The following is a 144179-nucleotide window of genomic DNA, read 5'->3' on the forward strand; positions in this document are numbered from 1 at the left end:
GATTGGAGCAGGGGGTCCACTTCTATGAGCCCCAAAAGAAGGTGCCCCCATTCCCCACACCCCCAAAGTCCCCAGATATAGCCTGAGTCAGACCTTGCAGCCCTAACACATTTGTCACCAGCCCATTAGAGAAATAGGTATATTTTTTGTATTAGTCATTTGGATAACTTGGGAGTCATAAGGAGGGGACATTTAGGGAGTACCTTTTTAAGGACTTAAAACACAAAATTGTTTAATGTTACGGTAATTGGCTTGAGAAAATATTCAGCCTTCCCATCTAACTCAGGGGCCCTGTTCACACAGCGTGTTGAGTCTGCTGTTCTGTTCCGAATATCTTTGTTCTGGATAGTATTGATCAGACTGCCATACTGCAATTCGAATCACTCCACGGTGAAACCGTCTTCTACCATCCACATGACAGCACCATGCAGTTCTTTTTTTGTTTCCTCAATTATTATGCGCATGCGCACATTATGCGGTTAGTAAAAAAAAATGGCAACTGTAAACCCGATGTCTTAGGCTCCTTTTGCTCTGGGACAGCCTTCAGACATCTGGAAGTTGGTTAATATCACAGCAGAACTATCCAGACAGAGAAAGCTATGAGGTGAAACCGGACAACTCAAAAAACACCGCAAAGGAGCAGGTAACAAAATAATCTGGTTCTGAGAAGGACTGGGGGGGGGGGGGGCTACCACAAGTTAATACCAGGAGGCAGATGTTGCTGTCTGATCAGCAACTTTAAATCCAGAAGGAAACAGCAGTGACAGCTGATTATACTGTGCGTCTGAACAGGGCCAGAATGTCTACCTCATTAAAATATTAATTAAAGCTACAAAAACTGTTGCCAGTTTCTCTTCTTCAACATTACCAAGATCTCTCTGTGTTCTCTGCCTGCAGCCAAGGTTTAAGTACCCATTGGCACACTGATCTAGATACTTTTCTTCCTACAGTAACTCATTTATGTTTCAGTCAGTTTAGGACCAGTGGTAAAATTGCAGGAGAAAGAGAAGTGATAAGACCTTCAAGAAACACACCTATGGTACAATAGGTGTGTGGCATCGGTCCCATCGTTGTAGGACCCAGGGGGCCAGCGCAGCAGCCCGCCGAAGCAGCCTGTCACTAATAACACAGGTCGAGATGCAGGACAGGAACCCGGAAGTGACCGACAGGCTGCTTCAGCGGGCCGCCACATCGGCCCCCTGGGCCCCACAACGATGGGACCGATGCCACAGGGACGGGCTCGAAAAACTCTATAGCCCCTCAAAAGAACAGCAGTCTAGCTCGCTTCCCCCGAGCCCTGCCGCCATAAGCCTCAAGGGGGCTCGTTTTGCGGCATCTCCCGGTGGGAGGGTGGCACCCGCACGGGACACATATCAAATGAAAGAGGGGGCGCAGGGCTATCAGAAACAGCCGGCGGAGGGAGTCGGGAGCCCACCCCACTGGGGGATCCACACCCCGAAAGTGATGAAGGTGGCGCAAAAACACAGTGGCCCCAAAACTAGGGGCTATTAGGAGGTCCAGTAGTGGGGCCAGTTTTATTTAACTTTATTTCCCCCTTTCCCTCTCTATTTAACTTTATTTCCCCCTTTCCGGCGGTGATATTTGGGGGATTTTTGGGGACGTCACAGGAAGTGCTGTGAAGTCACTTCCTGTTTCCAGCAGTGACATTTGGGGGAAATGATGTCATTTGGGGGAAATGATATCACAGGAAGTGATGTCACTTCCTGCTTCCGGCAGGTGGCGCGGGGGGAATGATGTCACAGGAAGTGATGTCACTTCCTGTTTCTGGCGGTGGCATGCCATCGCCGGAAGTGACGTCACTTCCTGTTTCCGGTGGTGGCATTTGGGGGAAATGATGTCATTTTGGGGGAAATGATGTCACAGGAAGTGATGTCACTTCCTGCTTCCGGCAGGTGGCGGGGGGGGGGTGATGTCACAGGAAGTGATGTCACTTCCTGTTTCCGGCAGTGGCATGACGTCACCGGAAGTGACGTCACTTCCTGTTTCCGGCGTCGCGCGCGCGCTGTGCACGCACACACATTATTCCCCCCCTCAAGGTGTCCCTGGCAGGCCTGCAGATATTATGGCCACCCGATGGGGATGGAGCTTTCCCCACTGGGCCTGCACGACTGGCAAGCCTAGTATCTGCTAGCTCCTGGAACATCTCAGTGTTCTGAAGTAGGGCACATATTGAACAAGTGATCCCATTTGTACAGTGGAAATTCATATGAACCATCCTCCTTTCTACATATAAAATTGGGTCACCATACAAAAGCTTTTATTTACATAATAAGCCCAATTTTCACACATATGCTTCCCCTTTTACTTTAAGGAAAAAACTAAATGAATGAGACCTCCACAAGGAACCCTTGTCTCATTTGTCCCATGTCTAACAGGAAGCAACTGAGGGAGGAACTCTTTAGAAAGAGAACTTCAGGGTCTGCAGTAGTTTGGGTTAGTTATTGTACCTGGGCAGGATGATAGATCCAAGTGGGCAGCCGCATTGGTCTGAAGCAGTTGAACAAAGCAGGATTCAAGTGGCACCTTTAAGACCAACCAAGTTTTATTCAGAACAAAAGCCTTCATGTGCTCTCTAAGCACGCTTCATCAGACAGAAGTGTGCTTAGAGAGCACACGAAAGCTTACATTCTGAATAAAACTGGGCAGGATGATATCTGAGGAAGGGAGGGAACTTAATAAGGATATGATCTCTTTGGTATATCATAACATTCACCTTTCAAAACTGCGATTTCCTCCAGAGCAATTGATCTCTGTGTTCTGGAGAAGAGTTGTAATTTTGGGTGAACTCCAGAGACCACCTGGAAGCTGGCAAGCTTATTCTTTTGACTGAATCACCAATACTCCCGGAAACATCCTACCCTAGGCTCACTGTTCCATTATTAAGCAATTGATTAAGGAAGATAAAAGAACATCCCTTTAATAATGATTTAAAAAGAAACAAAGAGAAACAACCAATATTCTCATGGGTTTCCACCCTCAGCTTCCTTGTGTGACTTTCTTTGTACAGGCATATTTATATGTGGAACAGTGAATGGGCACTGTAAACCAATTACAAACAAGCCACAGGCATTAGACAGCACAATGCTGCATGACAAGCAAAACAATCATATAAATACATATTTTCCTGTATCTATTCATTCCTCCACAAGACAGTCTTCTTAATAAATATCTTCTAAACTATTATACAACATAGGGAAAAGGGGAATTGCATATCTGTATACATTTTGTACATAAATGCTGTCAATTAAATCACTGCACATACACACACACAATGCATAAATTCTTTTTTCTGGTATCCATCTCTATTCATAAAGCAACTGACTCCAGATTAGTAAAGAAGCCTGAGGAGATAATAAAAGAGACATATCTGTGTTGTGAATTTTGGAACAAAATACACAGTTCCAATTATACTTGGTTAAAAAACAAAAAAAATAGACACCCTCTTCCTAATTAACAATGCTATTTTCAACCCAAAGCCTTTCATCTGAAAATGTGTTTCCAAGGCATTTTTAATTGGATGAAACATTCCACTCACTGGAAGCAAAGCTGAAGCTGGTGTGCCTCCCTCTTCCCTACAAAAGGTGCACACCAGTATAGGGAAGAGCCAATGATAAGCACTTGTCTTTACTGCAGAGGGTCCCAGGTTCGGTCTCAAACATCTCCAGTTGAAAGACTCTTACATTGCAAGTTTGGGGGAGGGACACTCTGCTTGAGACACTGGAGAATTACTTGAGCAGACAGCAGCAGGTGAAACTGATTCCATTTCAGGCAACTTCATATATATATATACCTGTGTTTGTATGTGTGTTTAAACTGACTTCTGGGGAAAGCTGACAAGAACTGGGAAGCATCCAGTTTGGAACAACGTATCTCAAACTACTGGGGAAATTGTAAGAAAGGTGCTAGAGAAGGAGGGCCGCATGAGGGCCAAGTAGGGTTCCCAAGACTGGGTTGGAAACGATCTGGAGATTTTGAGGAAGGAGCCTGGGAAGGGTGGAGTTTGTGGAGGGGAGGGACTTAAGTGGGGTATAATGCCATAAAGTCTATCTTCTACAGCAGCCATTTTCTCCAGATGAACTGACCTCTGTTGCTTGGAGGTAAATAGTAATAACAGGAGATTCTAGCCACCACCAAAAAACAACAAACATGGGATCACAGTTCATGGTAGATGGGATACAAACAAACAAACACTGTGATATGCTGGTTAACATATTTAGTAAAACTTTGATCAAGAATACTTTTATCAAGAGTCTTACAAATCTTTTATCACATTATAAAGTACAACCTTACAATATTACATAGAAAAGTCCATTCCAATGAGGACCTGGATATAGGATCATTTCATCAAAGTCTATATATTTCAAAAGTTATCAGCCTCTTGTACAATTCAGTGTGTATACTGGGAACAAGCCAGTCCTTAAGTTCTTCTCTAAAGAGATGCAGAAGCCTTCTGGATTTGGCTGGCAAAATACTCTCTGCAACCTCTTTATTACCTTCAAAATTAGCATCCTGGAATAAACCATGGTACTTATTATAAGATACAACACAAAGCTGAATGGGAATAAAGATTTGTTTTAAAAATGCTTAATTTTTAAAATTTGATTAAGAATACCTCTCAGTGCATCATCTTTCTCTCTTTTATCACTTAAGTGTTTAATTTAGGAGCATTGGGGAGCTGGAATACTTTGTGCTGAATGATAATGTAGAAATAGCAGGCTTTTCAGAAACCTGGTACAATGGGAAAAGTAAATGGGGCACTGTGTTCCTTGGATAAGAATTCTATTGACAGGGCAGAGTGGAACCTCTTGGGTATGGATGGTGTTGTGTTAATCTACACATAAAAAAGAGCTGGAAAACATTTGGGGAAGACATTGCCCTTTGTATAAAGCTATAATGCTGCCTCATTTGGACTGCTATGTGCATTTCAGATCAGAGCTGGAAAAAAAGCACAAAGGAGGGCAACAAAGATGATTAGGGGACTGGAGCAAGACTGGAGAATCTGGGCCTTTTCAGTCTAGAAAAAAGATGGGTATGGGGAGAGACATGATAGGTTTATAAAATCATCCATGGGGCAGGGAAAGTTGAAAGGCGGAACTTTTCTCCTTCTTCCATAATAGTGGAACTCAGTAGCACCTAATGGAATTTTTGGCAAATAGGATCAGAATAAAAAGAAGAATATACTTCTTCACAGTGAGTAATTAAACTGTGGAATTAAATGCCAGTGGATGCAGTGATGGCCACAAACATAGCTTTAATAGATTCATGGAGGAAAAGTCCATCAATGGCTCCTAGCCATGATGACTGAAGGGAGCCTCCATATCCAGAGGCTGTAAATTTCTGCATACTGGTGCTGGGAGGAAGCATAAGGGAAGGCATGGCCTTTATGTCCTGTTTGTTTGGCACTAATTGACTGCTGTGGGACAAGTATGCTGGACTAGATGGACCACTGCTCTGATCCAGCAGATTCTTCTTATAATGTTCTTGTATTTCATATAGTGCATATAGGGATTAATACATGGGTTGGGGTGAGGCCATTGCTCACTGGTAGAGCATTTTCTTGGCATGCAGGAGGTCCCAGATTCAATCTCCAGCATCTCCACTTAAAACGACCAGATATCAGGTAATGTGGAAAATTTCTACCTGAGACCGTGGAGGATTACTGCAAGTCTGAGCAGACATGTTGCACAAATTTGCAAATCTGAATGTCCTTGGCCAATAAAAGACATGCAGCCGGAGTCCAGATGGGGAGGAAAAAGAAGTTTACTGCAATAAATGGAAAGCAGAGCTAAGCCAAAGCCTGTGATACCAAGCTGTTCTACCTTCTTTCAAAATGGTCACAATCTTATACACCCTTGATGATACATTGGCACATGTTAGAATATACACATACTAATTGGCTGCCACATCCAGCATAATTTCATTGCAAGAGCCGGCTACACACTACTGATACATCTTGCCAGACTGGCAACAGCTAAATAGACAGGATTTATGGTGCAGAAAGAAATTCTACTTCACATGTGCCTTGACCAGATAAATCCAGTTTTGGGCTCCAAGAACCCCCTACCTCTAATGTTGCTTAGAAACACAACAGAAATGCAGTAAGGCATAGTGCAAGTTATGTTTCTGCTATAGATAAGACTGGAATGTTGGTATCTCTTCTGTCTTTTCTTCTCAGTCAGGCCTAGTTGTGTGTTAACCCTTAAGGATGTTATTTAAACACACTTGTTGCCTTCCCAGATAAAGCTGTGTCTCACAGACAGCACTGATCTTGATGGACCAATAGTCTGATTTGGTGTAAGACAATGTTGTGTTCATTCTGAATTACAGTGCTCCAAAATGAATATTGGGAGCTAATTCTCAGTGCCAATGGCACAGTCTCAGAACATATATGGGGCATTGCTACACAGGCATTGGTGCTTCTGCTGGCAAAGGGTAATCTTCCCATTTCTGCAATTGCCAAAGATGATGCAACTATGATTCTACAAAGAAAGTATCCATTCCTTGGATGTTAGGAAGGTCAAAACAGGGTTTTGGAGGAAAGGGCACTGCAGACATGTTTTCTTGGTGATATTCTCTCTGTTCAGAGTAGGGTTGCCAAGTTTTACCTTGGCTTCGACGGGGGGGGGGGGATAATTCTCATGAGTGCAAAACACTTGCGGCTCGATGGCATCCCCTGGAAGTGAAATCATTGCACTCACTGGGTATGTCACACTAGGGACACTCTAGGATTTGGGTAAAAACTCTATGGTACAATAGAATTTTTACCTGAAGGCTAGAAAGTCCCCAGTGGGACATGCCCAACATGATGATGTCACTTCCGGGTGATGTCATCATGCCACATCGTGTGATGACAGAGTTTTTGGGGGTGGGGATCCCCCTGGTGGCCTTCTCCATGCTGGCAGGTTGGGGCCCCCAAACCGGGGGATCCTCCACCCCCAGCAGGAGCTTGGCAGCCCTAGTTCAGAGGTATATAGAGTTGAGTAGATATCCTAGGGACACAGGCATATGCAAGCTGTACAGCAAACCCTTCCAATCTCAGTGCAACATCAATTGTTTTTCTCACTTGGGCCAAATTTAGTTAATTTGTATATACTCTCAGGGCAAAATGATTCCAGATCACACTTGGGCAGACCAATAGTACAACCCTAAACAGAGTTACCCTCTTCTAAATCCACTGAAGTATAACTCAGTTTAGACTTGCCCTGTAAAGCTATTTTAGAATACAGGAAAATCTTTCACATTTGAATAGCCCTATTGAGGCTGCGGCTGGCTCATATTAAAACCATCATATTTTGTTTGGGGCCTGTAAAGGACATCAGAGCTGTGATCTGGATTCCCATCATTTTTGGGCATTGGCCATCATCAAATATATTTGTGAAACCAGTCTCATTGTGTAGACCCCTCCATACTTGCTAATGTTGCCACCCTAAAAGGAATGAATGCCAGAAGTGCCTGGGGGGGGAGGGGGGAAGTGTGCCAGATATACAAATGTAAACTGGCAGCATGCCAAGAACAGTGTCTACCTCCAGGTATGTCCCAAGTGTCCTTTATAATGGCTGATTAATTTAAATCCCTGTCTTTTTAAACCCAGGAGTGAAAGATTTATGGAAGGTGGGTTGGATCACAGAGTACTTGGCTGGTGTCCTTGATTCACAAGCTTGGCTGTCATAACCTGTCCTTACAGTTCTGCAGGGCAAGCGTTCAACATTTCGAGATGAATTGCCTGTTTTGTTTCTAGCCTTTCACTGACGCCTAAAAAAGAACTCTGTAGCCAACTTACTAACACAAGTAATATAGCATGTGATCACCTGCATTTGCTGAACACTTTTTTTTAAAGTGGAAAATGCACGATTCTAGAACATAACCACAGAGCAATTAAACACAGACTGACAATGTGTCACGCACACACAGGATTCTTACCGTCAGAATGAGAACACAAAGGGCAGCCTGATCTGAACTTTGGAATAATTAGCACATCAGAACACCGGTTCTTGATATGTAGCTGTCAAAAGTCGTCAGCCTAGAAACAGCACTTTTTCACTCTGAATAATAATATCTTTCTTCCACTTTGAATACTAATAAGGTTTTTTCCCCCTTCCTGAAGGTAGTTCATAGTATATTAGTTGAAAATACATACACAGAACAATTCTGCACCCCCAATTAAAGTTTCTGCTAGGTCAATCATGCATTTTACTTACTTGATGTTATTTACTTCTGCTTCCACGCCTTCTCTAGAGCACAAGGCAAATAAAACAATAAATAAAGCAAAGCTGATTTTAAAAAAAATAATTTCTCCTTTCCATCACTTTTTTCAGAGCCAATGGAGGTTCTGAAATGGGCCCCAAATTATTTATTTAGAATAATTTATTTTTATGCTGCCTCTTCAGTAAGCTGCCCAAGGGAGGTTACAAAATCAAAAATAAGCAATTAGGGAATTGAAGATAGTCATGGACTGGATGAGGATGAACATATCCAGACAGCATGTTGAGCGAGTGTGTTCTAGTGCTGAAACACAGGCTGTGATGTACAGGGCTGAGCTTCAGACTCAGGTCTGCAGAGTGTGTGCCTGCATGCCCTCTTGAATCTACTTATCCATAATTAAGAGTGACCAGGATTGTATATGACAATTTTAGGCTGATTCACCAGCCCCAGTCTCTCCTGAAGAACAATGTTCACATAATTTGTACTCTAGTAACATTGGAAAATGCCTAGGAATTACAATATTACTGTTATTCAATAACATTTTGCATGTATATGACTCTTCATGTTCATTTTCTTTTTGCAATGCTTCCTTCAGCCTTATAAGGTAAGCCAAAATAGCTGTCCCTCTATTTTGGACAGGGAGTTGAGGGAAAGTGGGTTGCTAAGGTGGGTTCATGGCAGTGGTAAGCTTTGAACTGGGGACCTCCCAAGTCACAGGATCTTCTCTCAACCACTCCAGCTCAACTGGTTCAGGATGTAGCTTCCAGAATTCTGACTAGGACAGGCTGCTTGGGACATACAATACCAATTTTAGAAGTGGAGGAGGAGATTGGATTTATACCCCATCCTTCTATTGGAGTCTCAGAGCAGCCTACAATCTCCTTCCCCTCCTCTGCCCACAACAGACACCCTGTGAGGTGGGTGGGGCTGAGAGAGCTTCGAGAGAACTGCTCTGAGAGAACTGTGACTGACCCAGGATCACACTAGCAGCTGGATGGGTGAGGAACCAAACCTGGTTCTCCAGATTACAGACCGCCATTCTTAACCACTATACCAAATTGCTCCCAGATGTTTTCCAAGCCTAGTGTAAAGCCACTAAGGGAACAGGGTACAGATCATTTTAAGAATTGTCTTCTTCCTTATGAATGTGCCCACATATTAAAAGTCTTTTCTGTGTATCCATTCTGCCTAAAGTGCAATTGGTGGCTATGCAGTACAGGGCCTTCTTTGTAATGGCACCACTAGTTATGACAATTCTTTTACTTTAAAAACAAATCCCAGTAGAACTGGCAGCTAATCAAACAGCAAGGATTTTCATTTGTTGTAGAATAAAGGGCAGAGTGAACATATGAGGATAATGAAGTCTGATTCAGAAAAGAAAAAAAAGAAGATTCTCTCTTTTCAGTATGAAATACATTTGTTTATTCACTATGGCACCTAAAATAATTTAAGTACTCTTGGCCAAATTGGTAAAATAAACAAATTACTGCCCCAACCATCCTGCAGCCTTCAGATCTTAGCAGGGGTAAAAATGTTCCAACAGATGCCTTATTTGCAGTGTTAAAGTGGGAGGAAATTTAAACACTTTAGTTAATAGTTTTAGATTTTAAAACTCGCATACAGACAACATTTAAACAAGGTGCTGGGAGAATTTCATTGTTCAAGAAACTGAACTAAGATTCAGAAGGAAAATTATTTTCTAAAAATACAATAGAGACTTGTATGGGAAGTTTGTGACCAAGTGCTTGCATACTTTTGATTTACAAGCTCTGGCTTTTTTCCCACCCAATTTTCTAAACTGGCAGCAAATTTAAAGTAAATGCCAGCCTGACCCAGCACTATTTCTCACCACTGTAATTAACCCTCTTTTAAGCATTTTTTTCCAAAGCAGGTTGGCTGTTTCTTCACCATGCTCAGTCATTGTGTTTGTGGCTGACTGCATCACAGCTGGGAAAATTGTGGAGGAAGTCACTGACCTCTTGCTATAAAAGCAGAAGTTCAGTGTGGTGCTGACACAAAAGACTGATTTCCCCAAGAACGAGAGAGCTGGAAAGATGTCATGGACATCGTGTCTACTCGCTAGCTTAAAGACATGGCTGGCTACTGCCCCCTTCCCTAATCATGCTACGCCATGCTTCATTTCTGCTGGTCTTCCTAAGCTCACAAACGGTTCTAGGACAGAACAAAACTCAGTTGCATGTCAATGTGGGGTATAGCTAGGGTTGCCAATCCCCAGGTGAGGGCAGGGGATCCCCCAGTTTGGAGGCCCTTTCCTGCTTCAGAGTCTTCAGAAGGTGGGGGGGAGGGAAATGCCTGCGGGAACTCCATTATTCCCTATGGAGACCGATTCCCATAGGGTATAATGGAGAATTGATATGCAGGTATCTGGGGCTCTGGGGAGGCTATATTTTGAGGTAGAGGCACTACAATTTCAGCATAGCATCCAGTGCTTCTCCTCAAAACACCCTCCAAGTTTCAAAAGGATTGGACCATGGGGTCCAATTTTATGAGCCCCAAAAGAAGGGGCCCCTATCCATTATTTCCAAGAGAGGGAAGGAATTTAAAAGGTGTTTGGTCCCTTTAAATGTGATCGCCAGAACTCCCTTTGTGTCAATTATGCTTGTCACAACCTTGCTCCTGACTCCACCCCCAAAGTCTCCTGGCTCCACCTCCAAAGTCCCCTGATATTTCTTGAACTGGACCTGGCAACCCTAGGTATAGCTCTGGATTTTTTATTATTATTATTGCTTAACAGCAGCTCTCAAAGAAGGCACTTGTGATCCCTTGCTTTACTGAGGGAAGCAACTAGTGCCCTTGGGCCAAATCGGACTTCCATTCCAGTGCAAGCCCAGAGAGGATGGGTGATATATGTTGCAATGGGATTAGACAGCAGACCATCTGGAGCCTGGGACAATTGGATTTGACCCCCCACCCCCTCTTCCTTCTTGGAGTACCTGCCTAGTAAAAACAGCAGATGACTAGCACGCTACGCACCAGACCATGGTGCCCTAAGAACAGTGTGTGCAGCAGAATCCCCTCAGTGTAGAAATGGGTCCTGCTTCAAGTAAGACATGTAACATACCTCATAAAAAGCCAAAATGGTAGGGTTGCCAACTCTGGGTTGTGAAATACCTTTTTTGGGGTGGAGCCTGAGAATGCCAGGACAGCAGAGTTTGGGGAGGGGAAGGGGAGCTCAGCAGGGCAGCCATTTCCTCTAGGAGAATGATCTCTGTAGTCTGGAGATCAATTACAAATTGCCACCCCCTCCCCCCTACAAAGGAGCCTCATGGTGCAGAGTGGTAAGCGGCAGTATGGCAGTCCAAGCTCTTCTCATGACTCAAATTCAGGTAACTGGCTCAAGGTTGATTCAGCCTTCTAGCCTTCTGAGGTCGGTAAAATGAGTACCCAGCGTGATGGGAGTAAAGTGTAGATGATTGGGGAAGGCAATGGCAAACCACCCCATAACAAACAGTCTGCCAAGAAAACGTCATGATGTGATGTCACCCCCTTGATCAGTGATGACTCGGTACTTGCACAGAGGACTACCCCAGTACAAAATGGACATGCCCCTTTTAAAAATTCTTCTACCAGCCAGCATGTGGTACAGATTGTTCCCTGTATTGAGAAGACTCTTTCACCTTGCCCTCAGAACAGACATTAGATTGCATTGAGGAAAAATTGCAGAGGGTTTTAACCAAAAAGAATGGGTAAGCCATGCATCACTGCCAGCAAGTTACATTTCACGTACAGGCAACCGGATGACCAAAGAGGTCATCTTCAGCATAGCTAATGACAAGTGGTGAGAATTAATCTTGCAAAATGTGAATCTCAGCAGAGAACAACAAAAGGATCCTAATTAACTCACTGAGCTTGCCAAAGTTGCTGATTCTCCATAAGTGTGACATGAAATATCTTTTGGCGCACTCATTGAATAAATGTCTTCCCTGCCTCCCCCTGCCATGCTAAAATCTTACAAAATCAGAAGCAGGAATGAATATAAATGCCCTTTGCACTTCATTGGTTTGTTATTGAAGTCTTTATTTTGGCAGGCAATACAGTCTTATAGGATCTGGGGGGCCTGGACATAAATCCCCCCTCTGCTGTACACCTTCCTGGGCGACCTTGCAGCTTCACCTATTTTGAGGCAAAGATAAAACTGGTGAGGAAGAACCATGTACCCCACCCTGAATTCCCTGCTATGGATTCCACAGAAGATTTCCACTGACAGAAGGGGGGCAGTTTGCATCAATTCCCCCTCCTGCAGCACACACACACCCCAATCTCAAAAGTCCCCTTTCACCCAAGAGCAGTAACATGATGAGTTACACTTGGCTGCACTCTGTAAGTGGAAATTCGTTTGGTCCAGAGAAATCTGCAAGACCCAAGCATCTGGATTTTGTTTCTTAATTTGGCTTCACCTTGCTCTTTCTATAAGAATCTCAGGGTGGCATACTTGACTCTCACTTCTTTCATTTCTTATAATAACCCTGGTGAGGCAGGTTAGGCTCGGAGAGTAGGGATTGGCCCATGGGGTGTATCAACAGAGGCATAACATCCAAATTTCAAGAGGTCATAGTCCCGCCGTACACTGCATTGGTCAGGCTGCTCCTGGAGAATTGTGTGCAGTTCTGGAGGCCTCACTTCAAAAGGACACAGACAGTATGGAGTGTCCATAGCAGGGGATTTGAAGCAAGGTCTCCCAAGGCCTTGTCACGCTGTAACCACTACACAACACCGGCTCTCTAGATAGATAGATGAATTTTTAAAAACTTGTGGCTTGATGGACATTCAATGATTATGTTGTGGCAGTGTACTAAAGGTTACAAACCATTGCCCTCCTTAATATTGGTTCTTAACCTTTATTTTCCATAAATAACACATCTTAGAAATGAAACAACCTTTCAAAGGCTGGAGAATGAGATGAGGCTGTTTCCAGGCAAACAAGCAGCTGAATGTGCAGGCAAGGAGACTACAATTGGGACGCAGGGCAGAGAAGATCTTGCAGATCATCTCTACAGGCTGGGGAGTGTGCGGGGGGGGGGGGGGGCAGTAGCTGAAGAGTTCCCAGCATTTCCTCTCCACTATTTCACAGATCAGCAAGGGGGAAATAATGACAACCTATAGGAATAAGATTTTGCTAATAACTTGTTCATCAAGTAGTCTTCTGTGCAGGCCAGTTGCAGAATCATTTCCCCAAACTTTCTAAAATGAAAGAACCACATTCTGTATTTATTTATCATATTTACATCTCGGGTATCACTAGAGCAGAGCCAGGGTTAGTACCTGCAGCTTTACAAGTGGGCTGAAGTCTGCAGGCACTTGCAGCAGGACCCTGCCGGCATCCTGCAAAGCCTCACAGTGAATGCCCTTCTAATGCCCTTCAGGAAGGTGAGACTCCCTGACTGGCCAGCCAATCAGTTCACCATCAGAGCTGAACTTCTGCCTGGGCTTTCTTTCTTTTCCACTCTTGGAATTCTGGGAATGCCCATAGGGTCCCCAGCAATAGAAGAATCTCTTCACTGGATTCCTCAACAATCTCAGTCTCTGGCCCTGTCTTCTGGTCACAGGACACAGTCCCAATGGCCCAATGGAGTTAGAGGCTCTGAAAGCCTCAGGATCTGCCAGGGTTTCAGCCTCCATGGGGTCCGCTATAATGGCACCCTTATCCTTCAAAGAAGACTCAGCAAACTTCATTCTGACGCACACACGGACCTATTTAATCTCTGTATGAATTTGCTTCTAGCCCTGCAGTGTCTGTGACTCAGTAAAACTAACAAATTACTGGAAAAGGAGGTCACATTCTTGGCAGAATGAAGGTGCCCATTAGCTACAGTGGCTGTGGGATAGAATCTGTACCTAGCCAACGATGGACACCTCCTGGCTCCATGTCTGCCATTGACAAGCTGTCTCCTGCTGAAGGAATGCAAAATCCTACTTTGTGAAGAAGAGAAAGACAAGCATGGGTTTTATTGACTGAAGATGACAGATAACTTCTGCCTTTTGGTATATCTATATCTGGTTTAAAAATGTAGTTTTTGCGCTTTAGTTGTAACCCTGATCGAATGACATATGGATGTGGCCCTGGTCAGCATAATCAGCAATAGCACTAACCTGTTGTTTGAAGGGAGAAAGAAACAGGGAAGAATGACAACCAGTTCCCACTTCCCATCTACGTTGCTGATCAGTGGTATTTGTCAGCATACTGATTGGAACATGGTATGCACAGCACTGGCAGTTCGATTGGACTAGACAATAAACTGCATGTACAGCACCTTTTTTGTGTTCATTATTCCTCATCCAGTTTGGGTTAAGAGGGCAGAAAACAGTTTCCATGCATAGATGGCCCCATAGCTGGGTTAAGGCAAATATCTATTGGAGTCATGTTTCTAAATAACAGTAAGTTAGTGAGATATATGGATCTCCAAAACAAGGTTCCGAGATAGATTGCTTCTCATTCTCACCTCCCAGCAAGTCTGGGAAAACAGCTAAAGGATCTGAAAAGCCAGATGCTAAAAAGGCCCTTAAAAGTTTCTCTGTGTCACAATACTGGGCTGGGTGCAGGAATGGAGGTGAGATAGTTGAGCAAAAGACTTGCTAATTGTGATGTAAAAAACTGGCCAAGGTTCAGAAGTCCATTCAATTGGGAGTCCCTCTGTATGATCAAAAGCCAAAGTTGCTTGTTAAGGAATATGCAAAGATAAGAGGATAGAAAGAGATGCAGGCCAATGAATCAACAGAATTGCGCAACTTTGCTAACCTCTTGCCTATGACTTGCAAGTTGTGGTAACGGAAACAAAGTTTCACAACTGGCCTTTTGTCCCAGTCACACTTAAAGTGACTGGGGAAATAGCCCTTTGAACTGTGGCTGCTTTGACCCACTCAGAGCAAACGGAGAATGTGATAACTAAAAGGCACCTTGATACCACCCTTTGCTACAAAGAAACTTCCTCCACCCCTATTGAGGAGTCCACATCTGTCTTCATTCTCTGCCACTGAGGCCACTGGATAAACTCTCAGGTAGGGATGCCAACCTCCAGGTGGGACCTGGGAATGCTCTGGAGCTACACTTATTTCCCGACTATAGAGAATCAGTTTCCTTCAAGAAAATGGATGTTTTGGAGGGTAGATTCTATGACATTATACCTCAGTGGGGTCCTTGTCCAACCCTAAATCTCCAGGAGTTTCCCAACCTGGATCTGACAAACCTGCCCCTCCATCCCTCACTGGGGACCAGAGGTGGAACTGACAACCCTACTCTCAGGGCTCCCATACTGACCACAGGGGATGAGGTAATCACACATGTTGCATGTGCTTTATATGGTTATGTGCCACTACTAAGATCACACTTAATAAAGCAGTTTTTCATGAATCTTGGTAGGGCAAAGACAAACCTTGCCTAAGATACAAGAAACTCTTTGCATGTCTTGAGTTATTTTGGGGGATGGGGTACAGTTGTTACAACATCTATGTTTTGCAAAGTATAGCAAAATTCAATTCCAAGTAGTTGCCTTTCATTAAGGCTACCTAAAAGAACACAACGTAACACGCAAGCTTTTGAGCTCTCCAGCCACTGGGCTGGATGTGTTGTCATATTTCTGATTGGTTCCCGTTTTCCCTGCATATTGTCTTGTGCTGTTTTTGTTGGTTTTAATCAAAGGCAAGCCATGGCTTTTGGTTCTGGAACTTCTCCATTTGTTTCGCTCAACCCAGAGGCTGATCCACAAATGACATCTATCACTGCTTTCAGGCAAAAGCACCGCTTTCAAGATGGGGGTGGCAGCAGTTTTCCCTTTTCCAGAAGGACATGGCAATATGAAGTCCTAAAAAACCTCTGCAGCTACTCCTTGACAGCTGTGTAGAAGTTGCTGGCCTAAGGGAATCTCTGAGGTACTTCAGCAGGCATTCTGTCTATGTAGGGAATCAATCCTGAGTCAACCACTGAACTTCTGAACTGAGTTACTATTGTTACATGAGCTTATCCCAGACAATACGTGAAAAGATGTGGATGGCTGTTTTCCATGGTAACCACATAGTAATCTGGGAGTGAAAGTACTTACAATTCCCTCAAAACACTTCCCACCAAACAACAGCCAAAAGAAGGGTGCTATCCAAGTGCGTGGTGGTGGTGGGGGGGCCCTTGGGGCAGCAGGTTTTAAGAACTCACACTAATTTTCAGTGGACGCAAAAATATTTTACTCTTATTTTCATTAAATACAGATAAAATTTTAAGAATGACTGGAACAGTATTCAAGAAAACATTGACAGAGTATCCCAAAACATGGTTATAAATAATCCACATAAGGCTAGTGGTACTGAAGGGGGAAATGTCACTAGCGTGATTGTAAGACGCCGTTTCTAAAAATGAACAGCAGTGGCATAATACCTAGAATCTGATTCTGATGTATTGCTCTGGGCAAACTAGGAACAGAGAGATAAAATGAAAGTACTTTGCTTCTTAGAACCATCCGTTGAAACACAATCAGTTCTTGATCTGTATAAATCCAGGCAAAGAATGTGGCCCACAGAAGGGGGCATGCAGATATACTGCTACTGACTTTGTTCCTTGGAGATTCCAAAGTAACAAACTGAGAAAGTGGGAATAAAAGAAGAGTCTGAGGAAGCTCTTCATTCAGGAGGGAAAAGACTTTGTGTCAAGTTTGCGCCGGCAGTCTTTCCGTCACTGCCTACCAAACGATGCTGGTTTTAGACTGTGACTTCATGAAAGCATCTTGGCAATGCTCATACCAAACAGCATCTTGACAGGATCTGGCCCCACTGTTGCGCTGGTTGCCATTCTATCACCAATAGTAGCCTGACAGTTCTTAACATGCTTCGCTTGCCCTGCTCACTGCGAGTGGTGGTGGGGGAGAAGAGCACACGTAACTTATCGAGGGTTTTCTTCTAACTGCATCCACCTGCTCTTGGGCAAATCCGCAATGGTGATGAAGGCCAGTCTTTGGCAACAGCAACAGTGGGGGGGCTTAACCTCAGCACCCAGACTGAAGAATATCTCCACCAGAGCGCTTTGTCACTGACAAAGAGGTAAATATCTAAAAAAGAAAGAAGGAAAACAAAAGCATTTTGGTGATGTTGGAAATTATTTTTAGGGGTTTTTTTTTGCATTCTCTTTTTTTAAATTGAACTTTTAAAAACAATATACAAGTGCAGTCAAATATTCACACAAATACTTAACCCTTTAAATCCCCTTCCCCCTCAGACAAAAACTTAGAACAACACATCTATTATATTATCCTAGGATCAGATTCAGACAGGCAAAGTTCAAGAGGGAGATACAACAAGACAATATGATCAAAATAAAAAGCTGCATAATAAAACCTTTACACAGACAATACACACTAACAGGGTTCAAAAAAGCTCAGCTTATAAACTGCATGGAATACAGAGAATGAACTAACTTTCTAGAAAAGGAAGGTGAAGGGGAAAGGGAGAAAACAAACAAACACACGCCATATACACAATAAAACCAAAATGCAATAGTAAAGGAGTGTCTCTGCTTTTAGAAAAATATCAGATTATGATAAAATTTGTTTTTTGGCAAAATGTCAAAGTCAGAGAAGTATGTAACAAGGATGATTTTTAGTTTGATGGAACTCAGGAGAATAGAAAGGGTACCAAAAAAAGTCAGTTTGCTCAGCCCCCTATGTGCTCAGAGAAAACAGAGATGAAGTTCTTTAATCGCTCAGGAGATGCTATTTAAATAATAAACATTATTGTAATTCTCTTTCTCCTTTGCATCTCAGTTGGGTGCGGGGGGGGGGGGGTGTCCCACAGACCTGATTCTGGAGGGATAGCATTTTAAACGTTTATGAAGATTGACTTTGTAAAACTGAATGAATGACTGGAGATGCCGTGAACTTGTGGAAGATGAAAAGAAACCTAAAATGATTTTACAATCACTACAGAGATCAGGGTTAAAACACTAAAACAGCCTTGAGAAATATGAATGTGGAGCAAAAAACCACACAGACAGAACAAAAAGGATGCCAAGTATAAACACAACTACAAGCACATAAAAGCAATGGAAATATGCAGGTCAATATAATCTGAATGTAAGGCAGGCACACAATTGCAATCACAAAAAAGCAAATGCATTTTTCATAGCATTAGATGCATGATGCAGAAATCTGCAACTATGAGATTTGTTTTGTTCCCACTCAGATTATTTTGCTCTGCCTTGGCTTCCTTATAGCGAGGACTTTTTTTGAGCAGGAATGCAGTTCCAGCTGTCTTGGTGTCAAGGGTATGGCCTAATATGCAAATGAGCTCCTGCTGGGTTTTTTCTACAAGCCCTGCTTATAGTAGTGCTGTTTCCAGAAGCATCCACATGATATTTTCTTTTATTTGTCCTGCTTCTGTGTTTTCTCCTGTTTTGCTGTGATCTTTCTCAAAACTGGTTTAATATAATCTTTTTGGAAAAATTGTAGCCAAAAGTGTTTTGGGAGACTGCGGCTATCTCCACATGGGCGATTTCCCCTGGATGTGATCCTATTGGGACATGAGTTTTTGTTTCGCCTTTTTGCCTTTTGTACAGCATCGTGCTGCTTCTATACACCACTCAGGTTCTCCTTTACTTATTTGTGATCTTTTCCATACCTGCTTTGCTGTGCTGTTTTGGATTTAGATCACAGTAAAGCCAGGTTGGCTGTCATGTGGGCAAGAAAGTCTGGGTCTTCCCAGTTCTGACCAATTGACAGACATTTTCCCTTCTCCTGTCCTCACAACAGTCACCCCCCCCACGTGTGTCTTTTTGCTAGTCCTGAGCAAACCAATGTAATTTTGTTGTCTCAGCCTTTATGAAGGCTACCTCTCCCCATACATACACGCAAAATGGCTTGATGGGGGATTTGATAAAAGTCAGGAATTGTTAGATCATTACAGCATTATTACTCTCCACCAGTACCAGAAATCTACTAGTTCCCAGTTTTTATTTTTAACAATAAAAAGTATCTTGGTTTTTTTGTTATAGTTAAGGAGAAACACATATAACTATAAATGTATATATGAATATATACTTCTGCCTGTCTGTCTCATCTAGCTCAGCATCGACAACTATGATTGGCAGTATCAGGGTTTTTTTTTTTAGCAGGAACTCATTTGCATTTTAGGCCACACACCCCTGATTAGGCTTCCCAAATCCCCCGCCTGGGTGGGGGACCCCCAATTTGGAGTCTCCTCCCCCCGCTCGCCAAAAATCCAGAAAGCAGGGGGGAATGGCGGCCCTTCCCATGCAGCCTAGATCCCAGCAGCTTCTCCTCTCCCCTTCCCACCGATCCCCGATGCTTCTCCTCCTCCCTTCCCTTCTCACCTCGGATCGCAGCAGCTTCTCCTTGCCCCTCCCCTTCCCACCCAGCTCCATCGCAGCAGCCGGAGCTTTCCCAGGCTGCTTCCTGCCCCGCCCCAAAGGACCATGTGCCTTTGCACCTCCGGAGGTGGTGAAAGGCTTCAATTTTCTGTTTCTTTGTTGCTGTGAAGAAGCTGTCTGATGAGTAGAGAGGCCAATCCCCTACATCAGATTTGCAAGAAGGGGGGGGGGTGCGGAGGAGAGGGAAACGTCTTCATTATTCCCTATGTGGAGATCGTTCCTCATAGGGTATAATGGGGAATTGATCTGGAGGTTTCGGGGGCTCTGGGGGAGCTATTTTTTGAGGTAGAGGCACCAAATTTTCAGTATAGTATCTAGTGCCTCTCCCCAAAATACCCTCCAAGTTTCAAAACGATTGGACCAGGGGGTCCAGTTCTATGAGCCCCCAAAGAAGGTGCCCCTATCCTTCATTATTTCCTATGGAAGAAAGACATTTAAAAAGGTGTGCTGTCCCTTTAAATGTGATGACCAGAACTCCCTTGGAGTTCATTTATGCTTGTCACACCCTTGTTCCTGGCTCTGCCCCCAATGTCTCCTGGCTCCGCCCCCAAAGTCCCCAGATATTTCTTGAATTGGACTTGGCAACCCTACCCCTGATGTAGCCAGTCCTCCAAGAGGTTACAGGGCTCTTTTTAAAGGGCCTACTGTAAGCTCTTGAAGGATTGGTTACATCAGGAGTGTGTGGCCTAATATGCAAAGGAGTTTCTGCTACAAAAAAAGCCCTGGGCAGTATCATTGATGCATATAAGAACCTGTGAAATAGCTCACCATTATGTGATCATACAGACAGAAAAATGAATTCAAGCAGCTGGTGACTTGCCCAGGGATCTTAAATAAGGGGAAGATTTGAACTCAGATTCCATGTTGAAGGTCAACAAAGTGCCTGTTGGACCAGACCAGCCTATCGTTGCATGGAAGCAAGTTTCATTTCAGGGAAGAGGGTGACTTGCACCCCTGTAGCCACAGGTAGGGGCTTGAGGCAGCGCCCTCTCCCAATTCTGCAACACCCCTACCCGAATTTGAGACAACTGGTGAGCTGAATGGCCTGTCCCAGCACTTCCCCCACAGTCAGCAGTGAGCGGTTCATGATGACTGACTTGGTGGCTTCACTGGGCCTGCACCAGCCCAGCCATGTGACCTAGCATCATGGGACCCAGGGTGGCTTGGCTCGCTGGTGCAGGCACAGTGAGGCCATCACTGCCAAGCGAGTCAGTCCCCATCAACTGCTCATTGCGGGGGTAGCACCGGAGTGGCCGTCTAGCTCCTCCAACAAATGCTGCTGCTGCAACCGAAGAGGAAATACATTTCAGTGGTGAACAAGGTCTCTTTATGCTGTTGGGGGGAGAATGAGCAGTTGCAGGCTGGCTCTCTTTAAGGAGCAGCTGCAGGCTGAGTCTCTCTCCATCTCTTCAATGAAGGGCTACAGGAAGGGTCTCTCCCTTGCTTTATCATTTTTTTTTGTAACATCAGAAGTTATGTCATGCCCCACCAGTGTCCCCCCCCCCTTTTTTCAGGGTCTGAAAAATTTTCTGGTTATGGGGGTGGAGCCTTGTAAAAACATTCAAACCCATTTCGTTCAGTGCTGTACACTAAAATCGCTGCAGAATACTGGCAACCCTACCAAGCAGGCAGGCAAATTTCTGCCTTCCTTCTTAATGTCACTCATTATCACTGTATTTGTGGTTCTGGGAGGAAAAGGAAAATAATTTTTTCTCCTTTCCCTATATGGTGATGATGGAAAATGCTGTCCTTTTCCTTTCCTTTATTCTATACCATGCTCACGGACCAACTGGTCATAAGCCTCTTTTTTTTTTTTTGCTTCACTTAGTACAATCTATTTCTCTGGGATATTTCTCTTAATCTCTTCCTCATGTGCTAGACTGCACAGCTGCTACCAGATTAGTTATTTTGTTATTCTCCTAGTACTGTTCTGGAAGACTGCCTTGTCAGTGGGTAAGTCTAGATGTTCTCAAGATGCCTGAGTGGTGGCAGCTGGTTACCAGGGTATTTTCCAGGAAACCCATGGTCTAAGGCAGGGGTCCTCAACCCCCAGGCCATGGACCAGTACCGATCTGTAGCCTGTTAGCAACCGGGCCGTGAGTTATATAATTATTTAAATATATATTACAATGTAGTAATTATAATAGTAAGAAGATGATATTGGATTTATATCCTGCCCTCCACTCCAAATCTCAGAGTGGCTCACAATCTCCCCCACAACAGACACCCTCTGAGGTAGGTGGGGCTGAGAGAGCTCTTATAGCAGCTGCCCTTTCAAGGACAGCTCTGGGAGAGCTATGGCCGACCCAAGGCTATTCCAGCAGCTGCAAGTGGAGGAGTGGGAAATCAAACTTGGGTCTGCGCACTTAACCAACACACCAAAATAAAGTGCCCAATAGTATCATCCCGAAACCATCGCCTCCCACCCCGTCTATGGATAAATTGTCTTCCACAAAACTGGTCCCTGGTGCCAAAAAGGTTGGGAACTGCTGGTCCAAGGGGTTTCGCAGCAAGGAAAACACAATCTCCCCCTTCCTATGGTAACACTGCTATAGACATAGATCTATTCTCATCATAGAGTAATACTGCTTTCTCTTCTCTCACTCTTTTTCTCAAGGTTTCTGACCTTACAGATGAAAAGAAATAATTAAGGGGAAGCCATGTGGCTTTCCACCATAAGTACATCTGATCTTTATGCACTAAATGAAGATACCAGAAAGAGAGTTTAAAAAAAACCTGTACAATATGCTGTGAAGTCTGCCGAGCATTAATGAGTAGCTATGGGCATATGGGTCAAAGATAATTTGCCTTGTGGGAAAGCAGATATCTATTACAGACAAAAAAGATTCTCAAATAGGTCCTGATGAAATGAATGGGAATTGTGCCAGAGCAATTACTTTGTTAAAGACAACCTGTGAATTGATTATATACAATGGTTTATTGTGGTTTGTGCACAAACGCTAAAAAGATGCAACTATAGGTAGTGATCATATGGAGCTACCTTATACCAAGCTTGTTTAATGCTGCGCTGTCTACTCTTGATGGGCAGGGGCTCTCTAGAGTCTTCAGTAGAGAAACGATTTCCCCAACATTGCACCTGGAAGTCATGTCAGGCTCCTTGGGAATATCTGACAAAGCTATGTGGTACAAGATGTTTTTCTGTAGGCCTTACAACCAAGTGAAGTTCTCCTGTCCATGAGATTCTTCAGGTGCCTGTTAAAAACTGCTTAGAGAGCCATGCAAGCTCTCAAGTTGACATTTGTGCTCAAGTATTTGGTTAGCAAAATATCCATATCTTTTATAATAAAATGTTTGGGTTTAGACTAGATGACCCTAGGGGTCCCTTCCAACTCTATGATTCTCTGGTGACTGACCCCTACTGGGGGCCTGGGAGATATTCAGAGGGGTGGCTGAAAGCCTGCCCCTGACTCCCCACTGGGCATTTCAAGGGCATTTCTCCCATCCAAGTGCTAACCACAGCTGACCCTGCTTAGCTTCCAAGATCTGATGAGCTGGGGCTTGCCTGGGCTATCCAGGTCAGAGCCCTCCCATGGTCTTAAATTAAAAGCACCAACTATTTACAAACTTTTCTTCATAAAACAGATTATCCTACCTCTTTTTCCATTTTTGGTCCTTAAGTGGTCAGGAGAAACATGGATATTCAATAAATAAAATTTAATTGACCCCCTTAATACTTCCTACAGTGATACTGCTTTTTAGAGGAATAGCACAAAGCTGCTTCATGCTGAGTCAGACCAATGATCTACTGAAGTTAGTACTGTGTACTCTGATTGGGTATAGCTCTGAAGGGTCTCAAGAAGACAGTCTTTCACATCACCTACTCCCTGACCCCCTTTAAATAGAGATATCAGGGATCAAACCTGAGACCTTCTGCATGCAAAACAGGTGCTATAGCGGTGAGCCACAGCCTCTCCCCAAAATGCAAAAGATATGCTCACTATGTTGCTGAATCAAATTCTCAAAACTCAAAACACACAGTGAGGCCACACTACACTTTGAGATCAGCTATAATTATTTACCACCCAGAACAGATTGTTTTTGAAACATCCTCCTTAGAAGATCAATAAAATTAGGGGACAAGCCACATCATCCAGTCAGAGAGCGTTTCTCCTCTTCAGCTGTTTTCATCCGCTTCAGAAGGTATCAAAGGAGGTAAAGTTAAAGAGCTCAGAACAGTTCAAATTTGATTCCACTGACATTCCAGAATTGGATTGTTCTGATGTCTGGCTCAAACCACCGGTGCTTTATGTGAAGAAGAATGTTACATAGAGAATGTACACTATGCTTTCATACCATATATTGGTCTAAGTGTTGGGGGTAGGTGGAGAGAGTGGAAAGCACTATGAAAAGTGATGCAATGCCCCAGATTCTTTTGCAAACGTGCTCCTGGGATATGCCTGGGAATTGGGATGAGGGCAATATGTGAACACAGACTCAGAGACCCTCACACTGGATAACGCAGCTTGAAGAGGGGAGGGTCCTGAAGCAGCGACTGGGAAAAAGTCAGGTAGGCATTCATCTGGTGGGAACTGCAGGGATATCTGCCACGAAATAGCCTGAGCCTGCTTTGGCGAGGAGGGTGGGATACAAATAAAAATTATTATTATTATTAAAGTCTCCTTAGGTCAACAGGCCAGAACAGGTCAGGTGTCACTCCCACTCCTTATTAAAAATCTTCCAGGTCAGACTTCCTTGGTAGTGTGAGCTACTAGGAGGCTTGCTCATTGCCTGCTACAGATGGCTTTCACAGCAGCTGGGCCTGACACATACCCTAAAGCTATCTCCATTTTTATGATGCTTTTTTTAGCCAAGCGAAAAGTAGTTCAGGATAAAAAAGCAAATTAAAGGAAGCCTGGTAAGTTGCCTTTAGTCAAGGTTTATCGGAAAACTGATAGGCTTGTTTTGCAGACAAAGAAACACAGGTAGGCGGATTACAGGAAATCAAATCCACTTCAGTCTAAATGGTTCAAAGCGGCTGTAATTAGTTGGCATCAAAGTCATCCCTAAGGGAAAATAAACTGAAAGCAGAACAAAGCATCTGCACATGTTAACCATGCAAATAAGCCCAAAGTTCTTGAAGAAAACAAGGAGCTGAATGTTCAGTAGTCCAAAACTGCTCTGTATGCTGGGGCTGTCAAATGCATGTTACCTTCATAAAATATAAAAATTCCAAACACATTTAAAGAAAAAAAAGAATGCCATCTAAATCACTGCAATTATTTTCATGAATCCTTCATTCCCTTTAAATCTTCAGACTTCACTACAATACAAACTGTACTAAGCAGTCTTGGCAAAACAAGTTGCATCCCAGCAAATCAGGTATTTTGTTTCTTAATTCTGTTGTATAAGAGAACAAATTACCCGGAAAAGTATGAGGGTACAACTCTGAAGTTCTCTGGATCTTTTAAAGTTTTACTTTAAAAACAAACTAATTTTTGATGTATTACTCAAAATTAAAGATAATTATCTTTGCATTCAAAAGGCTAGGAGTTTTTAATTAAGATCATAGGAAGAGCCCTGCTGAATCAGACCAATGGTCCATCTAGTGCAGCATAGTGTCTCACACAGTGGTCAACCAGTTTCTCTGGAGACTGAACCACAGGGTCTCTAGAGGCTGATGTGTCCCCCTCATGCTACCTGCTGGCACTGGGATTCAGAGGCTGACTGCCTCCAAATGAGGAAGTTCCTTTTAGTCACCATGGCTAACAGCCACTGATAGAGCTATCTTCCATGAATCTGTTTTATACCGGGTCTGAAAGTTATTGTTGCACTGATGAAAGATAAATTGTCCCTTTGCATCATCCAGGTTTATGATTCAAGGCAGCAGCAATTAGGAACAGGATGCAAAACAGTGACCATGAAAATTATTATTGCCGTTCTATGTTCTCTGAGGAAAAATTCTGTGAGAACAAACACAAATGACTAAAGTTTCTTTAAAGCTGTTTTTAATACGCACCTCTGCACAGACTGGATGAATTCCTATTGTGCTGTCCAAAATTTCTTTTGTCATTCCACATTTTATGGCTGCTGCAAATCCTTGGGTAATTTCTCCAGCATTTGGACCGAGCACATGAAAACCAATAACACGCTCCTAAAGAAAAACAAGAACAACCTCTAACTATAATTTTCTTCAGATTAAGTAATGATTGCTTACTCCTTAGGAGAATGGGCCTTAGATACCTATGCAAACCATTTTTTCTAGCTGAATACCTAAGAGATATGTTATAATCCAGTTTTCAAATGTCTTGTATTGTCTGTATACTGACAATTTACAATGATTTTATGGTATTATTTTCACTTGTAAAATGCCTCCAGCAGGACTCTGGAGAGGCACCATAAAACATTTCCTAAATAAATACAATAAGCAAATGTGCTCATAAACGTATAGAAAAGGCTGCAATGTGTAGTGAGGCTTTGCCAGTAACCTGGCAGTACAAAGGAGCTTGGGATAGCACTTGGGAATTATGTTTGGAGGCTGGAAGGTGCAGACTACATGGGATTTATGAAGAAACTATGGCTTGTTAACATACACGTCTGGTAGACTCACCAGGGTCTGTGACACCTTATTACAAGATTAAAAAGTTAGGCATCAACACCCCATTAAGTGGATGCTGCCTTAAGTGCAAATGCAAAAGAACAAGATGCTATTTAATGAGAACTCCAGCCACGATATTATTAAACTCTTCAAAAAGACACTTAATTTAGAGCTGTATGGGTGGATGGCTTTTAACAAGCTAGCGCTTTCAAAGAGCATTCATATCCATCAAAGTGACAACAACAGTTTTATTAACATCCAAAGTGACTCTTGCAATTTTTTTTGTATTTTGTGTGTGTGTCTACATCTGGAAATCATGGTGACTCCTACTGGGGGCCTGGAGCAGGGGTGGAATTCTAGTAGGAGCTCATTTGCAAATTAGGCCACACCCCCTGATGTAGCCAATCCTCCAAGAGCTTACAAGGCTCTTTTTTAATAAGCTCCAGGAGGACTGACTACATCAAGGGGGTATGGCCTAATATACAAATGAGCTCCTGCTAGAATTCCATCCCTGGCCTGGAGAGGTGGCTAAATAAAGCCTGCTCCTGGCCCCCCAACTGCTGGTATTTCCAAGGAGGTCTCCCGTCCAAGTACTTGCCAGAGTCGACCCTGCTTAGCTTCTGAACTCTGATGACAACAGGCTTGCCTGGGCTAGCCAGATCAGGGCACCAGTACTGTTCCAAATTGGATACATAAAAGAGACACAAGTTCTATAAACATTGTAAGAACAATTCTTTTTTTAAAATGCTATTTACCTAGTATGTATATAAAAATTAACATTAAAAACCCTTCTTGATCTTCCATGATGACAACCCTTGAAACAACCTGATATTTGATGCACAACAGGATTACCTTATTTGGAATGTGGCAAATGACTTTTGCATAGCATTTGTTGTTATCTCTGGATGGGAGAGTCCATTCCAGTGGCCAGAAATAACTGTGATAAACCTGGAAAAGCAATAAAGACATCAATATTCATATAGCTTCTAAATGACTGGAAGATGATATGATGGCTGACAAAATTACAGACACAGGTCAAGATTTTTTAAAGTTAAGTGGCCATTAATTTCTAACCTCTGAACTAATGTCAACAGTGATCAAAGATTATCTCTCCATAAAAGTCAGGAGCATTCACAAACCTTGCATTTAAAGAAGACTTCCAAAATGCTCCAAGTTAGGCCTTATCTTGTAGTAGTCAGATGTTCGTGAAATGGTAAAAGTGCACACAGAAATCTGGCCTGCAGATGTACGAGAGTCAGTGCAGTGTAGTAAAGAGTGTCAGGCAAGGATCTGGGAGTCCCAGGCCCAGTTTCAAATCCCCACTCTGCCATGGAAGCTTGCTGGGTGACCTTGGGCCAGTCACACTGTCTCAGCCTATCCTTCCTCACAGGGTTGTTGTTGTAAGGATAAAGAGGAAGAAAGGAGAATGAGGGATGCCTCTTTGGGTTTCCGTTGAGTAAAAAGACAGGATTATAAATGAAATAACAATAATAGTAGTAATAGTTATACAAATGTCATAGGTTGAGGACCTGGCCAAAAGCCACAGAAAGCAACTGAATCTTATGTGTTAGTTCTGCAGCCTTTTGTATTAATGGACGGAAACGTACAACATCAGTCCCTACAAGTCATGGTAAGATAACCTTTATATCCAGAGGCAGTAAACCCCTGAAACCCAGTGCTAGGAGGTAACCTCAGGGGAGGGTTTTGGCCTCTATGCCTGTTTGTTGGCCCTCCTGGGCAACTGGTCAGTCAGTGTATGAAACAGGATTCTGAGCTAGATGGACCAAAAGTCTGATCGAGCAGAGCTTTTCTTGTGTTTTTACATGCAGCCACTTGTTGACGAGTGCTAGATGCAGTTATGAGAGAAGACAAAAGGGTTTGGGTTTGGTGTGAAGACAGCACAGAAGGCTGCATATACAGGTTGTCTTGCTATGGTTCTCTTTTATGTAGATGGTCTGAGAGAAAAGGCACATGGCAGCATTTCTCACAGGTGAAAGGACACATCCTGACTAAATTCTAGCTGTGGAACTCCTCTCCACTGATATCTATGTCCTATCTATGATATCCTATCAATGTCAGACAAGCATACACTTACAGAGTATTATAAGGAAAGTGGACTATAAAGCAGGACTACAATAGAGGAAGCCATTCCCATTTTCTCTCTCATCACTTTGTTTAGAACAAAGATTTCTGCCTCCACCCATATATGTCGTAGATAGCTAAAGGTTTAAAGACAAAATCTGAGGATCAGATCCCCCCAAAAGTGCAGAAAACAGGTGAATTTTTGAAGTACCTCAATGTTATCCTCTCCAAATTTCTCTATTGCGTTTTCTTCAGAATAGCCACAGGCTCCATATTCAAGTGGGGTGAACACTGTGGTTGGAACATTCACATAGTCGCACTATCAAGACAGAAAATTTTTGTATCAATGTAGCTGTTTTTCAGAACCACTAGAACATCAGTCTCAGGAATAAAACCAAGAGAAAATCACTGATCAAAGATGGCTTAGTTTGGTGTAGTGGTTAAGTGTGCGGACTCTTATCTGGGAGAACTGGGTTTGATTCCCCACTCCTCCATTTGCACCTGCTGGAATGGCCTTGGGTTAGCCATAGCTATCACAGAGGTAGTCCTTGAAAGGGCAGCTGCTGTGAGAGCCCTCTCAGCCCCACCCAACTTATAGGGTGTCTGTTGTGGGGGGAGAAGATAAAGGAGATTGTAAGCTGCTCTGAGTCTTTGATTCAGAGAAAAGGGCGGGGTATAAATCTGCAGTCTTCTTCTTCTTAGAAGGGTAGTCTGTAGTAAAAATCCATATGACAAACCAAGATGAAACCTTACAGGCCACTGGCACTACCAATCACATACATGAACATAAGAACATAAGAGAAGCCATGTTAGATCAGGCCAATGGCCCATCCAGTCCAACACTCTGTGTCACACAGTGGCAAAAAATTTATATATTTTTATATTATATATATATATAAATTTTTTGCCACTGTGTGACACAGTGAACATATATATATACACACACACACACAAACACTGTGGCTAACAGCCACTGATGGATCTCTGCTCCATATTTTTATCTAAACCCCTCTTGAAGGTGGCTATGCTTGTGGCCGCCACCACCTCCTGTGGCAGTGAATTCCACATGTTAATCACCCTTTGGGTGAAGAAGTACTTCCTTTTATCCATTTTAACCTGTCTGCTCAGCAATTTCATTGAATGCCCACGAGTTCTTGTATTGTGAGAAAGGGAGAAAAGTACTTCTTTCTCTACTTTCTCCATCCCATGCATTATCTTGTAAACCTCTATCATGTCACCCCGCAGTCGACGTTTCTCCAAGCTAAAGAGTCCCAAGCGTTTCAACCTTTTTTCATAGGGAAAGTGTTCCAAACCTTTAATCATTCTAGTTGCCCTTCTCTGGACTTTCTCCAATGCTATAATATCCTTTTTGAGGTGCGGCGACCAGAACTGCACACAGTACTCCAAATGAGACCGCACCATCGATTTATACAGGGGCATTATGATACTGGCTGATTTGTTTTCAGTTCCCTTCCTAATAATTCCCAGCATGGCGTTGGCCTTTTTTATTGCAAACGCACACTGTTTTGACATTTTCAGTGAGTTATCTACCACGACCCCAAGATCTCTCTCTTGGTCAGTCTCTGCCAGTTCACACCCCAAAAACTTGTATTTGTAGCTGGGATTCTTGGCCCCAATGTGCATTACTTTGCACTTGGCCACATTGAACCGCATCTGCCACATTGACGCCCACTCACCCAGCCTCAACAGATCCCTTTGGAGTTCCTCACAATCCTCTCTGGTTCTCACCACCCTGAACAATTTAGTGTCATCCGCAAACTTGGCCACTTCACTGCTCACTCCCAACTCTAAATCATTTATGAACAAGTTAAAGAGCATGGGACCCAGTACCGAGCCCTGCAGCACCCCACTGCTTACTGTCCTCCACTGCAAAGACTGCCCATTTATAGTTTGGGGAGTGGTGGAAAACCTCTTGTGTCAATTTAAGCGACCAGGGATAGATTGCTACTCTGCCTCTGTATCCAGCCAGAGTTGGCACAAGCAAAATTGTGCTCTGCTTACATTTCTGTGTGTCAGGAAGGAGCTCAGGCATGCCTGAGCAACCACTTGCACCCCTTTATGGAGCTCTGTTTAATATGAGGATCACAAGCACAAAATATTTACAAGTTATGACAATGCTAACATTTGGTGATAACTTACCTTCACAGCTGATCTGCCATAAAGCCTCCGTACCAACAGCCTACCCGCTTGAATTGCCACCGGCGTGAGTTCCATCTTGTCTTCCAACACATCTCCGATGGCATAGATATAAGGCACATTGGTCTGCTCTTCATCATTGACAGGGATTTTTCCTGTTCTGCAAGTTGTTTTCAAGGGGGAGAAAAAGAGCAGCTAAGTAGGGTGTGGATTTGAAACATCAGTCCCTTGTCAAAATTATTCAACCTGCTGTCAAGGGAAGGGCCCCTACAAAGCCAGTCTGTTTTCCATACAAAAGCTGAATCTTGGTGCCTCTGAGCATATGGAAAGTGCTCCACATACAGGTCCAAATTCTCAGTTGTGAGTGGTGTGTGTGTGTGTGTGAAAAAGCTATAGCTTTTCAGTAACAGAGTGCGCTTTCCATACGTTCACTTTCTTTTACTTATTTGATGACTCAGCCCTTTAACTGAAAACAGAATAGCCCCAACCGGAGCTTTTGACAGGGCACCATTTGCTTTGTGATTTGAGATGACTTGGGGGGAAAAGACAGCAGAGGGGGCATTACATGTTTGCATGTGCATGTCCCATTCTTCCTAACAAGCAGAGTCTTAAGGGGAACGTGTGATTTGAAAGAAAGAGGCTTAAGGGCTCAAGGCACCCAGATGCAGCCACACTGCTAAAGCTATGCATATGTGGAGCTGGACCTGGCTTGGATGTGACACTTGCTTTGAAACAAGCCTATGAATGCCATTTTGAGCTCCCAGAAAAAAGTTGTCATATAAATCAATAATAAGCTATTGAGAAAGACTGAAAAAAAAATGTCCTAAACCCTACAGATAGTTCCGTGGTGTTGCCACCAGTGCTACACAAGGGAAATTTCTCTCTCTGTGTGTATGATGCTTATGGAATCCAGAGAGGTAGCAGGAACCCTGTGGTTTCCATATGGATTCAAGCACCTAAGGAAAAACTTTGGCTATCAGGTCACCAGTCTCCGGATTAGTGCTGCAAGATGTTAAGTACACACAAGAGCCCTCTTAGGGACTTATTACATTCAGTATGACAAAGCCTCTGTTGCTTGAATAGCTGGATGGAGGGGAAAGTTAGCAAGGTCCAGATTCCCCATTGATGCAGAGCTATGACTGGGGGGGGGGGGGGGGGAGACTTCACCTGTCATATTCTTCCATTTGATACAATATCTTGCATAACACAGGAGCTCTATCAAATCTCATGACAATATGGAGCACACAAATACCCATTTCACAATGACAACCACTATCAGAGTATTTCTCACTATCCCATGAGAGAGATTATTCAAAAGCACTGATTGCTAGCATATGAACCATTAACGTTCTCATTATTGCAAAGTTTGCCCTTTTGGCATGTTCAGTAATGTTCATTAAGCAGTTCCCCCTTACTGCAACAGAAATTGGCTGGAAAGGAAATTGATGTCTCCCTAGAAAACTAAATCTTTAAAGTCTTTGCGCAGTGGCAAAAGCAAATCACACAGGTGCAGCCAAGACAGCCAAAAGGTTTTGCCTTACTTCTCATTGATCTTCACTCCGATCCTCTCCAAGCCAATTTTTCTTGTGCATGAATCCCTCCCGATGGCCAGTAGCACCTGCAAAACACCCGCATGCATGCTGTTTCTTGCAAACTTAGGGACATTTTTCAGGACATTGGTTGCTATGTTAATTATTACATTAAAGTAATGACCTGAAGATTCAGGATTCAAAGTTCACAATAATAATGAATGGCTGGGTTTACATAGTCCCCATTATGCAAGGAGCTACTGTGAGTGATCTCTGGAGATATGGCAGTGAACACGTAGCAGGGACAGTGGGCAACCATTTCCACAGGTTCACATCTTGCAGTAGCTGCTGTAACTGCATGAATAGGGGAAGCTATCCTCATGTCCATGTTAACTCACAGCTGTAGCCATCATGTTACTGACACACTACAGCAAACATTTTGCAACTGAGCTTTCTTGCATGGACAAGACAATCTTGTTGTGTATGAGAGCTACAGCGCAGCAAGAGTGCAATAGCCAATGATGTGTGGATGCAGTGGCCATGTTTTCCTGCACAACTGTAACCACGATGTAGTCACAGTTGCTTACATTCTGGAAAGGCAGCCATACAAACGGGCCCAATGTCTAATATAGAAATGTCAGCAAGCACATAAATCATAACTCCATGCACAGTTTTAGTGAAAACAACTGGACTTGTGCAAATTACTTACTGTGTTGTATTCTCCTTCAATGATTTCATTGTTCTCAGTACGATGAGCTGTGACTTTTAGTATCCCAGGAGTTCCTTCCTTGATCTGTTCAATCTACAAAAAGGTAAAAATCAAGTATTGTTTTCACATGGCAGAAACAGATCCATTTGTTACATTATGAATTTACCCCCTAAAAGTGTGTTTGAAAACTAAGATTTTAAAAACATAAGCCATTTGAAACTGGCCCCCTCTATTTTTTTCAGAAGCAACTGTCACACTGCACTTCCATGAATCAATCATTCCTTTTTACTAATTTCTTTTGACATCTGAGAAGGCTGATTTCATCCCAGAAGCCTCTCAGCAAATGGCAAGAGCAGACATGGCAAAGGGGGCAGCCATGTTTGTTGTTATCTGCCCCCATTCGCACAGAAAGCAGGACATGGAGGGGATACCTATTTTAAGACCAAAAGAAGGATGATGGTAACGGGGATGAATCTTCCACCCTTCCTTGTCTCGTCATGCTAATGGAGCAGGGCTGGAAGAAAATGCTTGAGGCAACAGACCAAAGGAAGCTAAAGTAGGGAAGGCCCAGTTCATCTCAGGCACATGCCCCCTTTGACATTAAAATTAGACCCCACCCCTCTTCAAATATATGAATGAGCCAGGGATTACACAACATGGCGGAAAAGAAGGAAACAAACAAGAAAAAGACAATAATGCCCTGAATTCAGTAGGTCCAAGAAAATTATATCATAGCTTCAGTACAATCCAGGCTTCCAAGGGGCGGAGGGGGGGGGGGAGGAATGAATGCTTTTTAAGCATACCAACAGGAGGTCATTTATTATGTCTTGCTCTTTTCAAGTTGTGAAGAAATGCATTTTTTCTTTGAAATGAGCAAAATCTTCACTGCGTTTTAATTTTTTCCCCTCTCTCTGGGCCCAGAGCAGGCAAGGAGGAAGTCAGTTCAACTGCTTTCCAGATTTAGCTCAGCCCACCTTTATAAAAATGCCAATAAGTCCAGCTAGAGATAATAGTATGGTCCAGTCTCCCCCTTCCTCAAGCAGGGAACAGAGATTTGGAGGAATTAAGCCTAGAACAGGGGTGGGGAATCTTTTTTCTGCCAAGGACCATATGGATATTTATAATATCATTTGCGGGCCATAAAAAATTATCAACTTAAAAAACAATGCTCCGCCGAGGGAGAATGATTCAGGCCAGAAAAATTAATGTAAATGTTTTTCTATTTGAAGTCATGTGGGGAGAGCCTAATCTGGCACACACACACCCGGCCCACCGCCCTAGGCAAATGCATAGGTCCAAGGCTTTTTTGTAGAAAAAGCCCAGCAGGACTCAGTAGCATATTAGACCACATTCCTTAATATTAGCATATTAGGTCACACACTCATTAGCATATTAGGCCATGCCATCTGGGATAATCAAGTGCAAACTGAATTGTGACAGTAACTTTTCCAGGCCCTGCAGCAATACTGGCTGGCCAGCCAGGCCCCAGAGAGGCTGCTGCACAGTACATCTGGGCCCTGGGATCCCTGCCTGGCCCTGGGGAGGCTGCTGCACAGTGCAGCTGGGCCTCATGATCCTCGCTGGCCAGCCAGGCTCCAAGGAGGCTGCCACACGGCAATCTATGTATCTGTCCAGCAATCCCCGAGGGCCACACCAAGTGACCTCGAGGGCCGTATACGGCCCTCAGGATGCAGGTTTCCCACCCTTGGCCTAGAAGGACTCCAGAAAGAAGCTCCTGGAGACTTCAGGAAAAGCTTTGACCCAGCCTCACTCGGTCAGTGGGTGGGGAAAGACAGACGATAAAAGTCCTAGGTCTCTTTTGTGCCGAGTCCATCAGAGCAGACAGAACTCTTAACTGAGGTCTGGAGGAGGCAGTCATGGCCATGTGCTAGCCTATATCCGAGGGGGCCCACACAGACCTCCACTGTCTTGGACACACTATTTTAAAAGGAGCACCATGGAAGGCAGTTAGAGGGCAAGCAGCTATTTCTTCAGGGGCACACAAGGCAGTAAGCTGTCCCCATGGAAACCAGGCACTTGACAGCGGAAGACACAGAGGCAGGACCTCAGAACTTGGATGGGAAGCTGGGAGTCCCCTGACCCTCCCAGCAGGCAATTCCTACAAAAGTCACATGGTGGCGGAGAGTTATCAGAGAGAGAGAAAAGCCTCTTCAGGTATTGAGAAAACTTTGGAGGACAGGGTGGAACAGGGCCTGCAGGCCAGAGCAGGACTGTTCCACCCACAAGTACATAAAGCCATTGTTATAATCAGTGCATAAAGAAAGTGATCCTTTAATTATGTGGTAAGCAAATACAGTAAAGTACTACAGCTTCTTCCATTTATGCTGAAGAAGTCAAACGCACAGAAAATATGTGTGTGTAGATTGCTGTCAAGTTGCAACAGGTTTATGGCAAGCCCAGCAAGGGGCTTTCAAGGCAAGTAAGAAGGAGAGATGGTTTGCCATTGCCTCTCTCTGCAGTCTTCCTTGGTGGTCCCTCTTACAAGTACCTATCCTGCTTAGCTTCTGAGAGCTGGCTATATACTATGTCACTACCTCTCCCACACAGAAAATAGGGGGTGGAAAAGCCCAAAGCTTTTAAAACAAGAAAATAATTTTAAAGATTGTTAATAAATGGGCCAAATTACGTTATGTTTCACATGTGCACATCAGAAGGACTTCTACTCAGATACGAGCTGTGCAGGTCAACCTTCAACCGTCAGGTGTACAGGTATCCAATTTGGATTGGAACAGCAGTGTATGGTAAGAAGGGGTTCCTACTTCCCCCCCACAACACAGCTGTTTTCCTGACTCCAAACAACCCTGGAAGCCCAATTTGGTCAATGGCAGCTGTATATGTAGCCCATCAGTACATGCACAGAACTGAGTTGGGCAGTTATTGTCCCCTTTGGCCATTGTGGGTTGGGAGTGTAAGGAAGGCAGAAACCCATTATTTCCATGCACTGTGGTCATGATTTGGACCACGTGCATGAAAACAGAGTTCCCATGGAGAACTCTCAACTACTGTAAATCCCCATGGTGGTCACAAGTCAAACATAATGCGTTGCTGGGTCCTCAGGCTACAAGATCACTTGTTTCCTCTAGTGAAAGGTTCTTGACCTCTCCAATGTGTCAGATATTAGTTTGTAAGGGTCCCTGTGCTCTTAACACCTTTTTGGAAGTAAGGAGTTTGGCAAATTTGGCAAAAAAGGAAGTTTTTTCCATTCCTTTGCTCAGAACAAGTGTTCTTCTCAGCCAGTATGTCTTTCAGTTTCCTCCCCCCCCACCCCCACCCCCACCCCCCATGATCCTAGAACATTAATCTCATTCTAGGTGTGCATGGTACCTTGTAGGATCAAGGATACTAAAGTGGCTTTACTGTTTAATGCAGCCTGAGTAAAGCGAGGACATTTCACCTTCTTCTCAGCCTGGTTGTAGCTATAATTTATGCATAAAACATAAAATTATCTGTGATTTTAATACTGTTATCTCTCTCCTGATAAATGTCATATTCATTATTAAGGGAGGAGATGATCACACCATTGGTCTGCTGCACTGGATATTTTCCCCTACCTTCTGGTGAGCCCAGAACAAAAAGAAGAGCATTTGTTCTAGTTAATGTTCCAGTTTTGAAATATCTGAGAACCTATAAACCACTGGCTTAATGTCTCACTGACATTGAAAAACAATTTCCCTGCCACTGGAAAATAATTATGTATTAATCACCAAGAAGAAATGCTGTTTTCATACACAAACACTAATTGCTTTTGCTAATCCTTTCTCACCAAGAGCTTCCTAAATACCACTGACACACTGATCATTCAGGAACAGTCTGGTGAAGTTCTGCATATTCTGAATTCAGAAAGGAGGAGAATTTTAGTTAGGACAAAGAGGAGGGGAGGGACACAAAGGGCACCTCAGCCCTCTCATCTCAGTTCAGTACTTTGCTGTCAAAACTTCTTCATCTCTTTCATCTCTCTAACTATGCAACACTCCTTCTACACTAGCTTCCTCTTTTATCTCTGATCCAGCAAAACTATGCCTTTATCTTCAGAGCCATCCATAATCTCACTTCCCCTTCTCTCTCTGCTTTCATATCCTGAAATATCCCTGCCAATGACCTTCCCTCCTCAGGTGCCTGACAATCTTCTGCTCCCTTCAGTGGCTCCATCCTTCCTCTCCCTGCTGCCCCCAGATATCTGGAAGATGCCTTCCAAAATACCTGCATGATGCCACTCCCCAGCCCTTCCTTCAAGTAAATCCTCAAAACTCATCTCATCCATGAATGCTTTGACATAACCATTTAATATCTTTCCCTTATTGAAACTAGGTCAAAATATGCACAACTGATATTAACGGAGCAACGCAGAGAACGTCTACTCAGAATTAAGACCCTTATTATTCAATGGGGCTTACTTCCAAGAAAGCATCCTTAGGACTGCACTGTAAAGCATATTCATCTCCATTTAATCCTTCTCAATTCCATGTTCCCTTTGAAGAAATGCAGACTGTAAGCTCCTTGGGGCAGGGACTGGTTTTATGAATGCTTCTAGTGTCATGCACGTTAATGGTGCTAGGGAAACTAAATTATTAATGCCCAGAGCAAATTACATTAAATTATTAATGCCCAGAGTGAAATTAATCAACACCTCTTAAACTGTCAACATTTTAATTTCATAAAAATACTCATATGAGGACTACTTTTTAAAAATTACATATTCACTGGAATAAAAAAAAACGAAAACCAATCTTACCTTGGTGGGCACACATCTCTTAATGAACTTGATTCCGTGTTCTTCCATGTGCTGCCCTATTCTATTTGCCATATCCTGATCAAAGCCTCTTAGGAGAATGGAGCGCACCATCACAGTCACATCTAAACCAAGACCTGCAAGGAACCCTGCACACTCAAGGGCGACGTAGGAAGCCCCAACCACCAACGTCTTTCCTGGGCAGTAATACAGGGAGAAGAGATCATCGCTGCAGGGGGGAAATAATTAATAAATTAATCCCTGAAACAAAATACAAGAGAAATCATTACACAACTGGACTGTGAATTAAAAGTAAAGGGTGGGGGGAGAGTGGAAATAAAGTCATAAGGAGAACACAACCACCTCCATCCACAGTAAGGCATTTGGGAGTAACTGCAACAAATGGTCAATGGGATTCCTGTACTGTAGGCTACTCAAGAATGGAATGCTGTTACGTGCATAAGTAACCCAATTAAATAGGGAAACATTCCATACAGAATGGAGGTTGAATGGCCTTCTCCACTTACACCGTGATTTAGCTACACAAATGGCAATTTTCAATTACCAAAGAGAAGTTTAGGCCTGCTTGTCATTCTATAAGCATCTGTCTCCATTGGCAATGCCTTGGGGACAAACTAAATAAGATGCTGGTGGTCTATGATTATCTTTCCCAAAGGGGCAAATGGTGGCTTTAGGAAAATGGTACTAGGACAACATTAGCCCCCTTCTCCTCCAGTGCCATGGGCCCCTGTGGCAGCTTTTATAAGACAGCTCGGATGGCTCTGAATGAAGCCCAAGATTTGGCCCCTTGATTTAAGACACATATTTTACAAATGAGTCTTCAGATGTCGGTAGTTCTTTATCATATGGCTGCTTCACACATCAGGTGGACACAAACCTCGATTTGCTATTAAATGCGTATGCAAGGTGGCAACCACTTATTTTATTTTAATTTAATTTTTAGATTTATATCCTGCCCTATCCCACGAGTGGGATTATAAATCCATGACACATTAATCTGTATGATGCATGCATGTCCAAACACTGTTGTCTGAATGACCCCTTTTACAGAATGTGCCTTAACTAAGGCCCCCCATCAGCCTGTCATTGAGATGCCAATTGACCAGTCTGTCCCCAAGATGAACTTGTAGTTAGGAACTTCTTCACTGCTGCAGGCTGCCAACTTCCATCTCTTCCCAGGAGGCTACCAAGACCCTTCTGTTCCCATCTCAGCATTATATTTTACCTGGTGATGCAATATTGCTTGTCTCCGGGGATGCCAGGATAATGGGGCCTTTCTCCAGTGGCAATCAGAAATCTCTCTGCTGTGTAAAACTTCTCTACCCCTTTGTTATTTGTTGCCTGTAAATTAAAGCAACAGAGCACAACAACTTTTTATTCTAAGCTTTTGGGAATAACATGCATTTCTTACAATGCACTCCGCTCTCATCTCTCATCCCACTAGGCATTTGGCTACGTAATGAAAATGCAGAGAGCTACTCGTGCATCAAGCTGCCATAATTAAGACCTAACCTGTACATGTGAAATAAAAAAAAGTTTCCTTTGTACAGAAAGAACCTCAGCAACAACACTTTCTTAAACATGGGCACATGATTTCAGCACTTGGGTAACCGGGGAGGGGGATTAAAATAGTTCGATCTACTAAAGCCCCAAAATCTTCCAATTTATTTTCCCCAGCGGTTTGTTAAGCACACTCCAAATTCCCACAACAGCCCAATTAGCCATTGCTGCAATCCACCCCCCCCACCATGTCTTGCACATCTAAGCCCCTAGGCCTTGGAAGGCTCACACTACCTAACCAGTTTCAGAAGGGCAGCCATGGATGTTACTGCAAAAGCAACAGTCTTGCAACCCCTTGAACAGATTTAATGCGACATGAGATCATAGCCTCCTTTATCAGATGTGTGAAGTTTAATCTTTCATTGGCACACAAGGCTACAAAGGGAAAAATATTGTCAGCGGAGCTAAAAGGCTGTGGAGTGTAAAGAATAGCGGCAGGTCTGTGATATGCAGAGCCCGCAAGATACAAGATAAGAACAGGATGATTAATCCACAATAGTATTTGCTGTAATAATAACCGTATTTCTAACTATGCTATCCTTATTTCACAGCTGCAATGAAACAAGAGTCCCAATTCAGTCCAAACAGAATTTGTTAATATAACATTCTAGTCCAGCAGTCTCAAGCTGGAGCTTCCCTTTCAAGTCTTTGCTGTTGAAGTAGGGTGTGATTCAGGTTCCCAGTGAAGTATCCTGGGAGACTGAAATGTTTTCTCACTGATTTCTGACTGCTACACATTTCAATGTCGGCTTTGTCTCAGCTCCTACATAAAGACACTTCTGCTTGCATAAAAACTGCCCAACATCAACAGCAGAAGGACATGTTCAGCATATGATGGTATCTATCACGCAGGAAAACGTAAAGTATCAGTGAGCCTTCACTAGTGAGGATGGTGCTCTTAGATCCTTTAAGTGTTGCTTACGCAGATGCATGGACAGGGATGCAGTATCTGGGTTTGTTGTTGGACTCAGTACTAGGATTTGAGTACCTATCACAGTCTAGAGAGGAACTGTCTCAGGTAAACCTACTGGCTTACCATGAGACACCTGCAGGCTGGAAGAAACAGAAGAGGAGACGAGGAGCTGCATTTGCCATCACCAGCAAAATAAGGGGCAGGCTTTCAAGGGGGCTCATGCTACTGCCACAGCAGAGACAGTGGATGCAGCTGGGAGAGAGGTAGTAGCTTGCTTGCCTCTCCCACAGCAAGTGGCCACGCTGATTGCTCTGCAGACTCAGGGAAAGCTCCAAAAGCCCCAACTCTAATGACTCTGAGGAGACATTTTGCCCAGGGCTCTCAACAGCTGGACTTAACAACTGAAGCTTCAAAACCACCTCTAGGGCTGCTGGGCTCCTCGCTCACCTTTAGTCAGGAATCTGAGGATTCCTTGCCCCAAATATAACATGAGGACATCCATCCTTCCTTCCTCCTCTGTTGTCCCTTAGCAGGAGAAAGGAAAAAAAAATCCTTTTTTGCTGCTTTAAAAGTGCTTTCTGTTATATAGAGGTTCCCAAGCAAGTTGCCTAGAATTGCTTAACAATAAAGATAGCATGTCCTGGCCTAGCTACCAAATCTAGCAGAACGTTCTCATTTAAAGCAGATCTTCCCTGCTCAGGTAAAACAGGAGAGTTATGATGCAAACAGAATGGTACAATAAACTACGCAGAGAGTCAGTACCTTAATCCTGTGAGGCCCAACAAATTCTCCATAAGCGTTTTCATACGTGACTTTATTATCTCGGAGGGCTACCCGGTAGCCCCAGTTCAGAGAGCCAATGTAATTCTGAACTGCTTCTGTCATGGTTTCCCAGCTGTGATTTACTGTTGAGGGGGAAAAAAGAATCCAACTCTTAATCTGTGCATCTTTGGTTTCCCACAGCCTTGGTTCTCCATTAGCATGTGACATAATTATGGACGCGCCTGACTTAACTCACTGCTATGCCCCTTCTATTTTAAATTAGTTTAATTCTCCAAGGTTTGTGGAGTTTTGCTGACACAGTGCAAGGATAATGATGTGGGTAAATGTAGCTCGGAGTATTCTGCAGGTGGTGTGGCACAATCTTCTGAAACCACCTAAATCCTCATTTTGTATTTCTGTAAAAGGGGTCTTGCACAAGATGGGTTCAGATTTTCTCAAATACCATTAGTGCTGTTGTGGTGACTTTTCTGCTATGAACAAATATGCCCGATAACTGCATATGCACAATCCAGCTTGTGAAGACAAAGAATCCCTGTCTCTGAGCAAATATTAAAAACAACCACAAAAATTGCTTATGTGAGTACACTGCTTTTTGTGTGTGTGATATAACCTTGATTATATCCCTTTGAATTCTGCCTTCCCTACTGGAATCACTTTGTTCCTATGAATCACTTTGTTCCTACAACGAACACAGACAGCAGACAAAGGTGATTTCCATGCATGTACCTTTGGGATCCAGCTGCCACCCAAACTTGGGTGCATCAGATATGGCTTGTCCAAGCAAAGCTGTCTGGTGCATCAGCTTTTTAGGTATGCAACCTACATTGACGCAAGTTCCTCCAAGACCTAAGAGAGGAAGAGAACTAAGTTTCATATCATAATTTATGGTATCCTCAGTCCCACCAATGGGATTGCTCAACAAATTTAATGCAGAAATCAACAGTGCCGTCAGTAGAAATACTGATTGGTTGAGAAGGGAGAACCATATACACTGCCCTGAACTCCTTGGAGAAAGGAGGGATAAAAATGTAATAAACAGATAACAGATGAGTAGACTGCTATTGGAAAACCTTTACTCAGGGAATTGGGTCAGACTCTTCCTTGTGATATATCCATGGGGCTATTATTCTGGATCTTATTTCTCCAGTATGTAGATTAAAAAGGCAGCCATGACAAGACTAGAAAGTTAACGGGTAGTGTGTGTGCTGTGAAATATTACAAACAGAAAGAGTAAGAAAAGCAAACACAAGAAAATATAAGATGATGTGAGAAGGTGGTTGGTTATTCATATTAACTAAGTACCCATCAACATGACAGGAAGGAACAGGGACTCAGGCACTCCAGGGAACAACAACTAACACTTTTTTCTCTTCCCCTTGCAGCTTCAACATGCAGACATGGGCTAAATGCATATCCCTGTCCTACCCAACTGAGTTCCCACACTGGACAGTGGGGGGAGGCAACTTCCCTTTCCCAGTCCCTTGTCTCTTTGGATTGGTTTATAGATTCTAACATTGATGCAAAGAGTCCAGATATAATCCACACACAACCGCCCCCCCCCCAAGCTAGACTGCCTTAATCCTCTTTAAAATGCAGCTAGCAGAGCTGGAGAGCTGGTTGCTAGTAGAAATTCAAGTCCAAGAACCCTTATTCCTTGCACATTCCAGAGGCAAATTGAAGCTGCACAGTCCTAAGGCATCTGATACTCTCGTTTGTTTTTAGCGCTCAGGTTGACCGTGAAGTATAATCATACAGATGTCTTTGCCCCAGAGTAACAAAAGCTGTGAATCACTGACTTACCCCATCTAGTCCCCAAAGGAGTAGGGACGACATAATCCAACACCATCACCTTCTTGCCGAGCTTTGCAGCTTCCTGAAAATCAAATAAAGAAACCAGTCTTTGAACAGAAGAAATTACAGAAGTTATATGTGAAATGGCTCACAAGAATCTTATAGCAGCATTTCTCATACTGGGGTCTCGGGGCCCCAGAGGTTTCAAAAGGTATTCTGGGGTGTCTACAAGTCCTTTGTGAGGACAGAGAAGTCAAGTGCTTCCCACGGCTTATCTGACTGATGCCACAGTTCTCATACTGTGGGTTGGAACCCCAAACTAGGCCACAAGGCCAGAAGAGAGGAGGTGGAACACGGTTACCTAGGACATCAGGCTCTCGGAAGACTGACAGCAAATTTGAGTTTGCCTCTGAGTAATGCGCAAAACAGCAGTGAAATACATCCTTTTACTTATTAATAGTATTAATGTTTATATATACCAAAAATGAAAATGAATAAAGATATGTATTGTTAGGATATTTAGGCAAAAAGTTCATGTTATGGACAGAGACCAAAGCCAGAAAACACAAGGCCTGAAGGGATTACAGTGTATGCTGGGAAACTCCTGTTCAGGAAGAAGCAGTTTCTGCAATACTTGAGGCAGATGGTATGAAGATGAACATTTCCCACACATTATTGCAAGAGATAAGAACTTACTGGTCTTCAGCAAACCTTTATGATGCTTTACCTTGGATATTTGGCTCTGTGCTCCCCCAAAATAGCTGCTGGGAGCTGGGTTTCCACACAATATTACATGCTACAGTTACCCACCATCCAAATTTTCCCAGGTTTGCTGTGTTTTCCCATAAACCTGCCTTGGTATGCTCTTTTCAGAAAGATAATACTCAAAGCAGTTTGGGGGGAAATGTGGGTGGGAAGCTGCGGATTTCTTCAATTCACCACACACATCCAGTGCCACTTCCCTGGCCCCACTGGTGGACCTCCTGATGGCACCTGGGTTTTTTTTGGCTATTCTGTGACAGAGTGTTGGACTTGATGGGCCACTGGCCTGATCCAACATGGCTTGTTCCCATTTAATTTTCCCTTGTGTCCATCATTCCCTTGCCTCACCACCAGGTGGCTTTTTGCTTTTTAAAGAAATAAGCAATAGGGATATTGCTGTAGCAGCATTACTCTATAGTAATACTACACTTATTGCATTTGCTTTTAAAAAGCTAGCAAAACAAAACCCCAAAAGAACACTGTGGAAGCAAAGGGAGGAAATGGTGAGTGCAAAGGAAAACCGATTTAAAAGGAGAGAGAATCTCCCCATGCAGGGGCTGCATTGCTGTTTTGATAGCTTCTGCATTTACAGTAGCAATGAGAACACAACTGGGAATCATCTCCTGGTGGAAGCAACCTTATATTCCAAAAGCAGATAAGATGGTAACATACATGTAGCCCATCAGTACATGTTAGTTTCCCCTGCGGGGCAAACAGCAGCTCCCTGGGGCTATTTCAGGTTGAGGAAATGGAAGGGTGGGACTTCAAGTCCCCCTTTCCTGCACTTCTAATACAGATTGGGCCATGCATGATTGGGAATTAAGTTTCAGTATGGAACTCCTACTGTACATCTAGTCAACATGACCTTGTTGACACCTGTAATTACATGCCAGGTTTAACCACTTTGATAAGTTGAGGGAATTTCACAATTACCCTCCATTGGTGTAAATGCTACTGACAGCAAAAGAAGTCAGCAAAAGGCCTATATTTAAACAGAAAAAGAAACTCATAACGACAGTGGGATAGATGCTGAGGGAGGCACTCTATAGTACCTCCAGAAGGTACAATAGCTGAAAACAATGCAGCAATTAATCCATTTATTAAAATATTTCTACCCATCTCTTTTATCTTAAAGGGATGTGTAGGGCAGATCACAAGCATCATTAATATTAAAGCAAAAGGTAAAGGTAGTCCCCTGTGCAAACACCAGTCGTTTCTGACTCTGGGGTGATGTCGCATCACGATATTTTCACGGCAGACTTTTTACAGGGTGGTTTGCCATCGCCTTCCCCAGTCATCTACACTTCCCCCCACAGCAAGCTGGGTACTCATTTTACCGACCTCGGAAGGATGGAAGGCTGAGTCAACCTTGAGCCGGCTAACTGAACCCAGCTTCGGCTGGGATCAAACTCAGGTCGTGAGCAGAGAGCTCAGACTGCAGTACTGCAGCTTTACCACTCTGTGCCACGGGGCTCATCATTAATATTATCAAAATATTAATGTTTAAAACAAGAAGAAACCATGACAAATCAGACAAAACAAGAAGAAACCATGACAAAATCCAGATATTGTGGTGTGGACAAGCAGTTGAAGCCAGAGTGGACAATGAATATTAGTAGTGAACAGAACAGTACCAGGCCCTGAAATTTTAGGAAGGTCCAAAAGATTGTGACATCAGTAGTGGTGGTCATGGCCAGAGACAGCCCCCCTTTTTACTTTCTGGCCAAGCTAGTGAGACTTAAGTATCCTGGTCTTCTTAATGACCATTCGTTTTTTTTTTAAAAGGTACTGAATCTGGAACACAAGTAGTGCCTTGCTGGATCATCAGAGACTAGCTATCTTAGACACCAACAACACTGGCCAAATGTTAAGAGCACTGATCTGGTGGCGGAGTAAAATGGAACAACTGAATTGCATCTGTTAATCAATTTTTATATCATCTGGACCAGCAGCTGGCTGAGTGTTGGAAAGCCCTCTTTCCAGTATGAAATGGTCGGGGGAACATCTAACACATGTGGGAAAAGGCTTTACAGATTTTTTTTCAGTGCTCCCCTTTCATTTTCATTTGATGAAGACAAGATTGTATTTTCGTACCAATCATCTGAGTCATGGGGAAAACAGCACTTAATGCCAGAGAAGGGAGACAAAAAAGGTGCAGCAACACAAACTTAATTAAATGTAGAACAACTATTTGACTTCCTGAATGACCGCCACTGTGTCAAATGACAGGTTGTGTTCCATTGCATGAGTTGCCCTTGAGATGTGTTGCTTCTAGATCACATAACGATGATACTTGAAAGCTCCTTTTAAAATGAGATTTATTCCTGAGACAAAATGATGTGTTTATTGAGCAACGTCAACAGTATACAAACAGCTAGTAAGTCAACAGTATATGAATCTGATGTTAGCCCACAGCCATGGTTTGCATTCTATGCATGCCAAAAAAAATCATTAGTATGAACACACTAAACACAAGGATAAGTTCGTAAGTACTCATTATTTCTTGCTAACAAGAACAATCAAAGTAGGAGACCTACATTTGAGATTGCTCACCTCCCAATATAGTTGCTGCAGCCACAGGCCAGATATGAGAGAATATATTAAATAGACGGGTATGCAGCAAAGGCCCTATAGCATTTGCTGATCTACATTCAAATAAGCTTGTGACCATTAGGGAAGGGACTATGTGCTAGTGATGCTAGAACTGAGCTGCTGTTGCTCCTTTTCAGGCTTCTATTAAGACAAGTCCTATATCTATAGGAAACCAGCGCACCAGTCCATTATGCTGGTCCCACCAGTTTCATGTGACACTGGTCCCCCATCTGATCTCTCCCTGCCTACCGACACTAGAGAGAACGAGGCAGATGGAATACAGCAGATAGCATCACCTTCCACATACTTTACAGATCCCACTAAGCACAACTTCACACCCCACCAAAAAAAGTCCTTTGTTATTTGTGATAGGTATCAGTGCTATCATATCATCATTTCTTTTGAACCACATCCTGTTACCCATCTAACAGTAGCACATCATCACATAATTGAAGGCTCTGGGAACTGGCTGGTTGATATACCATAAGGAATTTAGATTGACTATATAATGCTTGGGAATTCTGAAAATTTTATTTCTTCCTCCCTGGTGCTTTGCTCACATTCAGATTACCACCCCCACCCCCAGTCTTGATACAAACAGAAATATCTGCATTAATATTCCAACAGCAAGCCACAGACAGAAACAGTCATCTCTAGCCATCATACTTCAATACCAGTAAATTTTGGATTAAATCCTATTCTCACTGCAATCCTAAACATAGGTATACTGTTCTAAGATCACTGACATCAGTGTGCTTTGAAGGGCATAACTCTACTTAGGACTGCACTTGTAAAAACAAGTTCTAAGCTCTCAAAGCAAATTACTTTTAAAGATTACAGACTCAGAGTAATTTTTGTCCTCCTAAACCAGGGGTCCTCAAACTGCGGCCCGCTGAGGACGTTTATGCGGCCCGCCGGGTTATGGCAAAATCAGACCGGAAGTGACGTTCGACCTAAACTCGCGTTAGCAACGCACACTTCCGGCACTGGGCTGAGGCGGCGGAGACAGAGTGTGAGGCGATACCGAGGTGAGTTCCCAGGCCGGGGTGTGTGGAGAGAGGAGATGGGAAGGGAGAGAGATGCAGAAGACGGAGAACTGACGGCCCGCATCCTTGTACAGTAACGGCAGCCACCACAACAGACAGTTTTTGTTTTTACTATAGTCCGGCCCTCAAACAGTCTGAGGGACAGTGAACTGGCCCCCTATTTAAAAAGTTTGAGGACCCCTGTCCTAAGCAATAATAGTTGGAAATCCTTCAAATGTCCCTGCAAGTTCTATACTCCATGTAAGTCTCATAAAGTCCTGGAACAAAATGCATGCTGGTCTAAAATCAGTTACATCTCAATACATGTGAAGATGCTATAGGAGTGCTGTAACATAAAGAACAATATTACCTTGCAGGGTATCTGCAGGGATATAAACAGGATTTCCAAAGAAGTTACAAACAAAGGCAGGCCGTAGAATTCAGAGCCTTCAGTCACCTTCCTTGACTCATTATTTCCTAAATGCTATGGCTGCATAATTCATTTCAGAAATGTCAATTCAAAGACATCTTAACTGCTTTATTGACAGGCTAAAAGGTTTGCTCTCCTCCACCCCCACCCCGCCTCAATACAGATTCCTTTCCCTTGTTTTTTCTGACTTCATTTTGCTTGCTTCGAGAACAGCAGTGCTCAGATCGGCAATAAGCGTTGCCTGCTTCACATAATCAGCATCATTCAGCTGTGCTGCATTGCAATCAACTGCAGAACCCTTGCTGTCTTCCAAGGCATGGAATTCAACCATGCAAATAATGCACTCAGATTTTTATTATCAGCAGCATAACTTTTATTATCAGCATAACTTTTAACCTGTCAGCCTCACCAGGTTAGATGTATAGAATAACAAGCATCCCCTATGTGGGAGCACCAAGACTTATAAATCCAGTCTAATTATTCCACAAAAATAAAGAAAGTGTAAAAGAGAAGGAAGAAGCAAGGAGGGAGGTTAAACTTTGAAAAAGTATTTTTCTAAGGATCTCGTCCCAGTCCAAGTGCTTAGCAGGCCCAGCAACAAGGCCACATTAAAATAGCATTCCATTAAAGTATTCCATACGTGATTTTTTAAAAAAAGTAAAGGTAGTCCCCTGTGCAAGCACCAGTCATTTTCGACTCTGGGGTGACATTGCTTTCACATTTTCATGGCAGACTTTTTACGGGGTGGTTTGCCATTGCTTTCCCCAGTCATCTACACTTTCCCCCCAGCAAGCTGGGTACTCATTTCACCGACCTCGGAAGGATGGTGATACTTTGAATCAAATTGGAATTTTATTGCAAAAGTTGACATCCCTTCAAACTCTTATTTAAATACCTTCCCACTTTATTCATAATAAGGGGACTAAACGGAAACTACAAGCATGACTGAACTCTAATGGCGATTCTGGCCATCACATTTAAAGGGACTACACACATCACATTTAAAGGGACTATACCTTTAAGAAACAAATATGTAACACACAGCTGCATGGAATTATCAGAATGGTCTTTAAGTAGAGTTAGGGTTTCAGTCTCTTACATAGGCCATTACCAGTAGACTCTTAAGAGATTTTTGCACTTAGTACTGGCCTGTTTTGAATCTTACACTTAAGTGGCTTGAGCAAATTTGCTGTCAAAGGAATGGCTTGCTCCAAATAAAAATTAAAAATAATTAAATAGAGGGAGCAGAAGAGCAATTGGCCATCCAAAAGAACAGCTTGCTTCCAATAAAAATATTGTAGAGAGCCTTAAAGGCCAGCAAACTCCAGAAGGCTTGTGCATCTGGTAAAAAAAAATAAATTTGGACTGGCTTTAGCTCCTATTAGAAGTACATGCACTTAAGTGTTGAGTGGTAAGTTTTTTACAACAACATAAAATCTCAAGCATTATGTATTTTCATTCAGCTTTGTGGTATGCTTTGTTGCTAGTATTTTGGTTTATTCCAGGATGAAAGAACTTGAAGATGGTGTAAAAGAGCATTTACATTGGGTTGTAACAAAAAGGCTGGTAACCATGGAAGAATTGTCGAAAATGAGCTTACATCCGGGTGCTCATAGGACTTTTTTTTTGTCATATTGAAATGTGAAAATGGATTTCTGTCATAATGTGAAATACAAAAAGATATTTGCAAAGGTTTTAAATTGATTTTAATAAATATTGTCAGCCAGCACATCACAGTAGTTGTTTTTTGTATTACCTGTCTTATGAACTGTGATCCCTTTTTGTTGATTATCCTAACTAGGGATTGGCAACCCTAATCAGAACAGAACCACGGCCCAGTTAACCAGATGCTCATGAACCTGCGTGTATGTCGATGATTACCTTGGAAGCAGCCAGTCCACCCGAGCCCCCTCCAATAACTATCAGATCATAGTCATAAGAATGCCCTTCTGCTTGGCCATTCACTTCAAGCATCTTTTTAAGTGTTCCTTCCTTGTGTGCCTAAAAGGAGAAAACCAAAAGAAATTTGTCCATAAAAAAGTATTCTACATGGATCGCAATATCATAAATTAATGGAGATTAAATACAACAGCAGCTGTGTGTCGCAGAAAAACAAACGAACAGGAAGAAAAGGTCCATCTCAAAGTGTTTTCATGTTTGCTTACCTCTAGCCACCAACCTTTATTATTGCCTATACAGCTTTGCATTCCAAATAAGCTGGAAGGCAGATAACTGTTATGGGGGTGGGGGAGGCAGCACTGCTGTTTCTTCCACCCTGCAGTCTTTCAGACCACATATAATTATTCCATAGAAATACTTATCACTCTAGCTGCTCACAGGTTCCACATTCTGAATGGACTATTATTATAAATAATTAAATGTACTTACATTTCAGCTATGCAAGCCAGGAGCACAAATCTCTTTGCTTTAAACAAGTCAATGTAAAATTGCATTCATAGCACTGCTATAGTTATTATGAGGTATATATAACAGTAAACACACAACCTCTGATTTTTAAAGAACCTTGATGAGAATCTTGCCTCCCTCTTTTTGAATCTGAAATGGTGACTTTGCCCTGAGGGTAATATTGTTAAGAAATCCTCCTGTGAACAGGATAGTGGGCACCACTACAAAATGACTGCAATGACAGATGGGGGGGGGGGGCATTCAGAAAACGTTGGAAGGATCCACAAATCTTGGAAAGTTCCAAGCCAAACACTGTGCTACATCACAGGCAGCTGTTTCTGAACAGATGCTTCCTGCAGACGCAAGGTGATACCTCCTCCTGGGCTCTTGTGAAATACCTTCTGCTCCCATAAGGTGGGAAAAAGCTAGAATTGGCTCTTTGATTTGAGAGAAAGAGATGCTTTGGGACAGAAGCAAGCAAGCATGAGGAAACACAATGGTAGGCATTACATTGAAGATCACAGGTCTAAAGCATTTGTTCGATTTGTTCTGAACATCAGCATATTGTTGGAACTCTGTCTGGGGCAGGGATGCCCTCTATTCTTGGTGTTTGGGGGGGGCACAGTGGGAGGGCTTCTAGTGTCCTGGCCCCACTGGTGGGCCTCCTGATGGCACTTTGGTTTTTTGGGCCACTGTGTGACACAGAGTGTTGGACTGGATGGGCCACTGGCCCGATCCAACATGGCTTCTCTTACGTTCTTAAGTTTAACATCTTAAAGTCTTCAGAGAAGCCCAAATGGGGGTTTCCAGCAGCTGAAACATTTGAACTTCAAGAGCAGCTCCTCACACTCTTCCTCAATATTATTCCTCTGATCACCTAGTGTCCAGAGCCACCTGCAGGGCCACCTACAGGGATGTCCCCTGGAAAAAGAGGCATTTTACAAGCATGTTTACTACTCTCATTACCTAATCATGTAGTCTTCATATCCCCCACTGTGTCTGACCCTGGCCTATTGACCAAATGTAGCCCAGAAGCACCAAGATCAGAACTTAATTGCTTGGTGTGTAAAGAAAAGAGGCTCAAGCCTCCCCTCTGCCCTCCCCAATCTGAAAAAGCCCTATTTGCTCCACTGGTGAAACCCTATGCGTAGCCCTTCAGTTCATGCAAGTTTGCCCAACAGGACAAGTTACAGCTCCCCTGGGGCTTCTCTGTTCAGGAAGAAGTATGAGGAAGAAGAAAGCTTGAGCCCCATCTTCTCATGGTGTGTAAAAATCAGGCCTGGGTATATCAGGAACTTTAGTTCTGGCCATGGAACTCCCAGACCACATTGACCATTAGGACAGGGTGGACATCCAGGGGACACAAGGACTTTGTAATGTGTGATTAGGTGGGCTTATTTGGAAGCAAACCCCACTCAATTAGGTGGCATTCGTTGCCAAATAAACAAGCACAGGGCGGCAGTACACATTAATGAAGAAACACATCCCTTTTTTACAGTAGCTAGATTGAATGGGTTAGGTAGGTTGATTACCCTAAGCTATTTCTCTGCTCAACCTTTCAGCCTCTCAAGTTGCTTTTGATTTTTTTTTTTAAGCAGCAACATAAAGATATATGTAAGGCTGCATGTCACATCTAGTCTGGGCCTTAATTCCAACTCTAGAACTCCTTTCGGCCATAAATCATTATTTTTAAATAGCATTTTTAGTCTACGTAACTCACACTACATTCCAACAGTACATCCCTGCCACCAAACAATTAACAAACCTGAATCTCTAGTTCAGCAACTCTGGGATTGCATTTCCACAGAGTTTTCCTGGAGCTACAGGTTGTTCCCTGTAATTTTAGACTGGCTACAGGCACAAGGAGCCAGACCACATACATATTGCTACCCCACTGCCAGCTCCCTGATTGGCTTTCCCAGGAGAGTGGGAAGACTGCATCAGGGTTCAAAATGGCTTGCTGCAGAGTAGACAGAGAGGCAATAATTACAGGACACTATCATCATATAAGGGAATAACTCCACACCACTTTAAAAGGGAAGATTTGCATCTGTGCATCCTGAGACCAACTGTTTTATAGGTCAGCATTTCCTTTATTGGCCTACAGCTTGTGCTCTAGAAACACTGATTACATCAAAGAACACCACGCTCTGCAGCAGGAGAAGCTGCCTTGCAGTCTAGGCCTGTAGATTAGCTGCCATTATTTAGATCCTCTGAATTTCACAAATGCATTTTGACAGCTGGGGCCTGCAAAAAAGCATTCCGTTCAAAGTGAGCCGAGCCAATTATCCAGAGGCAGGAGAGTGAGGCTGCATTTTGGCTCAAGGTGAACTGTGGGGAACTTGTGAATGTAATACACAGTAATCTCCATACGTCCTCCAGCTGAAAACCAGTCAGTGTATTACATTCACAAGTTCCCCACAGTTCACCATGAGCCAAAATGTAGCCTCACTCTTCTGCCTCTGGATAATTGGCTCGGCTCACTTTGACCTCAGCAATACAAGAGAAGTTCAAGTGCAAATCAGACTGCCAGCTAAGGCATTTCAAGAGGACCTTAATCTTTGGGAATGAGAGTATTTGTTTCAGTTAATAGCTGCTCCCCAGATGGACCACTGCTGACTGTCACAGGACTAGAGTGGACTGGAACGTTACCACAGATAGTTTCTTTCCAGTGCTGAACAACAAGAAGGCTGGAAGGAAATCTCTGGGTTATTTCCTGTTCTCGTAGATGAGCACAACAATACCCAGAAAGCACAAAAAACTGACAACTGGACAAGACCTTTTGTAAGTCCTCACTTCCTCCCAGACCATCAGTAAAGAATCATATTTTTCATACCACTGGAGAAATATACGGCAGGATATGAGCCAGATTCAAGTCCAGTAGCTTAATGTCAGAATGTGCATGGCTTTTTGTGGACTCTGCACTGAGGGATAAAAGGCAGTCTCCTGTGCAAGCACCGGGTCATGGTTACCAACCCATGGGGTGACGTCGTATCAGGACGTTTTCTTGGCAGACTTTTACGGGGTGGTTGGCCATCACTTTCCCCAATTATCTACACTTTATCCCTAGCAAGCTGGGCACTCAATTTTACCGACCTCGAAAGGAAGAAAGGCTGAGTCAACCTTGAGCCAGCTACCCGAACCCAGCTTCTGCTGGGATCGAACTCAGGTTGTGAGCAGAGCTTGGACTGCAGTACTGCAGCTTACCACTCTGCGCCACAGAGGGATACATTGCAAAAAAAGAAAAGGAAAAAAAAGCCCAAATCATCTTGTTTTTGGAAGACAATGCAAATCCAGTCTAGAAAGGGTTGAGGAAGAATGCTTTGATAATTGCTGCTTTCAAAAATCTGGGTTGTTTTATGTTATACACAGTGGATCTTTAAGCAGAGTTACACCCTTCTGTGTCTGTTGAAGTCAATGGGCTTTGAAGGGTATAACTGTGATTAGGATTGCACTATAATTAACTATTTTGGTGTACTATTCTGTGCTTGCACTTTGACAGTTTGTAGGGTAACTGAATACACTAGACAAACATTTAGCTAACAATCAAATGCACTGAGAAAGATGGACATCAGCAGAAAAGAATGTGTCTTTCTAAAAGCTTTTCTGCTGTTTCTGAACCTGTTGCAGTAACAAAGGGCTAATATGCACAAGCAATATGTATAATTGATTGCATTGCAGAGGCTGAAGTCTGGGGCTTGAAGAATATGAATGTAGGTTTGAATTCTGTGGCACACACTGGGTGGCCTTGGGTGCTTGACCCCCCTGACAGCATTATAGTGAAACTAAAATTCTGCTCTGAGTGCCTAGGAAAAAAGGCAGGTTACAAACATAAAGAACAAAATAACAGTCATAACTTAGCCTGACTGGCAGACTTGTGGAAGTGTACATGCATCCCAGCACTGCAAACAGCAAAGTGGTGATCTGGGTGCCTTTCAGCACTGAATAAAGTGAGCAATTCACCCATTTGGGGCTGAAAACGTTAGAAACATCACTCAAACGTCTTATATACTACTGGTTTCGTAATGCAATTGCAAATCTTTTACTAGCCAAAAGGTACAGTCAATTTATCTTCCACATAGTCTCCCACATGAAGGAGAGTTGGTTTTATACCCTACTCTTTGCTACCCAAAAAATCTCAGAGCAGCTTACAATCACCTGTGCCAGTGGGTTTGGGGGGGGGTCCCCAAACTGGGGGAAACCCCACCCCCAGGAGCTTGGCAGCCCTAGGAATCAAACCCAGTTCTCCAGAGTCTACTGCTCTTAACCACTACACCAAACTGGCCCTCAACGGCATTTACATGTGACACAAATATCACAGGAGAAGTTCAAATGGGCTTAAGTGCCTTATGTCAAAATGCTCCTGAACTCCTTAGCCCCAATCCGGTTTATGTAGAATTTATATCTTGGTTCTTCAGAGTCCTGCTTGAGGTGTTTTACAAGTTAAACAAAACAAAACATGTGCCCATCAGTTGTTTGATGGAGTGGAAAGGAACTAAATGCAGCCCCTGTTTGTTCTCCCATTTAGAGCAAATTGCAGGTAACGTTTACAGAATATTTGGCAGGCCTACAAGCAAAAGCCCAGGCCGTTGACTTAGGTAAGGGAATCCTGCGCATGTGGGAGTTTCCTTCCAGGCCAGCAATGCGCACAGAGAAACGCGGTTGAGTACACATGTGGCTCTTATCTAGATTATCACAGCGTCTGGGTTGTAAAAAACCCCCCAAACATGCTAGAAAATGACTATTAAATTTAAACAACAGTATTGAAGGAAGGAAATGCATTACTCTCTTCACTTTTAAAAGCACACTGTTCAATTTTCAAATACAAACAGAAGGCCTGGGATCTTTATGAAGTTCCCCGGGCTGTACCTGTTTCCTTTCTCAACTCTCCCACCCCTTCTCTGGACTCCAGTTTAGCCGTGCTACGTTGAAAAGGGACCTTCTACCTCCTGTTGTGGTTCACAAGCCTCATGGCGAAGACCACCGGAGTCCAAAAAGGAAGACCGATTCTCGCCTTTGAGGTTTAAAAAGGTACAGGTAGTTCCCTGCGCAAGCACCAGTCATTTCCACCTCTGGGGTGACATCGACGTTTTCACGGCAGACTTTTTACAGAGTGGTTTGAGCTTTACAGACTTTCAAAAACAGCAGCTATCTCTTACCTGCAAAGTTTTCTGGTGACCTCCGACTTGTTTTTGTCGAACGTACACGAGGGGCACGGAGGTCTCCATTGTGAGTTCAAACAAGACTTCTTTCAGTCGCTGCCCATCTTCTGTAAGAGGTTAAAAAAAGGAGGAAACAAAACCCACACCGCGTGCGTGAGGGCCTCCGTTTATGAAGGCTTGCTGGGCAGGCGGGCGGGAGGAATTAGCGAGGAGGTGGGGCTCCCTGCATCACGGACAAACTTCACTCACTACTTCCCTGTTCACTGGAGTCGCTTTCAGCCACAGCCTCTTTCAGCGTTGCCTAAAACAGTGGTGAGTCAGTTGCACTGCAAGCATGACTTGCTAATTTTCCCCCCAACTCCTAATTACTGCCTGTGAACAGCACGGCTCAGATTTCAGTTCTTTTTAACCATTGAGTACAGTGCTAAGACTCTAAAGCCCACAGTCGCACTGGGAGGAAGGCCCTGCAGAATACAGTTCCTAATATCACTAGTAGAACCAGGTGAGCAGCCGTGTTGGTCTGAAGCAACAGAACAAAGTTGGAGCCCAGGAGCACCTTTAAAACCAACGTTTTATTCAGAATGGACGCTTTCGTGTGCATGCACGCTTCTTCAGATGATGAAATGGGGTACCCTATTTCATCTTCTGATGAAGTGTGCTTTTAGCACATGGAAGCTTACATTCTGAATAAAACTTTATTGGTCTTAAAAGGTGCTACTGGACTCCATATTGGTTCAAATTAAGTGTGTTAACATTTCAGTCTTTTTAACATTAACAGTGAAATGGCATCATTTTTTTTTTTACCAGTGCAACTTTAAAAACACGTTTCTCATCTTTTTTTTTTTTAAACCAATGCTTCTGTTAGAAAGCCTTTATCTAATCTAGGAGTCAAGTTGCACCTTTAAGACCAACCAACTTTTATTTAGAACGTAAGCTTTCGTGTGCTCTTAAGCACACTTCATCAGATGAGGAATCCAGCCATACATAGCTGAGCAGAGCCATACATAGCTGGTAGGCAGTGGCCCAGGATGCAACATCGTTCAGATTTAAGAACCAATGACAGGGAAGTAAAATTATCTGGTAGGCAGTGGTTGAGAATGTAAAATGGTGCAATGACAGAATAGTGAAATTAACAAATTGAGCAAACCTTTGATCTGAGTAGCATGATTTAACCCGCTTGGATTTATCTAATTGTTAAAGGATCCCCCCCCCCCCCCAATATAGCTACATCAAGCAACACAATCACTTTGACAATGCTAGAGAGTGAGTCTGTGTTCACTGCAGAAAAGGCGAGCTAATTACTCCCAAGGAAGCCTGTTTCCACTGAAGTGATTACTCCTAAGGAAGCCTGCTTCCACTGAAGTGACTCTCTCATCCTCAACATGACAGCTGGGATTCTCCACATTCCATCCTGGAGAAGTCCCTCATTAGGTTTCTATCATCATCTCTGAGCTGTCCTTACCCTCCAGGAAAGCGATGACATCATTAAAGGATTGTCAATTCCTCAGCAAATGTTCTTGGCAAAATTCCTGTGATGTAAACTTCGGCAGACTAAGGGGTTGCTTCACCAAATACACAAATTGTATTTTCAGTTGGCATATTTTTAAATGTACGTGCAAGAAAATTATGGGCTATAGAAGTGCAACAGGAACTAGCTTGTGGGAGGGATTTTTGCTACTGTCTCTTCTCAAAGGAATTCTGAGGAAGAAGGGAGGTCTCCCTCATTCAGTCCTCACAAAAAAACCAGGGAACTTCACATGAAATCAGATCTTGAATGCAGGTCTCTCCAATCCTAGTCTGACCCTGTTAGGTTACTATAGTGATTCTTGACATCACACTGCCGCCTTCTGTGCCTCCCCCCCATCTAAGGATCACAGTATGTGAGATATTGCACAGCAAGCTGAAACAAGTGGAAATCAGAGAGCCATCACACATCCCACTTCATGGTGCAAGCTGTCTTGCAACTCATCCAAGATACGGTGAAGGACGATGTCTGCATATTCTCCCTTTGGTCTGCAGCTTCCCACATTGCAACCCATGCTGTTCATGAGAATCTCCCCCCTCTCAAGATAGGGTTGTCAACTTCCAGGTGGGGCCTGGGGATCCCAGAATTATAGCAGCTCTTCAGACAACAGAGATCCCTTAGAGAAAATGGCTGCTTTGGAGGGTGCACTCTATGGCATTATACCCTGCTGAGGTTCCTCCCCTTCCCAAACCTCACCCTCTCCAGGAATTTCCCAAACCAGAGCTGGCAATGTGATGAGAGCAACTGGGGAGGGGTAACACTGGAATAGGGCAAGCATTCCTTCCTAGAAGTCCCTCCATTCCCAGTTCAACAGGATCCAATACCACCATGCCCATGCTACATACTGGTTGCCATTTGGAGCTGCTCTGAACTAATACACAACTAATGAAGGTGAATAAAAACCCAAATCTCATTGCTGCTGCCTTAAAAAGATTGGGCTTAAAGCCATAATTCCACATGCACCTTGGATCATTCCGTGATGATGAAAGGGATTTACGTCCAAGAAAATGAATTTAAGATAAGGTTACCCACCTATCAAATAGATCTGCCAATGAGGCCTTGTACAAACATTCTTTAACATTTTAAAGTATCTTAATCTTAAAATGTTTTACAAACACATATCTAATTTTGACACTTCCCGGTAATTACAAGAGAAAGACACAGGGAAACTGTAAAGCTTTTAAGCTGCCACTCCTTTTTGCTCTAGGCAAATTGTCTGCTGCAGCATGACAAAGCAAAAACAACAACCCCGTTTTGTATTACAGCTAAACTCTTAAGAAATTATATGTACATATGGTGTTCTTTCTCACAGCTGGCATAACTTGAGCTCCCTTTTTTACTGCATTTATGTGGCTCTTTTGGAGTGTTGAAAGACTTTTGTTTTACAGAAATCCTTACCACAACCCAGTAAAGTAGAGCATAAGTAACACCTTGTGGGGGGGGGGAGGGCTGCCAAACTCGGGATCCCCTGGTTTGGGGGCCCCCAACCCACCGGCACAGATTAGATCCCTACCTCAAATAGCTCCATCATCACATGACATGCCTAGGATAATGACATCACCCAGAAGTGATGTCACTGCACAGGGCACGTCACACCAGGGATGCTCTAGCATTTGGAGTAAAACTCTATGGTACCATAGAGCATTCCTGGTGTGATGTCACCCTGTGTGATGATGTCACTTCTGGGTGACATCATTGCAGAGCGCATGCGCAAATAGAGTCCCCCACCGTAGCTAAGGTAGGACTTGGCAACTACTAGAGGGGGGGGAGGGAGAAGATACCAACTAGTGTGTTCATGGAAAACTCTGAAACAGGAACGAGGGTTGTCAACCTCCAGGTGGCTGAAGATCTCCTCCATTCTACCCCGTTGAAGTCCCTCTCATCTCCAAACCCACCCTCCTCAGGCTGCACTGCAAAATCTCCAGGTATTTCCCAACCCAGAACTGCCAACCCTAACAGGAACAGATTTGAAACACAGCCAGTCACAAACTCTCAGCCTAACCTCCTTTACAGAAGGAAAGGAGAGGCGGGTGAATGATGTAAGACACTTTGGGTATCCACTGGAGTGGGAAAGAAATGGGATATAAATTAATAAAACAAATACATTTTCTAGTATAAAGTTCATCCTCCTGGGACTAAAAGCAGCTCCAGGGACTTTAACCTGGATGAGGGATACAATACTGAAGTCAATTTAACTTCATCTCCTCCCTATTATGCCATTTTTCCTGATGCAAATTCCTTCCCCTCTCCTTATTTCCCAGGAACTGCTGTTTGGCCCAGTACAGAAAATTGGGGGGAGGGGTTGATATAAGAACATAAGAGAAGCCCTGTTGGATATGTAATTTTTGTCTTCTTTCTCTACCTTATCCATCCCATGCATAATCTTGTAAACCTCTATCATGTCACCCCACAGTCGATGTTTCTCCAAGCTAAAGAGCCCCAAGCGTTTTAACTTTTCTTCATAGGGAAAGTGTTTCAAACCTTTAATCATTCTAGTTGCCCTTTTCTGCACTTTTTCCAATGCTATAATATCCTTTTTGAGGTGTGGTGACCAGAATTGCACACAGTATTCCAAATGAGACCGCACCATCAATTTATACAGGGGCATTATGATACTGGCTGATATGTTTTCAATTCCCTTCCTAATAATTCCCAGCATGGCATTGGCCTTTTTTATTGCAATCACACACTGTCTTGACATTTTCAGTGAGTTCTCTACCACGACCCTAAGAGCTCTCTCTTGGTCAGTCTCTGCCAGTTCACACCCCATCAACTTGTATTCGTAGCTGGGATTCTTGGCCCCAATGTGTATTACTTTGCACTTGGCCACACTGAACCTCATCTGCCATGTTGAAAAATGGTAGAATGGGGCGAATTGGCCCTTAGCCATTTCAATATACCTGTCTCCCAAATTCTTTTTTAAAATCCCAGTTCATGTATTTATACCTTCTGTTTTTGCCAATGGTTGTTTCAGTTTCTTTTCAGAAATGCAGAAATTCTGCCACCCACAAACTTTCATCTAACCTCAAACTTTTATGGTTTTCACTATAATGAGTTCAAGCTGTTTGAGGCTCTAAACCAACACTAATTGAGGGAGGGGGAGAAAGAGCTAGAAATGCATGTAAACAAAGCATTGCCCCGGCATCTGAGAAGCAACTTATGGCACATGACTTGGGTTTAACAAAGCCACAGTTTTAATGCCAAAACAACAGCACAGCCCAATCAAACCTCAGACAAATTACACTATTATAAAGACAGCTTCCACTAGGGTCCCAAATTCAATCCTTGCCATCTCCTGTTGAAAGGACCAGACAGTAAGTGATGCGAAAGACCTCTGCCCAAGACCCTGGAGAGCTGCTGTGAGTCTGAGTAGCCCAAACTGACTTTGATGGACCAAGGGCCTGAAGGTGGCTTGATGTCACACAATCATAGAATTGGAAGGGACCTCCAGAGTCATCTAGTCCAACCCCCTGCACAATGCAACCCCCTGCACAATAGGAAAATCACAAGTATCTCCCCTGCCCTCCTTCTCATGATCTTCCTAAATTTACAAAATCAGCATTGCTGTCATCATCTAGTCTCTGCTTGAAAACCTCCAAGGAAGGACAGCCCACAACCTCATGAGAAAGCCTGTTCCACTGAGGAACCACTCTAACTGCCAGGAAGTTCTTCCTAAAGTGTAGCCAAAAACTCATTTGATTCAATTTCAATCTGTTGGTTCTGGTCTGACCTTCTGGGGCAACAGAAAACCACACCATACTCTAATGACAGCCCTTCAAGTACTTGAAGATGGTGATCCATATCACCTCTCAAGGCTAAACATACCCAGTTCCTTTAACCTTTCCTCATAGGACTTGGTCTTCAGACCCCTTAACATCTTAGTTGCCCTCCTTTAAACATTTTCCAGCTTGTCTATATCCTTCTCAAATTGTGGTGCCCAAAAATGAACCAAAGCAGAGTAAAGCAATAGCATCACTTTGCACGATCTGGACTCTATACTTCTGTTGATACAGCCCAAAATCACACTGGTCTTTTTAGCTACCACATCACACTACTGACTCATGTTCAGTGTACATGAGACCCCTAGATCCTTTTTGCACATCTGTTCATATATGTGTTCACGGGGCCCAGGTAAGCAACCTTTTCTTTGCTTATGAGCAGAGAGGGTGGTTTCCTAGCTTGCCTGGTCACTGAAGTCAGTGGGTACTTGCTCGAAGAAACATCCATCACAAGGTATTGAAACAAGGATATGAACAACTAAATCAGGGGTGTCAAACTTGTTTGTTATGACGGCTGGATCTGACATAAATGAGACCTTGTTGGGCTGGGCTGAGCCGTGTCGGGCCGGGCCATATGTATACCTATTTAAGATTAGGTAGTAGAGATATAAACTTTATAAAAGGCACAGACAAACACAATTAAAGATTTTTTTAAAACCCAAACCTTAAAACATGCTTAAAACATTAGCACTCGTTGGTCTTAAAAGTGCTTTCTTTGTATTTCTCCCATAGAATCCAGGGAACTGGGCAGAGGAAGCTCTGGCTCTTTCCTTCCTTCCCCAGGGGGCCAGGATGGGGAGGAGCCTCAGCCAATGGAGAAAACAGAGGCTTTGCTCTGTAGCTCCTGTGCGATTGAGCAAGCCTTGCAAAGCAAGCTGAGATGCAGAAGGAAGCAAGAGAGAGGGAGAAGAAAGCAAATGACAGCCAGTTGCTTGGGGGCCTGATAGGAGCCCACTGGGGGCCTGATTCAGCCTTCCGGCTGCATGTTTGACACCCCTGAACTAAATGGTATAAATTGTTAAACTAAGAGTAATAATGTTGAACAATAACATGCTCTTGGGGTAGAAGCTTCAATCCTATTTCTGGAAATATGTCACAAGGAATATAGCAGGAGTTACTGTCATGGAAATAAGCAGTGGATTGGGCTCCTAATCTTTTTGAACAGGAAGAGAAAAGAGATGGAAAAGGAGATAATCTGTTTCTAGAGAACCTCAAGTAACTGGTTGTGTAACTTCTCAAAACGTTGCAAGAGAAAAGAAATAACAACTTAAGTATGACAATGCTCTTGTTAGTACACTCACACCCCACTCTTAACATGCAGATCTGAGTTACGATCTTTGCTTTGCCTGTACATTATAGGGCAATAAATGAGAACAACCAGAACTGCATTAAGGAATAAGAATCTTTGCTCAGGCAAACAGGAGGAGTAGCTGAAAAATAATCTGTAATATCTGTAAATTACATTCAAAAGCCACCCAATAACTTTCTTAAAGATCAACTGAAGTAAAACAAAATAACAAGCCAGTTTTTGAGGTCTCTAGATAGTTTCATCAGGATACACAATAAACAAGGGGAGAAGAAATTAACCACTGGATTTTATATTTACAATTGGAAGCTACTATGGTCACCTCTTTTCCCAGAGGTACAACCCAGGGCTTTTTTTTTCTGGAGGAAAACAGCAGAACAGAGTTTAGGAACCTCTTAATGGAAACAAAATGCTCAAAAAATGTTTACAAGTTAGGAGGGGCACCCATGTATTTTCTCCATTTCCCTCTCGAGAGTTCCAGCACCTCTTTTTCCAGAAAAAGCTGGCTTTCCACACAGGATGCAGACTAGCATCCTTAGAACCATGATCTGAAACACATACCCCTGGCACCATTTTGTTTTGCAACATCAACCATACTGAAGAGCTCTGAAGAGTCTGGAAGTCTGCACTCCGTTTAATCTTATTTTGATTGATCATAATCCAAGGTATAACATGAATTTATTTTTTTAATTTTGTTTTGGATGGCTAAGATACTTACAACTTCTATTTTGGAAACCAAATCACAATCCTGAGGATGTTTTCCAGGGAATAAAATGAATAACATGGAACTTAACCAGGGAAGAGTCACTGTTTATTTGAGTTTTCTCCCTCCACACACACCACTACTTCTGTTGACTTTCTTAGTACCAGGAAGGGTTGCCTGCTCCAAACTGAAAAATTCGTGGAGATTTGGGGATGCAGCTTGAGGAGGAGGAAAGTCCTCAGCATGGTATAATGCTCCACTGTGACAGAGTCTACTCTCCAAAGCAACCATTTTCTCCAGGGGAACTGATTTCTGTAGCTGTAATTCCAGGAGATCTCCAGGCCTGCTTTTAAAAGGTAGGCAGGGCCAGATGAAACTTTTGCCAAGCAGGGCTTCTGATTGGTTGAGCAGATAAGCAGGCATCCTGTTAAATCACTTCTGCTTGAGATGTTGGGAAAGTTACTGTGAGAGTTACACACAACCTCATTCCCTGACATTGTGCGATTGACTCCAGCTCTGCTCTGCCTCCTCTGCCAGCAATTTTGTGCTTGGCTGCAGTAGCCATTTCGTAGTTGCACCCACTATCTTCTGTCAGTTCCAGATTTTTACTATGATCTTGTTATGCATTTATGATTTTTGCAGCTCGAAGAAGCCTGTGCGAAACAAGGGTTCCAGTGTGACCTTGTTCTTTTCTACTTTCTGGATTGCTGGCTGCATATATTGAGAGACATTGATCAATTTCACAACTATTTCACCAGGATTTTTTGGAATGAACTTGGCATTGATTGCTATAAAGACTGGACTGATTCTTGGTGAACCCATTCCCTATTTTGCTAAGGGCTAATTGTATGGTCTATTATAAACTAATATATGCTTTTGTAATTGTTGATTTTTTTGTGAGTTTGTTGGTTGTACAGAGGTTGGTTTTCACAGAAAGCCTTGTGCTTTAGATTTCTCTGCCTATATTTGCCGTGATTCTCTTTGTGGGTTGCACAATACCCAGGTGGGGGCAGGGGATCCCCTGGTTTGGAGGCCCTCCCCCCGCTTCAGGGTCATCAGAAAGTGGGGAAGAGGGGAAGGGAAATGTCTGCTGGGCACTCCATTATTCCCTATGAAGATCGATTCCCATAGGGTTTAATGGAGAATTGATCCATGGGTATCTTGAGCTCTGAGGAGTCTGTTTTTTTGAGGTAGAGGCACCAAAATTTCAGTATAACATCCAGTGCCTCTTCCTAAAATACCCTCCAAGTATCAAAAAGATTGGACCCTAAGGGAAGGCATTTAAAAGGTGTGCAGTCCCTTTAAATGTGATGACCAGAACTCCCTTTGGAGTTCAATGATGCTTGTCAAAACCTTGCTCCTGGCTCCACCCACAATGTCTCCTGGCTCCACCCCAAAGTCCCCAGATATTTCTTTAATTGGACTTGGTAACCCTACTTCTGATACCTAATGAGATATGAAGAAATTTCTCATTTGCTGTTTTATTGGTTGCTGTCTTGCTTAATTTCAGTAATTTATGTAATTACCTTGAAGTTCTCTCTGTTCTGTTACTTACATTCCCTAAGCTTTGCTTAAGTTTATATTAAGTTGCTTTCTGCATTTACTTTTATTTGAACTTCTGGTTGTGTTTTTAAAATTAAGTTATTCTGTGTAGTTATGTTATTTTTTAATATTTTTTTTGCCACTGTGTGACACAGAGTGTTGGACTGGATGGGCCATTGGCCTGATCTAACATGGCTTCTCTTATGTTCTTATTTTAACAGCTGTAGTTATAATACTTACATTATCTTAATAGTTATATAATTTTAGATTGTCTTATTATGTAGGTTTGGGTGACATTTAAATACTAATGTATATTATCATTGTGCAAATTGTTATGCTGTGAGCTGCCCTGAGAGGCTTTGGGCTGAAGAGCAGGATATATAAATTATTCAAATGGTTCACAGGATGCAGAGAAGAGGCCTTGAAGTCACGGCTTAAAACTCTCCCTTTACACATTGTTTTTTAATTTCCAGCTGTATGAGGCTCTGTAGACCTCAGGAGGGTTGCCAACCTCTAGGAAGCAGCTGGACTTCTCCTGGAATTACAACTAACCTCCAGCCTACGGAGATCAATCCTGGAGAAAATGGGTATCACATCCTTGCTGAGCTCCCTCTCCAACCCACGCCCTCCCCAGGCTTCTTTGCCCCCACAGTTCTGAGAATTTTCCAGTCTGAGATTGGAAGCCCTAACTTGAAGGTTGGAAGTAGGGATGTGCAAAAAAAATTTTTTGGTAGTACACGGATTTGGAAATATACAGGGGGGGGGGGGATACGGAATCCCGTATATTTCTGAATTCTGTAGTCGGAATAGCCACATATACGGTAGATGCGCGGCTATTTCCGAATATACGGCCCCATTATACCCTATGGGCCATTGAAATCAATGGCAAATAGGGTATATTTGAAGGCGCCTGGAGGGGAGGGGGTTTGAGGGAGAGCCCCCAAATTTGCAGGGGACTCTCCCCTACAAACCCACCAAGTCCCAAAAAGATTGGGCCAGGGGGTCCAATTCCTGGGGCACCCAAAGCCAAACCTAACTTCACACCAGAGAATCTCTATAGGACCCAAATGCACTTATACATCTATCTACTCTATGAACCCTGCCACACAAAACACAATCTGCTCAAGGTCTGCTCTGCAGACCTGGCTGCAGCAAACCCAGATGCCAGCTCTCCAGCCCTGCCCCAAACAACACAGGGAGAGCTGGCCAAGCACAACAAGCCTGCTCTTTCACCCAGGTGCCAGCTTCCCTGCCACAGAACACACAATCTACAGATGCCAGCTCTCCAGCCCTGCCCCAAACAACATGGGTAGAGCTGGCCAAGCACAACAAGTCTGCTGGTTCTGGGTCTCTCACCCAGGTGCCAGCTTCCCTGCCACAGAACACACAATCTACAGATGCCAGCTCTCCAGCCCTGCCCCAAACAACACGGGGAGAGCTGGCCAAGCACAACAAGCCTGCTGGTTCTGGGTCTCTCACCCAGGTGCCAGCTCCCCCCCCCCCAAAAAAAAACCAGAACCAGGAAAAGGGACAACAGGAGAAGGCCAAGAAACTCAACTGTTAAAAAAGTGGCCTTTTCACCAATAAGAAACCTCAGGCCAAATCAGTCAACAACCGCCCCCCCCCACCAGAACCAGGAAAAGGGGAACAACAGGACAGGAGGATGCAAAACCTGCAGCATCCAAACAGAAGGCCAACACAATTGTTAAAAAGTGGCCTTTTAAACAATGAAAATTAGGCCAAACAGCACCACCCCCCAAGAACCAGAACCAGAAGAGAAAAGGAACAACAGCAGCACAACACAGCAGCAACAAATCAAACACAGAATCCTTTTAAAACAGTAAAAAACTTAACTTTTAATACAGGAACTTTACCAACCCGTCCCCCCCCCCCAAAAAAAAAACCCTTCACCCTAACCCCAAGAAATCCAGGCCACCCAAATCAGGAAACGTAAAAGGACACTGCACTTTTAAAAGTCCTCTCACAAAAGTAAGATATGGGCAAATTGGCAAAAAAAAACCCCACCCCAGGCCCCCTCCCCCAGTAGAACCCCCTAACCCCAAATAAGCTACCCACCACCCAAATCTGGATAAGTAAAGGGACTCTGAGTCTTAAAAAGTCCTTTTACCAACTAAAATAAAAACAAGAACCCCAAGACTGTCCTACCTTAGACGTCTTCTCTACTCCAGGCAAGTCTGGTAAGGCTGAGAGAGAGCAGCAGCAGCTGAGGCCAAGGGCCAGCACAGCACAATCTCTCTCACACACCAACACAGCAGCAATGGAGGAGTCCAGCCAGGCAGACTCCTTAAAAAGGTTCTCTGGCCCTAAAGAGAGCAGTTTCAAAAAATAGCACTGCTCTGTGATTGGCCAGACAACAGTGCTTACTTGGATACCCAAGTGCTTACTTGGATACCCAAGTAAGCAAAAGATCAAAACAACAACAATGTTGCTGATGGCTGGGGGATCAGCTACACAACAGCCCTGCAAATGCATGCATTTGCAATGCATTTTGCAAATGCATGCTTTGGATTGGCAGCTGGGGCTCCTCTTCCCCCTGCCCCCCTCCCTGATCCCAGGGAGGCTATGGGAGTGGCAGGAAAAGTCTACCAAAAGTGGGAAAGGAGGCAAGCAGCTCCCCTGAGGCTGCAGAAGCCCCTTTCCCGCCTTTTCCATGGATTTCCGTATACTTCCGAATATCTATACAGAAGTATACGGGGAGCCATACTCGGCTCCTGCATAATGGGTCCCAATTGGATTCGGCTGTATGTGATTCTGTATACAGCCAAATCAGGGGTGATTCGGCGGTTGATTCGGTTCGGCCGAATCGAATGCACACCCCTAGTTGGAAGCCTGCTCTCTGTGTGATTTTGACTGGCCTTCATACAAGTTTTTTATATGGCTTTGTTTTTCATGTTTGCTTCGGATCAGTGCAGCTACCTGCTACATCTGTGGGATATTTGTGTGTGTGTGTGGGGGGGGGAGTGTGGCTTAAACCTTTAAACCAGGGATGTCAAACATGTGGTCCGGGGGCCGAATCAGGCCCCTGAGCAACTGGCTGTCATCTGCTTCCTTCTCCCTATATCTTGCTTCCTTCTGTATCACAGCTTGCTTTGCAAGGCTTGCTCAATTGCACAGCAGAGCTACTGAGCCAAGCCTCTCTTCTTTCTATTGGCTGATGCTCCTCCCCCTCCTGGTCACCTGGGGAAGGAAGGAAAGAGCCAGACCTTCCTTTGCCCAGTTTCCTGGATCCTGTGGTAGAAATACAAAGAAAGCACCTTTAAGACCAACGAGTGCTAACATTTTAAGCATGTTTTAAAAATCTATATATCTTTATGCCAATAAAGGCTAACTTGACTTGAAATCTATATAATTAATTTGTTTGTGACCTTTATAAAGTTTATATCTCTGTTACCTAATCTTAAATAGGTACACACAGCCTGGCCCAACATGGCCTGGCCCAACAGGTCTCATTTATTTCAGATCCTGCCCTCATCATAAATTAGTTCGACACCCCTGCTTTAAACCATATCAGTGGAGGGCGGTAAGCAGTGGGGTGCCACAGAGCTTGGTACTGGGTCCCATGCTCTTTAACTTGTTCATAAATGATTTAGAGTTGGGAGTGAGCAGTGAAGTGGCCAAGTTTGCGGATGACACTAAATTGTTCAGGGTGGTGAGAACCAGAGAGGATTGTGAGGAACTCCAAAGGGATCTGTTGAGGCTGGATGAGTGGGCGTCAACGTGGCAGATGCAGTTCAATGTGGCCAAGTGCAAAGTAATGCACATTGGGGCCAAGAATCCCAGCTACAAATACAAGTTGATGGGGTGTGAACTGGCAGAGACTGACCAAAGAGAGATCTTGGGGTCGTGATAGATAACTCACTGAAAATGTCAAGACAGTGTGCGTTTGCAATAAAAAAGGCCAACACCATGCTGGGAATTATCAGGAAGGGAATTGAAAACAAATCAGCCAGTATCATAATGCCCCTGTATAAATCAATGGTGCGGTCTCATTTGGAGTACTGTGTGCAGTTCTGATCGCCGCACCTCAAAAAGGATATTATAGCATTGGAGAAAGTCCAGAGAAGGGCAACTAGAATGATTAAAGGGCTGGAGCACTTTCCCTATGAAGAAAGGTTGAAACGCTTGGGACTCTTTAGCTTGGAGAAACGTCGACTGCGGGGTGATATGATAGAGGTTTACAAGATAATGCATGGGATGGAGAAAGTAGAGAAGGAAGTACTTTTCTCCCTTTCTCACAATACAAGAACTCATGGGCATTCGATGAAATTGCTGAGCAGACAGGTTAAAACGGATAAAAGGAAGTACTTCTTCACCCAAAGGGTGATTAACATGAGGAATTCACTGCCACAGGAGGTGGTGACGGCCACAAGCATAGCCACCTTCAAGAGGGGTTTAGATAAAAATATGGAGCACAGGTCCATCAGTGGCTATTAGCCACAGTGTATGTGTGTATATAAAATTTTTTGCCACTGTGTGACACAGAGTGTTGGACTGGATGGGCCGTTGGCCTGATCCAACATGGCTTCTCTTATGTTCTTATGTGGGGGAATTATTCCACAAAAATTGTAATTTTGAAAAATTGCTGTTTGATTGAACTTGTGTTCTCCTGCAAAGATATTCTCATAGCTGATGGCAGCAGAGTTTTTAATGGGAGACTGTTTTGGGGGTGTTTGCAAAGATCGAATTTTAACATAGGGATGGTGGGGGCTTCCAATTTGATTATAGCAGGAGCTACATTAGCAGAAAAGGGTGTTTTACATGTCTCATAGGAACCATTTCCCTCCTTTATATTCCCCCCCCCCAAAACTGTTATTTGCTCTGCAAAGGAAAATACAGGTCCTTCAGTTTGTTCATTGGCAACTCCCCCCAAATGCTTTAATTTATCTTTTCCTCCTTCATTTCCCAAGAGCCAGTTTGGTGTAGTGGTTAAATGTGCAGACTCTTATCTGGGAGAACCGGGTTTGATTCCTCACTCCTCCACTTGCAGCTGCTGGAATGGCCTTGGGTCAGCCATAGCTCTCACAGGAATTGTCCTTGAAAAGGCAACGTACGTGAGCACTCTCTCAGCCCTACTTACCTCACAGGGTGCTTGTTGGGGGTGGGGAGAAGGTAAAGGAAATTGTGACTGCTCTGAGACTCTGAGATTTAGAGTGAGGGCAGGATATAAATCCAATATCTTCTGAACAGGAAAAGGCCCCAAAAATAGCACAAAAGAGCTTCCACATTCTCCAAAAGTCTTAATCAGGCTGGATACCCAGAAAAGAGGGGAAGGGAAACACTTTCCCAAGCCATGATGGAAAAGCAGGTTTGATTAGATAAGATGATGCCAGATATTACATGGTATCAAGTTCAACCAAAGCCTTCAACCAAAGTTCAGCCAACGCTTTCTGGAAAGAATGGGGGAAGAAAAGGGGCAAAAATTTTCCCCAGAAATCTCTGGTTCAACTTAAACTCTATTAGATCCAGCATATAATTAAGACTGCAACATACTTTGCAGGTTGGATACTTTTCCATTATGGTCTGAAAAACATCTGAATACTGAGCAAGAAGAGTGGCGTCTTCCCCCATGATTTGCTGATGCTGGCACAGATGTGTCTTTTGCAAAGAGGGATGCCCTGTAACCTCTCTAGCCACCCAGAATACTCTCTGGCTCACTTTTCTCCCTGAGAATTATTGGCCACCCTTGAAAGTGAAACCAGGCTACCCTCCCTCAAACAGCTGTTACCAAAAGCAGAGGAGCAATGAACAAGGCTGAATTCTTATGTATTTGAAAATGAATGCAAAAAGTCCCTGTTCTCCTACATATATGAAAATTTCTTACAGATGTGGTAACACTGGTGTGGCTCCACTTTCCAGGTTACAGACTGAGCAAAGCACTAGCATCTGACTAGTTCCTGATGCTATAGGTCAGGGGTGTCAAACATACGGCCCGGGGGCCAAATCAGGCCACCAGAGGGCTCCTATCAGGCTCCTAAACAACTGGCTGTCATCTGCTTCTTTCTCCCATCTCTCTTGCTTCCTTCTGTATAACAGCTCGCTTTGCAATGCTTGCTCAATAGCACAGGAGCTACAGACCAAAGTTTCTATTTTCTCCATCGGCTGAGGCTTCTCCCTTGGAAAGGAAAGGGGGAAGGGAGAGCTTGCTTTGCCAGGCCCTCTCAATTGCACAGCAGAGCTACTGAGCCAGGCCTTTCTCTTTCTATTGACTGAGGCTCCTCCCCGTCCTGGTCCCCTGGGGAAGGAAGGAAAGAGCTGGAGCTTCATTTGTCCTGTTCCCTGGATCCCATGGGAGAGATACAAATAAAATATCTTTAATACCAATGAGGGCTAATGTTTTATTTTAAGTTTTTTTAAAAAAACATATTTAATTGTGTTTGTTTATATCTCTGCTACCTAACCTTAAATAGGTACATACACAGCCTGGCACGACATGGCTCAGCCCAAAAAGGTCTAATTTATGTCAGATCCAGCCCTCATAACAAATGAGTTCATCACCCTATAAGTTATCTTGTCTTAGAAAGAAAGTAGGGTGGAGTGGATGGGGGGCTGGTCTGCAGTGAAGCAGGATTGTGTCCAGGACAATCCAGAAGTTTTATTTATTCATTTCGTAATATCAAAGTATCAGTCACAAATGAAAAATTAAGCACACAGGCCTTAAACTTTTGAACTATCAAACAGACAAGGAAGCAGGAAGCAAGTGCTCTAACAAGGGCATGCAAAGCTTCAAAACACACAGGTAGTAATTTTAATACCTTTTCTGTTCATACATAGTGCCAGTACAGTACATTGAGCTAGTACAATTTTCAGCATAACATTTCCAGATGTTTAAATGTATAGTATTTAACATTATTATACCTAATAAAGAAAGTAGCAAGACATAACAGGAATAAGGTGATATACATTAAATTAGAATCGTTTGGTCTGTAGTTGTTTTATAAAGGATACAGGCAACCCAATCCAGACATAAGTGGCGGCTGGCTGTGGCATAGCTGCCGCGCTGCTAGTAGACTTCCTGAAGACTTCGGCATGCTGGAGCATGGGGAGGGAAGAGGCATAGCTTGCCGTAGGCACGCGAGGCAGCCGACGGGAAGGGCCAGCCCACCTACCCCCATTGGTCAGTACAGGCGCATGTGCCGCGGCTCATGACAGTCAGGGATGGGGAGAGGCGGCCCCAGAGAGGCTGACAGCCATCCCCAACTCGCCCCCAAACAGAGAACGGAGCCAATGATGGGCAGACCATCAAAGGCAAAGGAGAGACATCCCACCAACACAGGGAGGGAACAGGAGGCTGGGCATGCGCGCATGAGAAGCCTGGCTTGGGGGTGGGGATGAGACAGGCCTGCATGGGACCTTGGAGAAGCCATCAATCCCCTCACACCCTCCCGCTGTCAGAGACTCTGCCAATGGCAGGCAGACAAGCAGGACGTACCAAGTGCAGGAGTTCACTGTCATAGACAGCAGCTGGAATGTGTCTGGGAGTGAGCAGCCCAGCAGCAGACACCCCCCCACCCAGAGACCCCGTGTTGCCCTGACGCCCCCTGCCATGTGCATGGAACACCTCCCCCAGGGGCCGCAGAACTCAGAGTGCGAGTGCATCAGCCGCAGAACTCTGAGTCCACTTCATCAACCCCCCCTTAGTGCCCTGCACACAACAGCCCTGTGGGGTCGGGTAGGCTGTCAGCCCGGGCAGGCTGAGGGGCGGCACTCTCCCTCCCCTGTCCAGCCACGAGGGGGGCAGCGTAGCGGCTCATAGACCGTCCCCCACAAAAAACCCAAGTCTGCCCACCCTCCCAGGCATTCCCTCGGAGAGGCCACTGACCGGGGGGGGGGTTGCCCAGGGAACATGCAGCAGATGCCAAGCAGGAGAGCCAACAAAGGGCACAGCTCAGACTTTATTTTTCAGAACAGAGTGCAAGAATCTCCCTGATGGGCGAAGCTCCATCCAGAGTGGCGGGCAGAAACAGCTGAGGCAGTGGGGGGCGGTGAAGCGACACACGCGGAAGCCTCTGTGTTGGAGTCCCACCTGCAGAACGGAGACAGAGATCAAGAGCACCTGCAGGGGTGGCAGCTGGAAGAGCAGGCTGAGTTTCAGCCAGGCGCGCTCTTAAAGAGACAGTCTCTGACCCACCTCCCCGCAACGAGGCAGCTGCTATACACACACACACACCATGCCCTGCCAGGAGTTGGGAAAGCGGCAGAGGGCAGACCAAGGGAAGGGAGCAGGCAGCACCACAGGGGAGCGGGGTCAGCAAATGCCCTCTGCCAGAGCCCACTACTTGGTTCAAGTGCCAGAGACGTTCGCACACCGAGCGGTTGAGAGCAAGGGAAGGTGGAGGCCAGGGTGGGGGGACAGTGGAACTTACCCAGCCATGGGTGACAGTCCTCGCATGCAGAGCCTCCAGGAGCCTGAAACCTGTGAAGATCTGGAAACAAGAGCAGTTAGCCCCAGGGGAGAGACCTCTCTTTCCCCCTCGCAAGTCAAAGATACTGTCAAAGCAACCGTGCGGTGCAAAACCCATCACCAACGTGTCTGCCTGTCCCTCACTCTAAGTCTGTATGGCCAGGAGCTTGCCAGCAGACCTTCCCGCCACGCGCTCCTCTCCCTAACAACTGGGTTGTGCAAGGCCAGAGTGGAAGTATTTCTAGGAGGGGGGAGACCACGATTGGGTGCTGGGGAGGGGGCTTGTCAGCCCAAGGCGTAAGGAGATTGGCGAGGCAGTCATGCCACTCCCTAAGGGGTCTGCGAGCTTCCGCAGCGGCGGAGGCAGCCTTTGTTTTGGTTTCAACGAGTGCCTATGGGACACGCCGCTGTTTTTGCAGGCGTGACATTGCGCCTCTCGGGGGGGGCGTGTCATGGGCCAAACTGCTCAGGAAGCCGCCTAAGCCTGGCCATGCCCCCAACTCCACCCCCTCCTCTGCCTGAACACTGCTCTCTGCCTTACTTCCGCCCACGTTCGGGTGCAGCCCTCAGGCGCTGCTGCCCTTGGGCGGAGCAGCGTTCGGGTGGCCCCCCGCCCACGTAACTTCCCTCCATTGTGGCGGCGCCAGTTGTACATCGGCGCACACCCTTCCTGTGCCCATGTAGCGGCTCATCTGCTCCCAAAAGACTTTCTCCCCCCCCCCGGATTGTGCTGTTAATTTTAAAAAACCCTTTTGCTTTAGAGACCCTATTTTCTGTCCTGTTTCTGCGACTTTGCAAAAAGGTACAGGAGTAGGCATTGAGGCTACACATGGAAAGCTGTGTTGTTAGTTTTTTAACCTCCTCCTCCTCCTCCTCCTCCTCCTCCTCCTCCTCCTCCTCCTCCTCCTCCTCCTCCTCCTCCTTCTTCTTCTTCTTCTTCTTCTTCTTCTTCTTCTTCTTCTTCTTCTTCTTCTTCTTCTTCTTCTTCTTCTTCTTCTTCTCTTCTTCTTCTTCTTCTTCTTCTTCTTCTTCTTCTTCTTCTCATTTAGGGAAATGAAATATGCTGCCTCTCCAGAATCCTACTCCAGAATGGAGGTTCCCAGTTAGCTGTTCCCTTGGCATGACTGGTTCCACAGTCAAATCCCTCCAGGATGCCTGGAAACTATTTAAAAACTATACTAATTGAGGCCCAAATAGAATGCATACGTCAAATCAGGCATCCACTATTTCTGGAGAGAGAAATATTTTCAGAGAGTTTTGCTAAAAAATATTTTCACTGTATTATTAGTTTGGTAGCCCGCTGCTACTCTTTCAAGCATCTATACTTAATCTTGCACATTCTATGGGATTATTTCTGTATCATTATGTGGTATATTATTTGGATACAAAAATGTTGCAAGAAACAACAAATCTAAACTTGAATTTTGCCTCAGGTTAAGGAAACTTGCCAGACAAAAAGCGGGGGAGGGAGCAGAGAAGTTCCACCCTTAACAGCAATGTTGTGGTACCTGGAGAACAGCATTCAAAAGATGGAAAAGGGGAATTCCTGACATATTAAGGAAACAACAGCCACATCTCTTAGAAGAGGAGGGACTGAGAAAAAGTTCTATATTTGAATGGCACTGTGGTCAAAAGGAGGAAAGAGGAAGAATATGGCAACTTCCTATGCTCTGTGCCAGGCAGCCAGCAGCCATAACTCCTCTGGGATAGCCCATCTTTAGCCACCACCGCACAGATTAATCAACACCAGGATATTACAGAAACTCTACTTCAGTTGTTCCCATCAGTTAACAACAGCCAATTAATGAGATTCACTTCAGTCAGGACAATTCCTTCCTTTATAACCCAGACCTGCTCCAACCCAGGCTCCCAGAGTCCTTTCATTGGGTCTTTTAGCTCTTTCCCCTGCTGCTGCACCCTTCCTGCAGGGTAAAGATGAGACGCAGCTAGAATGCCAAGGTCTGGGGAGGAACTCTTGGTCAGGAATGTCACTGAGCTGGCTCCTGGAAAGTTTGTTTGCCCCAGATTGTAGAGACGCCAAGCCTGGCTGCCCACTAGGCTTGCCAATTTCCAGGGGCAGCCTGGAGTTCTCCTGGAATTACAACAGATCTCCAGACTACAGAGATCAGTTCCCCTGGAGAAAATGGCGGCTTTGGAGGGTGGACTCTATGGCATCATGTCCCTGTGGAAGACTTCCTTCCTTCCCTAAATCTTCAGGAATTTCTCAGTATGGAATTGGCAAATTTACTAGTGTCTATCTTTCCCTATTGACATCAGCCAGCCATTTTTCCTCTCATCTTTGGCCTTTAATTTATTTAAAAGGTAAACTGAAATAATTCCACTTTGTACCTCTTATGGAAGGAAGGGAGTGTAGGAGCTTTCTGTACCATATCTGGCAGGCTGTTACAAAGTGTTGACACAGCCACTGAAAAAGAATGTGAATAACTACAGCTGAATAGACTCCCAAAGGGAGGTAAGTGTCATAAAGGGCTTTTTTTGTAGAAAAAGGCCAGCAGGAACTCATTTGCATATTAGGCCACTCCCCCCAGATGTCACCATTGCTTCACATAGGGCTTTTTTGTAGGAAAACACCAGTGGGAAAATTATTTGCATATTAGGCCACATCCCCTGACACCAAGCCAGCTGGAATGGCCTTCCTGTGCGTTCCTGCTTTTTCAAAAAGCCCTGTTAGTGATGCACTTAATGTTACATGATCTCACAGGGTAACTGGCAGCGTTTTGTACCAGCTGAGGTTCCCAAACTTTACAGGGGCAGCCTAGGGTTGCCAAGTCCAATTCAAGAAATATTTGGGGACTTTGGGGGTGAAGCCAGGAGACGTTAGGGGTGGAGCCATAAGCAAAGTTATGACTCCAAAGGGAGTTCTGGCCCATCACATTTAAAGGAACCATACAAACACCTTTTAAATGCCTTCCCTACATTAGAAATAATGAAGGATAGGGGCATCTTCTTTCAGGGCTCACAGAATTGGATCCCCTGGTCCAATCTTTTTGAAACTTGGAGAGCATTTGGAGGAGAGTCATCAGATGCTGTGCTGAAAATCTGGTGCCTCTATCTCAAAAAACAGCCCCTCCAGAGCCCCAGATCAATTCTCCATTATACCCTATGAGAATCGATCTCCATAGGAATAATGAAGTGTCTGGCAGACATCCCCCCCCCCACCCCCCCCGTTTCTGATGATTCTGAGGCAGGGGATTGGCATCTCTACTCATGAGTTGCTGAACTTCCAACTTCTTCAAAGCAACATAGAGCATCCAAAGGTTCAAGTTTACCATTCCTATGCAAAGGACCTCTGAAAAGATTCTGCAACCAATGGAGGGTCTAGGCTGGTTTCACAGCCACTGGGAGACACAGACACACCATCCCAAGAGGAAACCTTTCAAAAGCCTCTGGAGGTGGAAAGGCACATGGTGGCTGTGGGGCAAAGCTTCCTCCCCGCCAGCCAGGCTGACTGGGAGCAGGAAGAAGCCTGCGAAAGCGGGAGAGAGCCCCTGCTGGACCTGAGGATTGGCAAACCTAGGGCAGCTCCAAGTATAAACACATCACAATAATCTAGACTTGAGGTTGCAGTGGCATGGATCAGCATGGCAAGATCAGTGTGATCAACATAAGGGGCCAGTTGGGTGCACTCAATACAGAAAATAAAAAGCACTTCTAGCCGCTTTCCCGACTTATTTTTCTAAAAGCAATAGTGGGTTTCCACTGTAAATGCACTGCTGCTTTCTTATGGGAAGCACCTCTGCTCTCCCTTTCTAGGACTAGAGTACCCAGGGAGCTGACCCCTGGAGCCAGACCTGTACCATCTCTTCCTCCCCCCCCCCCCAGATTACAGTGACCAGAGTTATGGCATAGCTGCCCCCCTCCATCTACCCACCATTGAAAGCCCTGATTTTCTGCTCTGGAGGAATTAAAGAGTGGGAAAAAAAACTGGGCCTCCACAATAGTGATGCTCTTAGAATTTCCCCTAGTCTCTATGATAAACACTACAAAGATAGCCTAGAGAAGGGGAATTAAACAGCCTGGCCCGGGGGCCAAAATCAGGCCCCCAGAGGGCTCCTATCAGACCCCCAAGCAACTGACTGTCATCTGCCTTCCTTCTCTCTCTCTCTTGCTTCCTTCTGCATCACAGCTTGCTTCGCCAGGCTTTGCTCAATAGCACAGAAGCTACAGAGCAAAACCTATATTTTCTCCATTGGCTGAGGCTATTCCTTTGGCAAGGAAGGGGGGAAAGGATATCTTGCTTTGCCAGGCTCTCTCAATCGCACAGCAGAGCTACTGAGCCAAACCTCTCTTCCTTCTATTGGCTGAGGCTCCGCCCCCTCCTGGCCCTCTGGAGAAGGAAGGAAAGAGCCAGAGCTTCCTTTGCCCAGTTCCCTGGATCCCATGGGAGAAATACAAAAGAAAGCACCTTTAAGACCAATGAGTGCTAATGTTTTAAGTATGTTTTAAGTTAAAGTTTAAGTTTTAAAAAAAAATCTTTGTGTTTGTATGTGTCCTTTATAAAGTTTATATCCCGGCTAGTGTCCTTTATAAAGTTTATATCCCGGCTATCTAATCTTAAATAGGTACACATATGGCCCAGCCCAACATGACCTGGCCCGACAAGGTCTCATTTATGTCAGATCCAGCCCTCGTAACATATGAGTTCAACACCAGTGGCCTAGAGCATCACCTGGATGTGACATTACATGCTCTCTAAACTCTGTCCTTCCTAGACACAGCCTCACAAATCTCTCAGCATTTGCTGAAGGAGTGTTAGGAACCCTCATGGAATATTATCATAAGAGAAAGAAGTACCTTTGTTTGTTTAAACATTTACATGTAACTCTTCTCTCTAATGGATAGTCCAAACAGCTTACAATACAAAAATACAATGTAAGCAAACAGGAGGAGAACATAGACCACAATCAACCACCCTTGTCATCACATTACACCTAAGATTCTACTACTCATGAATAGATCAAGCCAGGAGGACACAGAAGAAGATTAACACACTGGTTCCAGTACATGGGTGAATCAGCTAATGCCACCAGGCAGCCCTGTTAGGCACATTCACAGCAGGAAATGTTGATGAGGGCTTGAGTACCCCCGCCTCACATTCAGGGCCATCTCATCTTAAAGCACAGAAGAGAACAGGAATGTACAACATTGGCTTCCTTGATAGGCAGGCAGCATAGAGCTTCTGGATTGGCCAAGCCTGATCCAAGTACTAGGAATTTAGCCTCTGCCCTTTCCAGGTCAAGTGAACAGGACAATGCAAGCTCTAGCTCCACTCCCTAGCCAAATCCTAATGGGCAAGGGAGAATCTGTCATGTAATACATTCATTTTAAGTCTGAGTTGGGCATGGCCACCCATGGCAGAAAGCAACCTTAGAATGGCCATTCTTCAGAGCACACCGTTGCTAACACCAACTATGCAGCAAACATTAAATTCTAGCTTTTGGTTAGTGTCATCTCTGTTTTAATTAGAAGTGTTCACAGACCAAATCAGAATTCAAGACAGAATCTTAATCTCATCATTTGATTGCCCAGCTATTGAAGAAGCAATCTCACCAAGCAACTCAGAAGGGCTCACATCCTGCCCTTCCTCCAAAGAACCCAGGTTTTGACATATGCTTCTCCTGTGCCCATTTTATACTTGCAGTAGTCCTGCAAGATATGTTAAGCTGAAGAGTGTGACTGTCCCAAGGTCACCCATGGAATGTCATGGCAAAGTGGGGATTTCAAGTTAGCAAGTACAGTCTGGCAATGAGTGGGTAAACTTGCTTACATAAGAACAACATAGAATAAATGTTAGATGTTTGAAAGCCACAAGACATATGAGCCCCAGAGAGCACTGAGGTCAGTGGGAAAAAACAGACTGAATATCCCTGGGCCAAAAGAATGTTAAACTTCAAAGCACCCGCACTCAGGCCTTTTCCGCTGCGGCCCCACAACTCTGGAACCAGCTCCCAGAGGAGGTGCGGGCCCTGCGGAACTTAGACCAGTTCCGCAGGGCCTGCAAGACCGTCCTCTTTAAACAGGCGTTCACCAATGACTAAATTAATGTTTACCGCCAGATTAATAATGTTTACCGCCAGTATCAGATCTAGGAATGTTTTAATCATTGATTGGTTTTAATGTGAATTTAATATGAATTTATTGTTTTATTATTGTGTTGTTCACCTTAAATGTTGTTAGCCGCCCTGAGACTGCTTCGGCGGGGGAGGGCGGGATTCAAATAAAATTTTACATTACATTACATTACATTACATGAATGTTAGGAAGGAAGGAAGGAAGGAAGGAAGGAAGGAAGGAAGGAAGGAAGGAAGGGAAGGAAGGAAGGAAGGAAGGAAGGAAGGAAGGAAAATAGATGGAGAAGGAAGAGAGAAGTGGAAAGAAAACAACATTAAATGTATTCTCCAAGCTCTGGCTGGCTTGGCTTCGAGAAGTAATTTAAGAGACAAATGCCTTCTCCAAGTTGACCGATAGGGTGGTGGGGCTTCAAAGCCACACAATACATGTGAAAGAGCCACATGTGGCTCCCAATCCACAGTTTGGCTTCTTTGGCATACAATAATGCTCTAATGTAAACTGCCTTACCTGTTTGGTCAAGTTCAAGGGAAAAATAGGAAACATCCATGGATCTGAACAGTTTCTTCACCTATATAGAAACACATGGTATAAATGCTGTTAGGAATTAAATGGACTGAACTAACTTGTTTGTTTTCTCTGCATCCAAAAAAACCTAATTGCAGATCTGACCATTCCTTGGGATGATTTCTATTGACTCAAGAATGCATAAATGCTGCAGATACGTAGCTTAACATGCAAATATGCAGACTGTCAGAGTGCCTAGGGCTGCAGTCCCAAAAACATGCTCCTGGAAGTGCACATGTGAATATAATGGAGGGACTTCTGAAGAGATTCTCATTAGATTCTGTTCCTGGAATCGCCAGTAGAATTAATTGATTACATATTAAATCATAAACAGTTGGATGCCACTTCTACTAGTGAAGGAGGATGATTTTCATAGATTCCTTCCTCATACTGCCGCCCATCTGCCCCACAGCAGAAACTGAATTTCAAGAGGGTCAGTGAGCTGCAGCAGTGGGGGGGGGGGGGGGAGGGAGTCCTGTTCTAATGACTTCATTTCACTAGTAGCATGTCATGAGCCCTGATGAGGAGCTGGAAGAGTTGCCAGCTAGTTCCTCAGCTGAACAAACAGCAGCTGGCCCATCAATCACTCTCCAGGCACCAGCTGCTGATGATCAATCTCCTCCAAGCTCTCCTCCTCCCATCTCAAGAGTTCGAAGCAGGCTCCGGAAAGGACTTTCAGAGTGAAGACATGAGGCACGCCGATGCTTCAGATCTCTCAGCTCTGAGTTCTAGCAGGGTCACTGCCACCCAGATAGCAGGCTGATTGAGACTTCCATATAGCTCCACCCAGGACCTGGAAACCCTGTGGAAACAACAAGTCTATCCTCTGGCTTGCATCCACGCTCCTTCCTGATCCCTGATCCTGACCTGCTTGATTTTCTTGGACCCTGACTTTTTGGCTTTTGGACATTGACTTCTGATTCTAGTTTGTGATTCTGCATTGATGACTTGGCTCCTGCTTGACTTCCTGGACTTTGACCTTAGACTGACTTTGGACTCCTGCCTGCCTGCACCCTGAGAACATAACACAGCACATCAACTATAACTCACCTAGGTTTGCCAATCCCCAGCTGAGGACAGGGGATCCCCCGGTTGGGAAGCCCTCCCCCAGCTTCAGGGTTAGCAGGAAAGTGGGGAGGGAGGGGAAGAGACATGTCTGCTGGGCACTCCATTATACCCTACAGAGACCGATTCCAGTAGGATATAATGGATAATCAACTGTGGATATCTGGGGCTCTGGGGAGGGCTGTTTTTTAGAGGCACAAAATTTTCAGCACAGGATCTAGTGCCTCTCCTCACCCCCCCCCCCCCAGTTTCAAAAAGGTTGGACCAGGGTGTCTAATTCTACGAGCCCCAAAAGAAAGTGCCCCATCCTTCATTATTTCCAAATGGAGGGAAGAAGAAGATGATGATATTGGATTTATATCCTGTCCTCCACTCTGAATCTCAGAGTCTCGGAGCAGCTCACAATCTCCTTCATCTTCCTCCCCCACAACAGACACTTGTGAGGTGGGTGAGGCTGAGAGGGCTCTCACAGCAGCTGCCCTTTCAAGGACAACCTCTGTCAGAGCTATGACTGACCCAAGGCCATTCCAGCAGGTGCATGTGAAGGAGTGGGGAATCAAACCCGGTTTTCCAGATAAGAGTCCGCACACTTAACCACTACACCAAACTGGCTTTCTCAAAAACATTTAAAAGGCATGCAGTCCCTTTAAATGTGATGGCCAGAGCTCCCTTTGGAGTTCAATTGTGTTTCTCACACCCTTCCTCCTGGCTCCATCCCCAAAGTATCCTGGCTCCACCCCCAAAGTCCCCAGGTATTTCTTAGTTGGACCTGGCAACCCTAAAACCTGAACATCTAGGAACTGGTGGCTGCATGTATGTGTGGTGGAAACTGCCATCGTCCCAGGTTATTTATGGTGACCTCTTAAGGTCTTCAAGACAAGAGGTGAAGAGAGTGGTCTGCCATGCATGTGCATAGACTTCCAAAGTGGTTTCCCATCCAAGTACTAACCAGGCCAACCCTGCTTAACTTCCAGGACCTGAGAAGATCAGGCTAGCCTGGAAGAAAGCATCTACGCAGGGGAAATAGCATTTAACAACCTCAGGTTTCCGAGAGAAAACAGAATCAAGTAAAATTTAATTACAGAAGTTGATGTCTTCTATGGCAGGGTTTCCCAAACTTTTCTTTCCCGTGGCCTGGTTATTTTTACACTTCTCCTTCGTGCCCCACTAAAATTTGGGGGTGGAGCCAGGAGACTTTTAGGGTGGAGCTGGGAGACAGGAATTATGTCATTTCCTGTGGTGTCAAGGACCAAGTGATGTCACTTCCGGGGCACACTGAACCAAAACTCCACCTTTTCCTGTGATGTCACTTCCAGAACATGCCCCCAAATCTGCCTCTTCTTCGGAAGTAAATACATTTTCAGAAAAATCTCTCTGAAACTCATGCTGAGTCAAAATGAAGTAGAAAGTGGGTGGTCCTTTCTTTTCACCCCACACCTGCATGCACCTATCTGTTTGTGTATTCTTCTCCAGCTTGCAAGCACTCCTAATGCCCATGTTCAATTGCCTGCACCACCTACACATCCCTTCCTTAACAGCACCGTGCCAATTGCCATCAGGAATGCCAGCACTGTGTACCACCACATTTGGCCCTGGAAGTTGCTCTACCTCAAAATATGCTGACAAAATTTGTAGGCCCTTCCTTCAGCTGCTACTACTGGAACCCTGCCTCAAGCTACAATCAAGCTTGCTTGGTTTCAAGAAAATCTTTCGACAGCTATTCATACTTTTCTTGGTTGAAACACTGGGAAATTGCTGTGAAAGGTAGCAGAGAATTGTACTGCAATTAATGAATTAATTTCAAGTTATATGAGTTCATACAAGATTTCTGCAGTTATCCAAAAAGGATATTTATGAGGGGCTTGCAGCTTTTTACCGACTGTGTTTCCTATGCCTTTAAAAGCAACCTGTTGTGCAGATACTTAGCCAGTGAACTACTTTCATCCTTTTAAATATCTACAGGAGGAGTTTAATTTTGGTGTTAGACAGCTGTTAAAAGCAGGACCAGTAAAATGGTGCCAAGTTCATAGTACATTTCTTCCAGTGCTGTTGAGATATATCGCAGTAATCTCCAATAATCTCTTTCTGCCCCACACCTCTTACTCTCACTCACTCACACAGAAATCTCATAGAAGGCCAGCTGCCTACAACTGGGGGTGCCAACTTTTCATTGGCAGAGCTCCTATGTCTGCAACAACAGTATGATGAACAGAAAAGTTTCATCCAGCAAAAATTTATTTATTTATTTATTTATTACTTTGCATTTATATCCCGCCCTCTCCGCAAGCGGACTCAGGGCGGCTTACAGTATCATAAAAACAATCAATTCCATAAAACATATAAAACCATAATACATTTATCAGTTTAAAACTATTATGCTATCTCCTTCTCCTTCTCCTGGAAGAAGGGAAAGGGAGGGGAGGGGAGGGGAGGGGAGGGGAGGGGAGGAAAGGGAAGGGAAGGGAAGGAAGGGAAGGGAAGGGAAGGGAAGGGAAGGAAGGGAAGGGAAGGGAAGGGAAAGGAAAGGAAAGGAAAGGAAAGGAAAGGAAAGGAAAGGAAAGGAAAGGAAAGGAAAGGAAAGGAAAGGAAAGGAAAGGAAAGGAAAGGAAAGGAAAGGAAAGGAAAGGAAAGGAAAGGAAAGGAAAGGAAAGGAAAGGAAAGGAAAGGAAAGGAAAGGAAAGGAAAGGAAAGGAAAGGAGGGGAAAGGGAAGGGGAAAGGGAAGGGGAAAGGGAAGGGGAAAGGGAAAGGGAAGGGGAAAGGGAAGGGGAAAGGGAAAGGGAAAGGGAAAGGGAAAGGGAAAGGGAAAGGGAAAGGGAAGGAAAGGCAGAACATAAACATAAGAGGAGACATGTTGGATCAGGCCAGTGGACTATCCAGTCCAAAATTCCCTCATACAATGCCCAAAAAGCACCAGAATGTCCACCTGTGGGGCCAGGGCACTAGAAGCCCCTCCCACTGTTGCTTCCCCCCCCCCCCAGCACCAAGAATACAGACAGAGCATCACTTTCAGGGAAAGAAAGAAAGAAGGGGGGCAAAGAAAAAAAAAGCCTTCCTCACCATCAGATGATCCCAGCCATCAAAAATTCTGCCCAGGGGCCATTTGGTAAAAAAAACAGCTACTGGAATGCCCACTCCCCAGCCCTCCTGGCTGAAACACACACACACACCCTTCTTTGCTGCCCAGGCCTCCCGGGGAAATCTCCCCAAAAGAATATACTGCAACGCACATGAAAGCTCATACCTTGAAGAACACTTCATGGGTCTAAAGTGCCAATAGATGCCAGCTTTTCTCTCAAACACTGGGAGCGGGGGAGAAGGAAGGAGAGGCAGCCCAGCTCCTCTCTGCACAACACAGAGATGGGGCGGGGCTAGCTTTGCTGGGGGTGGGGCTAGCTTTAGCTTTTCTTGTGACCTGGTAGTGAGGCTCTCAGTGGCCCGGTACCGGGTCACGACCCTGCAAATGGGAAACACTGTTCTATGGGGTTAGACCAGGCCTCTGGAGAACAGGTCTACCCTCCCCTTTCCACTATAATGGCAGACCTGTCCTCCAGAGAACAGGTCTACCCATCCATTTCCACTATATTGATACACATGTCCACTGGAAAACAGGTTTACCCACCTCAGTCCACTATATTGGTAGACCTGGCTTCAGACTGTTGCCCTGTGCCAAACCTCAGAAAACATACCAGCGCTTAGGGTGGGAGGAATGCTTGCAGGCGGCTTTGGTTTGTGTTTTTTTAAAGTGAAATATGACAAATTTACAGGTCAAGAGGTGGAATAATCACTGTCAGAAGAACCTTGCCTAACCTAACAAAGAAGAAGTTGCTTAAATGTTATCAACCTGCCCAAGCTATTTATTTATTCAAATATTTATATCCCACTTTTACTGTGACTCAAAGGCAGCTTACAAATCATACTGAAAAGCATAATAGGAGTGTGCAAAAATACCCAATCTACCCTGCTCTATTATAGCCTATGGGGACCATTACAGTCAATGGGCCCCAGAGCCTACAATGGAGAATCAATCCACGGGGCATCTGGGGCTTTGGAGGGGGGGCTGTTTTTTGAAGTAGAGGCACCAAATTTGCAGCATAGTTTCAAAAAGATTGGACCAAGGGGTCCAATACTATGGGCCCCAGAAGGAGGTGCCCCCATCCTCCATTGTTTCTAAGGGAGGGAACTAATGCTTGTGAGCTGGAAGCTAAAATCCCTGAGCAACCAACTAAAATTTTGTGCACCAGCACCCCCTAGCGCAGCTTAGAAGGAACATTGGAACCAGTCTCTGTAATGGCAACCATCCTTCCACCCCACGGCAACCTCACATTTAAGTTTTTCCCCACTCTGGATATCCACCAGAGATCCTTGTAATTGGAGAAGCTAAAGATTGAATGTGGGACTTGTAGGGGTGGCCACACTGTGGCTTGGGAGGCACATGTGGCTCTTTCACACATATCGCAGGGCTCCTGGAGGTCAAAGAGGAATGCAGGCTTGTTCTCAAGTAAGCATGCTTAGCATTGGAATCTCAGTCAGCCTCTGAGTGCTGACCCATAGGTAGGTGACTACTTCCACAGCACGTGAAGTGGGGAAGGAGAGGGAAATAGGCAGGCTTGCAAGCTCTTCATCACAGAGGTTGCCTGGAGACCTAGAGTGGGGAAAGAGAGCACAAGAGCCAAGAGAGCCACAGGAAGGAGGGGCGGAATTAAATAGGGTGGTGCAGGGTTCCTCAGTTTTGTAGCTCTTGTAGGAGCTGTAATTATTAACCCTGCTGTCAAGGCAAAGAGAGATGCATAATGATGCAAACGGTAGTCAATTTTTTATATGGCGCATGTGTGTTTCCTTCTACTGGTGCCAAAAAACAATTCCCTAACATTTCCCTATGTTGGTCTTATGTGGACTGTTATTCACAGCTTTTGTTTGTTTGTTTGTTTTTAAAGTCTCCTGGCATGGTCATGTTCTAAAGTACATATATACATATTTTATCTTTCTGCTAAAAGAAAGTATTAAGAGTTTTAATAAAGATGTGTGTGTAATATTTGTTCGTGTCTTGAGGCTCTCAAACATCTGATGTTTATTCTATGTGGCTCTTATGTTAAGCAAATCTGGCCTCCCCTGATGCAAAGCATATTGCTCTGTTACTGAGATAAGGCCTCATTCCCAAAGTATCATTCCTCTGAATATTTTACTTTCAAAACTGTTTGTCTTGCCCTGCCCTCAGCCACTTCTAGTAGAAAGGGATTTGCAAAAACAGACAAGCACTGTTTTGTGCTAGATTTGTGCTAGAAATTCAGTAAATATGTTGGTTTGCAGATTTATGTGCCATTCGACACCAAAGCTCACAGTTCTTATAAAAGTATATTACAATATATATGGAGGAGGGAAATTTCTGAGAAGCATTAAACAAATGACACATACAAAAAAAAAAAAACAAGCTGCGAGCTTTCTCCAAGAAGATGAGGCTCAAGTTAATTAAACCCAATGAGAACACATAAAAACTGCCAAACCTGCCAGAAGATTGTAGAGATCAGCAAGTTCACATGAAAGTTTTCATACTAGATTCAGATGCCAAGAGACATGGCAGAGAGCCAGTTTGTGTAATGGTTAAGTGTGTGGACTCTTATCTGGGAGAACCAGGTTTGATTCCCCACTTCTCCACATGCACCTGCTGGAATGTAGAGCAGGCAGCCAGCCAGCCACCAGGAGCTTTGCCACACCCCCAGCAGCTCTCATTAACCCCTGGAGAAGCCCGCACCACCCTTTCTCCTAATGTGATTTTGGGGGTGGGTGGCTTGCTGGCCTTTTGACCTGGCGGGGGGGGGGCAAAGAGAGCACCAGGTGAGCGAAGCCTGCTTGGGCTGGCTGGATCTCTAGCCAACCTAATCAGGTCTCACTCACCTGGGGCTCTCCTTTCTTGCCTCAGGTTGCTTTTGGCTGATGAGGGGATAGCATATGCTAATGAGTTATGCTAATGAGCTCCACCACCTATTTTTCTACAAAATGACCCCTGACCTTAACAATAAACTTGAACTGACAGGGGTTTACAAAATCATGCATGGGATAGAGAAGGTAGAGAAAGAAGTACTTTTTTTCACCCAAAGAGTAATTTACATATAGAATTTACCACTGATCCATCAGTGGCTATTAGCTACAAGATACAGATGGAACACTATGTCAGGGGCAGTGATGGGGGGGGGGGCAACAGTAGGAGGGCTTCTGGAGTTCTGGCCCTGCTGCTGGACCTCCTGAGGGCAGCTGGATTTTGGCCACTGCGTGACACAGTGTTGAACAGGATGGGCCACTGGCTTCATTGATCCAGCATGGCTTCTCTTATGTTCTTATGCTATGCTGCAAGGGAACTTTCTTCTTGCACTCTTATACAAACCAATAAAGGCATGGTGCATAAAGGATTGTAGGCAAAGGTCTCATTTGGTCTCATCCTAGAGGGCCACTGCCAGTCTACACATCTCTAACTGAGGACCTCAACACAATCAGACCAGTTGATAGTCACATCACTCTGTGACCGATAACACTGAGCAGATATGAAGCAAACAACTAGAAGAAGTCATGAACGTGAAAAGAATTTCAGTGAAATGGTTCTTTGACCCAGAAATTTAGGACACGCAGCATGGGTAGGAAAGTTTAGAACAAGTGCAAAGGAAGGAGCAGGCCAGAAATGAAAAAGAGAGGATGGACAGATATTATGTAGACTAAGCTAAGAGGAGGGGGAAGAGATGCAGCTAAGGTTTTAACCCCCACCATTCCTTTATGTTAGGGAATACAAAAGCTGCAAAGACACTAGTTATTGTGAGGGAGATAACAATGGTAATGGCAAGCTCCATGAATATGCCTGGCCATTAAACACACCTTTTAAAAAAGGTAAGTGATGACTATCTCAAAATGTTCTCCTTCTGTTCTTTGCTCTATAGTGGATTGAGGTCTTAGCCTGAAACTGAAGGCAGGTGTGTGTTACATCAGCTGGCTTACCTCTTGAGATATTCACAATATCCCTAATCTTTGGAGCTGCTGTTCAAGTCCATTTTAAAAAATTAATTTTCAATAAGGTGCCAAATAAAGAGATAAAATCTCTATGGTGCCATATAAAGAGATAAAATCGCTATGAAAAAGGTAGTCTTAACTTACAGTTTTATGGGTCTTCCTCATGTATATTCACCAAAATGTTCATGATTTAAGGATAACTACATTTTATGAGCACTGGAAAATTATTTTACAATAAGTTATGTATGCCTTCACATTTGTGTTCATAAATAATCAAGCAAGCAAAAACAGCCAGTTGTATTGATGGCTAAAACTTATCAATACGTTTACCTTTTCACCTACTGAACCGTCTGCTTGAAAAAGTAACCCATTACCTCAGAACAGAACTTGCAAGTGGTATTGCTGAAGATCATAACATTGTTTTTATCTATGAGTGCCTGGATCTTTAATTTCAAGTCTTCATTTTTAACGGTAGCTTCTGTGTTCTTCTTTGAGCCGTAAACTGTAGGGGGCTTTGTGCAGCAAGTTTTGGGTGTCTCCCGAAGAGCAGGGTGATAATCTTTTCTTGCTATAAGGAACAGAAATTATATTGTACAAACAGTGTAGAGTAGAGGTTCACAGGTAATACAGAAGTTAATGATTAATTTTCAGTGTTTCAAGAACCATCTTATCCTGTGTAAATCTACCAATTCACTTAGGTTATTATTTTAATTTGTCCAATGCCCAAAGTGCAGCAAGTAGCTGCATTAGATGATCTAAGGAATATACCAGCACATTTTCAAAAACCTGTTTCTGGTGTTCATAGAGACCACAATGCACCAGACACTTGAACAAGGGCAGAAGTCACAACTCACTTGGGCAAGGCACTCTATTTCTGAGCAGGGGTGTCAAACATATGGCCCGGGGGCCGAATTAGGCCCCCGGAGGGCTCCTATCAGGTCCCCAAGCAACTGGCTGTCATCTACTTCCTTCTCCCTTCCTCTTGCTTCCTTCTGCGTAACAGCTTGCTTTGCCAGGCTTGCTCAACTGCACAGGAGCTGCAGAGCAAAACCTTTGTTTTCTCCATTGGCTGAGGCTCCTCTTTTGGGGAAGAATGGTGGGGAAGGAATAGCTTGCTTTGCCAGGCTCTCTCAATTGCACAGCAAAGCTACTGAGTCAGACCTCTCTTCCTTTTACGGGCTGAGGGTCCTCCCCCTCTTGGTTCCTTGGAAGGAAAGGAAGAAAAGAGGCAGAGCTTCCTTTGTCCAGTTCCCTGGATTACACGGGAGAGATACAAAAAAAGCACCATTAAGACCGAGTGCTAATGTTTTAAGTTTTTTTTTTAAAAAAAATACTTTGTGTTTGTCTGTGTCCTTTATAAAGTTTATTTTCTGCTACCTAATCTTAAATTGGTACACACATGGCCTGGCCCAACATGGCCAACCCAACAAGGTCTCATTTATGTCAGATCCAGCCCTCATAGCAAATGAGTTTGACACCCCTGACTTAGAGGTTCAGATATTGTGAATTTAAAAAAACCTGGTGTTCAGACCAGTGTTCCCTCTAAGCTGAGCTAGTGTGAACTAGCTCACAGTTTTTGAGCCTCCAGCTCACACATTTTTGCCTTAGCTCAGGAAAAATGGCCCCAGAGCAAGCTAATTTATCCAGTAGCTCACAAATTTAATGCCAGTGCCTCACAAAGTAGAATTTTTGCTCTCAAGACTCCACAGCTTAAAGGGAGTACTGATTCAGACCCAGTCAAGGCTTTGAAATGCTGAATGGAAATCAGCTTGGAAATTACAGATTATTTTTAGGGTGGATTCCATGATGTACCTGAGTGACAGTCCTTGGGACATGTCCAGTTTTCCCCTAGGCCAAACTCTGCAACATGAACATGATGTCCAAAGCCAGCTTTAATCACAGCAAGCTGAATACTACAGTAAAGCATCACTTGCCTCTGTTTTGATAGTGCCATACATGATTGCAGCCAATTTGCTGTCAGGTGTATGGGGATTTAGTTGTTCAGCTCCAATTAAAGTTAATGGGGATGTTTTTCATGAGACTAAATAAATTAGATGTTAACCTCAAGACATTTCCAGAAATATTCACATTACCAATTAAGCCCTTAATACCACATAGAGCACAAAGGAATCCTGTATTTCCTGAAAACTTCTTACCCTTTTGGGGTCTAAGCAGAAGTGTTCCAAGCTCAGAGGTAGATTCTAAATGGATTCTTATTTTCTCATGGGGATTCTCCGAGTATGCATTGTAATTAGAAGGTAAAGATCAACTGCAGTCCATTAGTGGATTGCTGATCAATTTTTGTGGGCCCTACAGCACCTGTTGTTTGTTAGGGTTGTTATTAAGAATACTAACTTAGGTGAAGTTTGGCCTGATACATCAAATAATTCAAATTTTAATAAAAATTAATTAGACAATGCAAGACTGTAGTCAGCTGCCTCCTGGTAAGTAGATTAGTCTGATCATGAGAAGGTGCCTAGAACTTCAATCACCTTCTAAAGTTTCTATTGACACCAGCATTCCCTCTAAGCTGAGGAAGTGTGAGCTAGCTCACAGATTTTTAGCCTCCAGCTCACACTAATTTATTCAGTAGCTCACAACTTTAATGACAGTAGATCACAAAGTAGAATTTTTGCTCACAAGTCTCTGCAGCTTAGAGGGAACATTGATTGAAACTTGCTGACAATTAAAAGTGTCCCTCCTTCTTGATTTTTTCACTCCCTCCTCGTTTATCATTGTCAAGGAGAATCTACAGTGAATGATAGCTCATAAAGTGGTCAAGCATGCTTCCAAAGCACATCTGAAATCCAGACAAATTTGGCTTGTGCTGATATACAGAGGGACAGACAAACATTTCTTTCCCTGACAGATGAGGGTAGAAATTACAAGTTATTAAATGTTAGTCAACACTTCATTCCCCCAGCTGCCATGCATATTAGTGCCACTGAGCATCACCTGTAATGTTATGAGAGCTATTCAAATAAAAGCCCAGAAATAGTTTCACGTACGGCAGCCCCAATTGCATTTATCCACAAAGAAAACTACCCTTATGTTTCCTGCTCATGCAGTAGTAAATGATAAAGATTTGGGAGTTGTCTGCCCTTTACTTGGATTGTTTATATGAAAAGAGGCTGAAGTTCTAAATCAAGCATAGATATATAACTGAAAGGGAAGTGTGAATGAACACAATCGTTTCTACTTAGCATTTATACACTCGTCAACACATAATGCAGTCCTAAACAGAGTATAAACTTCAACAGACTATGAAGGACTGCTCAGGATTGTGCTGAAAAAAGTCCAGGGAAGGGGTGGCCAAACCTGTTTAATGTAAGAGCTGCACAGAATAAACGTCAGATGTTCGAGAGCTGCAGGCAGGCAGGAAGGAAGGCAAATAGGGAAAGATAAATGGAAAAAAAGCAACTTTAACTTTGAATGCATTGGCTTGGAGAAGTGATTTTAAGAGACAAATGCCTTCTCCAAGCCGGCCGATGGGGTGGTGGGGCTTTAAGAGCCACACAATATGTGTGAAAGAGCCACATGTGGCTCCTGAGCCACAGTTTTGCAACCCCTGGTCCAGGGGAACCTTAAAGACTAACAATATATTTCAATGTTTATTTAGAAAACTTTAATGTTGCCTCTCCAGGAGCTCTAAGGTGGTTTACAAAATAAAAATAGTAAAAAACAAACATTAAAAGATATTAAAATCCAGCATTAAAACCCCAGTGCAGCATAACAATGTAGACCATAAAAACAAACCTCTGATAGTGTAAAGTAGCAGTTGCCTCTGTTACTGTATTACTCCTAAAAAGTTGGCAAAGATGAACAATAAGATGCCAGATAAATGTTGGAAATGTAAAAAATGTGAAGGTTCTTTCTACCATATGTGGTGGACTTGTGAAAGAGCGAAAAAGTATTGGCAGATGATTCAACAAGAGATTTCTAAGATCTTGGGATATGAATTTAACAAAGTTGCAGAGATTTTTCTGTTGGGATTACAAATGGAAAAATTTCTAAAAGAAGATAGGACTTTAATCTGGTACTTGCTCTCAGCTGCTAGGACATTGTATGCGCAGTTGTGGAAGCAAGAAAAAACACCAGAGAAATGAGATTGGATTGTAAAAGTTATGACATGGAGTGAAATGGACAAGTTAACAAGAACCTTAAGAGACTATGATTTACAAGTATTTAAGATGGAGTGGAAAAAGTTCAGAAGATACGTAGAAAAAGAGTGGAAAATAAAAGGACATTGGACAATTTTTGATAATGACCAAGTATAAGAGGGAGGAGGATATTAATTTTGGTTCTTATTAATTAAGGGTACCTTTAATATTAAGATTTTAAGTATATAACACCAGCAGGGGTCAAGTAACGGGGGGAGGGGTGGGTAGAAAGTAATATATGGGATAGATTAAAAAAAAGTAATTATTAATGATGTAAGAAATTGAAATTTATTACCATATGTTGCTAATGAAATTGTTTGAAACATAAAAAGTAACAGTTGCCTATATGGTCGAGGACCTGCCTACCTGAAGGACCATCTCTCCCCATACGAACCCCAGAGAGCACTGAGGTCAGTGGGAAAGAACCAACTAACTATCCCCAGGCCGAAGGCAAAATTAAAGAATACTCGTATACGGGCCTTCTCTATTGCAGCTCCACACGTATGGAACCAGCTCCTGGAAGAAGTGCGGGCGCTGCGGAGCCTTGAACAGTTCCGCAGGGCCTGCAAGACCATCCTCTTTAGGATCCTCTTTACCTGATTGAATACTGATGGATTCGCCTTAAGTGATTTCTGCCATCATACTTACATTTAACAGAATAGCACCAGATAGGGTTGCCAAGTCCAACCCCAGAAATATCTGGGGACTTTGGGGGTGGAGCCAGGAGACTTTGGGGGTGGAGCCAGGAGACACTGGGGTGGAGCTAGGGGGGAGGGGGGAAACGGCGCCGGGGAGCGTGGTGAGCCGCCCCACAGCTGCCGCCTCTTCTCCGCTCGCCGTGGCTGCTCCTCCGAGATGGGCTCAGGCTGAGCTCATCTCGGAGGAGCAGCCACGGCGAGCAGAGAAGAGGCGGCAGCAGCACGGCAGCCTTGCCCGCTCCACCTCTGGGGTGGAAGCGGAGGGGTGTGTGGAGGTGGGCCGGGGCGTGGCGACCTGCAAGTCCGGGTCCTAGAAGGGCCCGGATTCGTGGCTTGCCATGCTCCTGGCCTGCCTCGCCCTCCCCTGCGCTGCTGCCGCCTCTCAGCTGCTCCTCCAAGATGGGCTCAGCCTGGGCCCATCTCGGAGGAGCAGCTGCGGTGGGCGGGGAGGGTGCGGCAGCGGCGCAGTGCGGCGGCCTTGCCCGCTCCAGGATCGGGCGGCTCGCCATGCTCCCTGGCGCCATTTCCCCCCTCCCCCCGCTTCCGTTTTTTTTGGTGAGCGGGGGAAGAGGGTGGAAATTCTGGGGTCCCCCGCCAGGGCGGGAGGGTTGGGAAGCCTAGCACCAAAAATGTTAATTTTAAATTGGAATGTTTTAAGTGACTGTTGATTTTAAATTTATGTATAACCTATTGTATGGATTGATATGTTGTTAGCTGCCCTGAGCCTGCTTCAGCGGGGAGGGCGGGATATAAATAAAATGTTGTTGTTGTTGTTGTTATTATTATTATTATTATTATTATTATTATTATTATTATTATTATTATTATTATTATTATTATTATTATTATTATTATTATTATTATTATTATTATTATTATTATTGTTATTATAGTGTCCCTGAGAAAGAGCAATGTAGGTGCCAGGAAGGCCTCAAGGGAAAAGGTGTTGCACAAGTGAGGTGCCACTACTGAAAAGCCCTGTCTCTGCTTGCCACCCACCTCAACTCTGAAGGTGAGAGAGCACAGAGAGCAGACCTTATGAAGCTGCTCTTAACTAACAGGCTGGATAATACAGGAGGAGACAGCCCTGCAAGAACCCTGCCCCAAGCTGTTTATGGCTTTTATGGTAAGAACCAGCAATTTGAATTGTTCCTGGAAACAAATGGGCAGCCAGTGAAGATCTTTCAATATCAAGGTGAAATGATCCACCCCTGATAAGAGCCTGGCTGCTGCATTTTTATGAGGTGAAGTTTCTGAAGCATTTTCAAAAGCAAGGCAACATGAACTGTGTTACAGTAATCCAACCTGAATGTAATCAGAGCATGGATCACCATGGCCAGATAATGCTGCTGGCTGTTTATCAGCCAAAGCTGATAAAAGGCATTCTGTGCCAATAGAGGAGATTTTGGTCACCAACTGTAGGTCAGGATCCAGTATTACCACCAAGCTATAATGCTGCTCCTTCAGAGGAACTGCAACCCACTGACTCCTCAGTCCTCAAGTAGCTTTGTAATTGACCAGCAGCACCTCAGTCCTATCCAAACTGAGTTTCAATGTATTGACCCTCATCCCTCTCTCCAGACATCTGTTTTAGGCCTTCCATGAGACATGATGATGATATTGGATTTATTTCCCGCCCTCCACTCCAAATCTCAAAGTCTCAGAATGGCTCACAATCTCCTTCACCTTCCTCCCCCACAACAGACACCCTGTGAGGTGGGTGGGGCTGGAGAGGGCTCTCACAGCAGCTGCCCATTCAAGGACAACCTCTGCCAGAGCTATGGCTGACCCAAGGCCATTCCAGCAGCTGCAAGTGGAGGGGTAGGGAATCAAACCTGGTTCTCCCAGATAAGAGTCCGCACACTTAACCACTACACCAAACTGGCTCTCATAAAAGCTTATATTGAATTAAATTGTTCTTAGTGCCAGTATGGACTTTTGTTTTATTTTACTACTACAGACGAATATGGCTACCCCTTTATAACCACAGAAAAGAGTAAGAGCCCAGCAGCACCTTAAAGACTAACACAATTTGTGGCAGGGGTTGAACTTTCGTGAGTCACTGGCTACTCACTTCTTCAGATACAGCTAAAATGTGAGTCCATCCGTCCTCTATATTGGAAATTGGAATGATTTCAAATGCCAAATGTCATGACTGAGATGAGTGTGTGGAGAAGGACTACTGGCCATCAGCTCAGGGTGCGATGGGCAGCAATGGATGTCTGTTGTGCACTCAGCTCAACCCATGAGTGTGTATGGCAGTCTACAAACCAAGCTTGCTTCCAATGGTCACATGGACAACAAACTCTACTTTAGTTCAAATTCACATATTATTAACTTTCAGTTGCTTGCTTGATCAAAGGTCTACTCATGTAAGCAATGTAAGAATTCATGAATCTTGGCCACTGTAGCTAAGGCAGCTCCTGTGACATCCAAAGCAGAAAACAATCATGGAAGCAATGAAAAACCAACAATCTCTGTGTATATTACACTTGTTCACAGGAGTAGATTATTGTCCAAAAAAAGCAGCCAAAAGTAATGTGCCAGGGAACACCTGCATTGCTATGCTTCTAGGCAGGACAATACCTCAAAGGATATGGATGCAACAGTTGTTTAATAGCAGCTGTAAGAGACATTTTCTTATATGAAAAATAAATACTGTCTGTTTGTAATTCCATTGTGCTGTTAATCTAACAGCACCCAAACACTTTAATAAAAGAAACTTCATACTCTACCTTATACCTAATCTGTTCTCCCCAGACTGTGCCTTTATTGGTAATGTTTTAAAAAAACAACCAAAAAACCTGTTAACTCCACTCACTTGATTCCTGTTTGACACTGGTGGGTTCTCTCTGTTGAAAGATCTTAACACAACCACTTCCTTGACAGCATCCACAAAGCCAGCTGCATTTCCCTGTGTTTTTATTAGAACCAAAACAAACATTTAATAATGGCTTTTTAGCCTACCTTCAACTCTGTACTTAGCTCTTATGTATTACAGTTTCTGACTTTAAGTTCTACACTTTTACGTCCAACCTGTATGTTATAGCAACACAATTATATTCTCATGCCCAGGGCTTAAAAAAAAAAAAGCAGGAACACAGTTCCGGCTTGCTTGGAGTCAGAGAGTGTGGCCTAATATGCAAATGAGCTCTTCCTGGGCTTTTTGGATTGGATATTGGATTTATATCCCACTCTATACTCTGAATCTCAGAGTCTCAGAGTGGTCACAATCTCCTATGCCTTCCCCCCACCACACACACAACTGACACCCTGTGAGGTAGGTGAGGCTGAGAGTTTTCACAGCAGCTGCTCTTTCAAGGACAACTCATATGAAAGCTCTGGCTGACCCAAGCCCATTCCAGCAGGTGCAAGTAGAGGAGTGGGGAATCAAACCCAATTCTCCCAGATAAGAGTGCACACACTTAACCACTACACCAAACTGGCTTTCAGTTTTCTACAAAAAAGCCCTGTGTGAAACAATGGTGACACCAGGGAGTGTGGGATAATATGCTAGGCTTTTTCTACCAAAAAACCCCCAAAACCCTGCTCATGCCAATTAAAATATCACAAAAGTCCCAGTAGCTCTAGGGGGGGTGAAAGACCACTGCCAGAGACCTGGGTCATGGAAACTGAGGGGGAACCTGCCATGTGGAATTCCCATTGTGGCTACGCTTTCTCAACAGCTGCCCCAGCAGCAGGGAAACTATGCAAGCCTGTCCCTATGTTGAAATCACCATATTGTCCTCCTAGGCTGATGAGCAATAATGGAAGCCACAGCTCTCAGTTTACAAGACCTGACTGTGAAAGAGTGGGCATTCTGAAGGTCATCTGGTCACCATAAATCAGAAGTGACTTGACAGCACTCAAACACACACACACTTTTTTTTTTAACTTTGTCACACTGTGCGCAGTAGAAGGCAGAGCTGTGTTTGTTTTCCCTTTATGTCCTACAGCCAGCTCTGGTGTGGTGCCCTTTGGTCCTTCCTGCGTAGCCTCATAGCTTCCTATATGGGCAGGAGTGTTTGATTATCGTTTTTATCCCTCCCTTCCCCCAAGGAGCTCAGGGCAGCATACATGACTCTCCCATGCTCCATTTTATCCTCCACAACCATCTGAGGTAGAATAAACTGAGAGTGTGAGGATGACAGGCCCAAGGTTACCCAGTGAGCTTCACTGCTGGATGGAGATTAGAACCCAGATCTCCATCTCAAACTCTACCCCATTACTTTCACATGGGACCTCTGCAACTACAGTGTGGGTAGGTTTTAGCAATGTGCCTTATGGTAAGAACACTCCATGCCTGCATTGCTTACAGTAGAGGTGGATAAAGCCAGAGTCATCATACAAACTGCTCAATTCCAATTCCAATTTGCATTTTATATTTTGTGATGAGCAAACGCATAATGCCTTTGCATGCAAATCAATGCTACATAAGATGTTTGCGTACAACCAAACGGTTAGAATTGCCTTTTAATTATAATTAATTTACTTGAAATGAATTATCTCTGCTCCACCTTGAAGCATGTTTTGTGTGAGAGATTTTCCATTGGGAATCCAAAGCAACCACTGGCTGGAGTAATCAGATATAAGGAGGAGAGGAAATAACATCAACTGCAACAATTCAGAGCATGTATGGTTCCCATCTCTGGACTGGGAAACTCCTGGAGATTTTGGAGGTGGAGTCTGCCATAGTCTACCTACCAAAGCAGCCACTTACTGCAAAGGAACTGATATCTGTTATCTAAGGATGACAGCATCCAGATGGGACCTGGGGATTCCCAGAATTAAAGCTCATCTCCAGACTACAGAGGTTAGTTTCCCTGGAGACAATGGATGCTTTGGGGGGTGGACTCTATGGCTCTGTACCCACTGAGGTCCCTGTACCCCCAGGCTCCATCCTCAAATCTCCAGGAGTTTCCAGCCTGGTCACTCTACCCCCCTCTATCCTCTGCCAGTAGCCAGGGGAACCTGGCAACCTTGCTGTAACCTGGAGACCAGTTATAATTACGGGAGATCTCCAGCTGCTGCCTTGAGGCTGGCAACCCTACAAAAGCAGTAATTTAACATGACACTAGTATAATCAATCTATTTCCTATTGTTTTATTTTCTTCAAAGGAAATGCAATCTAAGGGTACAGCAAACTGTAGCAGAAGTGCTGGAGGGGGGGGCGTGATTAACTTTTCCCCAAGTAGGTCATTTTTATGCTCAAAACTGCCTTTTAACTGCAGCTCCTTCCCTACTTAAAAATGAGAAAACAGCCTAGAAGGGCGGTTTCGATCACACACACACAAAAATAACCTACCAAGACAGGATTAATCGCCTCCACCTCACCTCTTGTTGCTGTGGTCAACTTTGCAGTCCATAGCCACCGTACCTATTTAGATGTCACTAAATAAATGCTGGATGATAAACGCTGAACTAGAACTGCAAGAGTTTGGTTTTTTTGTAAAGGCCTCTCTTTGCTTCAATCCCACATCCAGCCTGCACTGTCCTTAATCCCAAACAGAAGATCAGAACAAGCTGCCCTGAAAGGTAGCTTCAATGTAGCACAGAGGATCCACTTATCCCCATAGGACGGTCACTGAAAAATACCCCTCCTTGGTACCTCTTTTATTGTGCAAATTGTATCTAGTATTGGACTCTCCTTTCAATATCATTGTTACCCTTAGTATTTTTTACATTAACTAAATGGGACCTGGCGGCAGCCTGTGGCCCAAGGACCCCTGGGGGCTGTGGAATTGTTGCAAGGGGTTTGTTAATCCATCTAGTTTGGGCAGGTTTCTACCTTCTTCACCTGTGCCATCCCCTTGAGCTTGCTTCCATAGCAGCCCTGCCCCAACTCTGTGTCGGTCCAGCTGCCAGCTGAGTTTAGAGACTCACAAAGAACTGCAGGATGAAAAACAGTTTCAAAGTCCCACTCCCCCTAAATCTGCTCTCCATGATTCTATTCACTGGGGTCCCCAAGGTGGGATCCGCCAACATCTTTCTGGTGCCTGACAAGTGTTTTAGTGGTGGGGCTCTTGCCCAGCAGGGTTTCTGACTGGCTGATTAACAGATTTGTAAAAAGCACCAGTGTTGTGTTTATTCTCCCCTACTTGGTATGTTTTTTTTAAAATCACCCCTCCTTTCCCTTACACTTTCTATGTGTAAGGCCAAGAGAGAAAGATTTTTAAACATTTCCTCAGCCCTTGACCCAACAGTGATTTGGCTTGAAATGTTGAAGAGCTAGGCTTCCCAATCCCCAGGTCCCAGCAGGGGTTCCCCCGGTTTTACAGGCTTCCCTCTGCCCCCAGCCAGCTGGCCAGCGGGGGAAGCCCCGCTCCCTCAGCCACCATGCAGCTCTAGATCTTGGGCAGGTTTAGAAACCTGCACACAGATCTGTTTCAAAATGTGTGTGTGTCTCTGTGCCTTTAAAGTTGAGCAGGAAATATTTAATGGGAAGGGTCAGCAACACAGGCCCTTGGCTTGTTTTGCTTTTGTTTCAGAGCAACTGTGTGTTTGTGTGTGTGAAAGAGAAAGAGAGAGAGAGCAGCGTAGCCCCTGTTCTTTTCAGATGTCATTGTGGAGGAACCAGACCCTGTAAGTGTGTGTGCGTGAGAGAGAGAGGGTTGCCAATCCCCAGGTTTGGAGGCCCTCCCCCCCTTTAGGGTCATCAGAAAGCAACGGGGGGGGGGAGGGGAAATGTCTACTGGGCAATTATTCCCTATGGAGAACGATTCCCATAGGGAATAATGGGGAATTGATCCATGGGTATCAGGGGCTCGGGGGGGGGGCTGTTTTTTGAGGTAGAGGCACCAAATGTTCAGTATAGCATCTAATGCCTCTCCCCAAATACCCCCCGAGTTTCAAAACAATTGGACCAGGGGGGCCAATTCTATGAGCCCCAAAAGAAAGTGCCCCTATCCTTCATTATTTCCTATGGAAGGAAGGCATTTTAAAAGGTGTGCTGTCCCTTTAAATATGATGGCCAGAACTCCCTTGGAGTTCAGTTATACTTGTCACACTCTTGCTCCTGGCTCCGCCCCAATGTCTCCTGGCTCCACCCCCAAACTCCCTAGATATTTCTTGAATTGGACTTGGCAACCCTAATTATCAATTATGCATAACCTCACTCTTTGACATTTTGTGATTGATTCCACTTAGGGTTGCCAGCCTCCAGATGGCACCTGGAGATCTCCTCTGCTATTACAGTTGATCTCCAGATGACCAAGATCAGTTTTCCTGGAGAAAATGGTTGCTTCGGAAGGTGGACTCTATGAGATCCCTTCCCAAATCCCACCCTTTGCAGGCTCCTCCACCAAAGCTGATCGGTCAGTAGTTGCCTGGATCCTCCTTTTCCCCCTTCTTGAAGATGAGGACAACATTCGCCCACCTCCAGTCTTCTGGCACCTCACCTGTTCGCCCAAGAATACTCAAAATAACGAATAGAGACTTGGAGATTACATCCACAAGTTCTTTTCATACTCTTGGATACAATTCATCTGGCCTTAAGGACTTAGTTTCATTTAAAGAAACTAGATGTTTATGTACTACCCCTATGCCAACCCTAGCTGCAACTCCCCTCATCGTGTGTTCTGGTTTTGTCATCTTGAGCACCGTTTTCCTCACAAGAGAAGACTGAGGAAAAGTAGGAACTGAGCCGTTCTGCCTTCTCTTCATCACCTGTTACAATTTCTCTTTCCTGTCCCTGCAATGGACCGACCAAATTCCTGCTATTTTTTCTTGCTGTTTATATAAGAAAAGAACCCTTTTTTGTTGTTTTTAGCATCTTTTGCTAGCCTAAGCTTATACTGAGCTTTAGTTTTTCTAACTCTCTTTCTACAAGCACTAATTATTTGTTTATATTCGTCCTTGGTTAAAAAGGCCCTCCTTCCATTTCCTAAATGAGTCTTGAATCTATTTATGTATTAAATTCCATAAGTTCCCACCATATGTGAAAAGTACCTTTTCTTTATTGCATTTCCAACATAAATCTGATTCTCCTGAATTCTCAGCTAACCTGACTAGGGTCAAAAATCATTGATAATATATTTTTTAAAGTTTTTACTAATTCCCACTTTTAGATAAATGTCTGTAATATCCTTTAAAAGGCTTTCCCCTCAGTTTTCTATTTTCCAGCTCTTTTTATAATTCAACATTATTCTGTTATTTTCCTGCAGGAATGAGTACACTTTAGCCTATAATCTTCTTGCTGGCCCCTTATGTGGTAAACATCTTATAAAGAGGTCTAAATGTATTAGCAGTTTGTAGTATATGCTGAATACCATATCTCAGCTGAAAGTACTGAAACAATGGGAATCTATTTAGGGCAGCCTTTCTCATTATTTTCTCAAATGTCAACAAACTCTGTCTTGGATATCAGTAAATCTCACCAAACCCGCCTTAAACCACAAGTAAAAATGGGTTTATCCTGTGAATATTCTAAATTGCTAGGTGTTCCTTTTCGTCAGCACAAACATGGCTGTCAACAATTCGCCCCTCTCAGAAAATTTCTTTTCCTGCTTCCCACAACTCTGCCTTTCCCCAAGGAGCTCAAGGTGGCATACATGATTCCTCACTTCACCTTTTATCCTCACAACAATCCTGTGAGCAGGTTAAGCTGAGAGAGTGACAGATACCCAAAGACACCATTTGAAAATTAGTTAAGGTTGCCAGGTCTGTATTGGGAAATACCTGGAGACTTTGGGGGTGGATCTGGGAGGGTATGGGGTGGGGAGGGGCCTCAGCATAGTACAATGCCAAAGAGTCCACTCTCCAAAGCAGCCACTGTCTCCAGGGGAGCTGATCTCTGCCAGCTGGAGATTGGCTGTAAAAGTGGGAGGTCTCCAGACCCCACTTGGGAAACTAAGATAAGTTTCTCACTTCTAGTCCAACATTCTAACTGCTAAAACTCTTTGAACTTATGCTTTTCCCTCAGTCTCCAAAACTGGCCTGTGGTTCAATCTGCAATTTTTTTCTCACAAAGCTGACTGCAGTTCTATGCAATGAAATGCTGTTTTTTGAACTTCAACAATCACTATCATCAACCGTTTCCCAACTCCAAGTTCTGTATCACCAAACCGTCATCACTGCCAGGATTTCCAGCTACTTCTGAGGCCCTGTTCTCATCGGAAAGCATCTGAGGATTTGTTGGGGTGGGGTGACCACTCTTCATTTATGTACATACATTTGCAAACCATATATTTTTTTTCTGAAACCCCTGCTTTGTCTATGGATGATCCATTTACTGATGGACCTGGGGAAACCAAATTTGGGACGTGCAGGAAACATGGAAGAAAGGAGAGCAATCTGGAAAGCCCTGGTCACAAGAAATCTTTCTCTCTGGGAATCAGGGGATTGAACAGTATAACTTCACCTCTCTCTTCTTTTTCTTTCCTTTAATCAACTCTCAGCATTCTTTTCATCCTGAAACATTTGCAATCTTCATCAGACTTTGGTCCCCCCCAGCTGAACTCTTTTTTGGCAGAATGCAGAGAGAAGTGGCTTTAGAAACTTCTCCTCATAGGACAACGTCATCTGTACAAGTAGTAAACAGAATCCTGAAAGTATAGCCACCTATTACTTACAGTTTCCAGTCTGTAAAAAACAACAAAAGTACCTGGGCAGGATACAACCTCATAAATTTAAGTATTTTGCCATATTGGGTTTTGGTTTTTTTAACCACAGCCCATGTAAAACTAGTAAAGTGAAAAAATCCAGCTCATGTGATTTTTCAAGAGCTACTGTCCTCCCTGAGAACAGCCTTGCTATGGCCCATTTGAATGTAAATTTTGCTTGAGAAAAGACGACTAGATCTTCTTTTAGTTTGTAGCCTTTCATTTTGCAGTTAGAATTATCATGGAAACCCAGAGATTATGCAAGGGAAGATAGCAATGGCACCAAGAGTACGTTTTTATTCTAGTTTTCTAAGCATGTATTCTCTCTGCTGTTTAGCTGTTTTTAGAAATGGCTAGGGCTGTTTCTGGAACTGCCAAGCCAACTTGCTGCTTCATAGCAATCACACACACACTGTACCTGTGTGTAGGTCCTCTGTGTACATGGCTTTTGTTTTAGTTGGCATCAGGGGGTCGTTTTGTAGAAAAATAAGCAGTGGAGCTCATCCAGGGATTGTTATGTAGTTGCACTTACTATTCAATGGACAAGGTGGGGAGGAGGAGGGGGGACCCTCAAAAAGGTTCAGGAGCTGTGCTCCTGTGAGCTCCTGCTGAATCCAAGGCCTGGCTGGCATACCTAAATGGGCAGGGCAGTTGTTTAGAGTAGGGGTCCCAACCCTCCCGCTCTAGCGGGGGACCCCAGGTTTCCGAGCCTCTTCCCCCGCTCCCCCAAAAAACGGAAGCGGGGGGAGAAGCAGCGTCCTCCTGCTGCTGCTGGCGGCGTCGGGGAGGATGCTGGAGGTGAACAGCATCACCAGCGGGGGTTGAGGGGGCCGCCTGCGCTCGCGCTCCATGTGCTCCTCATCGGCTGCTGTGCTGCTGGAGGCGGCTGACCACGCGGTCGGTGTAAAGGACGGGCTTGAGGGTGCGCGAGCACTGCGGCCAGCCGTAGCAGAAGGTCTCCATGCCCCGCCCGTTGCGCCCGTAGCGCTCGCGCACCCTCAAGCCCGTCCTTTACACCGACCGCGTGGTCAGCTGCCTCTAGCAGCACAGCCGCCGCCCCCCCCAAGTCCCAGCAACCCCAGGTGAGTGAGCGCCCTGCCCTGCCCCGCCGCGGCACGGGAGGGAGGGAGGCCGGGGGGATGGAGCTGCCGAGGCCCGGTGGGTTGTCCTTGCCGCCCTCCCTTCTCTGCTGCCTTCGCGGCTTCCCTGAGACGGGGCGGGCGGCTTCTGCAGCCCCACACCCTCCTCGGAGGCCCAGTTGCCCAGCGGTGTTTCCTGCAGAAACTGCCGGAAGAGCAGGGCCGCCTCTTCTCGGCTTCATTTTAGCTGCTCCTCCGAGATGGGCTCAGCCTGAGCCCATCTCGGAGGAGCAGCTACGGTGAGCGGAGAACAGGCGGCGGCGGCAGCCATCCCCCCCTCCCCCTAGCTCCACCCCAGTGTCTCCTGGCTCCACCCCCAAAGTCTCCTGGCTCCACCCCCAAAGTCCCCAGATATTTCCGAAATTGGACTTGGCAACCCTAGTTTAGAGATGGGAGGTGGTGGCACAAATAGGGATTGAATAACACTTGGTATTTCACACCACTCTATAGCTGTTTTATATTTGCATTGCCGGGTGGAGTTGCCAGCAAACTTGTCCATTTGAGTTTTGATGATGCTCTCTGAATAATCCAGCAGTGACGTTGAAAATGATAACGCTGGATTAGAAAATGAAGAGTGTGTGTCCCATGGAGAAAGCCATTCAGAACCAGAAACCCATGCTCCTTAAGAGCATCCCTCACCCTCAACTATGTCCACTGATGAGGATCAGCCTCTGAAAAGGCTGCTGGAATCATGAGGAAGAGCTGGACCCACTAAAAGTGGGATCTGGGGAAATGGCTAGCCCACACACACACACACACACACACACACACACACACACCGCCATGACTGAATGCTGGCAAGAAATCCTACCACTGTCATCTCGTTTTAAAATGTTTAAATGTTTCGGAATTTTTAAAATATTGTGGTTTTATGCAGGGCTATTTTTGTAGAAAAAGCCCCTCAAGACACCTGGAACTGCATTCCTGTGTGTTCCTGTTCCAGAAAAAAGCCCTGATTTTATGGTTTTTAACTTATTTTATACTGTATTGAGCCAAACTGTTGAAAACTACCCTGAGTCCACTGTAAATGGGGAAGTGTGGTCACAAATCAAATAAATAAACAACTCAATAAATAAATAAAGGTGGGAGGATGACAACTGTACAGCTGGCTAATCTTTCTTTTTCAAGGTGAACCTGCAGAAGGTGCTATGACTGATGTCATGAGAGGTAAGGTTGGGAGAATCTGGTGAAAAATTCCACAGGCAGCTCCCCATAGTCAGAGACTTTCTCCATGAACACTTAGGTTGAAAAGAAAGAAACGATACTGCAAATGTTTTGAACTACCGTATAGAAAACATGCATTGCCTCATCATCCACAAAGCAAGCAGAACCGCAGAGTGTGTATTCAGATAATGTGAAGTGTGGAAACAGGGTTGTTGTAACTAGGTGGGGCCACCGGGGCAGCGCCCCTCCCAGATCTGCTAGACACCTCCTCTCCTGGTCCGCTGACCCCCCCTCTTGTTTATGTTTCCTTCATTAGTGTCCCCTTGTGCCCCCTCCAGAAAAAAAAATCCAGATACAGGCCTGTATGGGAAGCCCTTGAGATGCTGGAATTGAAGCCATACTTTGGACCAGGGCCAACTTAGCCATTAGGCCCAGTAGGTACAGTTGCTAGGGTCCACAGTACTTTTAGGGGACCATAAAACTGTTTTAATTTCTTTTAAAACCAGAAGGAAAAAAATGAATTTTTAGAGTCAAAGAAAGTGTTTTAATTTTTTTTTCTCACATCAGAAAAAAAAATGAAAATTTTGGGCGCATGAAAATTTATAACATTTTGCCAGGGCTTTTTTTTGAGCAGGAACACACAGGAATGCAGTTCTGGATGGCTTTACATCAGGGGGTGTGGCCTAATATGCAAATGAGTTCCTGTTTGGCTTTTCAACAAAAAGCCCTGCGTGGAACAATGGTGTCATCAGGGGGTGTGGCCTAATATGCAAATGAGTTCCTGCTTGGCCTTTTCTACAAAAAGGCCCTGCATTTTCCCTAAATCAGAAAAAATTAAGTATTTAAAGTTATACCAAAAATAATTTTGATATTGATATTATAATGGCGGAAGGGCCCACAAATGCAAAACTGCCTGGGGCCCACAAAACTCATAATGCAGCTTTGCCTTGGACAACTGTTTCTTGGAGGGGTGTATTATGCAAAACATGAAACCCTGGAGGAAATGTGTAATACATCCTCAGGGTGCCCCTACTTGAGAGCCACATTGAGCCAGCAGAGACTAACTACTTGAGATCTGACAACAAAGACGCAAGAGAGGAATGCGGAACTCTTGATAAATTAGCTGCCTTTTGTGCCAAATGGTCTATCTTCACAGAATAGCTACCACGGTGGTACATACCAAGAATGGACCTAACCATAGAATGGAAAACATGGACCAAAAATACAGCGGCATTGTGACGCTGTATCTCCTCAAAGGAGAAGTTTACCCAGGGAAGCAGTCTAATGCACTTCAGGAATATCAGCTGTGGTCCAATGAACCATGGAACCACACTGGGAACAATGTAGTCGGGGGGATAATTTTTTCACAAATATAGAGGTGTCAGAAGCTTTGCTAACTAAAGAACTGGTGTATGATTGATGACACTTTTGCGTAAAACAAGCCATGTACCCCCCCCCCCCTTTGAAATGCAACCACATGCATCCAGAAAACCAGTGTCATTGGTCTTTGGTTCAGAGGAGAAAATAATACCCAAGAAAGGCAAAGCCGCATTTTTCTGCCATGCACCGTAACATGGCTAAACAGGCGAAGAAAAAGAAACCAGAAAGAATTGCCCATTACAATGCAAATAAAAGTGGGGTGAATAATCTTAACCACCTTGTCACAAATTTTACATGCCAGCAAAAAAAAAAGGCCAATGGCACTGTTCTCCAGTGTGTTGCTGCCGCCATTGCCATTTAGAGTTGGTGGAAGAAGACTCATCCTTATTCCTGGTAAATCTGGAAAAATGTATCCCTAATAAATCTGGGAAGGCAGCAGAAAAATTCTCAGACTTGCCAAAGGAGCGAAGATGCATATGTTTCTCATGGTTACGCTACATCGCAAGTGCCTCAAGAAGTTTCAAATCAACAATTGGATGCTGTTGCTTTTGTTGTAAAGCGACCGGTAGGGAAAAAATCAATCAAAAGTGTGCCTGCTGTGAGAGATTTGCTTGCATGGACCACAGCAGCAGTGAAATGAACAGGCACGATAGCCTGTGGGTAGGAAGAACCAAAGAGTTTGCACAGAAGGGGGTGTTCTTGGAGCAGAAAAATGCCTTCAGGTGCAAAATTACAATAGGACAGTTTCAAATAGTTTCCCAAAAACTATAGCTTTATAAAGAAGCAGAACTGGAACAAGTTACTCAACATACAAAAGAAGAACACAAATGTAGGAAGGGAAATTTTTGCCTCATGAGTTTTTAGGCTCAGGTTGTTTTGAAATTGGTATTCGGAACTGACTTCTGCAACCACAAACAATTCTGTTTTTGTGGGAACTTTTTTCTGCCCAAAGACAATGGAATTTAGCCTTGAGGTATAAATATACTCTGGAATAAAAATCTGTACTTTTTTCCAGATAGTCATAAAGTTAGAGCATTTTTACACACAAAGCAATCCTCACCGGTCCAACACATCTGCCACATAAGGTAAATAATGTTATTTATTTTTATATTTCATAGAATCCAGCAATACCCATAGGATTTCGGAGAGGTCTCCTATCCAAACACACTACTAAGCTTCAGCAAGGTTGCCATATCACATGCCTACAGATTGCACCTTGGGATATTTATCTTTATTTTTGAAAAAAGCAACAAAAAAAAAGGTAAAGGTAGTCCCCTGTGCAAGAACCAGTCATTTTTTACTCTGGGGTGACGTTGCTTTCACAACGTTTTCATGGCAGACTTTTTATGGGGTGGTTTGCCATTGCCTTCCCCAGTCATCAACACTGAGTACTCATTTGACCGACCTCAGAAGGATGGAAGGCTGAGTCAACCTGGAGCCGGCTACCTGAACCAGCTTTCACTGGGATCGAACTCAGGTCGTGAGCAGAGGGCTCCAACTGCAGTATTGCAGCTTTACCACTCTCGCCACAGGGCTCTTTAAACCAACAACGACAACCATACAGTTAATAAAGAATTGAAAGCGCCAGAGTGATCCAGGTGAGGGTAGGCTTGCTAGGTTTGTGTTGGAAAATACTTGGGGGTGGATCCAAGAGAGAGCAGTAGTTGGGGAGCGGAGGGGCCTTAGGATGGTACGATGCCAGAGAGTCCACCCTTCAGGGCAGCCATTTTCTCCAGGGGAGCTGATCTCTGCCAGCCAGAGATCAGTTGTAAAAGCAAGAGATCTCCAGGCCCCATCTGGAGGCTGGCAACCATAAGCAAGGGTGTTATTAATTATTATTTTTGCAGCCATGAAGATGAGGTTGGCAGATGGTGGCTTGCACAAGACCATCTAGTGACTTTGTGACCGAGATGAGATTTAAGCAGGGACTTCCCTATTGCATCAAACGTTTTTCATATGTCTTAATCAAAGATGTGGAAATCTGACATTTTTAAACCTCCATGAGGATTCTAGATGGGGCTCATGATTTTGTGTGCATGAAGGAAAGCACCATTTAAAATGGGGTTCAGTGGTCTGAAAAGCTGGCATTTCTCTCAGATCCCACTTTTCATCTTGCCCACCTGTAGTTGCTAACTAGGCTTTTCACAAAGATGAGGCTCCATTGCATGGCATATCTTCCACATCTCCACAAGCCACAGACAGAGAAATGTGCATGCAACATGCAGGGAAACCATGTGATGGTGAAAGAAAGCATGGAGGGGGGAATTTTAAAGTAATAAATAATGGTAACTGCTCTTCTCTGCAAGCTTTTTGTGCAAACCCAAGAGTTTCAAATTACATTGGTGAGTTCTGTAAGGAGCACACACCCTAGCCATAACTTTGGCATGATGTGGGCTTTCATACAAGCAACTGTCAACAGAAAGTCTGAAGGGGTACAAACAGAAAGACTGAAAATCCGTAAGAAATAATGCTAGTTTTGATTTAAGAAAGAAGAATCGTATTTCTGCCTCTGAGTTTTCATAAATGGCTAAGCATGTTTATATCTGTAGATTTTCTTTATTGATAACCTCTAAACAGGACATGATACAGCACAGTGGGAACCATTTTGGTTGAACTGAGGGAAATCCATGTTAAAATGCATGCTCAGATATATCTAGCTAACTAGAGACAGAGCTTAGGATGACCAATTCTGTGGCAGAATTCTAGACCATATCACTTCAGACCACAGGTTAAACACTGCATTTTTAAATGCTCACCCTTTAAAAAAGCTCCTGGGATATAATAAACACAGCAGATATTAAATTATGCTATACCTGTCTGTCTGGTGTGTTTCCTGAGAGTGTGTGGTTCCCCTGGAACATGGAAAAGTTTTCAAAAATACCTCACTCCCATTCTACCATTGTGTTTTAGTGGTTAGACTATTGTTTTGGGAGACCCAAGTTCAACTCTTGCTTGCTTGCTGAGTAACCTTGGGCTGGGCACACACACACTCACAACTATGGTGGGTAGTCATGTTGATCTGAAGCTGTAGAACAAAATCTGAGTCCAGTAGCACCTTTAAGACCAACAAAGTTTTATTCAAGAGCTTTTTTGACCTTCAACCTTCCAGAACATTCAGCAGGTGAACTCAAAGTACCTGTTTTATTGCAAAGGAACTTCAGGAATAGACTGGAAAGAGAAATTGCTGAATTACAAGATATTACAACACTTGAAACAACCCCCCCCCCCCAAAGAACTTAACAGGGATACTGGCTTCCTATCCCACTACACATGCTAAATTAATTTAGTCCTCCTTACATCTGTATTCTCCCCAAGAAGGGCCATACATCCTCATTATTTTAGTGTATTTCTTATTTGGAATAGCAGATTAGAACAGTAATTGCAATCTAATGCAATGAATATTAGAATAGTATATTGGAATGCATTTCTCTGGTCTGGTAACAGAGGAGACATAACACTGTACCCAACCTCAATGAAAAAGATGCTATTTGTTACTTCCATGCTTGACAGGAAACATATGGAGCATAGCAACAAGGTCACTTACTCTTAACACTCCACAATTAAGAATGATATTCACACATTTATCTCCAATTTTGACACGTTTATTTGCTCCACTATTCTTTCTCCCCTGAATTAAATCCAAACAATGGTAAATTTATAAGCTTGTTATTCCTGTCTTCACTATATTGTATACTTCACTATATTGTATACTAATTTGCTGTTCAACCTCTGCCTTATATGTATGAACTGTCAACTTCCATTTCGATGTATGAGGAAGTGTGCATGCACATAAAAGCTCAACTTCCATTTCAATGTATGAGGAAGTGTGCATGCACACAAAAGCTCACACTTTGAATAAAACTTTGTTTGTCTTAAAGGCACCCCTGGACTCAAACTGTTTACCTCACAGAGCTGTTGTGAGGATTAAATGGAGCACAGGAGAATCCGTCAACTAGTTTGGGTCTCTGCTGAGGAAAAAGTGAAATATAAATTAAGTTAATAAATATGTAGTACATCTGCTATAGTAAGCAATTACATCGATGCCTGCTTCTTTTCTTGCAGATAAACAATAACACTAAAAGACTGCAAAACAATTTCATATTGTTCCTGTTATAAAATGTTCCTATTCTATTGTTTACAAGATTACCCAGCTTTACAGCATCAGTCTTGGCATGAAACATTCTTCATTTTTTACTAACTATGCCTGAAATGAACGTATTGAAAGAAAAGCTGAATTAGATTTAGATGAAGGTGGAGTGAAAACTGGTGGAAGGAGGGTTAACAGTTTGAAATATACAGGTGACACTGCATTAATTAAGAATTGAAACATCTACCGATGAATATTAAAGCAGAAAGTGCCAAAATAGGATTACAGCTGACCATCAAGAAGACAAAAGTAATGACCACTGGGAAATTTGCAGAACTTTAAGGTTAATGGTGAAGAAATTTAAATTCTTAAAAGATTTTCTGTTCCTTGAGTCTATCATCAACCAAAAGAGAGACTGCAACCAAGGAATTAGAAGGAGACTGGAATCTGGAAGAGGCTAGAAAAGATTCTTAAGGGGAAGCATGTGTCACTGGTGACCAAGGCTTTCTTTGTAGCAGGAACTCCTTTGCATATTAGGCACGCACCCTGGATGTAGCCAAACCTCCAAGAGCTTACAGGGCTCTTAGTACAAGGCTACTGTAAGCTCTAGGAGGACTGGCTACATCAGGTGTGTGTGGCCTAATATGCAAATGAGTTCCTGCTACAAAAAAAACCCCTGCTGGTGACCAAGATCAAGATAATTCATACCATAGTTTCCCTATTACTATGTATGGGTATGAAAGTTGACCAATGAGGCAAGAAGAAAGTTGATTGATTTGAAAAGCGGTGCTGGAGGAGAGTTTTACAGATACTGTGGACTGTCAAAACAACACGTAAGTGGACTCTGGATCAAATCAAGCCTGAACTTTCTATACACACTAAAGGGATCAAATGGAGACTGTCATACTTCAGTCACATTATGACAAGAGTCACCGGAAAAGACAATAATGCTAAGAAAAGTTGAAGGCAGCAGGAAAAGAGGAAGAGCCAACGTGAGATGGATTGACTTAGCCAAGGAAGCCATGGCCCTCAGTTGGCAAGATCTGAGCAAGACTGTTACTGATAGAAGGTTATGGAGGACATTAATTCATAGGGTTGGCATAAGTCAGAAGCAACTTGATGGCACTTGACTTAACACATCCACACACACCTGAAAAAGAGTTCTGTGAAATTCATAAGCTTACTTTTATCAGTTTGTTAAAAATACTGCCCTACATGTTGATTAATGAAATGAACTCAACACCCTTTTTGTATGTTATGTTAGCAGCACAAATGCCAGCGCAACTCACTTCCACATGACAAGGGGTTTTGCATACCTTCCAAACGATATATATGGAGTTTGTGATTGGCCCCATTGTGAGAGTACTACACTGTCTATAGTGACAGAACCCCTGGCATGCACAGTAATCCACACTGAATGACTGAGTGCGTTATGTAAAAGGTAAAGGTAGTCCCCTGTGCAAGCACTGAGTCATTATTGACCCTTGGGGTGACATCACATCATAACATTTTCTTGGAAGACTGTTTGTTATGGGGTAGTTTGCCATTGCCTTCCCCAGTCATCTACACTTTACCCCCAGCGAGCTGGGTACTCATTTTACCAACCTCGGAAGGATGGAAGGCTGAGTCAACCTTGAGCTGGCTACTTAAACCCAGTTTCTGCCAGGATCAACTCAGGTCTTGAGAGCTTGGACTGCAGTACTGCAGCTTACCACTCTGCACCACGGGGCTCCTACATTATGTTAACTGAGTGAAAACTCCATCACATGTGGTGCAGTGGTAAGAGTGACAGAATAAGATCTGGGAGGCTCTGCTGTGGAAGCTTGCTGGGTGACCTTGGGCCAGTCATCCCTTCAATCTAACCTACCTCACAGGGTTGCTGTCATGTGAAAATGGAGGGGAGGGGAATGCTGTAAGCCACTTTGGGAGCCCATTGGTGAGAAAGCTGGGCTATAACGGACGTAAATAAATAATTGAATGAAATGTCAGTGGCAATCCAGCTACTTGCAATAATACCAGCCTTCTCTCCAAGGCTTGTAAACGTGTTGACAGGCAGTGTGGAGTTAGTCTCAGATTTGGATGGGTGGGGCCAGAGTTCAGTTCTGCAGTGATCTTCATTCTAGGACAAGTATGATTTCTCACCCATGGCATAATAACCCCATTAGTCTTTAAACCTGATCTGGGTTCTGCTAATCCAACTAATTTCAATAAGAAAGTTAAACTGACAACATTAAACACATTTTGCAAAGAAATGCATTCATCATTTAGGTCTGTCAGGTTCCCCCCCCCCCTCCCCTGGCAAAGTTCCTGGGCCTTTAACAGTCGCTGGGGGAGGGGGAGTTAGCAAGGAAACAGCTTTTCCTGGCAGGCAAGTGATGCAATATGACCTTTGGAATCAATTCACGGAGAGTGCAGGACAGAAATATTTTTAACACCTAAGTGTGGATCACTCTGATCGTATTAAATTCCTGATGCAGCAAGAAACTCCTAACTCAAGGAGGCACCCGTAACTCAAGCACGACCGGATTGAAAGTTTAATAACGGCGATAACAATGATTATCATCTTGAGTGCAGGTGTCACTTTTAAACAAAGTGCATAAAACAAAACAAAACCCCCATACTACTAGTATCCATTTTTAAAATGCACTTTGACCTACAAAAGAGCCCTTTCGCTTCCCTAGCCCTAACGGCGGGGCCAGAGGCAACAGGCATGCACTACCCACCTGGTGGAGGAGGACTGGCATCGTCTCCGCTGTCTTGCTCGGGGGTCGTGGCGGCCGGCGGATGCCCTCCAGGTTGCAGGACCACCCTGCCTTTCCTCACCGAACTGCCCATGACCGCTCTCTGAGCGCCCCCGCCGCCTGCCTTGTTTCCACCCGCTAACGGCGCCCTCCGCTGGCCGCCCGGCACAAGCTCACCCGCCAGACTTATTTAAATACAGCCAGGTTCTTCTCTGCTGCGTGTTGGCAACCGCCGCGCCGCAAACAGCCTCCCGAGCTTGGAGGGGTGGAAGCAGCCGGCCTTTCCAGTTCTTCTGGAGTAAGTTCGTGGTTCCGGAACCAGCTGGCTGCTCTCTTCTCCCGCAGTCGTTAGAGACTTCTCTGCCATCATGCCGAGAGCCCCGGTTGCGATGGAAATCGAACTGCAACAGATGCCTGAAATCGTGAACGAAGGAAAGAGGCGACCCCTGCTGGCCAAAACGCTTGCTTCTGCAGTGTCCATAATTATGGGGCAATTTGCACATCCTGGGAAATACATGAACGGGCTCCTGTGCAGAGTTTTTAAATGCTAAACTAAAATTCTAATTTAGTTAGCAGTTAGTATCACTTTTTTAATTTTCAAAACCTTCTGTTCCATCTCATCACCAGAAACTAAAAGTCAGTAGATTAAAACAAGATAAGCATATCTGCTCTGAAACTAAAAACCCAGTAAAATAAAAGTAAAATAAAATTAATGTTCCCAACACCAGTTAAGCAACACAACCAACAGAGCATTATGGGAAGACTGGCCACTATAAAAGAGGCATGTTGACAATTGGTCTGGGAAAAATAAAAGGATTCTGGCCAAGCACCTAAAAGTCAACCAAGCTCAGGACCAGGCCTGAGGTAACAAGAGCTCAATAATCAAGGAGTCACCAACCATAAGACCCTGCATTCTCTAGTCTCACCCACCATGCGGAATCTGCCAACAGACTAAGATAAATGACCACCTCTATGGACTAGAAGTGAATGGCTAATTATTTTCTATTTTTACTAAATATTAATTGGCACCACTAATTAAAAGAAATACTATAGTTAAAACTTGCCCATGGCTGGGATTCTGCACAACTGTCATGAGCCATGATAGGGATGCCTCATGCAAACTACTTTTCCTGTTGCCAGCATCATTAACATGACAATAACCACATTCCTTTATTTTATTTATAGCTTACTGTTTTCCCATTATGAAACTTTATACAGCATAATGAAGATGTTTAACAGATACAAGAACCAAACAGGAATAACAAGCTTAGTTTATATGGTTACCATTTGTTTGGAGGGGAATTAAAATTAAACCCAAACAAATGGTGACCATATAAACTACGCTTGTTATTCCTATTTGGTGTTTGAATCTGCTAAACATCTTTATTATGCTGTATGCTTACTCTTTACCTATATGTATGGATTGGCAGGGCTTTTTTGAGCAGGAACACACATGAACACAGTTCCGACTGGCTTGGCATCAGGGGTATGGTCTAATATGCAAATGAGTTCCTGCTGGGCTTTTCCTACAAAACAGCCCTGTGCAAAACAATGGAGACAGCAGGGGAGTGTGGCATAATATGCAAGTGAGTTTCTGCTGGGCTTTTTGAACAAAAAAAGCCCTTGTGGATTGGTAATTTCCATTTCATTGTATCTGAAGAAGTGTGTGTGCACACAAAAGCTTATACCTTGAATAAAACTTTGTTGGTCTTAAAGGTGCCACTGGGCTCAAACTTTGTTCTGCAGCTTTAGACCAACACAGCTGCCTACCTGAATCTATCCTCTATCCAAGAATGTTTCTAAAACACACACACTGCAATATAATTGCTTTCTTGAGCCCTAAGACTATGACAGCCACCAAACTCTGAAAATCTTTCCATGGAAATTCTATCTTTGTGCTTTAACTAAAAATGCCAGGGACTGCATCCTGGACCTTCTGCACACAAAATGTGTGTTCTGCCACTGAACTATAGCCATTCCCTAAATGAAATGTTGATTAAAGCATTATGACTGTCACCTGGTAGACCATCTCAAAAGAGAGAGGCAGTAACACAGCATGTACAATAAGGGCGATCATTAAGATATATATTAAAATCCCTGCTTGCCCACTGTTTCTTGGTCCTGCCATCCAAATTAAACAGATATCTCTTGGCCAGCCTAGAAAAACAGAATTTGCCCCCACAGTGTCAGCATCCAGCAGACAGAGCTTCTGAAAAATGGCTGAACTTTTCAGAGATTAATGCAAAAGCACCTCGGCTGTAATATATGAAAGCCAATACTGCTCACAGGAACCCTGGCATTAAGCAGCATTCCATTAGATGTCATTTTTAAACATTTTGCAATGGGGATCTTTAAAAGATAAGATGCATTCTGTGAAGTAGGCCCAAGCGAAAACTACGGTAAAATCATTCGTGGCAGGTGGACTTAGCACTTTTTGCAACATAAGAGGTAGGGCTTTTATTGAGGAGGAACTCACAGGAACACAGCTGTCTTGACATCAGGGCATGAGGCCTAATATGCAAATAAGTTCCTGCTGGGCTTTTTCTATTTAAAAAAAAAGCCCTGATAAGAGTCATGATAGTTGAATCAATTTAAGACAATAGCAGTACAATCTTAAACAGAGCTATGCCCTCCTATGTCAATAAGCTTAGAAGGTTGTAACTCTGTTTAGGTGCCCTGCAGTATGCCTGTATTTCCTGTGAAGTATTTGTACCTGTGGAAATGCCCACCAGGTTCACCAGCTGAAATTCTGAATGCCCTTGCAAGCCACTTCAGCCTCAGATGAATAGTGACATAGAATATTTTGAGGAGGGGGGCAATAAGAGGAAAGATGGTTGTGTACATTATGACATACTTCAGGATAGTTTTTTTTAATTCTTACATTGATATGTCTTTGAACTTTGAATGTCTTTGACCAATCCTTCTTTCTTCTCTCCATCCTTTGCACAAGGACGTCTAATGAAAGGCTTGAATTTTTGCAGTTAATCTTACAGTTGTTTTGCTTACAGCCACAAACTATGCCTCGTTCTCTTTCTTTACAAACCAGGATTCCAAAATAGAATTCCAAAAAAGAGCAGACCATAGTATGTCTTTAAATCAGTTTTTTTTCATTAGAAAACCCACATACAAAGGGAGACTTAGGATCCCCAAACTTATTCAGATAACTAGAACTATGGTTTATCACTGTGTCCGAAGTAGGCCTTTTTCAGCATCTGGACAGCTCTGGAAGGGCCATCCCTAAAAGTTCCAAGAACTAGAATGGATTCACACATGCTTGTACTGTCATATTCTTTCATGCAAGATAACCCCAACATGCAAACTGGGTACAGTGGCTACAGGTAGTTTCTGCTAATATATGAATGGGTGGTAGTAGTATAGCAGTATACAACAAATTCTTATGATTTTTGGAAGTGGGTGGGGGGTATATGCATACATGGCTGTGAGGCACTCCAAAGGGGTGAGTGGGTGTCAATGTGGCAGATGAGGTTCAATGTGGCCAAGTGCAAAGTAATGCACATTGGGGCCAAAAATCCTAGCCGAAAACAAATCAGCCAGTATCATAATACCCCTGTATAAATCAATAGTGCCGCCTCATTTGGAGAACTATGTACATTTCTGGTCACCACACCACAAAAAAGATATAGCATTGGAAAAAGTGCAGAAAAAGACAACTAGAATGATTAAAAGGTTGAAACATTTTCCCTACGAAGAAAGGTTAAAACGCATGGGGCTCTTTAGCTTGGAGAAACGTCAACTGCAGAGCGACATGATAGAGGTTTACAAGATTATGCATGGGATAGAAAGGGAAAGCAAGAAGTACTTTTCTTACAATATGAGAACTCATGGACATTCAATGAAATTGCTGAACAGTCGGGTTAGAACTGATAAAAGGAAGTACTTCACCCAAATGGTGATTAACATGTGGAATTCATTGCCACAGGAGGTGGTGGTGGCTACAAGCATAGACAGCTTTAAGAGGGGGTTGGATAAACATCTGGAGCAGAGGTTCATCAGTGGCTATTAGCCACAGCGTATTGTTGGAACTCTCTGTCTGGGGCAGTTATGCTCTGTATTCTTGGTGCTTGGGGGACACAGTGGTAGGGTTTCTAGACCCACTGGTGGACCTCCTGATGGCACTTGGTTTTTTTGGACACTGTGTGACACAGAGTGTTGGACTGGTTGGGCCATTGGCCTTATCCAACATGGCTTCTCTTATGTGCTTACGTTCTTATGGCTGTAAGAATGGAGGAAAATATTTTTTAAAAAATGGGTCAAATAACTGCAAATCCACTTTTTTTCCCTGAATCTCTTCAACATTATCTAACAAAAGGTGCTCATCATATGCATTTTAGGGGCAATTTTTTTTTTTGCAATCAATTTTTTTATTGAAGTAAATATCAATGTACATAGAATAAAGAATTGATAACAAGAAAAGCAAATCATGATATAAATAAAATATATAACATACATAGGGTAGTGAATATCTAACAAAATAAACCTAAAATAGCAATGACAGCAGTCATAAGTTTAGACTAAATACGAAACAGACAAACGAAACATCTCTTAACGAGTGGTAGGCAGCAAGGTTTTTTTCTAGAAAAGGAGAAAAAACTTCTCCATAATACCCTTGACATAAAATTTAGTAATTTTAATACCCTGGTTAGAGTTCTTCCTTTGAATCTCTGGCAAAACATGAAATAGATTCCCAAGGGCATATTGCACAGTTATTGTGGCAAAACAGTTCAAATACTTTGCAGTTTGTGGCAGGGTCAATGCGTCACTGTGTATTGATGGGCATATCTCAACTGTACAAAAGCTTAGCAAAGATTCCCTCTTCCCAGGTGCCTTGGTGGCTAGAGCTGTGTGAGGGACATAAGGTATCTCTAATAGAAACCTCAGAGCTTTCACCAAATTACAGTTCTTGAATTCCTTGGGGAAAACCATGACCGTTACACTGGCTTGAAACTGGTTTACATATGTAGTATAGAACGAGCTGCTCTCAATGGCTGAAAGCAATTAATTAATTAAACCATTTGGAAAAGGGTATGGAAGACTTTTGAAGCTTGTGCACATGTTATGAAGGGAGTTAGTTATCCTGCTTACATAATGCCTATGCTATAGCTTTCTTTTATGCTCTGCTTATAAAACTCATTAGATACTGATCTATGCGGATGAGCAAATCTGAAAGTTATGCTGCTTCTGATGTTTATCAGCTGCTCCTGGTCTGTCAATTCCACACTTTCCCAGAAGACAGAGACTTACATTGCCATCCTGAACAGAGTCACACATCCTCTAACTCTACTTAGGATTGCACTGTTAATAACTGTTGTCCATGCTTTAGCAACTCTGGGACTGACTACATAATGTGCTTTGTCATCATCGCCATCACCATCATAATCACCATCACATTTATATCCAGCTTCAGTTTGTTTCTGGGCTCAGAAGGAAATAGCCCATCCTTTGACAGAAGTGAGACTGCAGGAGCATACAAGGTCTGTATTTTAAAAGCTGCTATGTCTTTGTTAGCTTCCAGGTGTGATTGAAGATCCTGGCATTGGTTTGTTAAAAAAAAACCCCTCTGAATCCTAAGACCTCAATATTTGTGACAATATCTCTCTTCATACGAATTTTCCCATAGATTAAGATCATGGAGGAGGGGGCATAGATAGGTTGGAATGCCCTCCTTGTATTCTAAGGGAAGTCACAGGGCTCTGTCAACAACCCATGGCATTATGGAAGTCTCTGCATGTCACATGCCATTTGAATACAACTTTACTATCTTTTTGAAGTTATCATGTTTCAAATGGCCTTCAGTGACTGCGATTAAAGATCTAAAGATTTCATACTGCTATTGATTTAGTGAATTGTTTTTAATTGTGTGCTGTCTGGGCCTGGCCTAAAGGGACTGGAGCCTGGGCCAAGGACAAAATAATGATTATGATCCTTAAAGATTCAATGGAGGAGAACTGTTAGGAAATGGAACACCAATGGTCCTATTCAAGTACCCATCATAGCTTGGGGAAGTGGACCTCTTCTGACTGAGGCTGGGGCAAGAGATATGTGAAAAAAAATAATTTGAGTTGAAATGGACACAGATAGAAAAGACAGAGCTGTGAGTTGTCTAAAGCACATTGGGGGTGCAGGATCTCTCTCTCTTATTCCTTCTCCCAGAATCCAATGCAAAATAGCATGATGCCATCGTGTAGGAATTTCTCTTTGCTTCCACATGTCCTTTAGATGTATATCATTTGTAAATAAAGCAAATATTGCAAAAAAGACCATAACATTCCAATACTCTCAGTGGGCACTGACAAGGCCAAGACCCATTTAACCAGTAATGTTGCAGTGTATCATGTATATACCTACCAGATCCTCCAAGTTCCTACTATGGAAAACATTTGGAGGATGCAGATTTTTCATTGGAATATCTATTGAACCTCCTACTAGCTATCCCAAAATTTGTTTGATTTCCCTAAAGCCCAGGTTCTAGGGATAAATGCACCGAGTTCCTGTATGTCCCAAGGCTTTAGAATACACTTGACCTTATTGTACACAGAGGCTTGCTGTGGCCCAAATGGCATGATAACAGTATAGTACATATGCATAGGTCTCTACATATGCGCATCACAAATGTAATCACACAGAAGTAATCACACATCACAAATGTACTCACACAGAGGCCTGCTGCCTCCCTGAAACCTTCTGGTCTCATGATGAAATTCATTAAGTGCTTGATCAATTTCAGAATAATTTAATACATACATTTGTTGCCATATTCTGGGGTTTTCTGAAAATTGCTGGTAACCCTCAGTTAGTATAAAACAAAGTATAAAGGTTAAGACTTTGGGATCAATGTTAGAATTGAATTACAGATGATACAGGAGAACACTTAGACAGAACTAACACATTTCTTGTGCAAAGTTATTTATAGTGAGGGGTTTTTAATTTTTAAAAACTGTTTAACTGATCAGTATTCTTGTAACAATCAGGAAGTGAGCTGAAAAAAACACTTATGATGCATGCAAAATTGCTGTGGTTTCATGTTTCATTACAAACCTGAAAATAATCCTGAAACCTGAAAGTCCATGTACGTTTTTGGTGAATGTCTTTTAAATTTTTATGAGGTTTTTAAGTTGTTGCTTCAAATAAAAGTCTTGTTTTCACAGTGAGGCAGCCAATGTGTCTGAGCTCCAAACAACAAGTGGGATCTGACTTGATGTGGAAAGTGCCTTCATACTCTACCCCAAATCTGTGCTCTTTAAAAAACCTAGTACATCAGAAGGAGGTGTCTATCCTTCTTTCTGACATGACAACTTGATAAATATGGGATTTTTACATTGGGGGGGGTGAGCATGCTATCATACAGTGCCGGATTAAACTTTGTGGAGGCCCCTAGGCAGTTGAAAACTCGGGGGGCCCCTCACAAATTATCTCCTAATGTCTTCTGCAGGCACCTTCTCAAAAGCCCCTTTGACAAAGCTGTGGGGGAGAGACAGAGATAGGCAAACCAGTCTGGGGCCCCTAAAGGCGTGGGGGCCCATAGGTCAGTGCTGAAGCCTAATTGTTAATCCAGCCCTGCTATCATGTGAGCCAGATACACACTTTTCACGTCTGTGTGAACTGGATGTAGTACTAAAGGAATGTAATGGAAATGGAGGGACAAGAGCTGACCAAGATGTTCCTGGATTCAGGTGGTGGCAACTCCAGAGAGCTGGGAGGGGGGGGGTGGAATCTTCCTAACATGGTGGACAGCTACTACCGATCTGAATAGCCAGTCCTGTACTCATGGGCTATTATAAGGCAGCTCCTTATATCCTGAGCTTCCACTATGGTTAGTGAACTTAAATACAGAGTTTACCAATGTTGAAACTCTTCACCGACAACTGTACATCAGACATCCTGTTACATTTTCAGTCTGGACACTCACTGACTGAACTACTATGTTTCTGCATCTGTAGTCATCAGAACAATTTAAAACTAAGCTTAAGCACTGGTATGTTAGGGTTTTTTGCAGACCTAGAAGTTTTCCTGTCTCCATCAGAGGCCCCCTCAAGCTAATCTTACAGCTAGCAGTGCCTAAATTATTCAAGCACCAGGTCTCATAACAGATGCAAGGGCAGAAATGTCTTTAAGCAAGAGTGTTATACAGATGGCCTTGGGGGCCTCCTCTGGAATGTTGAAGTTCTCAGTGTAGCTCACAACATCCTGTTTGCTTTCAGGGTCAAGCCTCCATCCACTCACAAGAAGAGCCAACTGTCAAAGCGGCTCCATTAAGCTTACAGGGTAAGCTTGACTCCTGTATGTGAACTTGCAGGAGTATGTCAATGTTCTACACACTGAAGAGATTAGGCAGGAAGGATATCAGAGAAGGAGGCCTTAACACTAGGTGGCTTTTCAAAACCTTCTCACTCCCATTTTGCTGTGCTTCCTTGCCTTGGATGTATTCCTGAAAGAAAATACAGTACCCAGTGTCCATCAGGAAGAGAAATGTGGATGTTGTTATTTCTCTGACTGAGGTAGAGACAGGCCCGTAGCTATGAGGGGGCCTGTGGGGGCACAGCCCCCTGACTGCTAGGCAGGGCCCCCTGACTTGGGGCCTCTAACCAGCCTCCAGTGCCTCGACTGCATCCTTCTCCATTCTGCCGTCGTCATACACTGTTGCTTCTGCTTGCTTAGGGGACATGATCATACAAAGTTGCTTCTGCTTGCTTAGTAGCCAGAAGAATTATCTGACCCCTCAGCAAGCAGAAACAACTGGGCACTTTCAGTGCCCAGGACTGAAAGTTAAGCTCCGTGTTGCTTCTACTTGCTTAGGGGCTGGAAGAAATCTCTGACCCCACCCCCCAGCAAGCAGAAACAACGGGGCACTTTCAGCGCCCAGGATTGAAAGTTAAGCTTCACATTGGGCTGACGTTGGGCTAGAGGCCTGCAAAAAGAGGCCATTCTGGCCCTCAAGTGGGGTGGTGGGGGTAGGGGGCGGATGGCTCCATTGCAGACAGGGCAGGGTAGGGTAGGCTGGCGCACACAACTGGAGGTCCCAGCTGCAGTCCTGGACTGGGGATCAGTGGAGAGGTGATGTTTGCCTGCAGGGGTTTTCTGGCCTGGTCTCGCTGGCCACTCAAGTGAGGGTGGGAGCTGTGCTTGGGCAGCCTCGGCTCGCCCTTTGACAGGAAGAAATCCGAATTGGAGGTCTTGTAGCCCCAGAAGTCAGTTGCAACTTGGTGGCGCCTTCCACCACCACCACCCCTTGTCTCGCCAGGCTTGCCTAGCTGGATCATGCTACAGGTAAGAGCAGGAGAACGTGTGGCACGTATCTAAACCTCTGAGTGGCTCCCCACCAGAGCTGCTGGAAGAGGGATGGAAAGGGATCACCTTGGGGCAGCTGAGGGGAGGGGGGAGGCTGTATGGCAGCGAGCTGGAAGCTTTCCTCTTCAGCGGTGGTAGAAGAGAAGGCATGGAGGTTGGGGTCACTATGTGCCCCCTGAAAAAAACCAGGGCCCCCCAGCTCTTCAAATCCTGGCTATGGGGCTGAGTAGAGAGTTCACATTTTGAAAAATTATGGACGTCCGCAGGGCTTTTTTTGTAGCAGGAACTCCTTTGCATATTAGGCCATACGCCCCTGATGTAGCCAATCCTCCAAGAGCTTACAGAGTTCCTAGTACAGGGCCTACTGTAAGCTCCAGGAGGATTGGCTGCATCAGAGGTGTATGACTTAATATGCAAAGGAGTTCCTGCTACAAAAAAGCCCTGTGATGGGATTTGGTCCTCCCACTTATTTGGGTTTTACACTCCTTTTCAGCCCTTGTCTGTAATCTCCAAGAAGCCTGAATCAGCTGCAGTAGCTCCAGCAGGGAAGTATTCATGGGATTATTTTTCTGTGGGTCTTCTCCAGCGGGAGCTTGATTTTATGCCAAGGGCTTGTCTGTACAACAAATACAGGCTGCGTATACACTAATGGGGATCTGAAGTAGCGGGGACTGACCAGTACATGGATATTGGGTCATGCTGGATAAATTCATGGAGGAGAAGTCCATCAGTGGTTATCAGCCATGATTCCTAAATGGAATCCTTCTGAATGTAACTTTCAGGGAAACAAAAAATAGACAGGGTTTAGCCTCCATGTGCTTCTGAAGGTGTTGGCTGGCCAGAGCTGGCATCAGTATTTCCTGAGGTGGAGCGGCAGCCAGGGTCATGGATTCCGGCAGGACCCACTGCTGCTGACTCCCTGCTATGCTTCTCCCCTGATGCCCACACTCAGGCCTTTCCACTGCCTGCTTGTGAGTGCTTTGTCACCCATGCTCACAGTTGTATACGATACCTGGAGAAAGTAGTGCAAAAAGCACTTGTGGGTATTACAAAAAGCAACAGCCCTCTTGGTGGCTATGGCAAGAGCACTCCTAGCTGCACCCACTACCCAGCACCATCAGGCATGCAGGCAGTATGGGCAGCTGTGACTGAAGATGGTAGGAGAGTTAGCAAGTGGACAGAGGAAGGATGGCACAGGCAGGTGGGGGCACATGGGTGGGTGGGTAAGAAGGGGGGCTAGTAGTAGGCATGGGAGCCCCCCGGGGACTCTTTTTCCAGGGCCTCCCAAAATCTGGAATGGCTCTATGGTTGGCCATTTTATGGAACAGGATGCCAGACTATCTGAATTTTTGGTCTGATATAGCAGTACTGCTGCTGTTCTTATGTTGAGTCAGGGCTGAGATGAAACAGATCTAAGCAACATTTAATCCATAGAGTCTGCATTTTTGCACATTTCTGGCTTATATAAGAACATAAGAGAAGCCATGTTGTATCAGGCCAATGGCCCATCCAGTCCAACGCTCTGTGTCACACATTGGCCAAAAAGACCCAAGTGCTATCAGGAGGTCCATCAGTAGGGCCAGGACACTAGAAGCCATCCCACTGTTGTCCCCCCACCCAAGCACCAAGAATACAGAGCATCACTGCCCCAGACAGAGTTCCATCAATACCCTGTGGCTAATAGCCAGTGATAGACCTCTGCTTCATATCCTCCTTGAATCTGTCTAAATTTGTAGCTGCCACCACCTCCTGTGGCAGTGAATTCCATGTGCTAATCACCCCTAGGGTGAAGAAGTACTTCCTTTTATCTGCTCTAACCCGACTGCTCAGCAATTTCACTGTGTCCACGAGTTCTCGTATTGTGAGAAAGGGAGAAAAGTACTTCTTTCTCTGCCTTCTCTATCCCATGCATAATCTTGTAAACCTCTATCATGTCTCAGTCAATGTTTCTCCAAGCTAAAGAGCCCCAAATGTTTTAACCTTTCTTTGTAGGGAAAGTGTTCCAACCCTTTAATCATTCTAGTTGCCCTTTTCTGCACTTTTTTTTGAGGTGCAGTGACCAGAACTGCACACAGTACTCCAAATGAGGCCACACTATTGATTTATACAGGGGCATTATGATACTGCCTGATTTGTTTTCAGTTCCCTTCCTAATAATTCCCAGCATAGCGTTGGCCTTTTTTATTGCAGTCGCACACTGTCTTGACATTTTAAGTGAGTTATCTACCATGACCCTAAGATCTCTGTCTTGGTCAGTCTCCACCAGTTCACACCCCAACAACTTGTATTTATAATTAGGATTTTTGGCCCCAATGTAGGTACATTACTTTGCACTAGGCTACATTTTATTTTATTAATGGCCACACATGTTATTTGCTTATTTGTATGCTGTCTCCAGAAATCCAATAAGGGTAATATATAATTTAGAGACTTGGCCCCGAGAAAACAGAAGAATCAAAAGAGGTATAGTTAGGTGAAATTCTATGGCTTTGCACATTTATCTAAGCACTAGAAAGCAAATTCCTTGCTTTGTTAAATTGTGCTGCTAAAACTCAAAAAGCTGGAAATCCCAGGAATCAGACAAATGGAACATTGCCTTTTACCACTCATTTTGGCTCTATACTTGAGGGTTACATTTTTTCTTCTTTTCAGTTTTTTTTAATGTAGATATGGTCCAAATGGCCATCATTATAAGAACTAAAAATAATCAAAGGCAATTCACTGTTACTGTGATCACTATCCACAAATGAGCAATTGTACACTTTTATACCTAGCCCAGAGCAAAGTGCTGATTTAAACATTATGATCTCCACATTAAGAAAGGAGCATTAGGGATGCATGAGATGGAACCTTGGTTTTGTAGTCAGTTCCTGGCTCTTAATTTTGAAAGGCCCAAAGAGGGTGGAAATGAAAGAAAAGAGGTGGCAATCGTTTTATAACATTTGGAAAGATACAGAATGAGCAAAGAGATGGTGGAGATAGGGTTGACAAGTCCTCTCTGCTCCTCAGCGGGGGACATTTGCGCACGTGACACAATGACGTCACCTAGAAGTGACATCATCGTGCCGGCGCCATCACTCGGTGTCTTTCTAGGTGTTTCTGGGAGAAAACTATGGTTTTCCTGGACGCTCTAGCCATTTGGGAGGGAAAAACTATGGTACCTATTGTATCATAGAGTTTCCCCAGAAATGTCTAGAGTGGCTGCTGTGCAATGTCACCAGTGCAATGACATCACTTCCGGGTGACGTCATCGCGCCGATGACGTCGAGGGAGGTTCCCTTCGCCGACCCAATGTGGGCCGGTGGATTGGGAAACCCTGCCCGGACCGGGGTCTTGGCAGCCCTAGGCGGAGAAGAGGAGAACATACTCTTAGGCTCATGGGAAAATCCAGGAAGAGCTACCAAGTTTTCTAGTTGAGATTCTTAAAAAGTGGAAAGTGGACCCAGTCTGGCTGAGGAAAAGGCTTCTTGGGCAGCAAGGAAGCTGCTCTTAAAAATACAGGAAGAATCTCAAGAACCATATGATGCAAAATTGGAAAGAAGATGGATGTGGAAAGCAAGGAGGAATGGATGATGAAGGAAACCTTTGAAGACAAGAGAGTGCCTTTTAGCATGTGGGAGACTAGGTGAAGGACTTTCCACTAGACTTGGAATATAGCGGAGTCCAACCTTTGGCTCAAATACAGCCATCGTGCAAACGACCTGACTATTCTTGCATGGGAGGAGACTTTCCAGCATTTTGTGAAAGAATGCAGTATGTCTAAGGAAGAGGGTTACCAGGTCTTCCTGGCTCCCGGTGGGAGATCTTTCTCACATGTGCTTTGCATGTGGCGCAATGACATCACCCAGAAGTGACATTATCGTGCTGGGCATGTTGTGGGGGAATGCTCAAGCACTTTGAGGGAAACCCTATGATTATCAGAGTTTTTTCCCAAATGCTAGAACGTCTCCACACCCCCGGCAATGTACCCGATGCGATAATGTCACTTCTGGATGATATCATCGTGCCAGGAATGTCACGGTGTAAAGGTGCTCTTTGGCGATGGGGCTCCCCTGCCGGCCAGTTCAGTATAAAGTCAAAGCAGATAGAATACCACTGAAAAACAATGAGTATACTTCAGTCCTATATGATTTATCCTATATACAACTTTAAATCAGTGTACACAAATATCAACATCAATTAACAAACAACAATTAATTCCAATACTTTCCAATAGAGGGATTTTCAGAAATCCTTCCTCCAATAAACAGTTCATAATGCAGTCCATAACTTCTTGTGAAATTCTTTCAAATGGAGGGGAAGAACCCAATGATTCTGTTTTAGCCTTGAACTTTGAGACTGTGCAAGAAATTACTGAAATCGGGTTCTATTTTAACAGCCTGATTAACTGAAGACCAGTATTGAAATGTCTTGAAATCTAGAGAAGACATCTTATGAAGGCTGCAAGGATTTCTTGGCCCCTCCATTTGAAAGAATTTCACAGGACTTTATGGACTGCATTATGAACTTTGTTCACTGGAGGAAGGATTTCTGAAAATCCCTCTATTGGAAAGTATTGAAACTAATTGTTCGTTAATAATTTGTAAATTTTCTGGAGGGAAGAAATTGGAAATTGATGTTGATCTTTGTATACACTGGTTTAAAGTTGCATATAGGATAAATCATATAGAAGGACTGAAGTATACTCATTGTTTTTCAGTGGTATTCTATCTGCTTTGGCCAGTTTCATGGTGGCATGTTGAAGGCCCTGAAATCGGGAACCCCCACCCCCAGCAGGAAGCTGAGAACCTTACTAGGGAAGTATGGGTCAGACTGACTAAGATTCTGAAGTAGCCTTGGATAAAAGAACAAGGGTGGAAGAGTGTGTTGTTGGGTTTCGAACCATCACATAGAGTCAAAGAACCACAGAATCAGCAAGAGAGGAATCAGCGAAGAACTGAATATGAAAGAACACCAGTGAAGCAGAGGAGGGGAAAGTTCTTGAGTCAACCATTAGACTTGTGAACTTGATAACTATGCAAGCGTTGGGGTGGATGAGACGGAAGCAACTTCAGAAAATGAAAAGTGTGACACCAAAGAGAATGATAATGTACATCTGTAGAAATTAAAAGAGCTAGCAACATAAGAACATAAGAGAAGTCATGTTGGATCAGGCCAATGGCCCATCCAGTCCAACACTCTGTCACACAGTGGCCAAAACTCTCCCCCTAAGTGCCATCAGGTGGTTCACAAGTGGGGCTAGAAGCCCTTCCACTTTGCCCACCCTCAAACACCAAGAATACAGAGCATCACTGCCCCAGACAGTTCCAACAATATGCTGTGGCTAATAGCCACTGATGGACCTCTGCTCCATATTTTTATCCAATCCCCTCTTGAAGCTGGCTATGCTTGTAGCCACCACCACCTCCGGTGGCAATGAATTCCACATGTTAATCACCCTTTGGGTGAAGAAGTACTTCCTTTTATCCGTTCTAACCTGACTGCTCAGCAATTTCATTGAATGCCCACAAGTTCTTGTGTTGTGAGAAAGGGAGAAAAGTACTCCTTTCTCTACTTTCTCCAACCCATGCCAATAAGCTGCAGAGTCTTGTGAGCAAAAATTCTACTTTGTGAGCTACTGGCATAAAAGTTGTGAGCTACTGGCATTAATGCTGTGAGCTACTGCATAAATTAGTGTGCTCTGGGGTCATCCTTCCTGAGCTAAGACAAAAATATGTGAGCTGAAAGCTAAGAATCTGTGAGCTAGCTCACACTAACTCAGCTTAGAGGGAACACTGCTAGTGACATACGATAGACAAAAAAATACCTAAATGTAGATTGGATTATTAGTGGCTGTGGTTGATGGAGAGTGTACAACCTATAACACAAAGTTGAAAGGACAAATACAACAATGCAATTCATACCTTGTTATGAATACTTGTAGAAAAAGCTATATATTGTATTTTGATTTTATGGTATTGGTAATATGTTTAGTGAAGGAAGAATTGTATGTAAATGCATTTGTAATTATGTAAATTGTATAATTCAGGAAAAGGTTTATGTAAAATTTGTTGGGACTTTGAGTGTTGTTTTTTGCTGTTGTAAACAGCATATGTAGGATGGTAATTTAAACAATTTAAAATTATTCCCCAAAAAGAAATATTTTCCCCATATGCATTTCTCTTGAAAACACATTTTTATTTATCTGTATTATTTAAATGCAAGAGCCCTGTGATAGAGTGGTAAAGCTGCAGTACTGCAGCCCTAAACTCTGCTCACGACCTGAGTTCGATCCCGGCGGAAGCTGGGTTCAGGTAGCCAGCTCAAGGTTGACTCAGCCTTCCATCCTTCCGAGGTCAGTAAAATGAGTACCCAGCTTGCTGGGGGGAAAGTGTATACGACTGGGGAAGGCAATGGCAAACCACCCCATAAAAAGTCTGCCATGAAAACGTTGTGAAAGCAATGTCACCCCAGAGTCAGAAATGACTGGTGCTTGCACAGGGGACTACCTTTACCTTTATTATTTAAATACTTCACAACTGTTAACCATGTGAATACCTGTTTATGAATAATGTCTACACCAGTACTGTATATCTATATGGTGAATTTCCATGTAATCAGGAGCATCTGCATAGTAAGCTCTTTTCACGTGGAGAACTTGCAGCATTTCCCCGTCAACCTCCAGACAGCCATTATAATATTGGAACTGGCCCTGAATCACAATTAGAACTGACTTGTAAACAACTGTGCCATACAAGGCCGAAGTTATGCTACTACTGAACTGAACAGATGCTGGCACAACATTTTCAGTGAAACTTCAAAGCCATGCAAAGTTCTTGTAGTTTTGTGCTTCAGCAGTGTATACTTGAACTGAGTTCAAAAGCTTGATGAGGTTTTGATAGGAATTCCCTGAGGTTTTATTTTAAAATCTTCTTTCAAAGGAAAACAACACCATGATTTTCTGATAATAGCTGCAGGTTTAATTCACCACTGAAAACCTTCATTTGGAGGCCTTTGTGATGGTTCAGTAAAGATTCGGTTGTATGTAAAAATGTGTACAATGCATAGACTGCATCCTAAGCGGACTGGCCTGAGAGTAAACCCCACTGAATAAAAATGATACTCTTTATAAATCCCTCTCAAAATTAGTTTGTCGAGATTAATAAAGAAGCAACCTGCTTCCATCAGCATTGTTCTTATGCAACTCAGACCAGTATAGATTCAGGTGGGCAGCCATGTTGGTCTGGAGCATTATCTAAAGAAGTATGCACGCATTTGAAAGCTTATACCCAGAATAGAACTTTGTTGGCCTTAAAGGTGCCACAGTTCAGACTAGGAGTTTAATAGGACCACTAACAGGTCCAACCTACCTATCCTTCAGTAGAGAAAATGGCTGCCATTTTAGGTATCCTGCTTGTTAATTTGTTTGCTTTTGGTGCTGCTGTTGGTCTAATTCTCCTCCCTGTTCCCTCAATGAAGAGCCCTTTGCTGCCTAATTCTCTTTGAAGGACATGGAGAGGCTCTGTACATGCTCAGATGTTATTATTAGGGGGACTCAGGGTGGAGTTACAATCTCTTCGTTCATTATCCCTGCACAAATTCTTGAGGATGGCTGAAGAGTTAGGGTTGCCAGCTTCCAAATGAGGCCTGGATATTTCTTAGAATTAAAACTGATTTCCAGACTGGGTGGGCTGGGCTGGGGTTTCCAGATCCAGGTTGGGAAATTCCTGGTGTTTTGGAGATGGAGGGAGAGTGGGGACCATAGTGGGGTATAAGGCCACAGATTCCACCCTCCAAAGCATCCATTTTTTCCAGGGAAATTGATCTCTGTAATCTGGAGATAAACTGTAATAGCAGGGGATTCCCCAGGTCCCACATGGAGGCAGAAAACCCTATTTCCGAATTACAAAGATCAGTTTTCCCTCGGGGGGAAAAATGGCTGCTCTGGAGGCTTTAACTTGGCATTACATTCCGTCGAGGTCCCCCTTTCCGCCGAAAACCGAACCCTCCCCAGGCTCCACCCCTAAACCTCCAGGAATTTTCGCACACAAAGTTGGCAGCCCTACGGATGAGCCTTGATTTCCAAGGAACCCTTTTCTTCCAGCCTTCCTTTAAGATATATGTCAGCAGACGTTGCGTGATGAAGGGGAGAGAAGCTGCAGCAGCAAAAGTGGGGGAAAGAAGGCGACAGTTTGTGCCTTTTCCTCAGCTGGGCACAAGGCCGCGGGGGAAGAGAAGGAAGGAGGGGGGGGCTCGCATATAAAGACCGAAAGCTGCACAGCGCCACTCCGGCAGGGAAACGGCCGGCGCTTAATGCCCGCCACAGCTTGGCGCAGTTGCCGGAGGGGAGAGCGGCGGGAGGGGAGCCGCCCTGCAGGAAGAGCCGCGTGCGAGGGAGGGGGTGGGTAAGGAGGCGGCGCGGAGGGAGGGGAAGCCGGCTGCGGGAAGCGGTGCTCCGCGCTGGGACTGGTTCCTTCGCAGCCATTTTCTGTCCAACCAAACAGCCGATTTGCGGAGGGAGCCAACCAGGGCCGCACTGGAGGTTTGTGCCTGGCTCCGGCCAATGATTGGTAACCGGTTTCACTGCAGGCTCGAATGAAATGTCCGTCTCCCTCCCCGGGCTCCGGCGCTGCCGCCGCGCCGTCGCTGAGGGGACCAGGAAGTGCGGGGAGAAGGAGAGACAGCCGAGGAGAAAGAAAGAAAGAGCTAGCCAGAGAGAGAGCGAGCGAGAGAGAGGCAAAGCCCGGGCCCGGCTCGCTCTGGCCCCTCCGCCCGTTTTGGTCTTTGTACTGCCGCCGTGGGGGGAGGCGGCGGCTGAGGCGGACCTGACGGGCGGTGCTCGGGCGGGCTCCTCAAAGCCGGGGGGGGGGATAGTGGGGGGGGGCTGCTGTGACAGGAGCTGCCGCGGCGGGGGGAAGAGAAGTGAGGGGGCTCATAGGCTTCGAGCGGGGAGAAATGAGGGGGCTCATCAAAGGCTTCGAGCGGGGGGGAGAAGTGAGGAGGCTCATGGTAGGCTTCGAGGGGGGGGGGGCTGTTTGCTTGTGTGGAAAGGGCCGAAGGAAGCGGTTTTTTGCCGCCTGTGACCTCATCCTTCCAGGCCCCCCTTTTTTCCCTCCTCCCAGCTCGGTGTCGCCAAGCCTGGAAAGGGCAGCGGAGGCCATGGTGGGGGGGCCTCCAGCGAAAGGCGTGGGTTCCAGTAATGCCGTGCCGCCTTTTGGAGAGGCTCTTTTCATGTTCCCCCTCCGGCTCATTTTCTCTTTCCTACCCCCGCCAACCTTCTCCGCCGGTTTTTCTCCCCCCCCCCCCCCGCCCGGCGGCAAGGGGTGTCTCTTTCTGGAGAAGTGCTTTGTCTCTTTTTCGCTCTTCTCTCCCCCCCCCCCCTTGTCATTTCAGAAAATGGGGGGAGGGAGGGAGAGCTCCGGTTGTGCTCTCCCCCTCCCTCCGTCTCCCGCCACCACCATGACAGTGGCTCCAAGAAAATGTCTTCTCTCGCCCCTCCATTCTTTCGGAGCTGGGCCGCGTTTCAGGTTTTTGTGGTCGAGAAGGGTTAGAAGCTTCAAAAGCGCCTCCCCGTAAGAGGAGTCCCCCTCTGTCTTTTTTTGTCTCTCTTCGCCTTGACCTCGGCGCGCAGCAGACTCGAAGGTGGGTGGGTTTTGGTGCTGTTTTTGTTGTGTCGCGCGTGCGTGTGCATCGAGGGGGAGAGAGGGGGGCTATTTTCCTCGCGCATGTCTCCGCAATGTGTCTGGCTGCTCCTGAGAGTGATTTCTTCTTCACCCCCCCCCCCCAAAAAAAAGCATATGAACTTCTTTCCTCCCTCACTCGTCCCTTTTAATTGCTAAGGCTCCTGCTTTTCATTAGGCTTCTAGCCGCAGGAGTTCACTGGAAATATGACAGTTTTTTTAAAAAAAATGGTGGATTCACAACCGCTGGTCATTGGAATTATTCTGTCTGTAATTATTTTTCAAATAATGTGTATACATGTGATGAACTGTATGCATAAATTTACCTGGCTTGTGTTCAAAATATTTGACTCCTAGGAAGAGTTCTGTGGGTTTTTCTTATGTAATTCAGAGAACTCAATTTTTTTGCTTGCCCAAATGGCTTCACCATTTGTGTGTTTTAACTCCTGAGGTGGGAAAAACAAACCTAAGTTGCAGCTGTATGGATTTGCCTGCTTTAAAACATGAACAAACTGAAAGTGCAACACAGTCTTTTCCCTCTTCTTTTGGATATAGTGTATATGCTTAAAAACAAATCTACATGAACGTGCCCACGTCGTCCCTTGAGGATAAAATAGCTGAAATTCAAGATAAAATCTTGTCCAGCACATTTGATCCATAGGAATAGCTGCCAAATATAGGTAGTATTCAATTATTTTGGTTTGAAAGCGTAATATAAATAGTAGCTAAAAAGCAAGGTGCTGTGAACTTTTAAGTGAAATTAAGGAAACGTTTTATACAGATACCTGCTGTATTGAATGAGAGGTTATTTGGATTGGAATGCAATATGGAAGATTAAATAATGACTAAACATAAATTACCTATCATGTTGGTAGTTCCCATAGAAGCGTACTTGTTTAATGTTTAAGAACCTGGATAAAAATTGGGCTTAAGTTTGTGCAGTTGCTGGTAGTGGATTATTGAATCTACTATAGTTCTAGTAGTGCAGATTCTCTTCCATGTGGAGGGCATTTCCAGAAACAAAATTTTGGCAGAAGAAAGCCTGTATTATAGGCACTTGTCTACATGTGTAAACTTGTAGAATCAGGTGTGCATACAGGCTCTGAAACAAAGCAAACATAATGTAAATAAAACTCCCTGTAAGATACATAGAGGGTTGAGATTTTTTTTAAATGCCTAATGTGGTGGTAGATGCTAAAGTATTGCATTGTCTGAGGTACTAATGAGTAAGATAGATGAGGGAAGTTTTATACTTTTGGTATGATCTGTTAGTTGCCTTTTCTTTTTATGGTCTTGAGATGCTGTCTGTTCTGTCAGTAGTGGACAGCAATTGATGTCTATGAAAGACAGGCCTTTGATTACCATGCTGCATCTGATCAGCTGCCTATACTGCATGGGGATGCTTGAGCATCTACATCTGTTTGGCTATTTAAACTAAAAAGCTACAGACTACAATTAAGGAACTACGGTATTTTAGGTATCATCAGTGCAGGTGTTACCAGTTGCAGTATGATGCCTTGTTTAGAAAGTGTTGAACTATAATATCTAAACCATTGTTATGACTTTTATTGAGATATATGTAGAGAGAGACTATATGAAGGTTGAATTGTTTACAGTGAAAGGTCAGAGTAGCCATAGTCTTTTTAAAATGTATTCCAAGTGTATTTTTTAGAAAGCCCAAGAAATCATACTTTTAAAAAATATTTGGTTTACTTTGTGTGTAAACAGGCATATCATCTTATTAATATCTCTCAAAGACTTTTCTGAAACTCTCAAATTAAAAAAAAGGATGACTTTCTTTTATAAGAATAAGGGACTTGTGTTGTAGCACTCCTCTTGATGACAGCAAGCCTGTGACGAGCTTGAAGGGAATCTGATATACTCTTGCACTACTGAGTAACTTCTTAAACTAACCTAGCTTGTTAAAATCATAAAGGACAAAATATAGTTATGTTGTAAGAGCATCAGTAAAATGCATTCCTAGTACAAGATGGCATTTTGCTCTGCTCCCATGTTCAGGTAGTACTAGCATTTCTCTGAGTATAGCACTGCTATTTACAAAATTTGAATCTAGGTTGTTTTGTAGTGGAGCACAAAATGGAATGAGGATATTTACTTCCTCAGTTGTTTAAATCAAATGATGTAGAGAAAAAATAGCACAACATTTGTTTTTAGAGTTTTTCAGGTAGTCAGGGTCCTGGTTTCTCAGAAAAGAGTTGATTGAACAACTGTCAGAAATTTAATGCAAATCTTTGTAGGTAGGGCAAACCTTTAATATGCCCCATATTTCTAGGACGGGGTGGCCAAACTGCAGCTCGGGAGCCACATGTGGCTCTTTCACACATATTGTGTGGCTCTCGAAGCCCCCGCTACTCCGTTGGTTGACTTGGAGAAGGTGTTTCTCTCATTAAATCACTTCTCCAAGCTGCTGCCTGGCTTGGCTTGGAGAATGCATTTAAAGTTACTAGGAATGCATTTTACTGACTCTCTTACAACATAACTATATTTTGTTTAATCCTAATTCAGCAGTTTCTTGGCACTCCTCTATAGCCCATCCATTGCTACCAACTACAGGACAACAGCTTCATGTGACCATCTCAGCAATCACTGCAGGAAAAATAATTTTAAACAGCATATTACTTCTTGGGTCAAGCATTTTGTTGCTTGACACCCCAGATCAAAGAGTTGCTTTGTTTCCACCTCTCCCTCTTCCCCCATCTCTTTGCCTGCCTGACTACCTGTCTTGCAGCTCTCAAATATCTGACATTCAAGTATTGTGGCTCTCAGATTTCTGATGTTTATTCAACAACAACAAAAGCCTTTATTGGCTTATATTTATTCTATGTGGCTTTTACACTAAGCAAGTATGGCCACCTGTTCTAGGAGCTGTTGTGCAGTGTGATGTTTTAGTGCTGCATTGCTCTTTTGTGTGTTCAGAATATCTTCAATAAAATCAGAGCCTTTCAAATTATATTCTGGCAAATGTAGTTATATTACGTAGTAGTATGTAATATAAATCAAGAGTCCCAAGATGTATTTATGTAAATATTGGCCACATGCATTTCAGATGACTGCTGAAATAATTAGAATCTAATAATAACAATTTGCTTTAATTAAGAAATCCTAGTGGTGGTATCATTGATAAGCTACACGTAACAACATTATATTTAACAGCCACATATATCTACAGCTCCTGAAATTTCTTATCCCTGTCTTACTGGAAGAACAATAAAACAAAAGTCAAGTGGCTTCTTAAATACTAGCAGTTGTTTTCTTTGGCCGTGACTAACTAACATGGCTACCTCCTTCTAGTTATTTGGAGAACTTCTCCTTCCTCAAAAATTATGTTTTGGTGGAATGCTGTGTCCCTCTTGAAATCCTTCTTTTGGACAGAATGTTGGAGTGGATGAAGTCAGATTCCTCCCTTCTGTTTTCTCCCTTTGCCTTAACTGCCAGTGTTTGTTTTAAAAAGTAAATGAATCTTGTTTGGAAAGGCATTTTAGTCTTGTAGCTAGTTTATGATTCTAGTGTGGACCAAAATGCTTTTTAGACTTTAATCTTTGTAAAGACAGTATATAATTATTTTCTGGAATTGGGAATTTAGGAACTGGTTGTATGTATGCAAGAATGGCTTAGGTAGTGATGTCGTGATGTATCTGTGAACATTAGCAGTGATGTCATGAGTGTCAGTGTGTGATGCTGTTCCTGGAGTACTGCACCTTGACTGGGGAGACATGTCCAATTCCCTGCTCAGCTGTGTGACTTACTGGGATACCTTGAGCCAGTCACTTTCTCTCAGCTTTACTTACAAGATTCTTAAGGTCATATGTGGCAAGGGAGTTGTATGTGTACCACTCTGAGTGAAGGAAACTTGGGATAAAATTGTGACGAGTACAGTATGTGTAGCAGTATAAGGCAGAACCTCTGAAGACCTTGCAGCTTCCCAGCCAGTCTTGTTTCTGAGCTTCTTAGACTTACCGTAATTAATGTAATCCAAGCCATAGGGACTTGAGGACTGCTTTATTTCTCTTGTATTGTGCCCACTGAGTATACCAAACCAAAAATATCACTGTTTCTGCTAAATTAACTGGATTTGCAAAGATCATTGTTTGGTGGGTGAGGCCCAGTATTCATACACTCAATCTTTGTGCATTACCATGAGGGCTAGTAACTTGTCAGCTCATACCTTAGGGTTAGGATAAAACTAGTGGACTCCTAATGTTTTAGTGTTAATGCATTTGTTTGTTTGTGGTATAAGTCATTGGCAGCAACTGTTTCTTGTTCCTGATAATACATTGCCTACAGCCTGGTATTAGGCAATTAAAATGAATAGTATTTATAACAAAGTATGTGCTTGTTTTTGTTAGTGCTTTTATTCTGTAAAGCAGGGTTTCCCAAACTTCCTCCCCCCCCCCGTGACCCGGTTATTTTTACACTTCTCCTTCGTGGCCCACTAAAATTTGGGGGTGGAGCCAGGAGGTTTTGGGGGTGGAGCTGGGAGACAGGAATTATGTCATTTCCTGTAGTGTCACTTCCAGGTCAAGGGCCAATTGATGTCACTTCTGGGGCACACTGAACCAAAACTCCAGCTCTTCCTGTGATGTCACTTCTAGGGCACTCCCCCAAACCTGCTGCTTCTTCTAAAGTAACTTCGTTTTCAGAAAAATCTCTCTTAAACTCATGCTGAGTCAAAATGGGGGTGGAAAGTGGGCAGCCTGCAACTTTTTCATACATTCCCAGGGTCCTCTCTTCCCACCCCCCACCTGCATGCACCTATCTGTTTGTCTGTTCTTCTCCAGCTTGCAAGCACTCCTAATGCCCATGTTCAATTGCCTGCACCACCTACATACCCCTTCCCCAACAGCACTGGCCAGTGTATGCAGTTGGGAGTGCTGTTGCCATTGCCATCAGGAATGCCAGCACTGTGTACCACCCACACTGGGCCTGGGCAGCTGCTCTACCTCAAAATATGCTGACACATTTAGTAGGCCCTTCCTACTTCCTATTTAGTAGGCTACTACTGGGACCCTACCTCAAGCTACAACCAAGCTTGCTTGGTTTCAAGAAAATCTTTTGACAGCTATTTTTCATACATTTCCTTGGCTGAAACACTGGTCAATTGCTGTGAAAGGAAGCAGAGAACTGTACTGCAATTAATGAATTAATTTCAAGTTATATGAAGTTCATACAAGCTTTTCTGCAGTTATCCCAAAAAGAATATTTATGAGGGGCTTGCAGATTTTTACTGGCTGTGTTTTCCATGCCTTTAAAAGCAGCCCAGCTCCTCTCTGCACAACACAGGGATGTTGGGAGATGGAAGGAAGGAAAATGGGGCTCAGGATTTGCAGCCTGTGTCAGTTTTCAAGCCTAGCTTTTCTCTGCACAACACAGAGACGTTGGGGGATGGAAGGAAGGAAAATGGAGCTCAGGCTTTGCAGCCTGTGTCAGTCTTCAAGCCTAGCTTTTCTCTGCACAACAGAGAGATGGGAAAGGAAGGAAGCAGAGCAGAGCTCATGCTTTGCTGGGGGTGAGGCTAGCTTTGGCTTTTCTTGTGACCCGGTATTGAGGCTTCCGTGGCCCGGTACCAGGTCGTGACCCTGCAAATGGGAAATGCTGCTGTAAAGAATCAGTAGAGGAAACCTGTCTCAGCAATTTGAATAATAGGTAACCATAGAAACCTGTTCATTATCTAAAATAGTTTCCTAGATTTAGGACTAAGTATATACAAGACAATGCTACGTAACTATTTGCTATGACAGAAAATGATAATTAACAGTTATTGTAAGTATTCATATGCTAGTTTTTGGAATTCCATGTTATGAGACTCGTATCATGGTCTATGAAATAAAATACAGTTTTCATGAAACAACGCTGAGCTTATTGCTCTGTTTAAACATTAACTTGTTGGATGACCACTTTAATACTTCAGTTTTTAAAGTGTAATAATTGTTTTTATTTCATTTGCTGTCCATCTTGTTGAGACTCAACAAGGATTAGAGTACTCTAAGAACAGTGCAATAAACATCAATATAATGCACACAATTAACTATGCAATAAAACTAGATGTCACTATTAATGAACAGTGAAATTATAATGCATCCAGTAGACTGGATTTCTCAATTACAGAACAATGACATTATGCAAATACTGCATAATCTAATAAACAGTGCAGTACGAAGGGGAGGGAAAAAATGCTTAACATTTTCACAGGCAAGTAAAATTTCTACATTGTCACCTCCTATGACAAATAGTCCTCAGTTGTTCCTAAATTTTTACTATTGAGACTGTTGGCTATAATAGGATCTGTCCTCTTTTTAAGTGTTCACCCTTATCCAACTTTTTATTGTTGGTCCTGTGAATGTAGGGGTCCAGTGTCTAGAAGATAAGCCCAGGGTTGTGAAAATAAACTACAACCCAGCACTGGAGTAATTTGTTTTGCAGATTTGAACACCTATTCTGTTTCCATGCTTATATAGGTACATATTGCATTTAATTAAACTGGCTGAAATACTGCATATGCAGGAATAAATATAAAACTATTTTCTTTATCTTATAATAGTGCAGACATGATAGCATATTCCCTGTCATTTCACTAAAAACTTTAATAGAAATACTATGTTGAATAATTAATTTGCTTTCAAGAGTCACTGTGGTCAACCTTTACTTTTTAACGTGTAGCGCAGTAGAGTTTAATCTTTTGATAGTGTATATGTAGCAGACCTGCCATGTATGACCTGAAGGTATTTGCCAGATTCTTTCTGTGTGGTTGTTTGAAAGAAAGAGCAAAGTAGCTGGTTGCTTTTCCACAAATCTAAAGTAATTTTTAATCAATAGATTGCTTCATATTATTCATGAATTTTAGAAATTCTGCTGTGAACTAAAACTCTTCAGAAGATGTTGTTTGAGTAAAAAGATCAATAAGTAATAATCAGCTAAGATCAAAAAAAATTCAGATGTCAGCAGACATGCGTACATTGAATTCACTTCTACTAAAGCTTATTCAGATAAATGGTATGCTTAATAAATTGATGTGGATTATTCAAGACATTGCTTTTCTATTCCAGATGGATGGTGATAGCTCTACAACAGATGCTTCTCAGCTAGGAATTGCTGGAGATTACATTGGTGGTAGTCACTATGTGATACAGCCTCATGATGGTAAGTAATGTATTAGTTCTAACACTGATAATTATCTTATGGCTAATGTTGTGGTCCTTTGGTACTGAATAGAGTTATTTGCTTTGGCTTTAACAAATTAGTATTGTGGTTCTCCTTAGAACTGCTAATTCTGTATGTTTGATTTATTTTTTGTATTTATATCCCGCCCTCCCCGCCGGAGCAGGCTCAGGGCGGCTAACAACATTAAATATCAACAGTGAAACACTAAAACAATAGCAATAAAAATGATTACAATAATATCAGTTAAAATTAAACAATTTGCAATTTAAAATTATTAATACAATCTTAAAACAACAGTTTTGGTGCTATTTTAAAATAGCACCAGTTTTAAAAATATATGCTCAAAATACTTGTCTGGTTTTAATAGTGTAATATACCTAATTTTTCTTTTTGTGTAAGGTTAAACTAATTCTAGACTTATTCTGTTCTAAGAATATTGGGCAGATAATACTTAAGACAAGCAATATACTGTTTGCAAAAGGAAAAAAGGTCTGAGTACTTAAGTTGACCTACTTAACGTTGAAGCTCTGTTTTTATATTGTAGTACTTAAAATACTGACAGATGTGTAATACCTTTTGTGACTTGATGCAAATTAAGAAAACTGTGTAATTCTAAAACTGCCAATATTTAAGGAGTATATCTAGTTTAGTACCAATATTTGTAAATTGCTTTATACAAAAGTAACACAAAATGTAACCCCCCCCCAAAAAATAGCCTCCTAAAATATTAGTAAAAATGGCAATTTAAAATCTTCAGAAGCTAAAATCTTTGCATAATAAAATGCAGTGTCCATGTGCCTTATAGAATTATCAGTGAGTTTCTTGATTCTGAATCAGTGACATGACAGAATGAAGTGACAAGAACAGCTTTTATGTCGTTTATGAGAACCTATGAGGTAGCAGTCAAGGCTGCTAAGAAAGTCTATCTTATGGCCCTGATTGTGTCTGCGAACTCACACCCAGCACAATTGTTTATTTCAGTTAGGTCCTTAACTACCCTGAAACAGGGTAAACCAAATGGTAGGGAATTGGATATCGGCTGTTAGGCTTTTGCAAGCTTTTGCGCAGATAAAGTCTTGTCACTCCGCCATGACCTCCCTGCCGCAATTGAGACAGTAAATGAACTCGAGGCTCTGTACACGTCTTCTAGTCAGGTTTTGGATTACTTCACTCCACTCAGCCTAGAGGAAGTCGACAGAACGCTCTCCACAGTATGCTTAACCACCTGTAGTTGGGACACATGTCCATCTTAGCTATTTAAACCTGGCCAAGAGCTATGGGATCCTCTGAGGGAAATTGTCAACAGGTCCCTACTTGAAAGAACCTTCCCCCAGTCTCTTAAGGAGGCAGTGGTCCGCCCCCTTCTAAAGAAACCATCACTTGATCCAGCTGTGTTGGCAAACTAACAGCCAATGTCAAATCTGCCTTTTTTAGGCAAGATCATTGAAAGGGCGGTAGCAGTGCAGCTACCGAGCTTTCTGGATGACGCTTCCATGCTCAATCCTTTCCAATCCAGCTTTCGTCCGGGTCGTGGGATGGAGATGTTCTGGTTGCCCGCACAGATAACCTCCAGAGACATTTGGATAGAGGCGGTTCGGTGGTACTGATGCTATTGGACCTGTCGGCTGCATTGGACACGGTCGACCATCAGTTACTGACCCGCCGCCTCGCCAATGCTGGGATCCAGGGGTTGGCCTTACAATGGCTCTTCTCTTTTCTCCAGGGTTGGGGACAGAGGGTGGCGATAGGGGAGAGACTATCCCGGAGGCACCCACTTACATGTGGTGTGCCACAGGGGGCAGTCTTCCCCTGATGTTATTTAACATCTACATTCGCCCGCTTACCCAGATTGCCCGGAGGTTTGGGCTGGGATGCCATCAGTATGCAGATGACACCCAGCTCTATCTGTTGATGGGTGGCCAGTCCGACTCCACCCTGGAAGATCTGTCCATGACCTTACAAGCCGTGGCTAGATGGCTCAAGCTGAGTCAACTGAAATTGAATCCGACGAAGACGGAGGTCCTGTATCTAAGTCGTCATGGTCTGGAACCAGAGGTCTCTCTACCGACCTTCGATGGAACGCCACCTACGCTGGTGCCAAAGGTTAAAAGCCTAGGGGTGCTCCTGGATCCCTCTCTAACAATGGAGGCCCAGGTAGCAGCCACTGCAAAATTAGCCTTCTATCATTTTCAGCTGATAAGACAGTTCCCTTTCTCGAACGCGATGACTTGGCGACAGTGATCCATTTCTCAGTGTCACGATTACAATAATATCAGTTAAAATTAAACAATTTGCATCATGCCAGAGGATCTCAGAAATTGTTTATGCTTTTCCTGACGTATATGTATGCAATGGTTCCATTTTATCTTTTTTTAAAAAAAAAAACCCAATTTGCTCTGATATATACATATATATATTTTATGCCAATAAAGGCTAACTTGACTTGACTTGACAGTGATCCATGTTGTGGTCACCTCAAGATTGGATTACTGTAATGCCCTCTACATGGGGCTGGCCTTGTTCCAAACCCAGAAGCTTCAACTACTGCAGAATACTACAGCCAGGTTGTTAACAGGGCTTCCTTTATGGGAGCATATTTAACCTGTGCTGAAAGCGCTGCACTGGTTACCTATTGCTTTCCAGATTCGCTTCAAGGTGCTGGTTATCACCTTTAAAGCCCTATATGGCCAGGGACCACCTTTCCCCACATGTTCCCCAGAGAGCACTTTGGTGAGGGTTGCAAAACCTGCTTATGACGACTAGAGCCAGGGCTTTTTCTGTTGTAGCTCCATGCTGGTGGAATGAGCTTCCAGAGGAGGTTGGGCCCTGCAAGAGCTTGCACAGTTCTGCAGGGCCTTCAAAACAGTGCTCTTCTGCCAGGTATTTGCTACCTAAGGTCAATGACAACAGACACTAAACCATCTGGCCCACCTGAAATGCATAATCGCGACTCTAGGACCTATTCTCTGCGATCGAATAGCACCCAATACTGTTTGTTTTTAATTATACTGTATTTTTATGATTGAGGTTTATATTGTTACTGGTTTTTATGTAACTTTTGTGAAAGGTAAGCTGCCCTGCGCCTGCTTCGGCAGGAAGGGCGGGATATAAGCCGAAGAAATAAAATAAAAATCATCCAGTGCTCTAAGGAAGCACCGTTGTTCTGTAAACTTGAAATAAACTTGTTTCAGTGCCTTGTGTCCCTCTTTAAACTTTTCTCAGTATTGTGCAAAACTGTGGTATCAGGCCAGGGAATCATCAAAGAAGCTTGAGGAAAAATGACACTTTATGACAGTTCTTTTATAGCAGTCTGCTTGATGATGACCTGAGGCTTTGCTGATGTCTTTTCTGAGGTAGATGAATTCCTGACTGGAGAAAAAGTAAAGTGACCAAAAGGTGTACAATGCATTCTGTGCTAATACTATTTTTTGTGTGTGTTCTTAGACACTGAAGATAGCATGAATGATCATGAAGACACAAATGGCTCCAAAGAGAGCTTTAGAGAACAAGATATATACCTTCCAATTGCAAACGTGGCGAGGATAATGAAAAATGCCATACCTCAGACGGGAAAGGTAGTAACTCCAAAAGAGAGTGTTGTTACTGTTTTTCACTTGACATGCAGGATCAGGAAAGTTTGTTTATAACAAATGTTTTGAAAGACGCCTTGTCTTTGGGGTTGCATTCAAAGGAGATGAAAATGTAACACTGTTTGATTATAGGATGATGTCATGGTGGGGAACAGGAATAGCAAGTGCCTCATCTGCAGCCCCATCCTGTCTAAAACGGAATCTTTGCATTTCCATCGCATGTAAGATGCACACACTCCCCTAAAGTGGGCCAGCTTCCATTTTCTTCGGAGTAGTATTGTCTGCCATGTTTTTCAAACTTGTCATGCTGAAAAACTGCCACATTCATAATTCTTAGAAATACCTCTTCTCTAGGATTTGATGAAGTTTAGTGTATCAGCTTAGTTGCCTCCCCCCCCCCCTTTTTTTTTTTTTTGCTGGATCAATGGTCCAAACTTGTTAATATTATCAGTCCTGTTTGGGTATGTCTGCTTGGATATGTCTGTTTATTTAAACTAAATCTGTGTTTTATAAGCTGGTTGTATTTTTTCCAGATTGCTAAAGACGCAAAGGAGTGTGTGCAGGAGTGTGTAAGTGAATTTATCAGCTTTATAACGTCAGAAGCAAGCGAGAGGTGTCACCAAGAAAAACGGAAGACTATAAATGGGGAAGATATTCTTTTTGCCATGTCCACCCTGGGGTTTGACAGCTATGTTGAACCTTTGAAGTTGTATCTCCAGAAGTTCAGAGAGGTTTGTACTGCTGACTCTTTCAGGGTCTCATTTGCAGCACTTTCCAGAAACATGGTTTATATGATTGACTTGTAAAATCCTTCCTTGTGTTCCAGAGTAGCCAAACATCAGTGGTGTGGTTGGGGCACACTTTTTTTGAATGCTATTAAAGGCTGAATTACTGCTTTATTGAGGAGCTTGTTTGAACTGATGAGCCTAGCAGTTACATTCTTTAAGGATGTGGTCTGTATTGCTGCCTTGTTTGGCTGTTTCTTCTTAACTCCCGGCCTTGCCTCTATTTAACTTCTCATGTATTTAATCATGTCCCAGAGATGGGAGGAGCAAGCAGAGAATCTCTCCCTTTTTGCCACTGTTCAGCAGGCAGCACCTGCTACTCTTCACTGTACCCATACCAAGGTATAAGGGAGCATCAGCTGGTGGCAGTGGCTGCTGCAGGTCCTCCTTTTTGCTGCTTGCTTACCAGTCCTTTCCCTGCAGCAAGAGCAGCCACCAGCCAGGCTGAGGAAGAAGATGAGTGAGTAGAACCTGGGTGGGTAAGGGTAATGACAGGTCCGTGTAGACCTCAGCTGTCCCACACAGCCTGGCCATTGTAGCTGTGCCGTGGCAACTTCTAAATAATATGACAGAATATTACAGATATGTGAACTCTTTGATCTTTTTGGTGGTTTAAAGCAGTGCCAGTTTTGATTCCTTTGCCTCATCCTGTTTTTCTTCAGTTTGTTTTTAAAATATAAATGAAAGGTTATCACTAATGCCTGCTGCAGAACTCTTCTTGTAATAATTGGAGGACTTATTTTAGTATTGAGAATTCTATATATGTGTACCTAGCAAATGAAATTCTGTTATGGAGAAGTTGTACTTGAAAAAACAAAAAAATTGGGAGCTCAGTAGATATTCCAGAATGTATGCCGTTTGGTTTTATAGCATTGATGCTTCCAGTATCCTCATAGGAGATTTTTGTGCTTTTTCAAGGCAATGAAAGGAGAAAAGGGAATCGGGGGAGCAGTTACCACAGCAGATGGTCTTAGTGAAGAGCTTACAGAGGAAGCATTTAGTAAGTATCACTTGAAGCTGTGAGTTCACATTGGGCAAGTATTACTGGAGGAAAAAAAATGCTCAGTGGTCAGTACTTCTGCAGTGGTTTGATAACACCAGAATTGCATCACAGTCCACCAAAGACTGATGCTGTGTGACTTCCAGTGAGCCTTGAAAGAGACACTAGAATGAACTTGAGGTTTCTTGGTTCACACATCCTTGTGGTACACTTAGGTCAACATTTCTTACTGCTGAATGTTGAATTGGTTCCATTAAACCTATTGTCCTTCCTCAGAACCAGTTGTCATTGTTACAAGTAATACTACAGGATAAAAATATAGCTATGTTCATGAGACAAGGGCTTATGTAAAGGAGACACATGTTTTCCTGTTGCCATGGGTATGTTAGATTGTTGTAAAATTAAGAGGTACTGCTAGATGAGAGTTTCTTAGTTAACTCTCTGTTGTGTATATGGAAGAAAAATATTTCTGAATAATATTCATTTTTAAACAATGCAAGGAGGGTAATGTCAGAACAACAAATATAATCCCAGCAAAATAATTGGTTCTTCCCCCGCAGCAGCCATTTTGTGGTTGCACCCACCACCCACAGGTTCAGAAATATTGGGACCCCTGATGTATGGTAACATGCTCACTGTGCCTGTGAATTTATTCACAAATGGGAATTATGAAGTGATGAATGTGTATGTGTGAATCAGTCTTTAGCCTGCAGTTGGATAAATTATTGAAATACAAAAAATTAGTGTGTGGCTCCATGTATTCCCTCATTTTGCCTATCTGTACTCAAATCATTTTTTCATAACTTGGGTGTGTTGCTGTGTGAACTTGTTCACTGAAATATTATTTTCTCTTCTAGCAAACCAG

The 144179-nt window shown here is 43.7% G+C and overlaps 2 protein-coding genes across 3 annotated transcripts in view; one reads left to right on the forward strand and one right to left on the reverse strand.

Annotated features, from left to right (window-relative positions):
• Positions 1-16392: 16392 nt before the first annotated feature.
• On the reverse strand, positions 16393-111846 carry TXNRD1 (thioredoxin reductase 1). The gene is made up of 17 exons (XM_060245586.1): positions 111778-111846; positions 87202-87395; positions 78712-78772; positions 54832-54941; positions 49148-49267; positions 42467-42539; positions 41393-41512; positions 40646-40788; positions 38636-38751; positions 37393-37618; positions 32640-32732; positions 31943-32019; positions 30405-30561; positions 28456-28563; positions 27015-27110; positions 25584-25718; positions 16393-17273 (listed from the first exon to the last, which is right to left on the reverse strand). The coding sequence occupies exons 2-17, from the start codon at positions 87238-87240 to the stop codon at positions 17211-17213; spliced, it is 1737 nt and encodes a 578-aa protein (XP_060101569.1). The 5' UTR covers positions 87241-87395; positions 111778-111846; the 3' UTR covers positions 16393-17210.
• A 17524-nt stretch (positions 111847-129370) lies between these two features.
• Positions 129371-144179, forward strand: part of NFYB (nuclear transcription factor Y subunit beta) — a 15518-nt gene continuing 709 nt past the window's right edge. The window contains exons 1-6 of one of the 2 annotated variants that reach the window (XM_060245588.1): positions 129371-129622; positions 137825-137918; positions 141384-141514; positions 142063-142260; positions 143233-143314; positions 144172-144179. The exon at positions 144172-144179 is cut by the window's right edge and continues 72 nt beyond it. In XM_060245588.1, coding sequence (XP_060101571.1) covers positions 137825-137918; positions 141384-141514; positions 142063-142260; positions 143233-143314; positions 144172-144179 — 513 coding nt within the window. In that variant the 5' untranslated portion in view covers positions 129371-129622. Of the gene's footprint in view, positions 129623-132715; positions 132780-137824; positions 137919-141383; positions 141515-142062; positions 142261-143232; positions 143315-144171 lie in introns of those variants that run through there. The other variant, XM_060245587.1, reaches the window with a different exon arrangement.

The sequence above is a fragment of the Heteronotia binoei genome, chromosome 8, assembly GCF_032191835.1.
Source record: "Heteronotia binoei isolate CCM8104 ecotype False Entrance Well chromosome 8, APGP_CSIRO_Hbin_v1, whole genome shotgun sequence".
NCBI classification, from domain to species: Eukaryota; Metazoa; Chordata; class Lepidosauria; order Squamata; family Gekkonidae; genus Heteronotia; species Heteronotia binoei.

What these genes read in the sequence shown, in the direction of transcription:
- TXNRD1 (XM_060245586.1), bottom strand. Translation starts at nt 87,240, where the DNA reads ATGATCTTCAGCAATACCACTTGCAAGTTCTGTTCTGAG. An exon ending in GTCACCAGAAAACTTTGCAG is followed by an intron (nt 49,268 to 54,831) that starts GTAAGAGATAGC and finishes TTCTCCTTTTAG; the next exon opens with GCACACAAGGAAGGAACACT. An exon ending in TTTGCCACATTCCAAATAAG is followed by an intron (nt 25,719 to 27,014) that starts GTAATCCTGTTG and finishes GTTTTTCTTTAG; the next exon opens with GAGCGTGTTATTGGTTTTCA.